Raw genomic sequence first — 143,358 nt, forward strand, 5'->3', positions numbered from 1 at the left:
CAGACGTTTGTGTCCACACAAGATCAAATAAACTGCATATAAGCATGTTTTAGATGAATATTTTAGATTGTTGTGTTGAAAATCACAAACTGCCATCTTCTCCCATCACTTTAGTTTGTGTGGTACAGAGCGATGTAGCCAGGCATTGAGTTAAGCAGTGGAAATGGGAGATCAGTCACTAAGTGTGAATTGTCTTTACATTAACAGTGCAATCATTCCAGTGGCTGAAGCTCCCATTGCTCATGGTTATAAGTTCAGAAAGCTGCTTAGCAAAATATACAAGTCGAGCCAGCAAGCAGAGATATGGGCAAAACTGCTTTGCAACACATTCAGTTACAGTTAAAAGAAAAAATACAAGAGTGGTGATAAATGCATGTCAGACTGCATCGGTGTCTCCAACAGTGATGTCAAAGCACCAGGCAGACTGGTGTGTGCAGCTGTGTAACTTGCTTAAGACTCAACCTGTGACGGACAGGACAGCAGCTGCTGTTTTCTAGCCTGTCTGATCACTTGTCGGGCTACCCTCTAAATGCAGTGAAACGTCACATTACATAAGGCTTTGCTGCCATCTAATGGACAAAATCTCAGTTTGCCACATTTGGCCAAACGCACCACAACGTATTGAAAACATTCAGGGTGGGTTCAAACATGAACGGCACCTCAGTCAATGTACAAAATATAGACCATAAATAAACACAACAGTGCATGTTGGCTATAACTTACACTATGTTGCTATATTAAATTGAGTAAATCCACCCTGTTGTGATGTCATGTAAAAACACAGCCTACTCTAGCACCTGGTGCAGATACCGGCCGCTAACGTGTGTGCATGTGTCTAAGTGTAGGCATTTCTCTGTAATGCTTTTCATTCTTTCTTCTGTTTTCTTTAGCTTTGGCATGTTAATGAATGTGAGCTTGTGTTTACACAGGAATGCAGCATTAACTGAAATCCTGAGCAAAAAAGTTGGCAACTTGGGACACGAAGGCAACGTAGCAGCAGTTCCATGCTTTTAGTGTGTGTGTGTGTGTGTGTGTGTGTGTTAAGCCTGCGTGTTTGGGGTGAATATGGGTTTGGGGATTAATGTCACTCTAGTCTAAAATAAGCTCCTATAATGGCTGTTTTTACTGCTGTGACTAAACATGCAAGCGCGTGTGTGTGTTTGTGTGTGTGTTAATGTAAGACATCATGGGCACAAAGTTTTCTTGGCACACCTGAAGCATCTGTCACACTTTTGACACAGTCTGAGATACTAAAACAGCATATAAATACCCAGTGATAACACATGTAAGTGGAACACAGCAACAAAGACTTGCAAGCAGATATAACTGAAATTCACTGACCAGAGCGTACCAGTTAAAATGAAACCAAACAAAGACATTTCTAAAGGTGACAAAGGCATTTGGATTATAGACATCACTTAAAAGCACCTTAAATAATGTGTACTCAAGTATGCAGATGATACAAAATCAGCAAATTACAGGCTGAAACATATGTTCTTGCTTTGTTAAAAGACAGAGTCAGATTTTAAATTAGATCTCATCTTCTTTTACTGATTTCTACAGAGCCCAGGAGTGGTCATATATACACAACAATCATAGTGCTATTGTATGTTCAGAATCAGATTGTGATTCATTTGCTACCATGAACCATAAGTTCTGTCAAATTTAGCCTGATCCAGGAATTTTGTAAATATTCCCTGCCTTTCTTAAAAAAGCAGGAACATATTAACTCATATTAACAAATTCAGACTTCCTCCCTATAGCCACTCTGAGGTTCTGTTGATTTCTAATTTTCTCATTTAGTTTGCTACATGAACAAAACTACACACTTAGCAGAAATCTTGAAGCTAAAGAAATAGAAAATTTGTGAAATCAACATGATTTTGTAAATATATAAACAAACAAGTGTGTACAGTGCTTTTTAGTGCTTCTTTTTGTTTAGGGACATACATGGAGATTGTTCTATCCACAAGTCAAGAGATAATGATTGATTATGTAAAAATAATTGTCTTAATCTGACATTTTTAGTCTTTTCCAGTTCTTCAGTCAAGCTTTTGTCTTCCATTAATTTCCTTGTGCCCAGTTCAGTTTGATGCCCCCAAAAGCTACAGACGATCCGTGAGCCAGAATCAGTGCCTGTGAATGTGTGTGTGTGCATGTGCGTGTCCTCTAACACCAAACCAGGTCATCAGTCATGCTCTACTTTCCAGAAAGTTGCACTGAGAGAACGTTCCCTGCCGTCTCTGCTGCTGAATCCAGGTTGGATGTCACAACATCCGTATTTGTTTGACCATGTGTGGTCCTTTACCTCTACCATTCATAGAGTCTGTCCAGCATCACTTTTGCTCAGGAAACTCCTTGGCTATCTTCTCTTGAACTTTGTTCTTCTAATGTGCTTTTTATCGTCACGTCAAAAGTAAGCAGGGAGAGAACGAGGGAGACCCTTATGACATCAAATAGTGGTTTAAGTAACCTTAACTTTGTCAGAAAGGTCTAAGAAATGTTCACCTTACGGTTTCTGGCTACTCTATCAGGTTTAGTGTGCTTTACCTCTCCTGGGCTCATTTTCCAGGAAAACATACCAACTCCAAAGTAGGGCAGAGATAAACCCCAAGGATTCATGTCTGCATGTGTCTAAAATATCTGAATTTGTGTTGATCATGGATCGCTTTTTGCCACTGCATTTAGCAACATTTGCTACATAGCTATCAATAGCTACATGCACCTGTATGCCAGCAAACATTTTATACTGAGGCATTGTTTCAGAGAGCATTATTAGCAGGGAGGAGGTAGCAGCTTGGCACAACCTGGCCAGAGATATTCTATCAGGGCTGAAAATGATTCATCGCTGTAATCACACAGAGGCTTTTATTTTGATACATTAAATTATCATCAGCAAGTTTTGTTGTCTGCACTAAACATAGAAAGCAATCAAAAGTCAGATTTCTTCTTGTTTTTTTTTTTTTTAAAGTACAAGAATGCCAGCTGAGTTTTGCTTTCCATGCAGTCCAAATTTAATGTTGAGACATGCCTTAACACATATATAGTATATTGATATTGGAGGATTTTCTGGTTATGTTTTGTTTTTCTTTTTATGGTACAGGCCTGTCTTTAGGAGGAAAAGTGTTATACCACATCTACACCCATGAAATCTAGCTAACACCCTGTGCTAGCAACCTTTCAGAATCTTTAATAGCTATTTCTGTCTCTGCTCCTCTGTGCATTGCACTTATATCTTCGTCTACACACATAATTTGTTCAGATCAAATTCCATTTTTTTCCAAATATGAAGGTATAGAGGTCATAAAAAAAACGTATATACGTGGGAAATATCTAGTTTATAAAATGTGAGCCTCAGGGAGGAACCTCAGCTTAGAGGAGATATGATATATGGAATCGGCTGAGATGAAATGTGATCTGAGCATCTCCAGGAGCACAGAGAGATGTATCATATAACCTCCACTAACAAAAAGCAGAAGAGGGGAAACGGCGTAGGAGAAAGGGGGGTGGAAGTTTATGAAAGATGCTATTTTGTACAACACCCTTCACAGTGTTATCTGTGAGAAAGGTGATGTGTTTCTCAGATTCACACTTATACAATTTTCTGGAGAAGCTGAGGAGTAGAGGAGGCAATTGCTCTACTTTTATGGGCCGTTTTTTTTTTCAGCTCCATCACAGTAATGGATAGAGTGGTGGGGAAGCTAATGGTGGAGTAAAGCGTATGGCAGCATGACAGGATGAGAAAGAAATCAATGATTCTCCCTTTTTTTTATTGGCACTGCCCACTGTTATGGACTCTACTCAGATGCAGTGTGACAGTAAATATTATAAGACTTGGATTTGTGATTAGATTCAGGATTGATGTTTAGAGTATGCTGTGATAGATAACCTGAATCAGTTTTGCTCCTCTTCTTGATCTTTTTGATCATTCTTTGTGGTAGTTTTTAAGAATGTGTCAAATAGGTTTGAAAACCGACTACCATTCAGCTGGCTCAGTGTCTCTCCACTGCTGTCCATGCTGCTATCTTTAGGCCTGCTAGCCCTCCCACTCCTGTTCCTGCATAGATATATCTGGAAACAGACAATCCTAAGTTTTTAGTAACTGATCTCTCTCTCTCTCTCTTTGTGCAGTTAGGTTTATAAGTCTAAGGGTTTTCTTACCTTCGCCCATTTCTTTAGACTCTGTCTTATCTGGCTGCTTCGTGCTCTAAACAGAGCTATCAGTAGCAGTATGCTCTGCATTTACTATCTGGGTCTTTATTCACTAATTTTAACTGCAGTCCATTTCTACCCTTCATCCTGTTTTCCTGTTAGTATCTGTCTCTCACTGATCTATTCTTACCTCTTTCCCTTGGCTCTGACTGATTCCTCTCTTCTTTCTGTGTGTGTCTGCTCTTTTCTTTCTTGCAGTGCATTCTTTCATCTCCCTCAGCGTCTGTCCAAACTTTCTCTTTCAGCTCTTGCTGTGTGTGTTTTTCTTTTTTTAAATCACATGTCATCTCCAGCATGGCAGCTCTCCTCTCCGTGTATAATGAGGACAGGAAAGAAGAATGCGTCCTGGTAGGACGGAGGTCGATCCCTCTCACCTTCCCTCGCCTCTCCTCCTGTTCCACTGTCCTGCTCTGCCTCTTCATCCCTTTCTCTCCCTCCTCTACCTCTGTCTTCGCTTTGCTGCACCTCCTCCTGCTCTTCCTCATCCTCATCACCTTCACCTTCAAGCACTGCTCTGGTCTCCTCATTTACTTGTCTTGTGCCTAACCCCAGGAACCCCCCACCTCCCCCACCCCCACTGATTCCTCCTCCCCCACTTCCTCCTCCATCTTCTCTACTTCCTCCCAGGCCTCCCCCCATGCTTCTTGAATGAAACAGGTTATTCTGGCGCCCACCTCCAAGTCTCCCTAGAGAGAATCCGCTCCGACTGAGAACCAGTCTTCCTCCTATACCTCCACCTCCTTGCCCTGCTGCCCTGATCCCCGCCACAGTAGCATTGAGCAGGGCTGTGGTTCCCATTGGGGCTCTCAACCTGGAGGGAAGACTGGCACTGGATGTGGTCCTCCGGCATCGAGGACAGCTCTGTAGGAGGTAAGCTGAGTTAAACACCACAGGCAGAGCCAGAGGAGGTGGGTTGGACACCTGGCTGGGAGTGATGCCTGGAGGCCCAGAGATGGGAGTAGAGACTGTAGGGTTTGTCCCCCCACTTGTGTCTAAGTCCATAAGGAGGGCCTCAGAGTAGCTTGGAACCATCTGTTGGTTACAGCGGATGTGCCACTCCAGTTCTGTCATGTCCACTGTGTTGACACGAGAGATGGCTCTATAGCTTGTTCCATTCAGGCCAATTCCAACCCCAATCCCTCCTGGATGGATTCCATTCTCGGTCCCTCTTTCAACCCCATCCCCCCTTCCACCTCCCCCGAGCCCTCCTCCACCAACTCCTCCGCCTCCACCGGCATCCTCATCCTCCCCAAAGAGCTTCTCCACATGATAGTGGACATATGCTGTGCGATATTCTGACACAACACGGAGTGGCCATGACAGGAGGAAAGCAGAAGCTAGCCAAAACACCCTGTGCCTCGAAAACCATGGCGGATGAGCTGGATCTGGAAACGCCAGGATGTGTTCACGGAAATCCACGTTCTTCAGGTGCATTCCCTCCCTGGCCTCCATGTAGTCATCAAGTCCCTCATTCTCCCCGAAGAAGCGTGCTCGCTTGCAATCACAGAAAAGGACAACAGAATAACATCTGACGTAATAAATAAATGGTAATTCAGTATTGTTTTGGAAAAACCATCGAAAGGAAATGCTAATAAGTTCCTGCATTATGCCACATCTTACCTGGGTGAGGTAGGCAGCTTCAGCTCGAGCACTGGAGAAACTGAAGAAAAGAAATTAATTGAAGACCATTTTAGCTAAAAAAACTAAAATAACTCTAGATCTAATTTAATTTAAGTGGTTATAGAAGTGTTGCCTTGCAGCTACCTGAAGCACTTGGTGAAACGGAGTCGAACAGCAGGGTGCAGTTGCAGGTCCAGCAACTCCTTGGATACATCCTTGACACCGTAGCGGGCATAATCAAACTCTGAACTTGAGGCATGTGTGTTCACACGCTCATGGTAGACCTGAAAGAGGATGAGGAGGAAGAGGAGGAAGGAGAACGATGATGTTTGACAAAGGAAGATTTAAGTTACTGGGAAGATACTTCGACTCATATGTTACAGCCTAAATAAGCATGTTTACTAAATAGAATGATATTTTTCTTACTGCACACAGCTGTTTGCACACAGCTCCGCAATATTTCACTAAAGGAGAAATTAAGATTTGCATAGCAGTTATGACAGATATAAAACTGCATTGTAATTTTAGAGTGTACAGGTGAAACTAAGAGAAAGTGTTAAGTGTGTGTGTGTTTTAGAAGGTTTCTCCTGACCTGCGTGGTCGTGTAGGCATCTCCATTGCGGTATCTTGTCACCTGCCTGGTCCTCCTCACATAGTGATAGCTGATGGCTTTCCACCATATACAGGGTGTGGCCTGCTGAAGTCTCTGCACACGCTCATACACCTCCTGAAAATGAAGAGTTGTCATTAAAAAAAAATGTTTCCACAACTACCAAACATTACATCATGAAATGGGAAATATTCCTGCTTTGGTAGTACAAGCAGAACCAAATCAATTAACTTCCCATTGTTAAAGTTTTCACAATCTGGTGCACAACAAGCTTCACCAAGGCTTATGTATGACTTTTTTTTATTCTCTATATGAACTAAAAAAACAATTTGTAGCTTCACAAAGGGGAACAACTGTTCAATATGTTCCTGGAATGCAGACAATACACTAATAGCAGACCGGAATAGAGCAAAAATAGAATGATGCTCCAAGGTCAGCTCATTTCCTCATGATTAGTATTATTTTTCCCACAGTCACAAAAGAAGTAGTAAAATGGCGTTCTCTCCTCATAAAATATTTAAAGTTTGTTTAGCGTTATAATGTTTGTGTACACTTCCTGTACAGCTGTTATACCATTATTTTATTGATTCAAAGATTTTAGGGATTTTGAAAACAAAGTATAACAACAAACAAGTGAACCAATAGCCATATTTAGGATGAAGACATGGCTAATTTCCATTCTTTGACAGATACCTGGAATTCTGCATGAGCCAGCATGGCTGTCTTGGAAAAGCAGTGCCAACATTCCACCAGGTAAACCACATAAAGCATCGCCAGGAAGGCCAGTGGGATGTAGACATAACCGCTAGAGCATGGGCTCTCCAAGTACGGGATGTCGTAGTAGTCCACCGAGGTGGCATCCTCGCCAGTACCAAGCGGGACGGAGGAGGAGCCAAGAACACGTACGCGGCAGAGAGCACACCAGGCGAGCGTGGCAAAGCAGCCATACATAAGGAGGGTCAGAAGGAGGCACTTCCAGTGGGACTCCCGGCACAACGAGGAGGCCAGAGACTGTTGAACTGGCCTTTGCTGCAGAAAAAAAGGATGACATTGAGAAGAAGTAAAGAAACAGTACTAACAGCTATTAGCCTAGAAGTTTAAAAAAAACTTACACATTTTAAATGCAGCTGAGCAATATAATACACTATTCCTCATACTGTTAATATTTAATAATGACTGACAGGTGAAAACGGTTGCAGCAATGGTTGTAAGACAAACTGTTTTTCTGTACCTGGTGATCTGGTGAGGCTCTTATAACCACAATCTTCCTGTTTGGTAAACAGTGTCATATTTCTGACCCAGTGTGTAAGCTGAGGTCGAACACACAAAGGAATGCATTACGTAGCCTCATAGCCATCATAGGATAAGTGCTGCGTATGAGACACACACGACGTTTTTGCAACTCACTAAGTGCACACAGCCTCACTCACCCTATAAGCACATCATATTACAGTGCACTCAAACACACGCAAGCTTCAGATGAACAGACATTCTAATGTGGCCCCACTTCCCTCACCTGCCATCTCTCTATCTATACTCACGCCACAGCATGCACATTTTCAGCATTGTAATTCAGCCAGCTGAGTGTATGTGAATAATTTAGTTGAGAACGATGCTTCTAGACTGTTCTCTAGCCAAGTGACTTCACTCCAACATCAGCGGCATATCAGAGCTCCTGCAATTTGTGTGCGTGCGGGTGGGACAGACATCTTGTGCCAAAAGAAAAGACAACCTGTGTATTATGTTGTTACATGTCATAGAAAGGAAGAGAGAGAGGGTCACAGTTGACACACATGGGTACAGACTCGTATGTGTTTAATTGTGTCTATACTTGTTTTTGTTCTCCTGAATGCTAAATGCGACAAAGCAAAAGAGCTGCAAAGCAGATGACACAAAAATCAGATGGGATGACACCAGTGTCCTTTCCTTCTCTCAGTCAAGTCCGCCTGTCCTGTCAGCACATCCCTCCCTCCATTTATCCAACAGAGACAAGCCCCTCTCCCTCTCTCTTCATCACTCTCTTCTACGTGCACACACTCATCTCCTTCACTGTCTCCCTGTCTGCCACAATAGAGCTATTTGCTAGCATATTTGGCTGTCTGCATCTCACACAGACACAGACAGCCTTACATTTTTTTACTACTGTACACCAAGGCAGAGTGAAGGGCACCTACACTCCACCGCACACACCCCTCTATCTGCAGACTTCCCGATCCAAAAATAGGTTATAAAAAAAGGAAAATTATCAGCGGTAGTGATTTCAAATCTTTTTTTTTCTACATCCTGAATTCCTCCTCTTTAAACGCCCTCTTCCTTTTATTGTTATGTAATCTTTTCTTTAAACCCTCCTTCCCCGAAGCTTCCCTCCCACCTCTTAGCATTTACTCTCCAAACCCAACCTCAGTCTCTCTTCCCCCTTTCATCCTCACCCCCATGTCTCCTCCGTTACATCCTCTTTGAAAGTCTGACTCTAAGTGGATTGATTGAGCTAAAAGTGTAGTTGAGAGAGAGAGAGAGAGAGAGAGACAGTGAGGAGGGGGGAGGGTAGAGAGAGAGAAACGGTCATGAACTTTTCATGAATGCAAGTATGAAGGGAAGCAAAAAAAGGGGGGGTGACACTAAAGAGATGGCAACAGTGACAGTCTGCACCTCTCTCCAGGGAACTCTCCTGACAAAATCTATTATTTTGTCCTTCCATATCCCTTCCTGACTCTCCATTCTATTTTGTCATGTTGGCTCTAAAATATCTCGACCTACCAATTATCTCTTTATAAATAAACGTTATTATTCAGACAATATAAAAAAAACTGGCTGAGACCTGGACCTCGTAATTTCATCACAACTCTAAAGCAACTACAGCCTGAGGCCAGCACGGGAAAGACAGGAGTCAAATTCTTCTTGCATGCACTTATGCCAATCAGTTTTTGTCTGTATGAGCAGTTCTCTTTCCCACAGGTGGAGACAAGACACCCTAAAATGTGCTGTCACTGAGTCACCACAAACAGCTCGGTCCACTCTGAACTTGGTGAATGAGGAAATATTTCAGTGCTCTGCCCACTGTCAGCAGTTTCCAGTAATAGGACTGGAATTATCACATAAGCGGCTAATGGAGAGTCAAGTTCCACATTAAGCAACAATGCATACAAACATAAGAGCCACTTTGTCCACAAGACTGAACTGAAACAAGAAAAGCTCCCACTAACACCTTCACTGTTTATGTAATTTTAAGCCATCCCACCACCAGAGTACTACTTTTTTAACAAAAATAAAATCTGTCACTGCTTGAAATCACTGATCAGCACAGTTTTTTTTTCTAATAGTGGATTTGTTGCTAATACCCAATCTACTTCATGTGACCAGTACACCAAAACAGCAATCAATATATTTGATTCTGTGTATTCTGAATTACTCTCAGTTAGTGCAACACTTCCCTGAATACCTCATGTGCACTTAGAAAACAGGGTCTGATCAAAACGCCTATTTAAAGCTATAGTCAATGCAATGCCTCAGGCCCTATTCATAGACAATCACACAGTGTTGATGAAGCCTATCAGTCCATGTAATTTTTTTCTGTATTGCACAGTTTTGCTGGAGTTGGCGCAGTGATGTCTAATGAGCAGCTAGCTAGAATTGACTGTAATTTTCCAGTCTCTCTGATCATTCAAAGTCCCAACCGCAGGCCTGGATTGCAGGTTGGTCTACAGTCAAGGATTGACACTACATAGTTAATCTAACTATCAGAAGGGGCGGACACAAGTTAAATGCAATAGCTGCAGGTCAGGGATGCCAATACAACAGTTCCTGCTGCAAAAAAAAAAAAGGTTGTGTCATTGTGCGGTTTCTGTGAGAGAAACATCTGTTAAGCTTCACTTCTGTCTAGCTGCAACAGATCAAAAGCAAACCTCTGTCTCCTTGACATCATTATGAAAAAAACTATATGAACTAGACTGGAGGGTGTGGGCTTTTGTTTTTTCATACTGAAAGTTTGGACTGCCTGACAGCTGTCTAACAAAAAGCCCAGAGCTCTCCATCCTTGACATATTATTTTGTTTTAACCCACTGAAGCAGTGCGTTTTGATTCATCCGCCCACTGCACATTAACAGTTTTGAAAGTCCAATTTAAATTAAATTAAATTCTATGTATGTGCAAAGACTTTACATCCTTCTGTGAGCTAATGTGTCTCTCTCTCTCTCTCTGTCTCAGCTCTGACTGATTCAGCTGGTTAGGTGTGACTGGAGCAGCTATAATTAGCATTTCTTGCATGTGGGTGGCAAATGATGTGAGGAAGTGAGGAAAGGAAAAATGTGCCGTTGATGCCTGCGGTGTACTGTTTAAAATTGTGTCCTTTGGGGATGTCAGGTTTCTGCTGCAATGACAAATAAATTGTTAGAACTTGATGTAGTAGCAATGTGTCATCATGCTTACAATCATAAAGCTAAACACTGCAGCAGTGACAATTATCCATGAATGAGGCGCAAATGTCATCACTCTCAGTGAAGTAACTGGTTAACACAACAGCATTTGCTCTCTTATTGGTGTCAGTACACATTTAAGTGTTGTTACAAGTATGTGACAGTGAAGTATCTCAATCTAATAACTGGTCTACACACTGGCCTGCTACATCATGCCAGTCAAATTGCTGGCTAAATTAAAAATTATATGTGTTTACATTTGATTTTTTTATAGTAGATGTCCTGCTAATGGAAATATAACAAACCCATGTAAAAAGTCGAAGGAGATAAATCAGGACTTTCAATATTCATCATGCAACTGCAAATTGCATTCATAATAATCCTTGTGTCAGCTTGCACGCCATGTGAGACAGAGAGGAACTGAAGTTAAGGGAAATGAGTATGCAAGGACAGCGAGATAGGAGGCTGTAAAGTCCACAAGGCACATCTAAAAAACAGGAAGGAGAGGAAGAGGGGATGATGAGAAGGGGTAATGGAGCCAGATGCAGGCTGAACTCATTGCATTACACTGGACTGTGTTCACTGCAGGCACAGATACAGATACAGATACAGGAGAAATGTGGAATTAAGTGAAAGCCTGTGATCTAACAGGCTTAGTAATTAAACAAATTGTGCACCTAGGGATTTAAATTACCACTACACAAGTGCTAAATGTTTAATTGTGTCCTTACTGTCAGTTTCAGTAGTCATTACTTGTTCAAGCAAGTATTGTATGTTACAAAAGAGGCTGTACAAGTAAGGTATCCTTTTACCACTATAAAAGAAAACATCTGTTTCTTGCTCTAAAGCCACTCAGGCATGATGTTTAAAGTTAACTAGAGACAATTAGTTGGTTAATCAACAAAAATATTGACAGATGAATAAATTACCTCTGATTTGCAGTATTTTGGCTGATTGACTTATATTGATAAACAGCTAAAATACCTGCTGGTTGCAGCCAAAGATGAGAAAGGAGTATTTGCATACAAAGTAGGAACTCTGTCTCACCTGACCTCTGAGTGCTGCAAACACAAGGCACGTTTCTGCCCATAGCTCCATGCAGCAAACATCTCACTGTGCTCTGTGAAAGCTCCGTGTGTCAATCCACAGGAACAAGATGCCTTTATTATTTTATCAATATGAATTTAGTCACATGCATAGTAATGTTGTTCTATGAAGGGTGTTGAGAATATAGCAAGGCACCTGACTTTTCATCTATCACATAACATGCTTGAAACTTATTTCACATAATACTTATGTGAATGTCTTGTGTTTGACCCTCTTTACAGCATAGTCTTAGACAGGACAATATGCTGCTTTGTAAGGACTTTCTATTTAGCTCCTCAGAACCAGAATATAAGCTTTAGTGAAGGTTGCTGATATGTGTCCAATGACAAAAGTCTCTTCACTGAGGTTGTTATCAGAAGAAAACACACTGCTGAATGGTTACACAGAAGCACATATGGCTGCAGTTCTTTTAATAAACATGCTGGGAAGGTGTTATTCTGTGATTTTACTCACATCATGTGTCACTGTGTAATTTCGGTTTTAAGGTGGGTGTGTGGATAAACTGTGATGTCACCATCTATTTCAGCAGTGACAGCTACCAGGTGGAAGAGCTGTACTGTTCTGAAGAGAGCATCTCTCCCCAGAGGAACACATCACGCAGAAGCCTTGTCAGACAGACGTTTCCCATCAATACTGTGACTTCAACACACTGGCATTTAGAGTTCCCTCCCCTCCTCTACTGTTTAGCCTCAGCTCCATTCATAAGAAAGCCAAAGTCCTTCTCCGTGTCCTTGCTTGTGCACCAGACACGAAGGACTTTGAAGAGAGAAGCAATGACATGTTTCACCAAAGAAAGCACAGGAGTATGTCACACACACATGCACTGAAGTAACCGATGCATGGAATTGGTTTGTTTAGGAACGACCAGAAAGGACACAGGGAAAAAAAAGGTGATTCTTGGGTTAAGGTGTAAAATTTGTGCAACTCTAACTGGACTCTTCCCATCCAAGCGTAAACAAACATGTGAAGCGAGACAAGAGAGAAATGTCCTTCCTCACCTGCTCTCGTCCCGACCCGTCCTCCAAAATGGGCTCTTCTGCGGTGGCCGTCTCCTCCTCCGTCTGCATTTTCTTTCTTGCCACTCCTTCCTCCTCCTCAGAACCGGGCACAGGCAGCTCCCACCCCGGTAACGTCCGAAGGCAGGGACCTCCCCGGCGGAGCAGGGAGCTCGATCACCCCATCCGCCGCAAGTCGGTATCCAATTTCACGATGGCGGGGCCTGCGGCAAATAAGCATCATCTGCTCCAGCGGTACCCCCAGCTATCTCCTTCCTGTTCTCTGCTCCCGCTCACAGCTTCCCTCGCACCTGCTCCATTCGGCGCCTCTCAGGCCAAACACTGTGACTAAGCACACAAAGTCAAACGCCCGTCGTCCTCCCGAACAGCCGCGTTCGCTGCCGCCTCTCGTCAAGCTGAAGCTGTACGAACGTGCTTATGTGCACGTGGGAGCGCGTGACCGACGGCGCAGTAAGAAAGACTGATGGAGTCAAGGATTCCACCGCCTGCACGAGCCAGACGCCGCCGAAAACGTGGAGGATAAACACGACGGATGGAAACGGAGCGATGACACCGCGGGTGGCCGTCGTTGTCTCACTTTGTTTGGCCGTGGTTACACCTTGCGTCGGATTCCCGTATACGTCATAGAGCAACATCCCCGCCCCCCCGCCCCCATCTATTCACCTGAGCACACGCACAGGCGCGAGTCTCCCCTGTAGAGACAGACGCGCGCACACACTCACTGGGGCACGTATCTAACTCCGGCCAAAATATTTACAGTATAATCAAAGGCCTACATTAACTGCTGCTAATCTTACTTCAACATTTAATTTTAAAACATTTAATATGAAAATATTTGATTATTTGTGAAATAAAATCTAACACATAATCTAACATAAACACAAACAGGCTGAATAATATTGGCATTTTAGCCATCAGTGACTGGTATATATCAAAATGTATTTCATATCAAAATGATACACAAAAAAAACCCAGATTTATGTGCTGCTATTATTTGAACCTTTTTATTTTGACGGCAACAAAAAAAAACGATGGTAATGACATGAAATCTGGAGATTTGTGCCATTACTATGTCCTGGAATACACATACAAATACAGGGTGAATAATACTGATCTTTCAGCAACAATATCTTTATATGTAGAGTGAGATACTGACCTGGGTGTCCCGTTGGACTAGTCGTGATTCTTCTGTGCATTATTTCCAAACCCAGTGGAAGGCCGGAGGACCCTGGACTCTTTCTTTTTGTGTGCACTGTTATGCTCCTTGAGCCAAACAGCATGCAGTCTCTCAGGAACGATGGGTAAAATATGTAAGGATTGTATGTTTTCTCTACACAGATTTTGAATCTGTGGCAAAACTAAACTAAGACATGCAGAAATTAGATTTTACAAAGCTTCTGTATGCATGTGTACATTTAGCAAGTACAATGCTGAAGGCTAAGGCTACTTTCCAGCTAATACAAACATGAGAAAAGCAAGTTTAACTGTACCATATATGTATGTGTTTAAAGGATATTAGCAGTGACAGGCAAGTAGATAATTTCCGGCTCCGTATGAATGATAATATCCTGGGACAAGTACTTCTTTGGTTCTTCTTCTCCCGCTCTGGGCACACACATGGCAAACAGCTGAACCTGCAGTTTAACCTTCAAACCTGCCGCCACCTAGACAGACAGTACATGTATTTAGACTGAAGATTGCAGGAAATTGTGTTTAATTAATTCAATTAATTTTCAAAACACGAAACAACATGAACTTCGATAACATTCAACCTGGAAAATCTTCCTTAAAACATTTAAGCACAATAAACATCTAGATGGAAACTTACAGGGCCAGGATTGTAGATGACCCGGAGGCCTGTAGCAGCAGGAGGCTGTTTCACATGGAACCTGGCAGAGACAGATTGAAACAAACCACAAATAGTTACAGGTCATACTTTTCCCTTTGGACTTGAAGGTGACCCACAAATTGCCTCCACCTATCCTCATTTCTTTCTGACATACTAACAGCTATACGACTGCAACTTAACTGTTTTCCTTATCTCCTTTTGGATTTTTTATAAATCCATCCATCTTGTGTATGCTGTACCTGCACATGTCCACACCCACATTCTTCATCACCACAGTAATAGCAGAGGTGGTGCCCTCCTGCACCGTACCAAAGTCAACACTTGGGGGAAGGAACTGGAAGCCCCTCGCTACAACACTGGGATCAGTGAGGGAAACTGTTCGACACGTCCTCCTTACTGGCTCTTCCACTGTCAGGAACTGGAACACAGGACACACATAAAGTGAAAGCACACAATGTGTATAACTCATATGAAGTGATAAATCCTGATATATTGATTTGTTTATTTGGGACAAATACCAGCAAGACTTCACACAAATATTTACATGTAGTGATGAACTACTGATTTGCATTTCTAAATGTATGTGTGTGTGTGTGTACCTGTTGATTTGGTACACTGCAAGGCTTAGAGCCAAGGATGGAGGTTGGTTTCTTGACTCTACTCCGCCTAGGCTTTCCAGTCACATCCAGCTGGACTGGCTTACATTGTCTAGATAAGCCCCTTAGACTGCATTCACCTGAACATGAATGAATGTACACACACACACACACACACACGCACACACACACACACACACAGAAATGGTAATTCATCCATTTATATGCAATTGGAAGTGACTAGTTCGTCCATGCTGCATAATATCCAGCCTGGAAATCACAGAATGTAAATCCTACACACTGTTCGGCCCTTCACAAAAAATGAAATAGGTTTAATTTATTTTCCAACCTGCTGATACTTTAAATAAAATTTGATACAGCCCTCACCATACCTCTGCAATATTCAGTGCTCATGATTGATTACTGTTCAATGGCCCTCCACTTCTTGCCTAACTGAACACAGCACTTAAGATCTTTACTCTCCTGCCCTCGCATGTGATATATTATTGTTAGGGCCACTAATGGGGGGGGGGTACATTTTAACATACACAACAGGGAACAGTGAGAAACAAACCAGCAGTCTGAGGTGTGGGGTTGGTGGGTCTCTTCTCAGGATTCCTGTCACAAGCTGGTGCATGACTGCAAAACATGAGGTAAAAAGTGTCACAATACGAACAGATTATGAGCATTATGTAACGGATAAGGAATTAAAAAGATATTATTACCTTTCTGATTTAGACGGTGTTGGGTTTAAAGGTCGTGGAGCTGTAGAGACAGAGTTCTGCATATTATATGATGCTATATACATAACCGTCTATATACATAGACAATAACGGTTAAATGCCGTTGTCCTGTTTCATTTTTATGAAAATCCAGGGCAATCCAGTCTCACTGTTTCTTTATTGGGGGCTGATCAATCACACGTACAGATTCCCATTACATAGGACACTCTTAACATGAGCTCAATTTCAGTACTGCCTACTAAACAGTGACAGTATAATAACTCACTATCCTCTTGTGGGGCATCTTTCAAGAAGGCCTCAGCACTGTCTGACTTGGGGATCGGTGGTAGATCCATGGATAGCATCCTCATGTCTGGTATTTCATGTGGCAGCAGACCCTGGAAAAATAGAAAACAGCATATCACTAAACCAACTTACGATGATTTAACATATTCTGCATTATACTGAAAAAAAACACCTAACTACCTGGTATAATGAAATATTTTCTGGGTGGAAAAAGGGAACAGAACTCTTCTTCCTCAGAGCCTCTCTCCAGGTCTTCTCTTCACATAACTCCTCTCTAAAATACACATGCAAATAGAGAAAATTGACTGTGGAGCTGACAGCTTCAAGTGTCAATTTGATGCACCACTCTGTTGTAGTTCTGTAGTAGTGGCAGAATATGTATGTCATACTTATGTTCCAAATAATTCCTTCAAATGAGAAAGAACATACATAAATGAAAAGGCCACTGATGAGTCATTTCAATGCAACCACTGGTACATACACATCAGTCAGTGATGTCATTAAATAGGACAGAAAAGCCACTCAAAGAATATCAAGTACTCAGTACAAGAGATTTCATACACACATCAGTGCACTAATCATAAGTGCGCTTGTTTTTCTTGACTCATCTATAACTCAAATTAGAATGGAGTTATCCATCTATACATGGAGTTTTTATGTCTTAGTGTCCACTGAATCTGCAATTAGGGTTTCCTTCCAAATCATTTAGAGCAGCCTAATATTTTGTTTACCTGTATTGTTCACGTCTTTCAGTCCATTTGGAGTCCTTTCCTTTAGGAAACCTGGATAGAAAAGGAAAGTATAAAAGGATATTTTAATACAGCTAAATGCATCAAACCTAGTGCACGTTATGTTACCTAAGCATATATACCATTTGAATTTCTCCATATCGTCACTAGCTGCAGTATCTTCTGAGATGTCCGACTGCTCGGTGGGATCTTTAACTCCTTGGTTGTACAGACTGGCAACATCCACTGTGGATTCTCGGATGAAATGAGAGTGTGAGACATTGAGTTGCTCTGCTGTCTTCTTTAATTTGACAAATAATAAATGATTATTGTATGTTTGTATCTAATATGTGGTTTACAAAAAATTCTTTGATACAGAAGTTTTATACCTGAAGTCCAGAGACTGATGGTTTGGCTTGATTCATCTCCCCCTGCGAAAGACTGTAAACATATTGGTAATTATTTGATTGTATTTGTATAAATATTATTGATAGTGGTTATGTGAAAAATTCGATTCTCGTGATTGACAACATTTTGTGTGTTTAGTGTCAATATCAGTAACAGAATAGCGAACTGGAAACTGTAATACGAAATATATTGTATGCTTTAGATCTGTGTGAGATTGAGAGTTCACCAGGATCAGCTTGAGGAGATCACCGTCCTCTTCAGAGCAAGGGTCTTTAACTTTCCTCTCTTCTAATTGCAGCTCTCGCTCCATCAAACTCTCAATGTATTGCTGCAGTCAAAGCCACATTTTAAGATAGGTCATGTTTTAAAGTAAGATAGATTTTGATGATAAAAGAGGGCACCATCTCAGTAAAGTTTTACCTTCAGTCGTGAGTCTATAGTATTTCTGAGTGGTGTTGTGAATGGCCGATGCTGGTACAGTTCTCTCATCTCTAGGACTTTAGGGCAGCTCCTGACAGGTTGATGCTGCACTGCGGAAGCTCTAGTCTGCACTTTCAAAGTCAGACCAGATCCTTTATCTGTACCAAATGGAGGACCTTGGCTCTTAGTCTGGAAAATGGGGAAAAAAAACATAATCAGGAAATTGTCTATGACCCTGCATGTTTGTTTGCCTCTGTGTACAAGTACAATATAATCTGTACCTCTGCTCTGGGGAAGTCATGCCTGCTGCGATATCTGAGGTTTGGAGGGGTGATGTCAGGGTTCTGTTTGCCTAGCAGCCACTGGGACCACACACTCTGGTGACTGGGCTTTAGGATAGTGATGCCAAACTCATCTGTTTCAAACACAAACATGGCAACAAACAACACATTATTTTATAACCTGTGGAGGAGCAGCTTGACAGACAACAACATTAAACATACACTACCTAAAAATACATGCGTTTAACAAATACATGTTGAGACAAAATAATCTAGCATTTCTTATTCAATTTTCACCCATATGAAACCTGTTCTGTGTCTGGCAGTGGTACCTTGCGTGTCTGGCAGTTGTTCCTTCATCAGTGCTATGGTAGGGTCAGAATATACCTGGTAGAGTAGCTCCTCTACCGTGTGATAGTTGAGTAGTTCAGTGCCAGAGCTATCTTCATGTACCAGAAACAGTCTGAAACATATGACAAAAGAATGGATCATCTTTACATAAGTTAAATGTGAGTTTAGTTATAAAATAAAACATTATAAAAGCCACAATACAGGATAGTACATATGTATGGAGTCTACCTGGGACGATGTTCCATGTGTTTTACGTGAAGAATGGCCACTTCTTTATTCTTTTCCTCTTCAAGTATTTCCTCATCATGTTTGAATGAGCTTGGAGCAGGACTTGAGTTTAATATAGTTATCTGCCCATCCTCCATCACCTGCAACAAAGTTTGTTAATGTTCCCAGCACTGAACATAACACATAAAAAAGAATGTTATGTCTCACGTAAACACACTCTGACCTGGAAGTGATTCCCATCAGGGTCTGTCATGTCACAGGCTATCTTATCTGTGTGACTCATGGCGTAAATTCCTGGCTGATTTAGAGAGGCGTAACCTTTTGGGCTAGGGGTTACAGACGGGTCAGATGAGTACAAACACTTTCCATCATTTTGAATCTGCAGGAGCCCAACACTAGGCGGAAACACCTACAAATGCACACAAACACACACAAAAGTGTAAATGGGTATGTATAATTCTGTTGACAAGAAACAGTGATCAGTTATATTTACATTTAAACATCATAATTTCTAAGCTTTCTCTTTAAGCTTTACTTTGGTGCCATCTGCTGGTCATCAACACTGAGTCTTTTTGTATTACAACAAAACATCATTAGAACAATGATACAATATTTGCTTTTAAAACAAACCTCATACTCTCCTTGGTTAGTCCCACTGATGACAGTTCCATCAGCTAAAAAGACATGAGCTGCGTGACGCTCCGGGTACATCACTACTGTGGCAAAGCCCTCCTTCTCCACCAACACCACTGACTCTTTTGCAGACACAGTCCCATTATCAATCTCACAATCACTTGCTTTACCATTCTCTATCACAGTAAACTCCTTCTGCTCACTATTCAGGTGCATACCACTTTGAGTACACTCCCTATCATTACACATGAAGCCACACTCATTTTTGTTACAAGTATGTGGGGTGCCTTCGCTGTTTCTGCTTATCTCCTCTCTATTGTCACAAGCACTCTGGGTTTCCATATTCTCATTAATGCTGTCCACACAGCATGTGACACACCGAGATGCTGATTTAAGGTTTGTATATTCCGGCCGCATTCCTGAAAGGTCACAGACAAAAAGACTTAAAATTCTGTTTGATTCAAATATCATGTACACATTATTATTATTTATTGACTATATATACTGTCGAGCAATCTGCAGTAGCACATAGAAATAGTGTAGTGGTCACCTTTGTGTTGAGCTGTATTGATTGGCTTGTCTTGGAATAGACTGGTAATCCTGGTTCCATCTGCATATTCTACAATTAAAGATCCATCTGGGTTCTGGACAGAAACCACCAGATCTTCCCGGCTACACATCACCTAACACAAGAACAGCAAGTTACTAAGCAATAAAAAGCATTAGGTGATTTCAGTATGGAATCAGTGTTCAGTCTTTAGGCTGTATCAGAGTTGCATTGACTTTATGGGTACTTCTTTTCTCTTGCCTGATGGGTAATAAGGTCTGTAGCCTTAAAGCAGTGAAGAGAGTCCATGGGTATTATTCTGTGTGTGGTCCCAACAGTGCAGATGCGATCACCAGATGGAGATGTAGTTATCCAGCAGCCTGAACTGTGCTCTGTACACACAAACACAGAATACATCCAAAGAGTGTCAATAAAACCGATACTTAACTTTCCATCTAGCAAGTACCCCACCATGCTGATTCGAATCTTGAGAAAATAAAGTGTTGTGTAGTGCTACAGACCAACCTTTCTTGTTGTGCTCAGCCTCCCGATGAGGGTTGTCCTCTTGAACCTCAGAGTCAGGCACCCACACTGGACCAGAGTCCTGGCTAAAACTGACTGACCCATCTGGAAACAGCACCTCCAAAACACACAGATGTATGTTCCTGTGAGCTGTACATTTGTTATTATTATTATATGTAGATTCAGTGTGCGTGCGCATGTATACCTCTGTGGATCTGTCTCTCATGTGGCGTATCACAGCTCCCTGGCTGGTGATTACACGGGACAGTTCTCTGGAAAGGGATATGTCCCGTTGATGGCTAACCTTTCCGCTACTATAGAAAGGAAAGCTCTGTCTCACCAATAAATCCCTTTCTTCTGGTGATACCCCTGAAATATAGGGCGAGTGAAGAGTGATGAATGGGAACTATAAATTTCAATGTACATTGAATTTAAACTTCTCACTTTATGCAGACTATTTTTTAACTATTTCATTTAAAGAAAGCAATGCCTTCTCCTATAATGCGTATTAACTGTTCTACTCGTTTCACAGTGCACAGGCAGTGTTGTCAAACTACTTAAATTTGCAATAAAGTCCATCACTGACCTTGTGTATCATCTTGCAGAAATTGCAGCAGAAGGCCATTGGGAACTGAGAGGCAAAGACTGTTAAATGTGTTTAATGACGAACACAGCTGGCTGGATTTATGGGTGGAGGAGAGGAGTGGGACAGAGTCAACGGCGGAGGGCTCTTGGATTCCCACTTTTGTTTCCTGTGTACTTACTAGAGCATAACACGAAACCGAAATACTGATTATCAACCTGTTTTCAACTGCAATACGTAAAAATATATCATGAAAATGATGTCAGTAGCACCTGTATATTCTCCTGTGGGACCAAAGAAACTGTATGAAAGGTGGATTTTGTTTGCTAGCACAGCTGAGAAAGAGCCCTGTTTTACTCTTTTCGTCTCCACGGACTTTGACACTGAAAAGGACGCAAAGAATTACATACATTTCATTTCTTTTTTGTTCTTCAAAATCATCCACTGAATAACAGTTTGCATGAACTGATAAAAAACTACAAAACAGGCACTTGTCTAGTTTTGTTTAACCTCACATCTCTCTTTATAGTCCTCCTTTGGGTCAGTGGTTTTTGTGTCTTGGGTCTGTGGGGGAGGTTTTGCAGGATCAGCAAGGACTTCGTTTATGTGCGTGTAGAAATTATGTCCATCCTTCTTCACAGACAGTTTCATGTGACTAGAACCTGGTGTAAAACCATCACATAATGTGTCAGAAAGGAGTAAGTATCTGAGCTTTATGCTTTTATCTGGGATCGATATTCAATGAAAGTTGTTTTTTAACATTAAAAGCCTTTTTTACAACCCAGTCTTTTGTCTTTATACCTGCAACAAAGCTAATGTTCTCCACTGTGATCTGTCCTCCATCGGAAGGGAAAAGGTACTGAAGTCGTCCTGACGCATGTATCAATTTTCCATCCATGTTGTATCCTGTGAAACCCTATACATCACATACATATGAACAGACAGTGATTTATTATTTCTAGCCAGACAGAGTTAAGCAACACAAGCACCTATTCTGTTCTGCTTTAAACATAAGTTCTGTTAAATAATACATTTGAGTGTGTGCCCTCACATTGAAAGGCTCCTCTGTTGTGTGTAGTTCTTGGCTTTTGTCCACAGGGGGTGCTGCAGTAATTGTGGACGTTGTAGGTGTATTGGCTCTGCTGGCTGCTGTTTCCGGTTTGCTAGTCTTGCCACTCGACAAAGTTTTACTTTTCTCCTCCTTCTGCTGCTTGCCTTTTGGTGTGTTCTCCTTCTTGGATTTTTTGGCCATCTCCTCTTCCTTCGAGCGTTCCTGCTCTAACTTCCAAGCCTATAGAGTAATGCACAAAATAAAAACTGCAGTCACAATGTAGGGGTAATGTGAGAGAGTACTAAACAGTACCGTAATAGTCTGGCACAAAAAGGGGCACAATCAATAAAATTGAACAGGATCAAGTTATTGAATTATAGTTCATTAACTACTCATACGTGTATTCATGCAACACTGACTTTCAGAGAGTCTTTTCTGATGACAGATTCCAGGATGTTCTCCTCCCCCTCTCCATTCTTCTCCACCTCCTCCTTCTCTTCCATCTCCTTCACCTCCTCTACAGAAAATGTAGCCACTCTCTTTAATTCTTCCTCTCTAGTCCAGTCTGAAATCTTATCTGCCACATGTTCTAGATACGTCCTGTGAAATATTAGGAAGGATGAGAATGAGTTAAACAGTAAATTTAATGCAACGCTGTATACACACACTGTTTCATTAGTCAATGTGTAGATGCAAGTAACTGCTGACAAGAGTCAGGGCTTTCTGAATACATCTGTGTGGAGCAAATTTATTTAATGGTTTGTCAGTAGTGCTGACAAGGCACAATGGTGAACAACTTACTGAATTACATCCTCTATCCTCATGGTATTAACTATTGTAGTTCCTACCCAGCTAAAGACATCTTACTATTTATACCATGCCAGTAAGCACTAGAAAAAGAGAGCTTAACCTCTGACCTAAACTTGACATCAGTGTGAAGGGCAACATCCCAGAACTCCTTGGACTGGCACTGAGGACTCATCGGATTGTGGCAAAAAATGTACAGGATGTTATTATGGGTCCCTCTGAAGGTGTCCATGCAGAGATATTCCTCTGAGGCTAACTGGAGTACCTTGACATAAAGAAAATCACAATTATATACATATTTAGGAGCTGAAAACTAAGTCACTGCTTCATTGAATCTCTGAAAATTAAGATTAAGAATACCTTTATTAGTCCCACAATGGGAAAATTGTCAATTTAATATGACAGTTTGCTCACTCTCACCAAGTGAGGACACAAAAGACTGACTGTCCACTAACCTACTGAAATATTATGAGTCCTTGGACAAATTAGCTTTTGTGCCTGTGGCTACATTTTTGCACAAACTCAGTGACAGGCAACACCATTCAGAATGCTGAAAAGTGAGTTTCAAAAGCATCCCTACAATTTAAAAAAGTTAGACTTTGTGCTAAAGACAGAAATCTTTGAGCTTTTAACAATTGCTGCAATAAACATCATAATGCTGCAGCGTATAATCTCAAGTCTCGTTGTTTATGTCATACACTGCTGCCTTTCATGTAAAAAAACCCACCTCAAAAAGTGTTTAATCTGTTACATTGTGATATAAGTGTGAACACAATTTAATAACAAAAATACTAATGTAGGCAAATAATTTCACCTGTGGGAAGACAGCTGCATTGTGGTGTTCAGCATAGTGCCAGTCAAGCAGAGATCTCTGCCTACAGCTCTGAATGCCAGCTAAATCCAGCTGGCAACGCACTCTGCCACTGCAGTGCTAGGGGAAAATACAGAATGCTACATCATTTGCAAGAAAATCATAATAAATGGTTGCAATGTTTATATATATATATATATATATATAAAAGTTCACACAAAAATATGAACAATACCTCTGTTTGTTCAGGGTCCTCCATAGGAAATATACCTATAGTGAAAGCAAATAATAAAAGTAAAGCAATGAAGTTTATTGCAGTCCAACGCATACAGATGAACTGACAGAAGCAGAAACAAACCTGTATGCTGCAGGTCATGAAGCTGCTGTTTAGAATAAGACCACGGGTTGTCCCAGGGTATTACTGTTGGTGTTTGCTGCCATGTTGGTTCCTGTGTTTTAGCAGCCCTTGGTAACACACCCTCATCATCCAATCTAGTCAGTGGCATAGACTCAAATACACTCTGGTGAAACAATCGCTCCACTTCTGGCCACGACACAAAATCTATAAGATATTACATCATAACAAAGGATTTATATGTATACTGTTGAAACACATCTACAGCAATGGCTATGCAAGTAGAGGCTGACAGCTCCTGACCGTCTGTGCAGTAGTGTTGTAGCTGTTGTTTTAGTGTCATCCAACTGGAGTTTTTGTTACTCTTCTGAGCTACCGACTGAATCAGTTCCCACACTGGAGTCAGCCTAATTATGGACAACTCCACCTCTGCTGGATTGAAGTGTGAAACCACCTAAGACAGCATACACGCAAACACACAATTAATACTGCACCTGAACTATAGCGTTGACTCCTGCTGATTTAAAAGTAACTAACTAAAAAAGGATTAAAAAATAAACAGCTTACAGTGATGTCCCTCAGGCGAAGTGCCCTCTCATCAAGATGTCTAATGACCAGAGGATCCTTAGGGTTCTTCAGAGCTTGTCCTCCAAATTTCTCAGCAAGTCTCTGATACATAGGGCAAAAGACAATAGAAACAAATTATTAAATTGCATGTAGGTCATCGAAGAAACCAGCAATAATATGTATAGTTCCAATATAAGTATTAGACACAATGGATTTGACACAAGGAAGAACTGGGGAGTTTTTCCTTGCAATTCAAACAAAATTGAATTAAATAAATTTCAATTTAGGTGGTCAAAAAAAGACAAAGTCAATTCATGGTGTTCATGGCATCCTTGTGACGAAAGATTCTTCAAATTTCATCCATCCTTCCAATTAGATAACCTGATGGTCTAATCAAATCCTAGTAGTTAAAATATATTCACTCTGAGAAATATTGACCAGGACCAATATTGAAAGTGACATGAGAATGTTTTTCCAAATCTGGCCGAAACTTGTAAAACAGACAAGCCAGGAACCTGGAACTGTCTAGATTCCTAATCAGGACTTTACGACCTGCTCTCTTCCTTGATTTCAGCACCCTCTCCTGGAGGCAAAGTGGTATGTACTTTGGTGCATATAAGTCTTAACAGTAAATGTTTTGTATAAATGGCTCAGATGAAAAATCCAGAAAAACTTATGTTTTATCAGGGGCAAACATCAACAAACCATTATCCAGTCCAAAATGGGGGTGGACTTGAACTGCCTCTTACATGGTTGCTCAGGGAGTATTCTCCCCCATGCTGCACCTAAGCCCAGCCTACTCTGTGAAGAGTACTATTATCATGACGAAGGAGCTAAATGAGATTGGGTAGGAAAAGGTCCAGCCCCTGAAATACGAGTTCCTGACCCCGAGTACAACACCCCCCTCCGGCATAAAAAATGCCTTGCATTGGCCGGGAATCGAACCCGGGCCTCCCGCGTGGCAGGCGAGAATTCTACCACTGAACCACCAATGCTTCACATGTGGCACCAAAAATGCAGGGGGGGTTTTCAATGCATGGGTACATGCTTGATATAATATGGCGTATGTGTTATTCAGTCACAGTTTAGCCACAATACCTTCTTATCTTCTTCATTCTGTACTGTTGGTAGGATTTCACTAAGCATCTGACTCCTGTCGTTGTTGGTGTGTACCAGAGAGAAGAATCTTTGGAGCATGTAACTTGCCAGCTCACTGTCTAACCAAGGTCCACAAAGAGGTTTAGTATCATCATTTAGAGCGGTGTGGGTGGGCAAAGACCTCTCAGCTCCTGACAGCTCCTCGGAAATCACCACCTAGACATACAAAGCAAAGTTACCAAAGTTGGGCGGTTTCCAGACCAGTCTTAAGGTGGCTAAACAGACTTGGTATAGTAAATGAAAAATTAATTTCTAACTTTATTTACATAATTCTGATTTTGTTCTACATTTGATATTTGCAACGAGCCAAGCCAATACAACATTTTTTTATGACTCGCTCAATGCACGTTTATACAGTCAGGATGGCCGAGCGGTCTAAGGCGCTGCGTTCAGGTCGCAGTCTCCTCTGGAGGCGTGGGTTCGAATCCCACTTCTGACATAACCTTTTGAATTTTTCCCATGCTTACAACCTATTTTTATGCCCCACTGTTTTTGACATGAAAGAAAACTGTATACTCACACTACCATATACACATACCTGTTCCAGCATACAGTGCAAGACCAAGGGTACAGAGCAGGCTTCACAGGGGACCTGGTCCAACAGATGACTATAGTAACACATATCCACATTCTTGAGTTGTGGAGTTGCTGTCTCAGTTGCCACAACCTGGAAAAGGAACAAACATAGCAATAAGCTTTAAGCTTTAATGACAACTTGGTGATTCTATTCTATTGTTCTACAGGTTTAGGATTAATGCGTTATGCTGCATGATAACAAATTATATTCCATATTATACCCATATAGATTGTATTCAAACTTAAAGTTGAGCAAACAGATTCCTGGTGGACTTGAACCCACAATTACCAAGTTCTGACCTCCTGAATCAAACACAGACCATGCAGCAGAGTGGCGCAGCGGAAGCGTGCTGGGCCCATAACCCAGAGGTCGATGGATCGAAACCATCCTCTGCTATATATAAATTTTTGTAGAGCACTACAATTTTTTTACTATACCATTAAATGCAGCCACTAACATATGGTAAACATACTTTAGTTAAATGTATCACTTACAGATCAAGACAACTAATAATTACTAAGTCTGCACATGTGTACCTTTGCAGGTCGTGAATCCAACACATCCACAGTGGGTATAGTGATGAGTTTGACATTGTCTTTGTAGTGCTGATGCTGCTGGCGCCAGCCTAGACAGTCATAGATGAGTTTGGCCACACCATCAAAAATTCTGCTTCCCAATTCCAGCTGGACACACAGTGCATAAACTTAGACAATGAGTGTGAAAAAACAACAAGTTGTGTAAAATGTAAAGACACAATAAAGGCAGCAATCTGTCAGAAACAACCCACCATAGACTCTGGGTCTTGTGCTTGGAAGTGATCAGGGATAGTGTAGCTGAGCTGAACAACATCATGGAGCTTGGAATCTGGTGGCCCGCCGTCCAAAACTGGTTTCAGTCCTGACCAGAACAGATCTAACTTTGTGGCCTGCAAAGCCAGCTCTTCACTGCCATGAAAGTTTGCTTCTGGCACACACAGAAGACATTATGATATAATACTAATCAAATAATAGTGAAAGAATGAATTGTTGTTTATATCAGTAATGTTTTACACTCTGCTGAGACCTTACCTGCATCTACAACAGGAGTGGCTCTCAGGCTCTCCTTAATATCCTCACAGCAGGGTTGTTCCTGTTGCCCCTCAGTACTATTAGTGTGCTCCAAACACAACTTGATCACATTAGCTACATGTACACCTATGGCATCAAGCAACCCAATCAGGTGTGGCTGGTAGAAGCCCACCAATAGGATGTAGAGTTGAGGACCAGAGTCTGGCTCATCATCTGTGCTCAAACACAAATTTTATCAGATAATATATGTTCAACCTCTTCTCTTTTTTCTAACAACACTGCTTTAATACTCCTTCATAACAGCTGTTTTAATCAGAGGCATTACCTATGAACTTAGGTGGCTCAACATCATCCCTGCGTTTCAGCTGTGTTTTCTTCTCCTTGGATGATACCACAGGTGATGGGGGACCTTTTCCCTTTTTGTCTTTGGCCCCACCTTTGTCCTTACTATTATAGGAAGGGGGTTCCTTTGACTTTTCCCTCTCAGCCTTAAACATTAGTTGACAGAAAACATCATTAATTTTATAGGGTCATTAATCATACTGTACATCTGTACAATCTATGTCAATTAGTATTATTTTAGCCATAAAATAACTTACCTATTAGTTACACTCACCTGCTCAATTTCTCTCTGCTTCTGATCATTGGCTTTTATTTGCAGGAGCTCAAACTTTATAGCTTTTGCCATAAGGTCACAGGGAATCTTCTCTCCTGCATCCAGCAGCGTCTTAGCATGCTCTATAGCCTACATTAGACAAATATGTGCATGTTCATAAACAAATCACTGTATATCACACATATATCCCTGTAAAATCATCCAAAGCTTACCTCAAAGAACATGGGGGTGCCATCAGGCTTTTTTGCTTTGGGATTCCCCAGTTCATGAATCTGTGAAAACAAATCAATCAATTGAGATTGATTGGGATTGATTGAAACAATCAATTCAATTTGATTAGTAACTGTATCTAAACCTCTAGAGAAATACAAGAGATTAACAATAAAAAGACTTTTGACGGTACAATACCTTGGCAATGAGGTTATCCCAGGTTAACAACGTGAAAAGCCTGCGTTGTGGTTGCTGTACAGCTGAAGCCAAAGCCTGGACCAGCTTCTCCTCCTCTGGACTTCTCTCAACCACCAATGATACACAGGCCCTCCAAGAGTCCTAGAAATTGCGTTAAGTTCAACATTCTAAAGCAATGCTAACGCGGTAGCTTCACGTTACATCAATCAATCACGCTTTCATCAATTATTACAGTTAAGTGACAAGTGGAGTTACACTTACTAAAAATCTCAGACAGCTATGCTTACGCGGCCTTTTAAATAACTATAATAAGATTATCACTCGCCGACACCTTCAAAATCACGAATTTGTGTAAAAACTAAGACGTCACATGTTATGGACACGCCACGCTAGCTAGCTAGCTAGCAGGCTAGCATCAATTACCACGACAAATGGTGCATGAAAAATGTCTGGCAGCAACTTTTTAAAAAATTACTGATTGACTTTGTTATAAATACATAAAGTCTCAAAGTTAGCACCCTGTCACACGAAATATTCTTCTACACACAATGCATGAACACGCACGCACGCAAAAACTTAAACTTAGCTAGCAGCACTGGCAAACATTAGCTTCGCGGAGGTCTACACGACATTCTGTATGTTGATGATAAATAATAATCACGTTAAACAAAAAAAAGTTGTAATGAAACGGCATACTGTACCTCTTCAAACGGTGCTGTAATGAGCCCAGCCTCCGCTTTGCCCGCTGAGTCTCCTGCAGTGTTGGGCTTTTTATCAGAGTCCTTTTTGGCTGCCTTCGGACCCATTTCCACTTAATGACAATTAAACAACATAGAACCGTCTAAACTGTCATACGTTTGTCATTGAAAATATCTAAGTAAAGTTTAGCTCGGAACTCACCGTGTTTGCACCTGGCGCTTCAGTCGTCCCTGGACACCAGTGTAACTACAGTTGCCACGGCAACACTTCCTTTACGGCCTTCAGAACAAAAGCATGGAGAGAGCGGCTCTCGACTTCAGTGGTGAATGTCAATAAAACAACCACGCGTGGTCAGAAGTTAGGAATATTGAAGTCATATATTTTTTAAGTACTTCGTGAACAAAAACCTAAAATGCAAGCACCTTAGTCGCGTGTGTGTGTGTAGTAGTACAAACTGTGAAAATGCTCTGATGGAGCACAATATCATTTACAGTCAGTGTGTTTCTATTGCTCCTTTTCTCCACTAGATGGCAGTAGAATACATGGGTTGGGAGACACAAACCCTCTTGGTCAAAGCTTTAAACCCTGATTATTGGCAGTAATAAACAAAATATTTCACTGTTTCACAGCTCAGTTATTCACGTGGTATGACATGATTAAACCACCCCACACGGAAATATTCTGATTAATATGCAAATATAAACAAAGAATCATGCAGGGTCTTTCAAAGGCTGTAGTTATGAGGAGGACTAAAAGAAGCATGAAGTTTGAACAAAGTTTGATTTTAATGGCACACAACATTCTAGAATTTGTGAAATCCGTGCCACATGTATGAAGGTTGTTGTATAATGTATGATGAAACAACTTGTCCACCAGATAAGCCATGTAGGAAATGGCTGGTTATTTAAAGCAACACCAACAACAGAAGTTTCTTCTGGCATATAGCAATAAATAATCTATTTTGAATCATGATAATGTGAGGGGATTCAGCCTTGGACAGGATTTATTTAAAGAAAGGAAAATCTTAAATGCTAATAAGGCTCAAGTGGAATAAATATAAAGAAGCTGTATTAAATGAATAATAATGAGTGAAATGTGAAAAGGGTCATGGCCACTTCATTGTTCCCATACATAATGATCTGTATTCTTTCTAGTCAGTTTGCAATTCAAATCCAGTTCTTAAAACAGAAAAGACTATTCTGAGGAGATTGTTCATGTAAAACAGTGAAACAAGCATCCAACAGTCTAAATAAAACAGAACATTACACATGAAATCGCACACTATCTGTACAACTCACGTAATAGTGTAAAAACTAAAACCATGATTTATTGCTTTTGAAATGAAGCTCTCCTGAGAAGAGCCAGATTGGCTGCTTACTTTCTGTTTTTCAATACATTCCCTCTGCATGTCCCACACTGTGCAGTTCAGAGCTCCATTAGAATGAATGACTTGCATACACTGGGCTTCTGTTCATGGTGACTCAGTAGCAATGACTTCATGGGATCCTTCTTGTTCTGTTAATCAGTGTTGATTATCAAGAACTTTATGCACCACATCTCCATCTCAATCCCACCAGTAGTAGTTTTATTAATGCAGCAGGCCTTTGTCATGAAGGTGATTTCACCCGGGCAACGGCCTACTTCCAGCAGCTCACCCATAAAAGGTTAGAAATGAGACAACGCCCACCTGTCAGATGCCAGAGAAATCCATGTTTGGAGCCAACAGTTCATCAGTTATGGAGAAGCTGTCGGTTCCAAAAAACCTTCCAGTGCCAGTGTCCTCTACAAAGGACACACAGCAGACAGATAAACACTTAAATAACACCCCGTCCACTCAGCTGCAAATAGCATAGCAACATCTCAAAATATCATATTTTTTTTTAGGTATACAGTGATGTAAACCTACGCATCATGTGCCTGTTCAGGCTATTTCATTTCATTCAACAGCCGTTGTAATTATTTGGTTTATTTAAAAAACGGTGTCCACTTGCTTCTCAAAAATAAAGCATTTCACTAAACCTAATATTATATGATCAGAGCAGGAGATTACACAGCATTAAAAAAACCATTGAAACCAAAACTTTATGTTTTAACACAAAACTGTGAGAAAACCTGGACATACAGTTCGTACCGTGACATATATCAACCTGATGAGGCGAGAGGAGGGAAGAAGAAGAAGAGGAGAGGAGGTGGGGTGAGAGAGATGGTGGTGGTGTTGAGGAGGTGGGGGAACTGCTCGGTGGATCATGTTTGTGTCCACCGGCAGCGTATAGGCCTACAGCAGCTTAGCTATAATAAAGTTTAAAGACTACGAGTTCTGTTCTACCTGTGGTTGGATGCCAAGAAGTGACTGCCTCTTGGACCCAGATTGGTAACTGGTTCCACAGTAAATAAGACACTATGTTCTTGGTATGAGAACCTGTACCGGACATTCTGTTACACACAAGATATCTATGACCAATGAGAACATCCAGCTGTCAATTTTAAATCATGTTCTCATAAACCGCTTAAGACTGCGATGATAAGAGGCTGTTTTCATGTGTCAACAATATGGATTGTTTTGGAGTTCCCAAGTTTGGGAGGGATAGAGATGTCTGCCTTCCAGCCAATGAAATGAAAGTACTTGTGGTGACGATGTGCTTCCCATTACCCCCATCGCACTTAGCCAGCTACAGTGGCACTAAGAGGCAATAATGTTGTGACAATTTGAATGTCAATACTCAGAAATCTTGTGATGCATGGAAATCCTCCTCTCTTGTCGGCTCTGCTGAGTCTGACAGAGAATATCCTGTTAATGATGACACAGAAAAGATGATCAAGCCAAGAAAAAAAGTGTTGTTTACCTAGAATATAAACAAAAACTGAGAAGATCTGCATCATCAAATAACCCCAGTCCCTGTGCGACATGCATGCACTCTTTAGCCAAGTTCCTCAGATATCCATCTTCTCAGAAAGAGGTTGTTCTCTGGGTCAGGCTTGTCTCTTAGGAGTCAGGAACAAACAGACCTATCCAGTGACCTGGACACACACACAAAGCTGGTTAACATCTGTCAGGGCTAAAATGTGCTGTGTAGGCATTTGTGATCAGGCTGATCAGTGGGCAGCTGTGCCAGAAAAGGCCCTTTCACAACACGCTGCTGTCACTGTAACCCACACTGGGATGAATCACGTTGACGCCAAAGGATCTCAAGTACCACCAACAGATTCATGAGCTTCAGTGACTGAGCTGCCAAGCCCGTACAGTGCAGCTCAGATTCTTTTGGAAGCCGCAGCGAGAAGCCTTCAGTACTTTTCCATGAGGCCAGAGATTACATTGATTATTTTGGAGCGTCCTTCAAGAGCATGTGTCACGTCTTTCTGTAAAAGAAGAATATAACACTGTGACTTCTTTTTTGTATTATAATGCCAAGCGAGCCATAATCCTTTGTCTCCTGTACTGCAAGCAGAAACACATAATCACCTGTTAGAGTTCTGAGAGTGTAAACATGTAGACAAGCTCAGAATAGTAATGGCTAACATATCCGATTCACACATATTGTGCTGTTTATGTTTGTTTGTACTGCTGACCCACATTAGAATCAGAGGCTGTTATGAGTGACAGACTCAATGATCAGTAGTGCTTTGTCCAATGACAAGGCAGCTTACACAACACTGTAAGATCCTGCCACTAACCCACCATAACCATGTCAGCCTGTTGCTGTTGTGTTTGTGGTAAAACCTTTACACAAACAACACAAACCATTAGGAGACTTGCCTACTTTCTAGAACCTGAACAAAAATGTCCGTTTGACAAATGTTGCTACAAATGTCACATGCAAGTGTCATGATCTGATTTATTGGACTCTCGTGTCTCACTAAGAGTTGCTTGAAATCACAGAAGAGGCCCCTCCATTAAATACAGTGAGAGAAATGTCACACAATGTCTGCAGGTTCACACAACAAGCAGCTGATGAGCTTATAAACAGCGACAACGGTGCATGTTCAGCCTTCACCTGGCAACCACAACAGGGTTCTTTAGTCTTACAGGAGCTGAAAACAAAGCTTGCAATGCAAATCAGGCCTAAAGAACACATCAGATTGTTGTAAAGGTCTTGTAGTTACTGTTGTTCTGTCTACAAAGCTGCACTGTCCCACCTCAGCAGGCTTAGCCACAGCTGCTGCAGGATATGTTGCACGTTAATGTTTTTAAACTGGTGAACAAACCAAATTATCCACACTCGACAAAAGATGCATGCATGGAATCAAGTCTACGAGGCGGTTTCAATCTTTTATTGTCTAATGGACAACAAAATATAAATACCAGCCGGGTGCAAGTCCAAGAAAACAGATTATAAAAACAAACAAGGCTCCTACATTAGGGTTAATAAACCTTTTAATATTATATAAAGGCTCTGCTTTGAAAAAGGTGCTTCTGGAGGGGAGGAGGGGGCAAAAATAAAAAAAGCAATAAAACGTTGACGAACATAGAAGCAGCTGTGAGCTAAGTGAAAAATGTCCATTTCAATGACATTTTAAGGCATCCACATTCCCCTAGTGTGAGAATGGCCCACAACATGACAGCAGCATCTTCACAAGACCATACAGTCTTAAAAACATCCACAGCCCTAATGACAGCGTAACACCACGAGCTCCATATGGCCCCCAAAGACTACAGCTCAGTCTCCTGTTCAAGCCTAGGTGTGCTTACTGTTGCTGAACATTCGATGCATCTGGAAACACACAGACGCATCAACAAAGTGGCTAGTGTCTTTAACAAAGTGTACCCACATTATGTCCCTCTCAAACACAGTTTTACATTCTTCTGCAAAAAGTACAATTTAAAATGCTTGAGCAACAAATGCTCGTTAGAAAGGAAATCCAGAATATTACAATTTTGCAGATTTTAAAAAATTGGACTTTTAAGAAACAATAAGCCAAACCCAGAACTGTCAGGCTCATTTACACATTAACTTTACATCCCAAGCTGACTGGCTACAATGGTATTGTACAAAAACACTGTAGAAAACATGACACCACTGGAGTGTCATTTACATTTGGGCAGAAGTGCATTTACCTACAGGAAACCCAATATCCCCGTCCACTCCCTACCAGAGTTCAGCACTCCTCTACCACGGTACCAGCCGAGGAGGAGTACAGTTTTTTTTTGACAAGCCGGAAACCTGGACTCAGTTTAAGTACGTGCCTGAAAGTCGGGGCAAAGCAGGTTCCCATAAACAGGAAGTCCCTCAGGCTTGGCCAGGCATTGCCATCCTGCTTAAACACAAGAGTCAGCTCAAAAGTGGGCACCACACTGGCATCGTACACGATGCGCTCCAGCTGCTTGCAGCCCTTGTCCAGCTCCAGATGGACGAAGAGGACGCAGCCTCGCAGGCCGCAGGGCTCGCACGATGCTAGCCGCAGGACTTCTCGAGCTATTCTCCGTGTCAGGTTCTCCGGTACCAGCACAGAGGAGCAGTGCAGCGTTGTCTTCTTGGCTCGAGACAGGCAGTTTTCAAACATCTTGGCCAGTTGTTGACAGGTTCTGTCTTCAGTGACATCTGCATTCCTCTGGGGCTCGGCCAAGCAGTGATCCCAGAAATCCAGCTCTGGGAGAACAACAAACATTTAGAGGCCAATGGCAGCTTTCTTATTTTGAATCAACACAAGCAGCCGAGGGACAATAGGAGACTGTTGTGCACAAATTTAAACTACAATTGCATTCCTTTTGGTTCAATCTACACACACAGAAAAAAGAAACATAGCACAGACTGCTGCTCAAAAATGTTGTAACAAAATCAAACCAGTCATGACATTTAAACCCAGTCCTGTAACTCTGGGTAGAATAACATGCTGGGTGTTGTGCACAGACCGGCTGATGGGATGACTTCATCCTCTGTAGGCTCCTACCTCCCCGCCCCCCCTCCACTGCTGCAGCCATGCACCACACAGGGATAAACAAGCGCACAAACACACACACACTGGAAGTATCCAGCAACTAGCAGGTTAGCTACACACAAAGAAGAAGAGAAAATACCAGTGAGCTCACCTTTCTCTATGCAGACCTGGTCATATCTCCTTTCGACCAATTCCGAAATACACTCGCTGCTTTTAGTCTTTAATGTGCTTGTGGCAACCATTGTGACAGCTCTGATCCAGCAGTGGGTCGTTTTCCTTTGGTTTTACAAAAGCTGCGTTGAAACAAACAAACGTCAGTCGAGGAGGACTGCTTCAGCACAACAAGAAACAAGTGGTTCATTCAGGCTCAGGGTGCTAGCGCTTCAAACTTTCCAAATGTAGCCATTAATATTAAAAAGCCGTCACTTCCTACACAAAACCAAAGTTAACAACATCAGTAGCTAATTTCTAGCTAACAGGCATCTCCGGAGTATAAAATTACTCACCTTAAATATATTATTTAGTACAAAATTACTCTGTTTATATGGTTCCTCATAAATAACGTCAAACGCCACTTTTTCTCCCACACTGACACACCGACACACACAGACACACAAACACTCACTGTGCAGCAGGAGAAAACTTCTGAGGAGTATTTATATCTTCTACGCTCAGCTGACGCGAGGGTTTGACCAATCAGAGCACGCTATCGACGTAGACACCCGAGCCTTTTCTGATTGGCTGAAAAAAAAAAGATTTCAAAAAAATAATTGACCAATACCGTGTGGGTATTGTTTGTGTTGCTACGTGGATGGAGGAAGAGTCTGTCTGTCTTTTGTATTAAAAAAAATGACATGAAGGCGTTTTGTTTATTTCTATTATTTTATAAATAAACATAAATTTTACAATGGAGGCATTTTAGCACTGCTAACCAAGGCACGAAAATAACTAAATACATTTACTCAAATATTACATCCATTCATTTTTTCATGCACTTCTACTTTATTTCCATTTTATGCTACTTTTCCAAAAGATTTTAACATTTCCAACCTTTTTGTCCTGTGATGTCTCAGCTTCTGTAAACAATAATGTTTTGCTCTACATGTCCCACACAGTTATGCATCATTAAATAAATTAAGTGAGCAAAAAACAAAGATTACAGAGAAAATAAAATCATTCATCATGGTATTTGTTTGCAAAAAAATAACAAATAAAACATGCATCTGAGGAAGGCCTGATACAGCCAAGACAAAAAGTCTCATCTTACTGTATTTGTGTATATGTATGTGTGTGTGTGTGTGTGTACATTTGGCAGGTAAAACACTGAGCACAGTTGTTCAGCTCATCAGTGGTTTATCTCTCATCACACACACACTGTCTCAACAGAAAAATGTCTCCCAGTAACAGGATCTGGCCCTCTTACCCCCAGCAGCTCTGCTGGCTAAAGGGTAATGGAATCCAGTGGGCTAGAGACACAGAGAGTCACATGAGGAGAACTAGATATGCCTCAGAAAAAAGTCACATTCTTTAGCTAGGGTTGCTGCCTTTTGTGGATCCAGCTTCATATGCAACACACTAATGTAAATAATAAAAAAAAACAGCCCTGTGAAAAATCATGTTTGTAGGGAAATCCTCCTTATGAATAGCAAATGATACAGAATTAGCATCATTGATTAGTCCATCAGTGCATAAATTTAGGTCAACATACATTAGGTCAACATACTAAATGTATGTTGGTCAAGGTGACAAACTGTCATATACCCCCATTTTATTGTCCAGTAAAAGCTTTACAAGCAGGAATAGATTTTCAAAGTGTTAATAATAAACATCCAAGCCTGTCAATAAAAATAACAAAATACTTCAAAGTTTTTTGTTTTTTTAAATAAAACCTGTAATCACTGACAATATATATATATATTTTTTAACTTTTGAGCCCCACATTACCCTATAAAGTTCAGGTTAGGGTTAGGGTTGTTGTTGTACTTTGTTGGTTAGCTGTGCAGACTTACTACTCCATAAAATCACATGTAGAGCATTGCTCGAGGTGATAAAACTGCAAGAGTGGAATAATGCACGTCTGTGCTATAGCTGCAGGTCCATCTGTCTGTATCCAGACTGCACAATAAACCAGTCTGCCTGTGACCTTCACTCCCCTCCAGCAAGGCCAAGGAGTCAATTTAAAGTCTGCTTGATAATTTGCTTGAACTGCCGTTTCCCTGAATGAGGCAGAAGATAAAACGTGTTGTGTTTCAGGTTACTAATCTGCTGCAGTTCAGCTGAACCCTCTGTTCATCCCCCTGTAAAGACACCTGGTATGCCAGGCTGGCACCACGCTCCCTGCCAGTGAAACGTGCAGCTCCTTGCACTCTCCAAGGGTTTTTTTTTTTGCTGAGTTCACAGAAAGACAGAGGGCTGCTTGCACGTCTGAGGCTTGCTGTTGCAAGCAGCTGTCATGTCGAGTAAGATTCCTCTGTGACAACACACAGACCAAACATTTCCTGTTAAATCATTCCTGTCCCTTTGACATTCTATCAGATATTTGCCTGCATATTACACAACACAGTGCTATTACCATGAACACACATGAAGAAACATTGAAAAAGTTTTGGACTGTGTCATTTCCTGCAAACTGATAAGACCCTCGTGGTTATCTGCATGAACTGTCAGCAGGTTCTGCAGACCCTCAAGACCAGGGACCGCAGGACTCTTATGGCTCCATGTCGAGCTGCTAGCTTACATGCACTGGAATAAAATGCAGAAAATACAGCTCAATGTTGAAATTCATGAAAGATAGACACTATCCAGAGGGTTGAAATTTAAACCCATGTTGAGATACCTCATGTCCTTTACATCCAAATGAATGGCCTCTGACCAATCAGAGCAGAGCAGGTTTTTGGGAAGGCTCCACCATCTTACATTCAATAACATAAACCTACAGCAAGACTTCTAACATTTGAGGTAACATTCTCTTACAATTGGAATACGTTCCTCCAGCTGAGGAGATTTTGGCTCACAAGGGCAGCATGAGGCAGCAGAATAGACCAAAGGCCACTTCAGATCAATAGACTTTATTTATTTGACAAATAGGAGGGGTCCAACGAAAAAATCTAGCCCGCTTCAAACCTTCAAATGAACTTAAAACAGGGTTTACACATAACATCATCAAGGCCCTATATCTCAGTGTAAGGCCTGGTGAAAGATTGGCTTCATTACTATGAGAAAATTCATTCAAATGTTTGACCTAAAGATGAAGAGTATACACAGTTAGTAGTAGAGGAGTTGATTCTCAGCTCCAGCCACAGCTGGTGGGATATTATAGCTGTGTGTGTCGGGCCTGCTGCCAACCTGCTGACCGTGTCTTTGATGGCAGTGGAAGCCGTTACTCCATCTCAGTTTACAGAGGCCAAAGACAGTCCCTCATAACAACTCTATGTGTGAATCCATTCAAAATGGAGGTCACGAGCCTGTTTCAGTGTGTTCTGCACTGCCCGATCTTCATGCAGGGGCACAGAGTGAGATTATGACACAGGTCGTAAATATCTCACTCCTCTGTCAACAACCTCATGAAACCTCTCTGTAATAAACAGCAGCCTGTGAAGTAACTCCGGCTTTGTCTTTGCGTTGGCTGACTGCTCCCTCTAGTGGCCGATCACCAAAGAGACAGTCAGTGTGTTACAAGCAACAAAAAGATATAATACATGCCACAGATGTGTGCTATAAATCTTTTTTTGTAGTGATTTATTGAGGAAGATGAGGTTGACAGCAACAAATCCCAGCCATAAAGGAGTTCCAGTGTCATTACAGTCCATCTTATCTGTGCATGAACGGTGTATTTCCAGGTACAGCATGGTTTTCTAACACAAGGATCTACACAGAGTGCACCTTAAACAGCATGCAAAACCAAAATCCATCATAATCTAGAAAACAGTTAAGGCAAATACATTACAAAAAACAACAACAACCAAAAGATGAATACACAGCTGTGAAATGAACAGTGATTTATTACATCAAATATGTGATGGACCTGAGGTCAGTGCACTAAAGAGAAAACAAGTCTGTGGTCCAACATAAAGACAGAAGTTTATCTGCATCAATTAACGGCTGGATGTATAATAAATCATTACACATCCAGCTGTTATCATTCATCAGCATTTTGTTAGAGATTATTCAACTGGTTGCAATCCTCTACCTCACCACTAGATGCCACTATTTAGCCAATAAAATGTGTCCTTAATATGGTTGCTCACTCAATTCAAAAACGCAACTCTTCCCTGCTGCACAAAATGTTTTATTAAATTGAAGTGGTTCATTTGGATCAGAAGTAAAAGGCTCGAGTGGAATTTGTTCATTTTAGTGTCTTCGGGTCTCGTTGACCTTTTTAGACAATCATAGAACAAGAAGAGTGAGAACAAAAATAAGAACCTGTTAGAACCCATACAAATCTTTCAATAAAACAAAAAAAAGTCCTTCAGACCATCCTGGGCGACTTTTCCTCTTGCTGATTATGATGTTACTGCCCCTTTTTTATCTTGCAGCAGCTGAAACACAATAGAAACACTACATTTAACAACTTCAGAGTGATTAAGGAGACCTAGAATTTTGGTTTTGACAAGATCGGTAGCACACGGTGTAATTATTATTACTAGTTAATTGGAGATTTCTTTATGTTTAGGTTATGTGATCTCATACAAAGGTTTAAAGCTGCAATCCAAAGAAATCCAGTGGTCTGTAACAACATAAATACTTTCTTCCTCAACAAAATTCCTAAAGCATGATTCCATTTTCCTGTGCAGCTCACAGCCAAGACATTCAGGCCTGATTGTGCCAGGGAAGGAAGGCTGCACAGACAGACTATGCATGACACATGCGCACCCATGGATGTACACATTCGCGCCTCCCCCTCACCCCCCCACCACCACCAGCACACACACACCGTCAGCGTCTGGGCCGTGCTGACATTTACTAGCCTGTACAATAGCTCCCGTCCAAAATAATCAGTGTTTATGTTAGGAAGTCCCTATCTTTCAAGCCCGGCTGCTTGTTTGAGGGCGGGGGCGCAAAAATCACAGGAAACACCTTCTGTTGCCCAGCAAAGCCCCAAAAGCCTGTGCAGTACAATGAGATATTAAAAGACTTGTAACTTCCCTGTAAGCTTGTGTCTGGAGATAGACAGCTTCACCAGGTGATGGAGGAGAAAACACAAACAGAAGGAACTCACCGTTTTCTTCTCCACCTGATGACTTCACTCCCAGGAGCATGACGCCATCTTTGGTGCTTTCGGGTCTGCTCTGAAAAGATGCACTGTGAAAGGGTTAAAGAGGCAGAGGGATCAGTCATATCCGCTCCCACACACGTCACATGAGATCTCTAACTTTACAAATCAAACTTACTTCTCGGTCCCAGTGTCAATGGTTTCTGAGGGACAGAAGACATTCATGAAAACAGATGTATGAAAGTGTGTTTATTAAAACGTGTGATTCTAATTACTCTCTGTGCAGATACCTGTGTGATCGTGAACCTTCTTGCATTTGAAGTTGAGGACAATAGCAAGAACCCCTAGAACCAGGAGGGCGGGCAGCAGGATCCACCACAGCCTTTTATCTGATTGGACAATCAATCAATTAATCAATCGAGTAGTTTGATTTAGTAGCAGCAGTGATGGATCATGTTGCATGACTGCTTGGTGCAGATGTGCTATTTGCACACAGGTGAGAATAGTTACATTCCTCTCATTTGCACCCAGATCTTTCAGCTGTCTTTTTACATCATTAGCATGTTAGCATGTGATTGTAATAAAAGCAGTGTTAGTGTGATTGCACTTGTGGGGGGAGGGGTGGGGGGGGGGGGGGTCATTACCCGATTTGGGGGGTGTCTTCTCGTCACTGCCTGTCTGAGGACCTTTCAACACAACATGTTTGGATTAGCTTCATGTTCCATGTCATGGTAGAACACGCTCCTTATCTGATTATTTATGGCACCATATGAAGAATAACCATCTACAGTACATTGATGCAGTTTAACTAACCTGCATCGTTCTCATTAGCCTCTTTCTTCTGCTCTACTGAGATCATGGTGGGATGTGTGGGATGATGCACTGCCATAACAGAGAGGAAAAATCAGGTCAAACCAGTGTTTATGATCTTAGATGTATGACAGATTTATTGATCATAATGCAAAATACCTGTGACGAAAGCAGTTGTACCTGTGGACGAGAGAGATCATTAAACACAAGACAACACAAGACAAAAACATAAAGCAGGAAGTGATGTTTTTATTTTTAAACACACCCTCTTCGGTTTTCTTAGTGGAGTCTTCAGGTCCTAACAAAAGTGACAACAACAAGCTCAGATGGTGATTTTTAAAAAGGTTACACAGAGCACGGCCACATCTGAACAGGAATACATTCAGAGTACAACAGTCTGTCTTACCTGGAGTCTCACTCGGCCTGATCACGGTCCCTGTGCTGGTCTCCACCGCTGAATGAAAAGACAAGCAACAAAATATGAAGTCATGCTGTGTTGACGGTTATAGTCATATCGGCCAGTAGCTGCTTTAGTATAGGATACACTAACCTTCCTTGTCAGTATGGGAAGAAACTGTAGACAGAGTGGTCGCAGGCTGCCGCGCTATAGCTGTAGCTGTTGGTGTAGGTGGAGGTGTCACAGCCGGTGTGGAATGTGCTTTAACTAGGGGAGGAAAAAGAAGATGTGAATAAGTGAGTATATGCTAAACATTCATCATCAGAATGTTTTCAGCATGTGTGTTTTCCTACACTCACTGCTGTCAGAGGTCGTCTGGATGTGAGGAGCAGAGGCTGCTGTTGCCACTGTCGTCTGTAGGGGTGCTGGTGCTGTGGTGGTTATCTGCTCCGCTGATGTTACTGATGAATAAATTCACAGAATCAAACTAACCTCTGGGGTCGTGATATTTATTGTCTTTATGGAAGTTTAGAGGATGTTAATGAATGGGAATCAATCCTCATCTTAGCACAAGGAACTCTTCCACCGCCACCTCTGCTCAAGCTCATTGTCTTATTGCTTCCACTTACCTGCCTCTGTTGGCTGCATCTCATTAATGCTCTGAGTAGGCGTATCATCAGCACCTGTGAAGCAGAAACACAGCTGTGAGCTCATAGACACGTCAAACCATGGCGCTTTAGTGCGGCCCGGGCTTGGTGAAGAGTGGATTTGATGCCATTTGAGCAGCCACCCTGCTGCCGCCTCATCGTCTGACCAGATGAATGAATCACACCAACACGAGCAGCAGATTGTCCTTCAGACAGATTCACTATTTTAGGTCACATGTTTGCATCATTCCTGTTTGGCAAGCTTTGAAAGGTCCGTGTCTGAGACCAGGCCAAACACAAGTGTCAGACTGGAAGTGAAAAGTGGAGATAGAGCTAGAGATTGTAGCATGTAGTGAGGTGGATATCCTCTGTTCCAAGTGAAGCTGCATCCTGTCCCAGAGGATGCAATTGTTCTCCTCTGACCTGCTCCTGGCTTCTCGTCTTCTCTGCTGTCAGCTGTGGTGTCAAAATACATATTTCACAGCAGAGCAGTGATGAACGTACCTCATCTCTGACGAGCAGCCTTGTCAAGAAAAAGAATCTTTTTACAGGTTCTTTAGGTAAGAACCGAGCAGCAACCTGTGGCGCTGAGAAATGAGGCCTCAAACACTGCAGTTCCCCCTGCGGCCTCTAGGGGCTTGTAAATATATCCAGCTGTGCAGCAGAAAAAAATGGCATAATTAAAGGATGTGACTGCTTTAAGCTGAATCACAGTGCAGCTTCCTGCTGCTACAACGGCCCCGCCTGTCTCAGCCCCACTCACGCTCCGCCTCCTTGCATGTGTTTGGGTTGACGTGGACTCAAACGCTGGCAACATGGCGGCAATCTGAGCCTCCCAAAGCGACTCCTCGGGAACCACCGAAAGTTTATTTAATATAGCGACACCTGTGGCCACTAGGTGAAATGCAGTTCACACCCTGTGACTGTGCACGTTTGTTGTACTGCAGCTATTACTCATTTGCAAACTATAGCTGGGAGACACACACCCAACAAATAAGCATATGCATGGGGCCCCCAAGGGCCAAAACTCAAAACTGCAGTGTGGCAATGTACAAAGTTTGCAATGATAGTAGGAGCCCTTCCTGAATTTACTTTTCTATTGACAACAGAAGCCAAAAAAATGTTTCAAATTATTTATACCACAATGGTGATGGACACTGGGTGGACAGGCCCCCTGTGAATTGTTTTGCCTAGGGCTGGTAGTCTTGAGTCTTGAGTCTTTCTGAGCAGATTTTGCCAGGTCCAGACTTCTGTATGTGTTGTGGAAACAAACCTCACACAGAATGGCTGAGGGTGTTTCCTTCAGATGTTTACAGCTAACTGCTGGAAGTAGATTTGCTGCCAGCTGGGACGTTCGGCTCCTCTGTGACAGAGGGAGCAGTTTGGTTCCCACAGGCTATCTGCTGTCAGATCACCTATCTGCTCGGCACACAAACAGTTAAAGGTTCTTTTTGCTGGGCGTAAAGAACAACAAACAAATCAAGAACCAGGAGTCATTCACCATCTGTCACTGTTCATCACTCACACTCTGATGCTCGTGTGATGATCATTAAAAATACATGTTGTGAAGATCTGCAGTAACACAACTGAAGACACACACACACACAGCTTATCTCAGCCTGGACAAACGGAAATGCAGTATCTGAGTGCATGTCTCCACGGTGATGATCAAAGTGTGAGTGTCTTTTGAACAACGCTGTGATCTTTATCTTCACACACATCAAAACTAATATAACGTAACAGCACATACTGTTGTATGAATCAATTTAATACCAAGTTGTGTGTCTGTGTAAATGCAGCCTTTATGTTAGTGGGTCAATTTTCAAAGACTTATAATTTGGTGAACTCTGACTGCATCCCTGCCAATGAGAGCTTGAATTGTCAGCCTACCTTGTGCGAAGACGTGGACGGATGCCAGCAGAGGCAGCAGCAGGAGGAAGACAGGATTCCTGATGGACTTCATGGTGCTTCTGTGGTCTGGAACCTCTCTGACTTCTCCCATGGACTGGAGTGGTCAGTGTGAAAGGTGTCCGAGCTTGGGGGCGCTCCACCAACGATGCTTATTTTGGCACTTCCTTTTAGATAAAGAAGGGGAGGAAATACACAGGCTTCCTCTCCTGACGTAAAGTGGGTGGATGTGGCTGCTAAAACAAGGAAAAACCTGAGTCCATTTAATACACAATCATCTCAGTAATGTGTTTAATGCTAAGGCAACTCCCATCACTTGTTTTTTCCTGCTTTGACACCACTTGGGACTTCACGTGCGATCAGTCAGAGAAACTGGACTAAAAATTCAGCTTTACAAACTGAGAAAGATACAATCACAGAAGGGTTTCTGTCAAATAATGAGTGGAACATGTGACAAAGACTTGACAGCCCATGGGAGCCGCTCAAATACCAGCCATGACGTCTTACTATTCTCCACTGTTTATGCAACAATGCCTTCGCAAAGCGAGGAGATAAACATGCAGCTGAGACAAATCACTGCAATACTTCCATGTTTCATACAGAATACAGCAGCTACTCCCTGCATGGTTTGCCTCTTTTCTGAGCTGCCCTCTGCAGCGTTTATCGTGACTTCATTGTCATTCTCTGACAACATGCAAGCTCCTGTTGTTTTTGGCCCTCCCAAAAAAAAAACAACAAACAAAAAAACAGGATGTCAGGGTTTACTTCCTTTAATTCTTTATTAAATGTTATGTTTGATATTAGTTGAAGAAACAAAAGAAAGACACTTAATGCGTGTGTGTATTAGCATGACTTGTGTGTATTCTAACCCACATACAAAGAGTGAAGCTGCAGATGTTTGCCTGTCTCACAGGTATGATTGTGCATTCTTGGCTTTACCTCCTGAGTTTAATCAAAGAAGTCACCAAGGTTGATGAAGAGGAAACACCTTTGTTGAAGCATTGGCAAAGAGCTGTTTCCCTCCTGCTCACTGTGCAGCCAACAGCAAGTGTTTCAGTCAGAGGAACTCATACACAGCACAACACTCTGTTTTTTAGGAATTTAACCTCTTCAACTCTGAGGTCTGAAGTAAATATTATCATCCTGTTGTTTCTGTTGTTAATTTCTTCAGTTTAAGTTAGAATCAGGCATTAAAGCGTGAAAAAGAAGAAAAGCTTTATACTCTGCTGAGGAGAGGGGAGAGCAGCGGAGCGGAGGGATGTGTGGAAAACTAGTATGGAGAAATGTGTGGAGGCACACGGGTGTGAGTAAGGAAAAAGAGGAGCTGGACAGGGTGTGGATTTACATTTTGTCCTGCAGACTACTACGAAAACAATCATCTATCAGCTTTGATATGTTGTCCTTACTTCCCGGAGGTCTCTCTCTCACACACACACAGGAGACACAGGTTCATTTCAAGTTGAAATTCATGCACATTTTTATTGAACAGTTATATAAAATACTTTTCATAGTTGCAAGTGCATGCCTCATCTGCCAACAGTTTTGAAGTTAAATTACAAAAAGCAAGGCTTCATGTCGTGTAGTGAATTACTTGGGCACTTAAGCAGTTCTTAAAAAAGATCTAAGTATTTTTTGTTTCATCTTAAAGTATTGAGCAGTATCAAACCTGTAACTGATATACAAAGCAGAGTTCCAAATAATAGTCATAATAATAATAATAATAATAATCAAATTACACTTTCTGTGGCACATTTACAAAACAAAACCGATTCACCTGTTATATGACACAAACAGCTAATCATGCATTTTTGAGTTCCACATGTAACCACACACCTCACAAGAATTGTCAAACATGCTTAATTGGACTGTGTGCACCTACAAGCGCAGGTTAAAAATATGATTTCTCATCCATCTTAGATAATTAAATGCTTCAATTACAAAAGAAGTTGAAGGCATAGAGCATCATGGTGATAATTGAAAGTATGCAGGTATACGTTTCCAGTATATGTTCACTAAAGCGCAATATATTTCAAAACAGGCCTCCACAGCCAAGGTATTCAGATGTTCTACTTCCTTTGTTTGATTTTTATAAAACATGCATAGGCAGACACTTTATTGTAATCTTTTTTTTTCTTTTTTTTTTTACACAATATAGGTTCTCTGTTTTTAACTTTGTTCGCAATACTTAAAAAGAGAAAAATTAACACTCAGTTCCAGCAAGCCACAATAAAACTACCCTTTCCCCCCCTTCCAAAAGAGACAAAAAATAAACATATTTGCAAATGATAGATAGGTAAGTGTAAATTCCAGTTATGAAACTCAAGAAAATAGGTATTCATTACCGAGTTATTTAGCCATTATACAGAAAAATCAGGTCAAAGCACACACCAAAAGAACCTGAGGTAAGCATAATATGTACAAAACCATAAAACGTTCCATTATTTGGCATTTCGACAACATTGCAACATTCTTTTTAAGACTGCCTAATTAATTTCAGAGCTATTTTATAAGAGTAGCAAAACAAAGTTATCAATAAATAGTCCTTATTTAGTTTGTACACCCTTATGTTAAAAACATTATCTCATGTTCTGTCCTTTTTAGTGCTGTATTTTTGTAAACGTACAATAGTTAGTAAGAAGTTACACGACTTTCCATTTCGGTGTAAATGAACAAGGGTCTCTTCAAGAAAAAAAGAAAGAAAATCAATCACTGTTAAGATCTCTCTGTCCCTCTCTGCCTCTGACATACTGTGGTGGGAAGTACAGTCGGGCGCCTTTAAGGCCTGACCCCGCAGAAATGTGACCTGGCAATAACTTAGCAGATTTGACTATGAACTAATATTTGAAGGCATATCCAGACTAGCAAGTGAGATGTCCCCCCAGTGTGAGCCACAGATGCCTCCCCCCCTGCTCCTCCCCTCTTCCACACTCCAACACTCCCACTCCATCACCCATGATGAGGCTGGAGAGAAGGGTTTGAGGCAGCCTTGTTGGCCAAGGCGGCGGCTGCTGCTGCTGCTGACCTTCACTGGATGTTGCTGCCGCTGCTGGTGCTCCCCTTGGCGTCTGTGCCGTTGGTCTCTGAGGACAGAGCCTTGTTGAGCGAGTTGAGGCTGGCGTCTGAGGGCATAGCGTCTCGCCGCGGCGGCATCCTCTCGTTGATGCGGTCCAAGCCCTTGGCCTCCTCGAAGCTAGTGATCTTATGCTGGGGCGAGAATCCTTTGATGGCTGTTGAGATGCAAGAAGAAGGAGGGAGGGAGACGGGAGAAATCAAGCGGTGATTTCAGAGTGGGCATTTAGACGATTAAAGGAATGGGGTCACACACTTGCTCACATTCACCCATGACCCACGTTGTCTTTGGTTATCTGAGGAGCTAATTCACCTACAGCTCATCCATGAAAAGGCACTATGTACACTAATGACACCTGCATGATGCTGCTTTAGAAATAGTTCAGAAGCATTTTGTTGTGTAGTGTCTGATGAGAAGACCAATTCTACTCTTCTAAGTCTGGTAAATGCTAATTAGCTTAGCATATTACTGAGACATAAAGAAAGGGCTAGCCTGGCTCACTTTGAAGGTGACGAATCACTTTAAACTACAAGCTGTCATGTTTTATTAGACAGAAATGTTCCTTTATATCAACATAAGATCCACAGAGGGCCCTGTTCAACAGAGCAAGCCACGTAGTGCCAACTTGTTTCTACAGAAGCCCAGAATGGACAAAAGAGACACTGACACTTTATTTTGTCTCAGCCTTCAATTTTGCTGGATGTTAGCTAAGTCAAGCTAACTACTGCTGAATGCAGCCTGAGAGGACAAATGAAGAATGTTACCAAGGAAAGTGAAAGCATACTCTACGCTGAACTTCTCGACTCTTTATCAGCTACAGTCACTTTTGAACTATTGATATAACTGTTTAAATGTATCGTGTTGTTAAGGAAAAACAATATATATCAGAATATGAAGGATAAAATAAAAGATAAACAGTATAAAGGTCATTTACCAGTGTTTCAAAAGAATGTAGCTGGACAGACAAAAGGATTCAATAATCCTTCTAAATCTATTAAGGGCGCTCCTGGCATCAGGGTCAACCGGTGTTCACTGTGCCATTAATCCATGTTTTAATCTGTCAGAAGATTATCTACAATACAGAATCATCTAGTGGCCATTCCCCAAATCATCAACACTGTACATTATAAGGCCACAGATGTAGCTGATATTAAACAATATCTTGACACAGGCATATTTCAGAACACCTGAGGACCCCAAACATCCAAAAGACCCCGTCACATGACAGCTTAAAACGACAACAGGGAAGAAGGAGAGTAAAAGAGACAAAAAAAAGAAGAAGGGGAGGAAAAAAAGACGAGAGTGGAGCCCACTGAGACATTCACTTCCACAAAATAGAACTACGTGGAGACTGAGCTCACGTACAAAGACACTACAGAGGTACTTGGGGTGCTAACGACTTGTTTAGTCTGCTTGGAGCATGCAGCAATTAAGGGTTCACTTGAAGTTATGAGAGGTGGAAGTCACAACTTAGGATGGAATTGACGAAAAATAGGATCAAAGCTGAAGTGAATAGTACAATTAGGAGACAAATAACTAACAGATGTATTAGAATTCCACAGAACTGGATAAGTTGAGGTAGTGGTTTTGTTTTATTCAGTGGCGTGCTTCAAGTATTTCAACACTAGCTTAACATGTGTAAAACAGGGAACTAATGTGTCTGCTTTGACTGGCCACCGCCCCGTGCAGTGCTGCAGCAGACAAATATATTTAAAATGCATTAAAACACCATGAACAACTTTTGTTGTCATTGCTGGGTGACATATACCTTATCATACACAGCACATCTGATGTCATGTGGACTTATTTCGATATTCAGCTTGATCAGCTCAGTTTAGTTGAAAGTTTTGTCACTTCCACCCTTCATAAAGACTGAGGGTCTTGATGGGAGTAAAGACTGTGATTGCAAAGAAGATGACCCTTTACTAGAATGAGAATCGGGGCATCGTTTTAAAAGACGAATCGGGGAGTGTGGAGAGAAGAGCATGATGGGTAGCATAGTTGTGTTGCTGCATAGCACAGGTCAGACACAGGTTATTAGCAGCTCACAGGAAAGAACACGACACAGCAGGGCCACAGAGGATCCACATAGAGAGAGAAGCAGAGAAGTGTCTTGACACTACAATGGACTGTCCTCTATGAGGCTAAAGAGGAAGTACTGGACAGATTCGATGTAAATAGCAGCTGGCAAAACTACTATTTAGCTCGCAGTTGAGGTTGTTCTTGCGCCAAAGGCGATGTAAAATAAAAAAAAACTGATTTTAGGGAAAATCCAATTTGGATTTCAAAGCCTCCTGTGGAGCATCAGACAATTCAGATTCAAGTCTATAGAGCACTGTGATATCATTATACAAATACAGCAACAACAATGCACAACTGCTTCAGGTGTTTCAAAGGGGAAAGCCATTGTACACTTTCATAGCAAGACTTCATTGTATTGTGTGAGGGCACAGCACTGTCCTCTACAGTAAGAGAAACAGATTTAACATTAAAGCTATTAGTTAAGTGGTGTGAATGAAACTCATTTCTTCTAACAAAGTTTATACAGTATTTGATCTGTATATCTACATGATATCTTTGACACACTATCTCTGTGCTAGGCTAAAAGCTAGCCATTCAGTCCACCTGTTAGTCTACCGACTGCCTACAGGTGCATTTACTGCCTTATAATAAAAAGTGGTGTGGTTGCCAAGATATATCTGTCACACTGCATGAGAGGATCTTACAATTATATCTACTATAAAATGTGATTTTATGATGTGTGCGTCCATCTCAACTGTCTGCCGTTCGCAGCTATACTTCAGATGTAAAAGAAGCAACTTCTTCACTATCCTCACAGACTGTTGCAGATAAATAAAGCACAGGTTAGTATTTGCTTTGCACTCACTCAAAATCACAGTATGGCCTCTGCGATTATGAAGTCTGTGCTATGAAATATATTCCCCTTTAAAACGTGTGACCACAGGATTTCCTAACTTACTTACTTTGTCTCTGTTAATACTATGCCACATTTTGTTAGCCCAAACACCCAACACACTCTATTCAAGCACCAGCGAGATGGATGAAAACCCAACGGAGACCCCTGTCTATTGCCATGAAAAGCAACAGAAGAGGGCAGCCAGACCCATTTACCTTCGTCAGCCTCAATAGCTTCAATAGTAGCTGAAGAGAAGAAGAGGGGGGTTGCAAAATGAATGAGAGAAGTGAGCAGAGGAGTTCATTTTGTCCCAGGAACAAGTCAATGAGCAGCAAAGACAGCCAATGCCGACAACAAAAGGTTAACGTCATCTCCACATTTTATGACAAAAGACATGTGGAAGTTAGCAAAGGAGGTGAGGGTGAGGAGGAGAAGGAGGGGGGGGGGGGGGCTTAGCTTTATGATGAGTTCCAGATCTGTAAAGGGGAAGGTGAGACGTGTGTGGCAGCATGGGGAGGATCTTTGAGATCGTTTGAAAGTCTGACAAGTGAGTGATTGAAAAAAAGAGCAATAGCAAATACAGCACAAGAAAGCTAAAACAAAATATAAAAACTGCTTCTGATATGCAAATAAGAGCACACATGTTGAAATAGGACTAATGGAGACAGATAAAGGAGCATGTGAGAGTGCTGCTTGGTAATGTAAGTGTTGTGTGCAGCATGAAGCAGCATCTGGAACTGCGGCTTTAGCATCTTTTGATGTCAAAGGTGCTGGCTTACTTTTGTGAAGTATGAGGGCTTGAAGAAACCTTTTAGTCACTTACCAACACGTTACAGTCATCCTCGAGATTATTTATACGTAAAACAAATCACTTTCACACAAAGACAGGGATGAAGCAAAGTAATGGATACAACTACAGAACGTACTGCCACGAGGATGAAATCAGAAAAAGAAACTTTATGGGATGGAGTCAACATTACAGTAGAAGCACACTGGTGTTTTTTTTTCATAAAAAAGTGGAGCAATGTGATTCTACCAATGTTGCAACAGGAATCTTTGAACAACACTCTACCTTCACCGGGGTTCTTTTCAGTGTCAGCTGCTTCCAAAAACTCCTGAACGTCTGTCTTTATTTACATAAAGCATCCTATTCTACTCCAAAAGCAGAGTTAGTGTTGACTGATGGTGCAGCAGAGATGCAGAGAACGTGTGAACCTGTAGCATCCCATCCTTTCCAATTCAGATTTACACACAACTGCCAACTTTAGTCACTTCTCCTCCCACAGAGGGACATGTATGACAACTAAAGATGCAGTTTAAGATGGGATGATTTCTTTCTTCTTTGTGTAAATAACCTTATTACTTTATCTTTAGGACCAAAACAAAATGTGGCTATGTAGCATATAAATAAGAAAAGAGTCCTTTTTTGATGAAATGATGGATTTAAAAGCAAAAAACTCCACTCTTAGTTCTATAACCACCACGGGCAATAATACATACACAGATGCTAATACTTGTATCATTAACTAGTATTATCCTGTGGTTACTTTAGAGCGTGTTTTAAGGGAAAGTGCCAGCTGAGGTAGTGTGAGAACCGTGACAGGAGAGGGAAGTGGTCTGGATTTCTGCTTTATTCTGTGAATGACAAGGCAGACAGCAGCTATCCCCTTTTCACTCACAGTTTTTTTTGTTTCAGTTCCAATTCATCCTGCGCCTACACCTTCACAGCCATGTCTCAGATTTGGACAGTGAAGTGACCGTTTGTTTCCAGCTCAATTTGTAAAGTGTGGCTCCAGTAAAGCCTTTACTTCCTTGCTGCAGCAGCTTGTCAAACTCACTGATTGGAGTGTTTCAACATGAGAGGGTGAACTGAAGTCTAAACTTTTGTAAAAAAAAAACAAAACAAAAAAAAACACACACAACAGAATACTTGCACAACTGATTATACCTGCAGTTTCTAGGGAGAGAGGAGAAAGAAAAAGATACAAGTAATAGTTGAGATAAAACCAGTGGAATACAGAAAAACGACAGGGAGAGGAAGACGTTAACGCAAGACTTCAAGAGGGGACATGTTCAGGAAGACAAAAGACAAAGAAAATCTGCTCAACGGTAATTAATAATTGTTCGGGAGGGGACGACTTTCTGGCTTAATATTTAACAGTAAAATGACTGAACTGATCTGCATAAAGTGAAACATACAGATAAGCTGTTAGTGCTTATAAGGATGAAACAAATGAAGAGAAGAAGAATAACAGATTCACACCAGAAGAAACATTTAACTACACATCCTGTATTACTTTGAGGCAGTCAATTGTAAATCCAGCACCATTGCCGAGAGGAATAGTGAAAGAGTCTGTGTAGTGTATCCTCTAAACACTGAGATTTTGAGAACTTGTGTTTGTGTATGAAACCACTGTAGGGGCCACTGACGGGGGGTCTCTGGGGTCTTTGTGACAGTCTTACCATTCTGCAGCTTCTCTTTGCCACCGGACAGCACTCCACTTGGTAGCATGCCTGTTGGGGTCAATCCTTTAAGAGTCAGGACGCTCTCACTCTCCTCTCTGAAATATCAACACAGGACATACATTATTTATCAGGCAGCTCTTCCTTGGAGCTAAATGCAATACTAACTATAAAACTACAAGTACAAATTCACCTCCATTCTTTGTTTGTTTAGCCATGTTAACATTTACCTGCAAATCACAGTAATAAACTGACTGACTGTCACCTTAATAAGCCAAACTGCATCATTATACAACCAGCCACAGAGAAATGTTCTGGCCTCTGATAGAGTCCTTTCTGTGTTTATCTCTCTTTAGCTGTATTCACACAAGCTAGTTGCTAACTTCTGCCTGTGGTTTGGTGCCGAGTAGGATGTGTGAAGTTGGCTTTATCAAAGCTTTGTCACTGTAAACAGCCCAAACAATGAAGCTGTGGGTTGTACAACAAAAAGCTTGATAGAGGCTATTCTTTGTAATTCTGTAGTATGAAGGTAACACAACAATGGTAGATTCTTCATGTCTGCATACCTGAGCACAGAGAATACCCGGGCCATCTTTCCAATGGCACGGATCTTGTTGCGGATGACTTCCTTGCGGGCAGAAGCTGTGGCACCTGAAGGATTTAGAAGTAACAAAATAACAAGCTGATTCATTTGGGATAAACCAAGTGCGGCAGTGGCTGTGTGTTTGTTTCAAGCCCTGAATGCCACTCTAAATTTTTCACATACCATTCCAATTTTGTAAATATTGTATTGTTGCACAATTAGTTTGATCTAGAAGTGCAAGATATGAACACAACACAATAAGATTATCCAAAATATCCATAAACACGTCACAACATCTGAGTAATTCTCAGCATTCAGTGCACACATGCTGTCTGTGTTATATCACTAACAGCATCGAGCTACCATCTCTTTGAAGCTTATTTTCCCCAGGTAGATATTTTCAGGCTTGTTAGTCTACATCCTCTGTAAATGGTCCTCATCCAAACGTGTCTTTTCAGCGTGTTCGATGAGCGCACTGTATGAACTTTCCTGTGCTGTGTTTTGCTTTGTGGAGACTCTAGCAGGGTTTTTCCTGGAGTGGAAAACAAAATCTTTGTTGCAAAATAACAGTTTCAAGGCCCAAGGGAGCCAGCCTGGAAAATGCATGAGTATGAAGGATAGAAATGAAGTTGGTGTGTGGTGTGAAGCTGGTAGAGGAAAGAGCTGATGTGTTGTTTAAAACGCTGCCTGTCATCCTCAGGTGGAATAAACCACCATTAATTTTAATGGTCTCCCCCTCTGCATTGCTTATTTAATGTGCACAGCGAGGACTAGAATAAGTTAGCTAAACAGTTGTTTTCTTATGCTAACGCAGGAGTGTGTAACATCATTCTGAAACACAGTAAGGCTCGACAGGAGTGTCAGAAGGTGCTTTAAACAGTGGTGTTAGTTAACAGACTTCTGATACGCAGAGAGCAAGCACTGGACAAAAGTTTTTTCTATCGCTGCACACACTAGCACCGTTAAGTGTTTGTACCTTTTTTGGGGGCATATATTAGCTGTCCTTCTCATGAAACACCCCCAGAAGAGAAGACAAGAGAAAGGACAGAGAGATCAGTGGATGGCTGCAGAATGAAGGAGGAGGTGGAATAGAGTGGGGGGTGGGGCACACACGGCGAAATAAAGAGCCAAGAAAGCACAACAAAAAAGAAAAGCGATGCCTTGAGCACAAAACTCTGGAAAACATAGAAAAAAGAAATTAGATGAAGTCAACCAAGGGAGTGACAACTTAACAGTATGGAAGAGAGAGAGAGAGAGAGAGAGAGAGAGAGAGAGAGAGAGAGAGAAAATAAGAAGAAAAAGACAGGAGATGCCCAGATGTGAAAATGCAGTGAGGTTGGAAATATCAATATAATGGCAACTGGAAACCATGGAAACAATAGCAGATAAAGAGCAGGGCAACAAAAGGATTATCAGATTACAAACGCACAGAAAAGGAGATCATGAGTGAGAGAGGAAAGAACAATTCAAATGTCAACACTGTGAAAACTGACAAAATATATGAGTGGAGATGGCTGCAAAAACTGAAAAGGTAGACAGTGAGGACAAGAAATGTGAAAGTGTTGAGAAGATCGACTGAAATCACTGAGTGAATGAGTTGATGTTTAAGGATGTCTAATAATTCGAGGACCTGTTTATTATATGATGTACACTGTAGTGTGAGCGTTTTGTCCGTGTTAAATGTGTTGATGTCTGAAATCTGGCGACATCCTGACACTCCACCCATGTGTGAGAGCGTGTGCATCAGTAAACACAAAAAGAAAGCGGAGGAGGTGCTGAGATCATTTCCTGTTTGGCAGTAAGGGGTGGGGAAGGCAGAGGAAGACCGGTCATCTCAATTCAGATAAGCTGTGATCTAGGTTCAAATAGACAACTCAAACCTGCCACTATTATGTAATGATAAAAACAGTATTATGTGAATAACAGTGTTGTTTTGTACCCAGGAGCACACACAGCAGGAGAGATTTCAAATATTAAACAATACTGTCAAAAGGACTTGACTAATTATTTTAAACATTTCACGTTGAATGAGTTAGCCGAAAGTATTTTGCAGCACATAGAGATTTGAATGAATGGATATCTGGTGTTATAATTAGCAGAGATCTCCCTCTAGTGGAGGCAAACTGCACACTTACCATCCAGCTCCTCATCGGTCGTCAGCTCATCGTTGGAACAGATGCTCAGTACGTTCACTAACATTTCAGTCACTGTAAAGTAAACCAGAACATGGATTTTATTACATCACATGTATTTTTCAAACAGTACCCTATCGGCGTTTTGTGATATATGTGATATCACTATATATAACAACTGTGATATTCAGCCTGCAGAGATCACATGGCACTAGTTAGACAGACAAAGGCTTGACTGCACTGCAGACACACAGGCAGCAGTGTCCACCCGTGACCTCGTAACATTGCTAGGAATGGCCCTGTGCAGCAGGGTCACACCTAAACTGGGCTTCCTGGAGTGTGTGAGTCAGCCGTAGTTATGTGTGTGATTAATTGACACAGATGTGTCACAGCTTAACCTCCAAAACAAATGCCTTCAAGGACCATCTGTTCAAGTTCTATTAACATTTAAGCTTTCATTTTCTCCTTCTCGGCAGTGATTTTGTGTATGCACAAGCACACCTTCATGTGTGTGTATATATAAAAAGAAAATCGCCCAACATGTGTCTACTGTGAACTGCCGTATTTATAAATGTTTCTTTGTCACTAACTCATAAATAGTACTCCTACCTTACCTAACCATCTTTGCACACGGTCATGTTTGTGACTTGTAAATCATGCAACAAGTGTATTTATAATGTGCTAACTGAACAGATTCCAATTACTGTTTGTGCTATATTTCTCATGGACAAATCATTTTCAGTACTGACACAGGAAATTGAATTCTGATTACCACTCACTGAAGTAAACAACATTTAATAAAGATGACTGTACTCATTCTTTTCCTTAAGTATAACTTACTAAATGTAGTGTGTGTGTGTGTGTGTGTGTGTGTGTCTATGGGCGCTTACCTTTCTCACCAACAAAGGGCAGGGACCAGGTGAACACGTCCATGAAGTTGGGCAGCCAGTAAGGGTGAGGTGAGCAGTTGAACTGTCGGATGTTCATGACGTTGTTCTCATACTTCAGCACTGCAGCTGAGAGCGGAAGGAAAGACAAAGATAGGGGTTAAATGTTAAACACATGAACAGTAAATTTATTCTGTGATTTTAAATGCTTTTAAGTGCAACATTCACATATCCTATATCAGCCAATGTGCAGCAGATTACTCTGCATTATCTCCATTATGTATATTTAGATGGCATGTACAGTCATTATCCTTATCCTTAATGTAAAGCTGCCACAGTCATTACAGGTCAGAGGAGAAAATCCCGCAGAGCACTCAGCAGTGCTCAGCAGAGGAGATAACATACTGCTTGATGCTGATATCTCAAGACAATTAGAAAATGATGACAGATGCATTCTTTATATATATTATATATATCTATTTTACATTTAACATTTCGTCTTATATACAATGACATATCTACAACAGTTTTTAATGTTGATTTTAACTGTTAAAATTTCCTGGGTGTTTTTCGTGTTTACCGTTCCTGCAGGTGATGAGCGGAGGTGTGATTTAACAAAACCATCGACTACAAGAGCTCCCTTTGGCAACAAAACAATCGAGAAAAGTGGCCAAACCCGCTATCCACACCAAGACTGAAGCCTGGATGTGGCTCAAGATTTTGTCAGATGCTGTCAGTCAATCGCTGCTGATGTAAGTAAATAAAACCTACACAAAGACTTAATGTTGCGATTTATTTTTCACTTTGGAGGCGATATCTCTCACTTTGACATTAGGACTCATTTATATGCAAAATTACATGCAGAGCTGTGTATACCGAGGTTAGCAAACTGCACCAGAATCCAAATGAAGGTAATCACAAAAATCAATCCCCCCTTTTTTCCCCTCCTTTGGAACATTTCCTGTGTGTATTGATTAACGCCCCTAGTGGGTGAAACACTTCTGTCATTTACAGGATTGGATACATGAATAACATCAAAAAACACATGGCTCAGCATTTGGGCTCTGTGAGTGACCAGCGCTTTTCATTCGTTAACAGAAAAGCAAATTCTGGTGGGGACGGCAAAAAGGAAACGGGCAGAGACTGAAGGCATTAACGTGCAATAGCACTAAAATCAATAATATATATTAATATGTTTGTATTTTTCAGTCTGTCTTACATGGACATGAAACCACTCCCCTGATTAAAATGGTAAAATACATCAGGATCTATGCGCTGCACAGGCACGAGTAATCATATGAACATAACTTTAGAGGAAGCTCACAGAGTTGGACCACATATTGTTGTTTATACATTTTTTTAACACTATTATTTGTTTTAAGCTTTAAATAATACCTAGTTAGATACTACACCCACATAGAAATTTCACACATTGTGACTTTAAATTATTCAGACTGTATTATTAATCATGTAACAGCAGAGCCTCCGGTGGGTGTGGTTCAGCTGGTGTTCACAATAAGTGTGTGAAAGAGAAGCAGCATGAAAGCATAAAACAAATAAGCTATGTGTTATAGTTGATTTTAAAAGTACCAGACGGCGGCCATGTTGAGATATGCTTTACGGCACGTATTGGCATCACCATGTTACACACACTGTTTGGAACTAAACTCAAAACTATAAAAATTAATGCTGTGCCATATTGAGGATATATGTTACTGAATGCCTTAATCACATGGTGTCTGTGCACATAGCAACCACCTCTAACCACCTCTCAAACACTGACCACACTATCCCCCATGTGACCTCACCCATGATTAAGGCACATGGGTGAAGAGGCAAACATGAGAGCTGCCAAGCATAAATATATCCACGCTGAATATAGAGGCTTCAGCTTCTCTAATAGACAAGGCCAGTCTGGTGGCCCAGATCTGGACGAAAGCGGACACCGTGGCTGGGTCACCATGGGGGACTTTCCTGCCCCAACCCCTCTCAGGATCGGGAATAGCAAGTCATCAAACCTGGCATTCGAGCAGCTATAACCTCAACACAACCTGTGTCAGAAAACATCCCTCTAGGCCTCAGCGTGTGTGTATGTGTGGACTCAGCAGGCCACGGTAATTCATATGGTGCAGTAACTGTACAATCAAAGTTTGGCTTGAAGTACTGCAACATATTACGTTCCACTGCTGTCAGCCATTTTGCCCAGGCTGTGCTAACTAACACATCCTCCAGCACAAACAGAAACACCCATACACTTTCATAATTAATGCGGCATAATCATCAATATCAGGAAACCACTACTACCAATAGGAAACGCATCGTGTTACTCCAACTCAGACGGAGCTGTGGGTGTTTATACGTATGCGTTGGCGTGCATGAAAGCACACATGGGCAGCCATTGCATAAACATCACATACTGCATAAACATCGTTGAGGCACTTGATTGAATGCAGCCATGGAAGCCTAGAGGGAAAAAGGCAGAGCGGGGGAGAAGGTCAGCTCCCCTGCTGTTGCTCCTTCAAATCAGATTCCCTTTAAAGGAACAGAGACACCCGACAACCTCCCTTGTGAAAAACAAACATGCTCCACCAGCTCCGGGTGCGAGCAGTTTAAGGCCCACTTTCTTGCTTAGAACACTGCACTGCATGCAGATGAAGGAGACAAAAGCTGCACACGGCTGCCCTATTATCAGAACACTCATTATTACAAATGCACCATTACGCTAAGCTGTTTCTCGTACAGTCGGAGGTCACTGCACTTGCGATGACCAGCTGTGAGCTCTGCTGTTTTAACACCACTGCATGGCAGCCACTAGAGGTCTCTGCTGAGCCGATGGTGGTTATTAGAGGGTAGCCGAAGCCAAGCCTTCTGCAATGGCAACACATATATTGCATGGCCACGCCCGCTCATTAATTATTCATAAGGGAGTGCCTTCAGCTGGTTTCCCCAGTAACGTGGACAGTTAAATCTGCTTTGGAGACCAAGGGAGATTCCCACTGTCCTTCCCTGATGCTTAATGCTGACTGCATATTCCTGTCTAATGCCTCCTGTATAAAGTTCCGCTGGGTTAGTATTCCACACCAGCTGTTTAGACCTAATTACATGCACTGCTCTACTTGGATGATTTCCAATTTATTTTCGGTTAATATATTAGACAATCACGTTTTTTGTGCATTTGTTTAGGGTGCATGTCGAGTCAAGCCATTCCTATTTAGAAAAAACTATTAAATATATTGTGCTTTCATCCATAGTGGCTCTGAGTTATGCATCTATACTCCTTTATAATATGGAGCTAAGATCACAGTAACATAAAATGCAGCCATAAAAATCTGTCCAAGCTAAAAATGCATTTAATTACTGCAAACATGGTGCAAGAGTGCAGTGGAATTTAGATGCTGCCACTCTTGTCATAATGTTCAGCTAATGCCAGTGTTATGTTCTAATTAAACAGTAAATTAGGGACTGATTATAGCAGTCTAAATTTGCACTTTTCCCTATTGAGTTAAAATAATTCTTGCATGGCAAAAAAACCAACAGGCATGTAGGAATGGGAGCAACAATGGGAGCAACAATTTCAAAATCAATAACCAGGCCTGGAATTAGAATTGATAAAATCTAAACCCCATAAGCATGTTCACTCACCAATAGCCCAAACCTAATGTGATGTGGTCTGAACCATTTGTAAAGCTGTCTTTGGAACTCGGTTGGAAAGACAATAGCTTATAGATGGATTGTCCACAGACTTTTATATTCTTGGGGTAACAAATACATAAGATATAGTAATAAAAAAGAAACTCTAATGTCTGCTGGATGTTACATTATGCTGCTTGTTTTTCATGAAAAGTTTTGCAACTGAAACGTGTTTACAGAAAACTGAAGGGATGACCGGAATAATAACAGATGGGTGGGCATCTGCAGCTCTCGCCAGCACTGGTGACGACAAGAGAAAAAATGAATTCCCTCGTTGTGCCATCGTCATCACTGCCCCAGCTTCCATCCTGCTATCTATTCCAGGGGCAGGGGCCAGGAGCCAATCATGCCACTGCATTTTCCTGCAGGAAGGAAATTGTGTAAAAAGTGATCCCTGTTCACTTTAACCTGTTTTTGAACCAGAGAAATGTCCCCATCCTTTCATTTGGCAGCAGCATATTTCTTTCCCACTCCATTAATTCATTCCTGTTTCCACCTTATCATCAAACAATACCACAAGGGAGGATCGACACATTAATTTGGTTATATAAGGTTTAACTAGTGTGAGGTGGAACAAAATCAAGCAATCTTTTACTGTCTCAAGGGGCGAGATTACAGCAACATCACTGTCATTTAGCTTTTATTCTATCCCACCTACACAATCAGGTTTCTGCCGTTGGCTTTGGGGATCAATCAATAATGATGCAGCAGAAACATTACATTAATACAAAACCGCAAGCAATCTCTAAAATATACAACTGCCAACTACAACCCCTCCTCCATCTCTCTCTCTCTCTCTCTCTCCACTGCAGTCACTTCAGGACTTAAACCGTGAGACATCAAACAGTAAAAACTGCTAAATCACTGCTGCAGCGTTTTCATTTAACATGGCCTTCCTGCCAGCTCACAGACGTCTGCCTTTTTCTTATTTCATTGAAGGGGTGCAGGGGTCAAAGCTCTGATGGACAGCTGGTCAATGCCTGACACTTACTGCAAAACCAACAGTTTTAGTTTTAACAATAAAGGATAGATGGATAGACGAGGCTACACTCTATAGAATTATATCCTCAGCATCCTTGATGTGGTGATTATACCGAGTCAGCAACAAGTTCAATTTACTTCTGGGAGAGTCTGTTTGCGTTGGCTCACTGATATCATCTGCCTCCTCCTTGCTACTTTCTTTTCCCCCCACCGAGAGGTTTCATTGGTTAATCTGGCCAACTCCCAGAGCAGGATTGATGGGGACTGCTGATGCCTCCCTCCCTCCCCTTTAAGATTTATGTGCCCGCTTGATTGGCCATCAATCACAGGGGCGTTGCGCAGCTCCAGCGCGACGCTAAGAGCAGAGCAATTCATTACAGAGGATTTGGTTCTACCAATGGACCCCACCCACATGACTGATTAGAAGAGCATCAGCAGGACTGATAGGACTGTATTGGGAAGCCGTGCCTGTTTCATGGAACTGTGTAACTTTAGGGGGGAAATAGATCATGCAGAGTCAAGTAAATGATTGATAAAGTGAATTAGGAACAAAGTAATTTGTTGAAGGGCTTTAACATAAAATCTCTGGCAAGAACCTTTAGCTTAAGGGATGTTTATTTGCTCTGGAATTGTGCTGTTTGTCTGCTATTATATTTGTATTTTAAACCAAAGACCTCATCATTATAAGACAGACTTAGTCAAAGAGAAAAGTGTGTCTCGATCTGCAGCAGACAATGAATAATGAGGGAAATAAACTCCTGTTAGGAGGATGTATCTGTGTGCCTAAATGAAGTCAGTACTAAAAACAAACACAGGGTAATCTTTTGCTTTCTGATAACCACTCCTGCTCCAGGAAACATTTTATCAACTGAAGGTCAGCCAGCTGCAGCTAAAATGAGGGTGCAGACCACGTTTTAGATGTTTTCATTGTGCCATATTCAGCTCAAGAGGTGCAAATGATTTTCCAGGCGACTGACTGCCAAAACTAAAAACAACATGTGAACTGACGTTACTTTGTTTGTTTGTTTGTATTGTGTTGCGCTGACTGCACACCATAGGAAGATTAGTTGGCATGGAACAGGAGGGTTCCTAATAATAAACAACGATGCTGACAGGGACACACTGCCTCGCTGTTTCTTCACTATCTGTACTGTACATGGAGGCAGCTCAAGGGGAAAGAGAGTAAACAAATGTAACCTAATCTCACATCAAAGACAGCACACCTGCAAATGGGCCAAAAAGACAAGAACTCCCATGTGCAATATCCTCACACCATCAGCACCGCAATATTATTATGCTGTTTCATCACACAGCACCACAGCATGAAGTAACACTATTGCTCTTTCCTTCTCATTTCCATTTCCTGTGGTTGGCCCTCCGCCGCCTCCATTCCAAAAAGTGCCCCCACAGTTAAAACAGATACTGTCTGTTCTCCGGGGGAAAAATGCTGACTCACAGCACAAAGCCGTGGGCACTGTAGCACAGCACAGGGCACCGGTGGGTGCCAAGTGAACCGGCACCAGGCCACTCCCATGACTGAAACCAGTGTCACAGTGCCTCTGCTCTAAACAGGGACAATACTGTGACCCAAATTGGGTGCGCTATTGATTTGGGGGGTAGAAAGGTTCTCAAATGAAATAATATAAATAATATAATATAATATAAATAGATGCCTCATCTGTTATTTTTTCAAGCTGAATTTCACATCTAAACATGTATGTAAATTGAGACAGCAGAAAGATCGGTGCACATTTAAGCTGTTGTTCGAACCACAAAACAAATTTCCACATTTTCTCTTACACTCTGGACTCAAGTCTAATTTCTTCTGGATGAAACTGCAAAAGCAGCTGTAGTGTGCTTTGTGTCACAGATGTTTTTTTTTGATGTTCTTGAGCCTTCTAAAACAATGAAAAAATAACCAAAGGCAGCTGAGTATAAAGTAACAGTAGCTGTAACTAACAGCCACATTACTGTGTTAAAACATGAAGTACATGTATCATATTGTGCCCAATGAGACTTGTGTAAGTGACTTTTACATGGTGTCTGTAATAGCAATGAGCAATAAACACAACAAGCCCAGTGGATTCTGGGTGTCAAAGCTTTCCTAAAATTGGACACTTAATAAGGATAATAATGAAATGAAAACCATTTGTAATGCTATTAATTCTCATGCAGTGATGTCAAAATGGCAATAAAAAGCATTTTGGCATTTCGTAATGCTGTCACTAAATCTGCAACCAGCAACCTGGCACCGCTTGTCTGTGAATGTGATGTCACCCTGAGGCAACTAATGAATATGACAGTGTGGTATTCATGATATGAGCAACTAAAGATTGAATGACATGTTCTGTCTCCTTACCTTTGTTGTTGTAGACATCTAGATAGTTAGGTGCTGAGAAGATGGTGATGAGGGACGGGAAGCCAGTGGTCTGACTCTTTCTGTACATGCGATATCTGGTAAAATGACCAAATGAGAAGAACGGGTTAATATTACAGTGAATTGACCTTTTGGATTTGGTTAGCGCTGACAGGTTTCCTGGCCTCTTGTTTTCACTACAGCTGTGTGCTGGTCTCAAGATGATACATGAGCAAGGGGGCATTTCAGTAATAGCCTCAGGAGAGAGTCCCTGTGTTGTTATCAGTATAAGCAAACCCAGCATTCAATCCTAACAAGTCATTACAGAGCTGGAAAAGACAGAACTAAGGTAGATTTATTTGGTGATTCACTCCTTTTTTTTTAAGAATTAGCCTTTACAAAGAAAAACATAACTTGAACCTGGTCACATAATTACATGTGTGGCCTTTGGGGAAGCAATCTCATCTGAGATATGGCAAGCTGTCCCATGTGACCACGCTGTGGGAGTGCATTGGTAAACAACTTTGTGCTGTGCCTCCCACCAACTTAACCTTGCTCAGAGGAAGATCAGCTCGACACATCCACCCACCTGCCAGTATAAAAAAAACCAAACCACTCCACTCTGTGTGTGCCTGAATGTGAAGTACCTGTCAAATTAAACCTGTTAAAACCAGAGTTCTTAACAAGACCTGTATGAATCATTCTTGTCACATCACATCTGGTCGACTCGCTCCTCATGCTGGATTCATTTCATATCTTGGATTAATATGATTCACCTTAAAGTTCAGGCTGCACTGAACCTGCTCTCCACACAGGGTGGAGCAAATCAAAGAGGGTGCTTTTCATTTAATACACTTATGTCTGAATCACTCTGCTGTGTGACAGTGTGAGGAGAAATGACAAAATGCCACGAAAAAAAAAACAACTCACCCAGCATCCTGCGCTTCATGGGCCCGGATGATAGATAATAAGTTATTGTGTTGTAGAAAGTCACAGACTGCAGGGTAGCTGTTGAAGAAAGAGACATTTAGTTTACTCACATCAAGAAAAATCCCTGTAAGACCAAGAAAGACGATCAATAGAAATAACTAAAGAAGTCTTGGGTATTATTGATTCGGCTCAAAGAAAGAGTAAAAAAGCAACACACTGCAGCTTATAGGAAGACAAATTACCTTGAAAAATCAGACATAAAGAAAGCTTTCATATTAATTTTGACCTGAAATTAAACTTCTGTAAAAATAACATTGAATGGGCTTTTAGAGTGTAAAAGGGAGTGATGATTCTCAAATGTTATTTTTGAATGAAGTTTGATATGATTCATAGCAGGCTGCTTCTTTAAGAAAAAAATGTTATCACTGGGGAGTGTTGCTGCAGGTTTTGTGCTCACGCTGATCTATTCAGTCTGTGAGCAGCATGACTGCCAACAATCAAACTACAGTACAGAGTTTTCCATTCTACTACCTTCAGTCCTCCAGCACCAGCTTCCACAGAGAAGTCAACATCAAATTTCTTAACATTTCTTTAATGCAGCACAATCTGCCGACAACCATACATTTGAAAGGTGCATTGCTGAAAATGATTTGGTCAGGATTTGTGAATCGTGGGAAGCTTTGTTATGAAAAGAAGTAACTGACAGCTCAAAACGAAAGAGTGACACCACTGTTTTACATCTGAAATGCCTGAATGTGGGAGGACTTTTCCCAACAATAATGGAAGATACATTTTTTTCTTAACTCACTTTTGCAGATGGAATTTCAGGATACTTCACAGCCTTATGTGAGGCTGGCAGGAGATGACTCAATGAGGGCATCTGTGTTATCATGTGTAATGTCAAACCTTTGTCACGGTTATATGAGGAATGTTGTATCTTTGAGCAAGTCGAGTTTTTGTCATGTCATAATTTAACCCTAAAATACACCCCTTTAATATTAACATGAGGTAATAGGATGTGCTTGTACAAAATACAAGCTTGTGATTTTATACTAAGTTCTGTAATCCTAGCTCAACGCCTCTGCAAAATCAGAGCGCAACAATGAACAACACCCACTCGCTTGTTGCATCACTGTAATTCTAAAAACTCTTTTAGAAGTCCACCTGGGCCAAGAAAGGCAGCAACACAATTAGAAGGGATTTTAGATAAGCATATGACAACTTACATGAAAACAAGGAGTGTGAGAAGACACAAAATAATTTGTGTGGTGGAGGTGTAAATTGCAGAAATAACTTTAAAAGGGTTGTTTTTGTGTGGTACAATGATTGATGCGGAGGTTAATAATTTAAATTGATGGAGTCAGGAAATGTTTATTAACAATCTTGGTATATGTAGATAAGCAAGCACATGAAATCCTGACAATCACAACAAACATCTGCTGAGGAAAGCAGAGAGCAGGTGCCAGGAGGGAATTAATATGCTATGAGTATGCTTTCCTTTACAGGGGACAAGAAATCAGAAATATATTTTTTCCCCACTTGGTTTCCTGCAGCAGATGTAGCTTTATGCCATATGGTGCTGTTGGGTAGACAAGATACATTTTGGCCTATTTTGTTGTTTTGTCAGTTTGCATCATCCCCCATCTGCCCAACAACAGGACACAGATGTTAATGAGCTCCTTGGACACAATGAAGAGTTGCTCAAGAAATGAGTTCATCATGTGCAATCTAACGGGTACTTGAAGCTTTTAAGTTGGTTTATCAGCAATTTCTTGGATTAACACCAAAGATTAATGATTACTTTAGGCTGTCTAGTCTATGCTGCTAAGTGAAGGCAATAATAAAAGCAGCCATATTTGAAACATGTGCAATTTCATGCCTGAACTACATTTATAAAAGTGTTACGAGTGGGCCTGCGGCGCAGGAGGAAATATTGCTTGCTGCAAGACAGAAGCAACAAAGTAGCTGATGTTTTTTTTTTTTGGGAGGGGTGCTGAGGAATGGCTCTCTCTCAGTCTGGCTTAAACTGTCTCGTAAATCCTGAAAGCCAGTGTGACGCCAATTAGCGACCATCCCCTGGGCGGACGAAGTGGAGGACACTGATGAAAACAAGACTCCAGAGGTATTTTGACCAAATGGTAGGAGGTTAACTGAGATGCTGGTGTAGCACAAACATGTGACAGTCAAATCAGACGTTCGAGGTAAAAAGGCCACATACCTAACATTTCAGCTACATTAGTGACACAGAGCCACTTGTGGATCTGCAGGGTAATGACTCATGTTAACTAAGAAAAGGAAAATTAAGCACAATGTGCTCTCGGAAATCTACAATGTGCTGGGACGTGTTTTCTAAGTATGGCCATTAAAATCTATTAGTTATGAAACACCTGCTATTAAGAAAATAATAAGGGAACGTATATTAGTAGCTCCAGGACATTTCTGAGTAGTTCTGCTGGCTCGCCCCTGGCACGCTGGGGCCAAGTAAGCATCGCTCAGACTATAATGAGCAGAGGGAGAGCTGAACACATTTAGAGACAGGATTGTGTCTCGTGGTAATGTGCCAGTTCATTACATTTTGTGACAGTGCAAGCTGCTTGCTCCGAGCATTTCCTCTGTTTGTTCAGTTACTCAGCTCAATTGAAGGTAATGTTGGTTACATACCAACTGGCAACAGTCTAAGGAGGAGTCTTATGAGATTCCTCAAATGCACGCCATGTTCCAATAACCATCAGTCTCCTCCTCCACAGAGAAGAAGTTGAAGGGGTAAGAAGGGAACTTTTAGTCAGATTGTTTTTAGTTGTTTTTTTTTATAAATGCCTTAGCACTTGAATAGTGCAATGTTCACCTTTTTAAAATGCGGCACCTGCGGCTTCTTCAGCTGCCGTTTGTATGTTTGGTGGCTGATCTACTACAAAGCTTGTGACCACTGAGGGTTAAAAGTGTCATACTCATTTTCTTCACCACTATGAGTAATGGAGTGCAAATTGTGCTAAAATTGCAAACGTAAGTCCAGAAGAACATTGTTTGAGACAACAACAATAGTGTTGTTGCAGGCTTGCAGATGTTATTCAAAGCTTACAGCATTTTAAAGCTGTTATCTGCCGTTACCTGGACTCCCACACATTTTAAAGAAAAAAAATAATTAAAACATCACATTGCAGTCATTGCAGGAGGCAAAACACCCACCTGTAGAAATAGGAGCAGCCTCGCACTGTGTTATGTGTGAAATGCTCTTGGCTCTTCTCATTCCCAAAGTCCTCCAAGGGGTCGGACCACAGCAGGTCACACATTGGTCCATAGGCTGGAGGCTCTTTGAATCTGTCTAGCTGTGGAAGTAAAAGAAAGCACTCATTGTCAGTGTATTAAATGTAAATTTTATTATTGCTGCTTTGCTTCTTCTTCCATGTTAGTGAGCACAGAAGTGATTATAAGTAAATGGACAGCAAACATGCCTGCTGGGAAGATTTTAAAATTGTATTGAGTTAAACAGTGTGGATGACGTGTCATAGACACTGCTCCTCTTTCAGGATGTTTTCGGTAAGGTATGTAAAAAACTTGATGGCAGCCATTCTTTTTAAGCAATGAACATAAATGGTTTTGCTTTCAGGCAAGGATCTTTCTCCACAAAACCTTGTGGATTACTGGATGGGTAGCATGATGGACACTTCAATAGAGCAAATTCTATTATGCATGCCCTCTGATTGCAGCCACCAAATCCATTTGGAATTATTGAATTAGTTTGAAAGCAGGATCCGACTCTTCAACATTTTTTAATCAGAGGGAGGACCAGACCAGTGCTTACGATCCCTTATGTCCACATCCTGAGCAGCATCCAAGACAGATCTGGAAGAATCACTTCATGCACTGCAAGCAAGGTTGTTATTTTCACAGCACATCATGCTAAGAGGAACATTTTTTTCTCATTAACTTGAGTGAATACAGAAAATACATGAAGCCGAAAAGGAAACTCCAGTTTTCAACAAATGATGTGTATTTTTAAAGCCATTAACGGCCACCTGCTGTTATAGAAAAGCACAGACAATGTAGCTAAGTGAAATTAGAGGACAAAATCAGACACATACCTTCCTGATGTCATCAAGATTTGTGATTTCTGGAGATAGGCCTCCATGTACACACAGGAACTGCTGGTTCATAAGTGCAGCCAGGGGAAGGCAGTCGAATGCGTCCATACATGCGTCATACACCCTCTCTGAATACTTAATTCTACCTGTCATGGGGGAACAGGGCAGGGAAAAGAGAGCATGCCAAGTCAAACAACACTGCTCTCATACATTGGGGCTAGTGTACTCGTCTGGGACGGAAAGGCTCTCGATAGAGCCAAAAATCTTACCAAACATTTTAAAAACAGCACAATTTCACAGCACTTTTGTTGTTTTCTTTCTCCCTACCCTGTCTGAGTCCAACAGAAATAGTTCTGACATGTGTAAATATCAGGAACGGCACAAATCTGACTAACTCCTGTGGCAGGCCAGAGGGTACTTTTAAGTGAGCGTTTGAGGTCGGTGGCTAAACTGGACACATAAACAGCTTTTAGAAAGAATAATTCAACTCTCCTTCTGCTCTGTCCAGAGCTTCAGAGGCTTTCTGTAGATCAAATGAGGTGCAAGAATAATACTTACATTCCTGCTTAAATGTGAAATACTCTGTTAAATGTCGACATTCATGGTTCCCACGCAGCAAAAACAGTGTTTTGGGGTAAAGGATCTTTAAGGCCCACAAGTACAGCACACACTGAAACAAAGAAGACCAGAGAACAGTTAGCTTCTCAACTTTACTAAGACCGAAAGCAACATGCATCAACAAGGACTTCCATACAGTGCTTCTGCTTATAATGAAATATTCATTTTGTGGACTCTTTGTGGCACGTTTTAAGCTTGCTAGACAGAGAAAGAGAAGACAAAGATTCATCAGGACAGGCACGCCACACTCCATTAAAATATATTTTATTAATAAAAGTATAATGTTTCAGGATATGACATGGATGAGAGAAAGTATATATATATTAGTAAATTTCAACTTGCCTTTCACATTAAATTAATGTTTTGCTTCATTTTTAAAATCTCTTTCTACACAACCCTAAGCTACACTGTGACATTTGCTCTCCGGGCTACATTTGAAGTTATTACAACAGCCTATTACCTCTCCAATATCTGCAGCTCGATTTGATCTACGCTCAGAGAAAGCTATTAATAAACACAGCTTCAGTCAAGCACATGGTGTGTGTCACACTTGATTAAGCCCCCATGAGGACAAAAACAAATACAAAGACTCACTTCAATACTGAAATACCCTCTGTCAACGTAATCCCCCAGGAAAAGGTAGCGCGTGGATGCTGGTGATCCTCCTACTTCAAACAGCTTCATCAGGTCAAAGAACTGTCCATGGATGTCTCCACACACTGCAATTTGACAGAAACAGGACAAAAAGCATGTTAGGATGGTGGCTATTTTACAGGAAAGTCTCAGTAATTCTAATGTTAGGAGCTCCAATATTTGATTAAGTGAACCTGGCATTTAAGACCAGAGAGTGGCTATTTTTCATCACAAAGAGACAATCTTTTATCTCTGGTTTAATACAAAAACGCACCTATCTAAACCTTTTTTTCAGTAACTGAAACAGACAATGTTTTGATGGACCACAGCTTCTTATCAGCTACAGCCCACACTCACTGTTGAAAAATTATGCAAGAAAGAAATGAACAAACAAGGACACAAAACACCCAATAAGAAAAAAACTACAAGTGTTTATTTAAATAAGATATTTAACCAGAGTTATCTCCATTTAATAAAAAATGGATCCGACAATCAGACTTCAACTGTGCAGGTGATAAATGTTAGAAGCTAAACTGACTATGGATATATGTCAGTAGTTTAATGGCAAACCAGACCTGACAGTACTATCAATCTGAAAACCCATCAACTGCTGTCTAATGACTAATGCCTCTAAAGGCAAAGGCCAGTGTTTCAGGGTCTCTGGTTGTAGCTCCTAGATATCTGGATACAGAAACCGGGCCAAGTTGTTGTCTACAGTCTGAGTAACAACCTAAAGCACTAAGTATTACTAAAATACTTCCACTAACAAAGTATCGTCACTTGTCTACATATTCCTTCAGTGGCTTCAGTGTCCATTTCCATTTCTTGGTTTTCCCCCCACATCCTCTCCTAAACTTTTTATAACCTTGAGGTGTTACAACTGGCTAGTAAGATTTAATTTGAACAACCTGGTTGTTGCCAAAATGGCTAAAAATTTCACAGACTGAAATCCCTGCGAAGTTTTCTTGCCCTTGTCAGGTAACAGAAAAAACAAATCTTGTCATGACAAATTCCAAATAATTAAGTAATTATTGCAAACATGTTCCCCTCATATTAATGGCACAAAACGTCTGTTACTCACTTTGCATTTCCTAGCGTAAGTTACACTGACATACGTTATGGACTGTCATATTAATTCTATACTTACTAACAGCACAGATGGCAGCTGTTAGACACTGTCAGGGGAGCATTCTGACAAACACATTTGTTAGAAATAAGCCACCACAAATGATTTAGCCGGGATTGGTTTCCTATCACTCTATGTGATCCTATACTCTATCACTCCCAAGGGAGACAGAAGGTGCAGAGGCCAGGAGAGATTTGCTGCTTAGCCACCATTGACTGACAGGGTGCACGGGAGGTCATCTGATTTAAAAGTCTTTGGTCAATACTGTAAATACCATAAACGCTCATTGCACAATTGGTTATAATTAAGCTTATTTATTAAAGGACAAATTTCGTTTTAGGCATTCAATAAATAAATACAGACAACACTTGAGATGAAAAACAATTTTCTTTTCAAAGTACAATAAGTACCAAAACCTGAGACAGAATTGAGGACAGCCACTCTGGTGTTGAGAAAAACACTGAACATTAACTGGCGATTTCTCCTGTGATGAGAGTGACGAGAGATTTAAATAATTAAAGTAAGCTCCACTGCTGTGTCATGTTTTAAAAATGTGTGCAGCACATCTCTAAATTTGGATATGTCATTCCTGCTGCTGTGATGGCTGCAGTTAAAAACAAAAGACACAAAGGACAGAATTTATCTAAGTTGGACTATAGCTGTGATAATGACACATTCACACACATACAGTGAAATACTAGACATTTAGAGTGTTGAGCAATCAGACATCAGGTCCCAAATTCATTTACAGCAGGAGAGATAGTGACTTCTGATAATGAACTATCTATCTTTTAGTGAAAACATGAACTTACAACAGATGGTGTGGCCCTCACAGAGCCCTGAACTCACCACCGTGGAGTCAGTCTGGGATTACAAGATACTCAGCCTGTATCCACAGAGAAACAGAGGCAAGTTCTCAAATGTGGCACACCCAGGCATACTGGAACTGTTTGGTCAGACTGAATATTGTTCAGATTCTTGAAGAAATATTGAATTTCTTTCAGGCCAACAAAATTTTAGCAGAATGCTGTAACTAGGACCCATGCTCCTAACTTTAAAGCAACATTCTCAGCACTGCAGCTGTTACAGTTATCAGATCCAAACCAAATGTACAGGTGTGAAACTTTTCCTAGCCCCCCAAAAAAACAAACCTTTGTTAATGAATGAGCTGTGGCAGCATGTGTTGAAAAAGTTTTTAATTGAAATGTGGTTCAATCTAACAAGTCAACTGAGAAAAAAAGGAACTATGGCAGAAGCATATCTTATATTTTTCCCCATTAATTCAAACAGCTAGAGAAGTTTACCTGCCAAACTGACAACACGCCAACATCAGACGCACACCTGTTTCCAAACCGATCAATGTCAAGTATGGAGAGGACTGGAAGTGCATTTGTATAATTGCAATGTGAAAACAAAAATAACTGGACTGGTTGTATAAGCTTAAAAAAACACATGAAACTTGAAAACTCAGACTTTTAGCACAGTTTCCTCACAGCAAAGGGATTCTCTGGTTAAATCTGCACTAAACACTAGCTGAATCACTAATCTAAGATCAAACTTTATGTTAATGTCTGTTAAATTATGTATAAAATAATATCATCATGGACTTATGATGAAATTTCCCCCACTGTGGGACTAATAAATGATCTCAAACATGTTTTTTTGAAGCTTGAGTTTCTACATATTTTTACCAAACCATTACAGCCTCTGAGTAAATCTGTACAGCCATTGAGGTGAAAACAGTAATTAACACGACAGACCGTTTGTTGTGTGGTTTAGAGCCTTTCTATTTCAGTAAACAAGTCAGAGAAGTCATCTTCACCTGAGCTGTGAATAACACAAAGATAACAATCCACATTCACTCAACGCGATCACCGTGACATGGCATCCGTGTCTGATGCCAATGTGTCTCAATTCATCTATTATCCAAGTAATTGGCTAATTAAGTAATTAACAAGAGGGTGAACAGATTTAAATCTAATTTTAAAGGGATGCAGACTTTCTTTTCGTGAGACTGTTGCTTTATGAACTGTATCTAGGAGCAAGAAATACAATAAGGGGCTCTGAAAAAGTCTTTCACAGAGATACCCAATTAGTGAGAGCTGGAGGACAGCATTGGAGAGCAATTACCTCAAGTTACGAGCCTCATGAGACAGCTCTGAGAATTCGCTCTCCTTGACTGTATCGTAAACCTCCGCTTTACCATTTGTCGTTTATTAAACCCACACTGTGTAACTGTTTAAATCCACAGCAGAGACCAACTTCAAAAGGTGCCTCGTTATATGTGTCAGATATCACTACCTCTTGCAATCAAGCTAAGTTTCCTGGCCACGTGGTGCTGGTTTATTTTAGATTTGTTGTAAAGTTCCTGGGAAAATGATTTAACTGAATTAAATGGCTTAGTGTTATTTATCTTTTTATCTACTGGAACGGTTATTTACAGTACTAAAATGCACAACATATCTTCATGATCTGTTAGAGGTTTCTAAGTTTCAGGATTTGCCTTAAGCATGTGATATCATATTCTTCCAGAACTGATGGTGACATAACCTGTGACCTCTAAGCACCAAACAGCTGAGGCCTGAGGCCAATGGCAAAGGAGCAGATGTCAGAAGGGTTGTGTGAGAAATTGCAAAAAAAAAGTGATTCGAGATTAATCATTACATACATACATGCATACATACAGTATCAATTAGGGTTAAAAAATAAATATCTGACATTAATAGGCATAAAACCTTGCATCACTACTATGTACTTGTTAGGTTTCATAAAGCTGCTGATGATCCAACCATTCAGGGGTGGTTATAAGGATGCAAATGTATCTTAAAAGGACAAGTCGTCTAGGAAATCCAAGTGATTCATCTATATCTTGAAGGGTCTGTGATGCTAAGGCCAGTCGCTGCTATGGAAACACCCTAATGGCATTGAATCTATTCCACAATAACAGCATATATCACTGAGGACAAAAAACTAACCAAGACTGCTACCGACCCGATAAAGGCCTTCTATGAGCATCTCCAATGGTAACTATGGTGGAAAACCACAGATGGATTGAAAAGGAAACATTCTCCTCTGTAAAGACAAAAACATCCCTGGTAAACTAAATACAATATTGTCTGAAAGGGCCAGCATTAAGACAGTGATTACTGTGAAAATTCTGTGTTTATAGTTAACCACTAAATTGTAGGGGCTACATAGAAATGAAAACCTTAAAAACTCTCAGCAAAATTAACACAATTTCCATGTTTTCAGTGGTCCAGTGAGGGAGTAAGAGGCTGCAATTTTACCTGAAACACACGTCAAACACACTGTGTGTGGGTGGACTGCACCCCCAGCTGACCTTTTGGAAAGCTATCACTTGCTGGCAAAGGAAACAGCAGGGTGACATGGCGATGCTGAGAGTTCAATCACTGGCCAAAAAGAACCGATGTGACAGTGCCTGTGAATTGCAGTCACTTCATCTGTGGAAGCATTGACGACTGGTCGATGTGCTTCAAACAGAAACACTACAATGCTCACTCCTCCAGTTCAGGGCTCTGCTTTATCACAGCAAAAACACAATCACTCTGTTCCAGTACACCTACAGACACGCTTTGCCTCCCTCCCTCTTGTCACACAACACACAGAAACGAGGTGAGAACCAGAGCCCACATAAGAAGAGCAGGTGGGAGTACATTATCTGGAGTGAGAAACAATTCGCTATGGCCATCTCCAGCTTGTGCACTAAAGTGATCTCCCTGAGTAGCGGCATATCAGCGGGCAGCAGCTATTGAGTGGGTGTTGGGCATTACACAACCTGGCTTCAGAACCTACACAGGCCACTCCAAAGGCAGGGCACATTGAGCGAGTGAGATCCAGAGTGATGTACACATTGTGTTTTGATTGAGACAGGATGATAACAATACCCCCAGTTTTATGATGGCACTCTCTGAGTGCTTACATCCTGCAGAGCATGCATTTATGCAAAGGCACAGGTGGAGCTAGCAATCTGCTCTGAACATAAATCTGTGTGCAAGGTTTCAAAAGCTGCTATTAAAACTACAGCAGCAACAATCAAAACTAAAATGAACTTTGAAGAGTTGAGCTTAGTTCAGATGAATGCCTTGGCATAAAACTTATCTCCATTAGATTAAAAAAAGTAAATAAAGCATGGTCTACTGGATATTCCTCTCCTTTACTTCATACATACTTTGGATGCCCCAATCAAATATTTTTTTCTAAGTTTTGACAGCTGACATAAAACAATGGATTATTGTTTTCTATCATGCAATATTTTATTTCAATTCAGCCTGGCTGATTTAGCACTGATGTCCATACAAGTGCATTTTTTTTATTGTAAGACTGCTGCATAAGAACCTTGCAACGCTACGCAGAGCAAACACTTCACATTAGGCTCATAAAACTGCCATTTTCATCAAGGTCTAGTAAGACCTTTTTAAGGACTGCACAGGAAATTCCACATCCAAGGTCTTAACATTTCTTTAGCAAGAATGCAACACATTCTCAGAAAATGAAAACCAAGAGCAAAGATAGGACATAATGAAACAGAATTAGTGGTTATATACTAATGAAAAACATCATTACTGACTCCTGACTGAGAGAGATCATCAGAGCTCACAGTGGAGAAAACATGTGTATCACCTGTGCACAAGCTTGCTGTTGCCTGGTGATGTGTCTGTAGGAGCTCTATTGATGGGTGACTTGTGTGAAGACCATGGGAGCAGCTTGTACTCAGCAGCCTGAGCCAGCTCTGTTCGTCACAAACTCTCACACACAATCACAACACACGCACGCACATGTACCCCTCCCTTCACAAAAACCCCACCTGCCATCTGGCCCAACAAGGAAGTGACTATGCGAGTGTGAGAAGCAGAGAGAGAGAGAGAGAGAGAGAGAGAGAGAGATAGCTGACATGTCATGGTGCTTTGCATCTATGATAAATATTTACATACTAATTTGCTGACCATGTGTCATGTTGGAAATGGAGGTGTGCAAACGGAGACAGAGTGAACAAGAGAAAAAGAGAAAGAAACAGCTCCTGAGCATGACACATGGCAGACGGAGGGAAGAAGAGCACTGAGAGAAACAAAGAAATGTTTATAGAGAATGGTGTGTGAGTTCGGGAGCATGCACAAGAGGGAAACACAGAAGGAGCACCCGCAACAGAGAAATCCTTGTTGAAAAAAGACGAGTGAGTGGGAGAGGGGTTGAGACAAGGGTGTTGAGTGGGAGGGAAAGAAGTGCTTCATTGCCGCACCCGTGTACACAAGTGCATGCAACACACACATACACAGCCACTCAGAATATGCAGCTTGTATACAGAATGGCTTGTCCACTGTTGTCCATCTATGTAACACAACAAAGGAAGGGAGGTTTACAAGCTGATCCATCATTTGTGACAAGACAGCTTGGGAAAAGGCAATCTGACCCCAAGGGTAGATCAGTGTTAGAGCATGTTTACACACATAAGTGTGTAATCAAGTAGAGCCAAGAAATTTGATAATGTTGGATGTCAGTAGTCAGTAATCTAATCCACATTTTTGTGTGTTTAATTTTCACATTGGGTTGAATAAGATGCCTGCCTTACAGTTGAAATGAACTTATTCTGCGGGACTTTAAAAGGGTTTAAACCTAGATGATCAATACAATTTGGTGGAATGTGACCCTGATTTAGTACTGAATTAATTTAGATACACTGCTGCAGTCTTTTTCTTGCACTCCATTACATAACCCACTTAATAAAATTAAAATGTACACATAGCTAAGTAATAAATAATCTAGTTGTATCCTGTAATGGTCATCTAAGGCACCTGCAACGGCACAGACAAAGGCAGTAAACAAGCTTATGATTGTGCAACCTGTTCAGCTTTCCTCTCTAAAGCTAGACAAGATACTCTCTTATCATAATGACCTCAATAAATATTGGAAACTGTTCAAAAAGGGTCGTGCATTCATGAATTTAAGTAACGCCTGACAAATATGAACATGAGCCCTCTCTGGACCATGTTGTGGGAATGATCTTTGTATTAGAAAATGATGGGTTGCCATAGATCCTTTGAGTAGGTCTCTGCCTCTGATTACAACAACATCAAAGAAGCCTCATCAGAAAGTCTAATGGAGGAACAAGGTACTTGACCAGGAAGAAAGACGACAATAGATGCAGTGGATCTGTGCATATGCATCAGCTGCCATCCCACAACAGTATGTTTTTTACAGAGGCACGAATGAGCAATTTCAGTGCTTTAAAAATAATAATAACTTGTGAATATTGCTAATGAAAAAAAAAAAGACTATATATATATATATATACTATATATATGCTATATTTTCTTCTGTTGAGTGTCTCTGCAATGGAGGAGTGTTTTTATTTTGCACAAAGCAGCCTAGTCAGCGATTACCACCAAGTTTGTTAGCCAATTTGCCAAATTAGATGAACTTAACCTGTGAGTTTCTTAAAATACACTGTCATGGCTAGCTACATAGCCCAGGAACTCATAAAAAAACCCACACTGGAGAGAGGACTTTATGTTTACACCAGTATGAAAACTAAATTTTGACTCAGTTAATGAGGAAAAATTTGTTTTCATACTGCTGCAAACATAAAGTCCTCTCTCCAGTGTGTTTTTTTGCCTAAGCACAAGCACAAGCTGTTTAAACCTCATAATACATATAGATGTGGAATCTTTGGTAAAACACAGGAAATTCTATATTCTTGTAAAGGTACCTTTGACTTTGTTTTGCAAAATAAAGTACTTGGTTCTTTGTCATGTCCCTGGGGTAGACAGACATAGTACCAAGCCTGATTGTTTACCTGTCACAGGGGCCTCAATGTCCAGCAGGTTCTTCTCTGAACGCAGGATTGCGGCACCCTCTCCTATGAGCCTGAGAGCCACCGCCTCCTCCACACGGCCCTCCTTGGTTAGGTGAGCTTTCAGCACATCTACTTTGGGCTTCCCCTCACTGTCAAACACCTCCTTAGCTGTCAGCCGGTGACTGGGGGGAAAGGGGACAGCTGCAAAAACAAAACAAAACCATCATTATGACCGATTACTTACTAAAACATATTTACAGTTCTTCAATATATTTTTCATTGACAAAAGACTTATGAGGATTCACAGTTAACACCGCATCGCTGCACAAACAGCATTTAAGCTGTTTGATTAGCAGGTACTTTGTACCTTCCAGGGGAGTGACTCCCTACAGGAGAGGGAGTTGGTGTTCACTCCTTTGCCTCCAGCCCTCCCTCTGAGACACTTTACCAGATTGCTGCTATGATCTGTGAGTCATTCCGTTTTCAATATTTATACAGACCCACACATTCTCTAGTTTGCTTGGCAATATTCACAGCAAAAGATATTACACTTTGAAAATGAAGTGAAGAACTGAGACATCTGTTGTTTTATTAACATTAAAAACCTTTCATATGAGGACAAAGTCTATATAACATGGGTTTATGCAGGGCTTAACAAGTAACCTTTTCTATAATTAAACATGCTCTGTTTTATGCAATAAAATAAAGACATCATCTTCAATCTGCCACGCATTTACTTATTTGTCAGTCACAGTTATTTAAAAGTGCAAATGTATGTTTACTCCTGAGAGTCTTGAAGGCATCATGAAAATTAGACCAAATAAATCCACAACAAATCTCTCTTACTGTCAATTTCCATAATTAAAGGCTTATAAGGGACAGCTTTTCACAGCAATTCAATGTACTACAGTCATTTTGGATGCAACTGGTGCATTCACAAATCCTGTCTGCATGCATAATTTGAAAAGCATTCTCTCCAATCTAATCAAACAAATAGTTGACTGTTTTTTATGCAAAAAAAAACAAAAAAACAAATGACTGTCTAGACAGGCTTTTAATGAAAATGTATAGTGACAAATGAATATAAACTGCTCAATGGAAGTCTTTAACATGGACATCCAGCTGACAAAGTAGTAGAGTTTTTGTCTAAATAAAAATTAAATGTTCATATCTCTTCTAATATCTTGATAATATATTAATTTATCCAGCTTTGCCAAAATAAGACATGCTCTTAATTAAGGTCCACTTGCAGACTTTGCACATAGCATACACATATGACTAATGCCCTAAGCCAGTAACAAATAGACTACTGTTGAGATGGTGTGTGTGTGCACATGCCACCAACATCAATCCTTCCCCTAAGGTGACATCAGTGGTAATCAGACCAGCACTTTTTCTGTGTCACAGTGTGCTTAGTGACAGCCGATATTTGGGATCTCAGATCCAGTAGTTAAAGCTTTCTAACAGGTGGACGTTGAAATTACAGATTTACTGGATTATGGCATTCTAGATATTTTTAGAGCACTACTCAGTCTGTAACAATCTAAGCCGCCAGGGTACATTTCTTATGTCATAATCAATGCACTTAACACTTACACTACCTAAAGCCAATAAATGAAGTGAAATCCTGCTTATATATGTAAGTCAACACATTTCAGCAAGCAAGATAAAAATTCTACTTAGGTGAAAATTATTTCCTCTACTGCTATTCCTCTACAGTTTGTAAGATTTTGTATCACATGATAGAAGTTATTTTTTTATCAAATATCTAAAAAAATCTTACATTTTTCTTTGTAAATAAGTGAGAAGCTGTTAACACAAGTCAAAACACATGCTTTAGTAAATCTTCTTAAACAATGTACGACTAACGTCTCCACTCAGGTATCTGGGGCATTTAGAGATCCCCATCTGAGATAGAATTACCCAAGGCCCCAGGTTGGCCTCCCCTGAGCACCTGCTGCGCAACTCTAGCCTAAGGCCAGGGACTTGGGGCTTTGGACTCAACAGTGGCAAACAACCACACCACACCAAGCCTGAGGATATTCACATATTTTTTTAATGTTGTTTGGTTGTCTGACATTCTTTTTACTCTCACAGAACAGTGTGATTTTTTTCAATTGACTGGTAAGACGTTATAGTGTTTAGTTGAAACGGATGGATGCAGGGCAGATGGGGCAGTGTGCTGAATAGGCAGTTTGACACTGCTCTGCTATAGTGGTTCAACATGCATGAAGAGTCACTTGATTCTGTAATCTGACGCTGTGGCAGAGGGAAACTTTTAAAGTAGGAATCATAGAATATTAGGTGTATTGATTTTAGGTTGACTGTCACAATAATCACAATGCAACAGTTATTTTCAAGGTTGTGTGCAAAGTTTTTTTTCTGCCTGTTTGGAAACATAGCCGGTAGTAGACCCACCCCACACACATACCTGAGGCCGAATACATGGAATTTCATGAGGAAGAATCATCACTGGGAAAACCCCATATCTGTTATTTGGTTTCCATAAACAATAAACAGTCAGTTTTGAAATATGACCACTCCTCCATGAAATATAAACATCCACAGTTGATGTGTTACAATGGGAACCAGTAAGAAGAGTGGAGCAGTTGGTGAGCCACATCTGCTGCTCTCACTGAAGTGATATATCATGACACAATCTCACATTCAAACACTAAACACTAAAGAATAACATTATTCTTTAAAAGAAATAACCCACAGGAAAGCTGTGGTTGTTGGCACACTGGCTAACTCTCAACACATCACCCTTCCATTTCCTACAGTCAAGACAATGGAAACACTGTGAACTTTCCCCTTGTGGAATTTCTAACAGCCCTCTTATTAACAAGAGTAACACCAACCTCTGCCAAAACATTACATGGTACAATGTAATGGTAGGTTCGACACTCTAAAGAAAAAGGTGTTACTCCCCAGACAAAAATTAAACACTGGCAGTGAAGGAAAATGATCAACAATTCGAGAAATAAAAAGCATCTGATATTTGTTGTTTTTATATATCTAGACAAAATAACTAAATAGTGGTGTCTGTTTGCTATATAAATGCAGCTGAATCCAACACCTTGCTATTGTCAGCTGTATCAGTATTTTCCCAGACAGCGGCTGTTGATTGTTGCCAACAATTGTTTGATCTACCCGTCCATCTCTTCATACAGAGGTTTACAGCTATTAGAGCATAAACTGACCCGACTCAGAAGTGGTCTCCATTAGTGATTCACTTTTGCCTTCATTAATTTTACCATTTCTCTGTTTCTTTCTGTTACATAACTGGGAAATTGCATTGCACGATCAAATCTAGCATGAGAGAGAATGATGAGGGGAGAGAGAGGATTAGAAAAAAGTACGATTTAAATTTGCCTGATAATTTGTTTCAGATTAGTTTTGTAATTTCCAAGCTACAAATTAAAGCTATCCATCAACCATAAGGTTTAAGGTCTAATAGACCACTAAACCTCTGGATGTCTGCGGGGTGTACTAAATAAACTTTAAAGTTCCTTAAATGAAAGCACACTATTCTGCATTTGGCCAGGTTTACAGCAGCATTTAATTATTTTGAACTCATCAAGCTTCTGATCATCAACCCCCACAGATTTCTCTGTTTATGCAGCAATCATGAAAGAGTAATTAGAGCAGAGCAGACAATCAGGTGCAAATTTTGAGAACTCTGCACCACAGGGCACAGTGCATCTGTAACTGCTGAGAAGCTGTGGGAGAAATGAGTAGCTTCAAATGTAGAGGCTGGTGTAGTTCAGAGCTAATGCAATCTCTCTGAGGAATGAGACAGCGGGAGGTGTGCAGTCATATGGTGCTGGACAGATCAGCTTAATTGGAGAAAGTGAGACAGACTGTTGTAGAGCTCACTAAACCCTGGCTTCATTTAGTGAGGAACATACAGTGCAACCATGAGTCTACACTGATCTGCCAGTTCAGATGTCAACAATTCCTGTACATCCTCTTCCTTCTCAGCCCTGCCAACGTTCCTAAAGCTGTGTGTGCAAAATCTAACACTATAAACAAACTCACATTGGCTGAGATTTGGGGCAGATTGTTTTTACAGATTTCAGTGGTAAAAATAAGTCTGCAAATACTACACTACTCTCACAACATGGTCAGTCAATCAAGACAAGGTAGTGCCACTGCTGACATCAAATGCACAGCAATACCTCTGACAAATACTGACTGGGGCTACCCCAGACACCTTATGAAGGGCAAGCCATGAGCTTACAGACCCTTCTGTTTGAGAAAAATATTAAGTCTGTCTGAGCTGAGCGAGAAAGTTGGCCACAGACCAAGCATTTATATAAAACAAATTAATTCCTTTAAAGCCATACATATGCAGCAGTCTGACAGCAAGAAAAAACAACAATAAATCATTGCAATTCCAATCCGATCAGATGCCAAATTGACTCTCCAAAAAATGCTGACATTGCATGATGCAGCAGGGGCCCTCCCTGAGTGTGGGCGAGACTCTGGTTGTCACTGCCCATGTCAAAACCCTCCACCCCCTTCCACTAGACAAGCCACCACACCAGCAATTTTCTTCCCTCAGGACTCAGCATGACCAGTGGAAATCTCAGCATGACCAACAGGGTGCTGAGGCAGAACAAAGACTCAGGAACTATGTGCAAGTGCAACAAAGGTCAGCTCATACAAAGTATAGAATACCAAAGGTAATTTGACTGCGTGGACAGGCAGTATTATGCAAAGGCAGTGTAGTGTCTGATCTAAAGTATGATATTGATCTATAACTTTCCTTCCTTCACTGTTTGCCTGATCCATTTGCCTTTTTGAACATTCGTGTTGTGCTCTGTATCCTGAGGCAAGGTAAGTAGCTGGCAGGACAAGCAAGATCTCTGTGTAATGAATCAAGTGGAAACTCACTATCTGATCAAATGGTACCTAAATACATGCACCAGGTAAGACAGCATGGCCAAAACAGAGCAGTATGCAGCAGGATTTGCTTGCAATAGTCAACACACAGGGAGGGGGGAAAAGAACCAATGTGAAAAAAGGATACTGTAGTTGCACAATTTTACGCATGAGATTAGTCTGCTATACAGTGTAGAGAAAAAAAAGAAAAAAAAAATCAATCACACTCAGTCTTTTTGGAAGCCTCTTAGTGATGGAGCTTCCACTGCATGTGATATGCACAGAGGATGACTGCCAAGTGTTGAATGGGGCACCAAGAGTGTGCAACTCACTCTCTGCTGATAGTCAAGGTTTGTTAATTAAATTACATAATGATGCTGAATTAGAGTGGGTTAAGAATCCAGGATGAACAGAATGCATGAGCTTCTGTCAGCGGCAGGAAACAAAGGACGTACTGTACAGCAGAAAGCACCTCTACCTCAAATGTCATCTGGCAGCAGTTTCATCGCTTCATTATTACACCATTTGGTCCGTTCGGAAGCTGATTACCTGACATGAATTATGCAAAAGATTGAGATCATATGACTATCCTTCCTGACAACAAAGACCTGCAGCACCTGAAGCATATAACACATTATATTCAGGAGGTTATAAATTGTAATCTACCTCACACAGCAGCAAGGCCGCTATATGTTAGATGAGGAATCGGTGCATCAATTTTTGCATCAACAGTTTCAATCAATGATCTATGTCAGCAATCATTTGAAATGATGCATTTCTGCATTTCAATTATAACAACATACATCTCCTTCGCATAAAGAAAGTCCAAAGTAAAATTATTCATATATATTTTGAAATATCAGAGCAGGGACTTGTATGTAAGTATGTTAAAAATAATCTCAAACTTATTGGGCAGTTACCAGGGTGAGAAATGAAGCTGCCACATGTAATCGGGTAATTACATTTTTTTCATTCTTTCTTCACTTTCATCCAATTTCAGTTTTAGGTCACTGACATTTGAACCATTCACAGCTGAGATATTCAGCAGTGTTGACATGGAGACAGGGAAAAAAATTGGGTTTTTGGCTTGTGTCGTCAGAATGTGCACCGTTATCTCCTGTTTACAAGACGCAATTTTGTACAGTGGCAGATGTGGCCAAAAAAATGCTGGTCCTAACCCTGCTAACAAGACTTTTGTTGTTTACACATACATCTGCAGTTGCTATTTAACTATATTAAGGAAGAGATGCAGGAGACTGCACTAAGTAGATCACTGCTACATAATCCAACATGCTAGTAAACCTGTGTTAAAAATGCTGCTCACTATTTATGTAAAACCAAGAGTACAGACAGTCTTGATTGTATCACTAAGCCTGTGGGGAGGCACAGGGGGAATCCTATGCACCTGGTATTCTGGTATAAAATATGCCTCAGTGCTGTACAACAACAAAAAATTAAATACTATATTATATTATGTATTAAAGAGCAAAGTCAATGTACAGAACTCAAATGTCTGACTGACACACCAAAAATGCAGAATGCACACAGGCGTTAGGACTAACAGTGAAAAGGTCACTTAGAAATTGGCAAGAACCTCTTTACCATGCATTAGTAGGGACAGAAACTGGCTGAGAATGAAGCGCTTAGCAGAGCGTTGCTTTGAAGCTCAGTGCTTTGAGCCTGCTGATTATATCTGTGTGCCGTTATGGGAATGGAGTGGTTACCTTTGTGAGTGAGGCAGGAAGGAGAGCAGAGCCAAAACACTCACCTTCCCAATGATAGAAAGAGAGAATAGGGAGGAAAAAGAGTCCTTGGTTGAATCAGAGGAAATAAAAATGCAAAGGGGGGGGAGGTCTGAGCACAACTGTCAACAAAGACTCAGGGTGCCTGTATCAAAGACAGATGCCGTGCCATGAAGATGAGTAGTGCTACAGTTCACAGCAGGGATCAAGGATAACATGTTTAATCATTTGCACACACAAATTATCAATCACTCCTTGGAATTAATAATTTGCACCCTTGTAGTACTTAATTTGTTCCCTGTAATTAATAATTCATGTCCTAAAATTACTGAAACAGTGTCTTCAAATTACTCAAATCATTCCATTAAATTAATAGTGAACTGGTTACATTTATTCTAATGGAAGGCATTGTAGTCACATGCTGTTAAGGCCAGGCCAGTGGGGAAGGACAAAAGATCCAAAAAGTCCTCAAGCTACTAATTTTGTCCATCAAATTAATACAATTACATTAAAGGAGTCTTTCAATTAGCTAATATTAGCTGAATAATTCTGAAGCTAAGCTGAATGTTGAATCAGACCATCCGTTTTGGCTAAATGGAGCACAAAAAATACACAGTACAATTTGTGTTTAAATGTTTAGATCTGATTCTGCCAACATGTAGACATTATTTTTGGTTTTTGCTTAAGGTACGTCACAATTCATATTTTATTTTCTGTGGTCAGTGTTATTATGAGCTGTAGCTCTAATGAGTATAACTTCAATTTAACGCTTTCAGTGGACTTCTATTGTTCTGTAAATAGCTGTTGACCATCATCATCTGCTGCAGAGATATAAGCTTTTACATCGCATCAACAAACAGGAGAGATATTAGATAAAAGTGAGTAAAGGGGTTGCCAGGGAAACAGTGCTGTAGAGTCTCAGTCTTAATCTTCCATCCATCAAAATATTGGCTTAAAAATGAATTGCCTGCAGCATGTTAAGTTCTGCACCGATCCAACGCTGAAAATCTGAGCACAAGCCTGATCATACATATTCTACTCTTACATGCTTTGAAATGATATATAGCAGGAGGTGATAAACACAAACAACAGGAGAGTGCTGGTGTATCTGACAGCTGTTCACTGCAATAACATGTGTTACACAGCGACACCCATCAATGACAGTTTATCTAGGTATCCTCATTATTGAGATAGACAGGTCCTGTACTAAACAAGTCAACAATACGCTGAAAACCTGCATCTATCCTACCATAGCTGTCAGGGTTATCAAAGAGCATCAAGCTCTGACAGAAAATAGCCCATAGCAGTGTTTTAGAGACCTGGGCAACAGCAATGTAAGAGTGAGTGACAAGAAAACGTTAATCCTGCTGTTGCCTCGACAGATTTTAGATGAGAAATGTGGAAAACATTTGCAGAAGCAGGTGATCAAAATGCACCGCTGCTCAGACAGCACTCACAAGTCCCTGATTAATTAGTGAGGTTAGGGCTGAAGCGTAGGCGGTTGATGTGGGTGAATGTAGGGATGGATGAATGTATATATGTATGTAAGGATGGATGGAAGGGTGTAGGCGGCAGACGCAGTGGAGGGGGTTGGACGGGCATTTTCTAAGGGATGTCCCTCAGTCCCGCAGTTTTTCTGGTGGTGGTGGTGATTGTGCATGTGTGTGTGTGGTAAGCCATCAGTGTAGCAGCAGATCAATAACACAGTGAGAGCTCGCCAGGGACCTGGATCACGGCTGGCAAATGACTACAGTTATTTGGAGCTGGACAGTTGGAAGGGCATGAGTCAGGAAGAGTGAAAGATCAGTCAATAAAATAAAAATGCAACCAAATGGATGAAAAAAAAAGCCACGCTATCAAAAACCATTTTCTGCCTGACTTGACACAGTCCACTGATGAGACATCCCTGCAGATTCACCAATCTCTACAGAAAATTACAAGTCATATCTTGATGCTAGGCAGTGAAGTCAGTTCAATGTCTAGAAGTCAAAATAAATATTGACACCATGAGAGAGCACAACACTTCTTTGATGAAACCTAAGCAATGTGGTTGTTTTATTTAGTTGTAGTAAGTAAAAAAAAACGATTATTGCAAAATGAAGGAAATATTTATTTTGGATAGCCTAAAGAAAATAAAATGATGTTAATGTGTTAATGTGATGAATGGCTTAACTGAACACAAAGACTTACTACAAGGCATTACAAGTTTGGGCAGAGCTCCATGTAAGGTGTTCAGTGAAAAACTCCTCAGATTTCCAGGTTTGTGGAGACTTTAACTCCCCCTGGCATTTCCTCTGAAAGCCACTCTGACAGGCCCTGAAGAAGACATTCCCTGCTAGCTTTACTGTGCTGAGGCCTGCCCCCCCCCACCCTCCTCCTCCTCCGCCTCCTCCTCCTCCACAATGCCGTGACACAGGATTAGCTTTCATTAGAGAAGGCGCTGTAATCAGCTTTGGAGCATAGCAGAGACGGAACAATGGAGGAGGCTGAAAGGATCTGGAAGACAGGGTGCTATGGGCGCAGACTCCATCCCACAAATGGAACCTGTGGCACACAACGGCAAGATAGTGTCATAGCCACACTGATCTGCATATTCCCCTCTGTTATTTATCACGCTGAAAAGATTGATCAAAGGAACTACAGTGATGATGTGTTCTAATGACAGTGACACAAGCAGGACACTTAAAAGAGCACTAAAATGGTGGTCTACATGTTCAACATTTCCTCAATCCCTCAATAAAACAGAAAACTAATAATCTGGTTTATCACATAATTTCAGCTTCTAAAAACTATGGGCCAGTGCAGTGAAAAGCAAGGAAACACCAGTAGGTCAGGTGATTATCAGTGCTAATATTTGTACAAATATTGAAAGCAACCCTTAGCAGAAGAGATAATGTGGTACTAAATATTTAATTCATTAGCCTCCTTCATGATTGACAAGGTGTATCATGGAGAGTTACACACCTGCCAAGCAAAATTAAGAATACATTTCACATAAAGCGTTCATACCACATTCCTAAATGTAAACAGGGTCTACTGATTACAGCTTTGAAGTGTCATTCATAGTTCAAATTAAATTAAAGCTGGTTAACCAGAAGGCCTTTGACGTCTAGTCTCTGACATAATGATGGCCTTTCTCTGCAGGACTTCAAGGTTACAATTTCAACATTTCCTTCAGATGGCAAACAGAAAGGTCAAGCAGCTGAGGAGGGACTCAGTTTGAAATCCCGTCTGTACATAAACCTGGCCCTTCATGTTGACAGAACCACCTTTGTGTGAGTCTTCCACCACCCTCCATCATGCTGTCAACTGGCGCTTGTATTGGGAAGGACTGACGACACAGGTCTATCGAGAACATATGTCCCCACTAACCCTGGAGAGCTCTGCCAGTGCACTGGCAGCCACTTTACAAAGCGTTCTTGTTGGTGACTTGTTCTATGAGTGTGCACTGACATGCAGACGGGTAGCTGGATATGATACAGATCCACAGTGTACAGTTCTAGCTAGCTTGTCACAAAACCAGAAGTCTAGCTTCAAAAGCTTTACTACTAAGAAGTGCAACTCAATACTATAATGATAAGATGTCAGACAAGCAAAAATATACTGCACTGTGCTACCAAAATTACACTGAACAGTTCTACAGCATTTGCCAATGTGCTTTAAAATGCTGGTTGGTCATATACTGAACTTTAAGTAGACATATAATGTCTGGCTAATGAAATACAATACTGACTTAAATCTGGCTAGGAATCCTCTTAGTTCAATACCTGCATGAAGGCCCGAACCAGGTTGCACCCTGAAACCCTAGCTACACATATGCCTCCAAATCATGGGATGATAAATAACACGGGATGTAAATCAACAGAAGAAGGCTGTTGCGTTCCAGAAACTCCAACTGACTTTGTTGTTTTCTGTACTCATTCACAGCTTGCCTCTGAGATAATATGCCTCAACAGGCGTGATCGCACCTCCCAAGGAGGGCTCGTTGGCAGTAGTGATGTTGGCATTTCCAGAATGCAATTACTAGACACATACAGTGGGGTTAAGGCCAGTCTATATTTGCACCCTCACATGGTAAACGCAGCTTACCAGACCTGAAGCTGACCCAAATAAAACAGAACCTGAACTGTAGATAACATTCCTCATCACTAATTAACCCCCACACTCACTCCTCTCAGCTGGGAAGGTTACCTGCTTGACTTGAAAATGAGTACTGCCCTGCCAACTATCACAATGATCTGCGGAGTGGGGCAAACCCTGCTTACACACACATATGTGAAATTATGTTCCTCCATGCTGAGTCAAAAGAACTCAGAGGGGTCAGAAACAGCAACAAAATATGTGTTCTAAATAAATTAAAGGATGAATAAAGCTAAAATACTCCAGTATAATTGCCACTTTTAATGCTGAAACAACAAGCTTTTTACGACATCAAGCGTTGGTGCTCAAGAGATCCATGCCTGCATTCTCATTTCTGGCAGACTGGCTGATTTGTTTTGGAGGACAGGTGGTGAGGCAATGGGATGGCGCAGCCAGCCACCTCCTGCCACCTCTTGCCAAGACAACAAGGCCCCTAAGAGTTCCCTTCCTTTGCCATTGCTTCCTTTTCTCCCCTCACTCACATCCACTTCTCAAGTCCATCTCTGTTTCTAGGCCACGCCTGAGTGGGTGTGGTGGTTTCTCCTGCCAGCAGGGATACCTGACTGCCAAGAAAGAGAAGCAAAAACAGCATGGCGCTGTAATAGGAGGGCAGGCTACAAAGGAATTACTTCTCTACAGACTAAAGGAATTCTGAGTCAGCAAAGTATATAACTCCGCATCAACTACACACACATATCTTGTCTCACCATTCCCAGCCTACACTCCCAAGAGGAGCTCCATATATCAGGAGAAACTGTGACAGCCCCTGAAGTAGCTGCTATTATGCAACCCTTCTGGGCTAAAAGTGACTGTAAAGTAAATTATCTTTTGCTGCCAGCCTGACCTCCATATTGCAGAGAAAGCACTTTCAAATTTCACTATTGGAGTAGGCACCATCTGTGCAGGCTTTGCTAGCAGCCATGAGATTAAAGGCAGTTAAAGCATCACATTCGAAAGCCATCCCAGCAGTCTTCATTCAAAGATGAGAGCTTAAGTCTGGTTGGGGTCTTTAAAGAACCCCAGGCACTGATGGGTTGAGGGGGTCAAGCACCAGTGAGCTGCCTAGTTCATGCCCGCAATCCCTGTAGGACAAGCAGGGCTGATACAAGGGTCATATTCTTGAGGATCAGGTCTGTGAGTAAGTTCAGTTCACTTGACAGCTTGACTGCCTAAAGGCAGGCTTGACTCTCTTCTACTAGCTGTGCATACTAAACTTTTCTATTTTAGACATATTACTTTACTTTTATTCTAAAAATTTCTGTCGTGTGATTCCCTGATGTATTGCACAATAAATTTTTGCATACGCTAAAATAGATAATACTGATATTTACCAACTTAAAATTCCAAGAAGTTCACTAAATTTACAAAAAGTAGTTGGAAAATGTTGCCTTAATTTTTTTGAGTTGAAAATGAGTAAAATGTTTTTACGGTGTAGAGGGGAGGTCAAACACATACAAATAGGTTTTCTAAAAGCATCCTATGCTGTATTGCAGCCTACCGCTGTTCAACTTCATAGCTCTGTATTGTATGAACCATCTGTTGGGTTAAAAAGAAGCCACTGCTCTTGTAACAGCTGGCTAGGAAAACAGTCACTCAATCGCTGTTTAATGCGACATAACTATTGTCTGACATTATTACTGTCATGGAGTATTTACCCTTCGACAAGACCCTGAATTTAGTCCGGTTGAGGGTAAATACTAAATGGATTTAGTTCTTCCAATTGCTGTCTGAGTGCTGGCTTAAAATCACTTGGAGACACACTATCTGCCAGGCCGGCCAGCTGATTTGTACCTCGATTTGGCCGCCCAGGAGGCTTGCCGCATTCGTCCCGGGGATCATATTACATTCTATACAGGGAGAAGAGCCTGAAGCATTATGGGTGTTTTAGTCTTACAACATGGGTCTGACACAGTTGAGCAGCAGCCTGAGAAAGAGCGTGTGCAAAGGGGAATGAACAGAAATGCTGAATGAATAGCAGACGGTGGCCTTGAGGAGGCCTAGTCATAGTTTAAAGCAGAAAGGCAAGAACTACAGCTAAAACTGAAGAGAGGGAAGAGACAGAAAAATAAAATGTGTTGTTGGAGAGCAGAAAATAGTCAAGTCAAATCAGGACTATGCAGTATGTCTTACATTTTTACAATATAGAAGAAAAGGCTGACTGAAGTTACTGTCAAGCCTCAGTAGAAAAGCTGTCACAGACAGTGTACTCTTTAGTGCTCCTGAGAGTGTGTGACATGGACGCAAACATATCCAAACTTAAATGTGCACCAGTGAGCCGATGTGTCACTCAATAGTCTTGGCAGTTTCTGTGGGGGAAGGCCACTATAAAAGGTTTACATGATATGGAAAAGAAATAAACAGGCTGCACAAACAATGGGCCGCATATTTTCAGTCAGTAGTTTAAATAAAGTGAAGATTAGTGAAGATGTCACCCACAGTTTACCACAAGCAAAAAGTAAAACCTGCAGGATGGGAGGTTCCGACTACCTCCTTCTGTTTTACATTCCTTAGAGTCATCACCACACTAACATGACAACACACAGACACATGCATGAACATGTACAACAATGACATCTGACAAGTGCATTAACCACACTGTGCTGAGAATCTCTCTGTGTGAAATCGATAAAGCAAAACAGAACCACTCATAAACGGCAGCTTGACTTTACAGCATACGTACAGAAGGAGTCCACAAGCCCGCCCTCTACTCTTAATGGTGCAACAGGGAGTGGGTGCACATTAAAGCTAGAATGATTGGTCATTGTAATGTATGGCTCTCTCTCCGTGTTTGGACAGGCACAAAATCAATTGGAGCCATGGGACACACTAACCCCCTCTACAATCTGGCTAACAGAGGCACACTGTAAGCTCAGAGTGATGAGATATCAGTTTGCACTATGAAAGCGCTTGACTTGGCGTGGCAAGTGTGGAGGCCACCTTCCTGGAGACTGTAACTGTGTTGCAACAGTCTGTTGTGGACACACGCTGGGGTGCCTTAAATCTAACTTTAAAGATTCACAGGATCTTACGAATACTAGGATACAATTCTGTGAAAAAACAGGGAACGAATACATGCTACACCTCTACAGATAGCCTACCCCCAAATCTCCCTACCAACATTCACCACAGTCACGACTGTGGCTCTGGTCACCCTCTGCAAAGTATGTTTGGAGTGAAAAGGCCAGGCAGTAGTCCTCCTCCCTCCTCCTCTCCATGTGGGAGGGAGTGACTGAGTGGCCTGCCATCATCAGCTCTGGGGTAAACATAACACCTCTTTGGCTCTTTCTGTTTCTGGACAATAGCTTCATGGTAAATTCACGAAAAAGAAAGAAACAAACAAACAAAAAACAATCACTCACCACAGTTGACTTACGGGGTTGAAAACGTTTTTTTAAACACTGAAAAACTAAGTTATTAATAAATATGTGGATGAAACACACGTCAGCCAGCATCTAGAAAAGCTGTCATGTCTCGTCACATAAGTGCCGATCTCATGAGACAACATCCTGCCGGGGTGCATTATTGATCGTGCTGACATCCAATGAAAGATTTTTTTCCAACAGTAAACTGAGATGAGCAGGCAACAAATTCACCAGCATATGGAATAAGAGGGTTAATTTTCAGCCAGGTGGTCTATAATTAACGCGTGTGAATAAGTGTAAATAAACCTTGGGGCCTCAGCTCACCTCCAGCTGTATTTGTATAGCTGGAGTTTCTCTCTTGTCCACACACTGGGTGTTTTTAGCTAGTGGGCTGACAACACCTGAAAGAAAGGTCCCCTCAGGATTGTCATTTCAAGCAGCAGGATCAACAGAGGAAAACTACAGGGCATATAATGTGCTTTTGTTACTCATTTGTAATTAGGACCTTCCTCAATTAAGCTACTTTTTTCCCCCCAAGCTTAATTCAAAAATAAAAAAAAAGTCAGCACTGTTTAAAGCCTCCATTCAGAACCTGAGAATAGTAGTTGCTCTTCACAGCAGAGTGAAAATGAAATTATGTGTCTAAATCTCTTAAAAAAACGAAATTGCATTACTCAACACAGCCAAAAAAGTGGCACAATGCTCCTATCTTTTGTGTAAGCCACAATGTAGTATACCCATAATGCTTGATGAAAACGTATTATATGTTCTCTTAATTGAATCTGCAGGGGAAAAAAAGTGACAAATGAATCATCTCGACACTGCATCCTTTCATCGTGCACTGCAGCAAATAACTGGCCAGCTGGTACACATGACATTTAATATGAGCCCTACACCTACTTTACTTTGAGGTCCTGATGGTTCACAGTCAAAAGCTATGAGATGGAAAATGTCAAGCTGAATTTTCAGGGCTGAAGCCCGCCACTGGCCAGAAACCACTGGGACAGCCTGCCTGAATGCACAGGATTGATGCCATATTGGCTGATGCTGTTCATACTGCCTATGCCACAGTGATGGGCCAAACCAGATACCTGCCAAAACAAACGCTCAGAGGAATGCAGTGCTACACCCTGAAGACAACTGTGAATTCAGTGTGAAATCCTGTTCTGCCACAAGAGCCAATAAGCTTTGTTGAAAAAAAGGAAAAAGAAAAAAAAATGCAGTGTTGATTGAACCACACTGAAATTAGAAACCGGCTGTGATGTCCAGGCTTACCTCCAGTGGGTGCAATGGTTTAGAAGCAGCAGAAGAATTTGCTTTTGGGAATCATTCTGTAAACCAGCGACACTGTCCCTGTTTTGGTGCAAAGGCACAGTAAGGTCATCATAACAAACGTACTCATTTTGTCTTTACCTGTCACTCTATAATAAAAAGTATTTTTTAGTGTATCCCTGCCCACATACTCAAAATGAAAAAAAAAATCTGCATATTCATCAGTCTTTATAGGAACAGGTTGCATTTGCATTAGCCTCACTGTGTATGTGTGTGTGTGGGTGTCAACAAGTACAGATGCTTACATGATATCAGAGAAGAAGCAATCTTGACTAGACAGTTAGCATGAGATATGGTGCCCCCTTTCCATGTCACCCCCCCCCCCCCCCCTTCACATACATTGACTTGATGAGCTGACATAAGAGCTACAACACAGCTTCCCCCGTGGCGGCTTTTCTATGCTTACTAATCTGCAATTTACAGACAACCCGCAGATGCTTTGCTCATTTCACCCATATTTAAATACAAATGGCCGACTGGCACGACGCAGGAGTGTGTCTGTGTTTTTATCTGTCACAAAGCAGCAACATGCAGGGGCTTGTCCAAGTCCACAAAGTCAAGCCTATCATTTAGCATGCAGGTATGCTTTCACCTCTTTGAACAGCATGGCAGAGAAACTGAGGAAAATGCAATGTTTTTGTTATGGAGATCTTTTATCTTGAGGCAAAAAATAATATTCAGCAGTTTCTCTACTAGCATAGGGTTTAATGTGGCTATGTGTGCATATACCTTTGTCCTTAAAGAAATACTAAAGACACTTTAAAATAACAACAACAGATGTTGACAGATTGTTTTTTGCTAATGAGACATCAGTGTATGGTCATTCTTTGTTTTACACTAATAATAAATTGTGCAGATTCAACAGAAATATGCTGAAAGGAAAATAATTTATCAATCATATATAGGACATAATCAAACTATTATAGAAAGAGATGCAACAGTGTTATTTAAATGAGAATTCTGTCACTACACATTTTATGAACAAGCTCTCCAAATGAGATCCTCACATTTTCTTATCCTAAAACATCTGCTATGAACAAAAAAAAAAATCAATATGCAAATGAAGAACAAATGATATGCTCACATAACTAAAATAAGGGACCTCTTCTACCACTATCCTAATGGCTGGTGTTGCTACTGTGTGTGCATGAGGTGCAATTTGTTCTGTACTTGTGAAGTTTTTTTTTTAAGTTTTAATGTACGAGATAAGCTAGACGGGGACAGCACAGCAGCCCTTCTCCCCTAAGGATGAAGTGCACCACACCTGCTTCTCATGTGGAGCAGGATACATTGACATATCTTCCTGCATCAATAAGTCATAAGAAAAAGGTTAAAACACAAACAACACCTCTATAAGCTGGCGGTGTGATGAGTGTGAAACTCTGAAATAAGATACCATCCTACAAAATTATTAATAACTTACACAATAAGAAAGGTAAATAGTAGTATAACCAACAGGCGACTACTTTTCTGTTACATTTTTTTTGTGACGCTACAAACAAAATAAACATACCACATTATTTGAACTAGCAGTATTACAACTGTGTCATTATTAGACCTGTTGAGATAGTGAGGTGACTGTGAGGTGAGCACTGTTTGGATTGACTTCATAAATAGAAGTGTTTACTTTTCATTTTGAAAGATATTGTATCAGGTCATCAGATATATTTAAAACTATTCTTTCAGCTTGACACAGTTATATGGAATAAACTATTGAGATTTTACTGTTTTGTGAACTACAAGAGCCTCACTCATCTTACTACATAACTACAGAATCGATTCAGCTTTTTGTAAACATTAATCAAATCAGCCGTAACGGACAAAATATAATAATGCAAAAACTAACAAAAATAAACACACACACACACAAATTGCTCCTGAATTAAGTCATCATCTACTGAGTTGTTGACTGAACTGAGTCTCTGTTAAGCCAATGATTCACAGTCCTTGACAAAGCATTTGCTTCCAATTTCTGCAGCACTGGCAACAATTCCATGACAGATGCTTTTCTAATATCTGAATTCTTCCAAAATCTGCTTTCTCAATTAACTAAAAGCGTTGTAGCTAATGTGCGTGCATGTGTACATGAGCGTGTCGACACAGGCTCACCCCCCAACAAAATCCAGTGTCTCTGCGGCCTGTGAGTGCTCAGCCCTCTGAGTGAGAGTTGAAGTGAGAATGCAGATTTACTACTCTGCTAGCCTCTAATATAACACAGCAACCAAATTGCTCCTAGTTCACTAGGTTAGCCTCTCCTCCCCCCACACTCTCTGTACTGGGTGCCCACCATGTAGTTACATGTGTTGTAGACACTGTATTGATTTATTTGTGATTGTGCTGTGACCAACTTCAGCGAGGGATCTAATAACACAGAACTCTGTTCCAAATGGCTTTTTGTTAGCCTCTGTAGCTCACGACTGCACTCTGTTTTGGTGTCTGCCATCCATGAAATGGGAAATGCTGAGGGTCTGTTTATATAGAGGCCGATTTACCAAATACATTAGCACAACATGATGATTTATGCCTCATGGATTCCACTGTGGGAATAGGCAATCAGGGGTGGAATTTTTTGTTTGGTCTCTGCCAAAGAGGAAAATCTGGCGCATGTGGTGCCCTTATGGTACCCTGTGAAGGGCCACAATAGTACAAAGCCATAGTAAAAGTGCTTCCATCACCATATAAGCTACGAAACTACTACTTACAAATGTATCAACAGTATGAGCTCAAAGGCTTGCAAATCCCCACACTGTACTCATAGGCTTAGCAACAATCTAACTATGCCAAGGTAGGTAAACATTTTTTCTCCCTCTTTTTGAAAACCCAACATCCATTTGTTCACATGAATTAGCAAGAGCAGCAGCTAATGCATGGAGTCAGATTACAACCTCTGAGCAGAGCCGCCTTTATCCCCCTATATGGAGTTTAATCTGTCCAAATCCACCGCTTTGCTGTGCCCTAAATCCACAACAGAGCCTAATTCCTCTTTAATCTAATGAGCAGTAAAGGTGCACTTACTCTGATTCAGAATACCACTGACTGGGTATCCAAGCATCACATCACAACAGAGATAGCTCAGGTCTTTCCTCACTATACCATGATGCAATACATTGTTATCAAAAACTGCCAAAAGGGTCTTAGAGCAGGACAGACAAGCAGATACATGTCAGGCTTTAACAGCTTGTTTAGTTATCTTTTTGTCAATCGTGGTTTCTGCTACTGGTGACATTTCTAAGTTGAGTTGTGCAAGTGCTGCTGTCAGAAGATGCAGTGGAGAAGGAGGCGACCACCCTCTCCATCCAGCAGCACCCAGACTTCTTGCTAAGAAGATATGTCAACAAACAGGAATGTGAGGACAGATTTAACCAATATTTTCTTATAGAAAAATCAGCACTGTTTACAAGAAGGTTAGAAAAATCAGTACAAGTCAGCGCTAGCAGCTCAGACCATTGAGCAAACTAATGTCTGGTTTTCATCTAAATGTGAAGTGAATCTTGTGAAAGTTTATAAGTAAGTAAAGAATAAGGTACATAATGATAAAAAGTGATAGAAATGCAGCTTAAAATCTGAACCTAAAAACCTGATAGATAAACTGCACAGTTTAAAAATATGTGATGAGTTGAGTTGTCTCTCTGCTAACAATTTAACTTGACTGGATGTGATATTGACAGTTTGCCATTTAAGCACCTGGCCTGGTTCATTAGATTGAGCCCTACCAGGTCAACGGTCTGGCCAATCACAGGTTCTGATTAATTGCTCTTTTCTTTAACAGGAAGCAGCTGCACTCGGTTAACATGTAAGACAACAAAATCCATCCAATCAGTATTACTGGAACTAAGAAATGCATTAGGCATTTTCCTAAAAAAAAACAATCAATTATCAAAATGGTTGACTCATCAGCTGACTAAATGCCAGTACTTAGTTTTTTTCCATTCACTTTTCCTAAAAATAAAGTCAAGAATCTACCAGGAAAGGCTCATATTCTCTGGCAACACTCAAAAAGATCAATTCTATTCATTAACAGGAAAAAGCAACCTAACAAAATGAATGAATGATGCTGTTCAGTATTCAATATTTGCAATACATGTTTAAAACCAGCTAGAGTACACAGCACCCTCTTAAGAATATCACACCTTTAAGTAAAGACAGTTTGTTGTTTGCTTTGTCCCACAGAGCAGCAAACATGCATCGTTACTGGCTCTGTTTAGCAAAAGAAACTGTGTGCCAAAAACAAATGAGGGATGAGGTTACTGACAATTACATGTGCACAAGTTTAGTAATTCTAATGTAACCCAAACAAATATTAATATTCACTAAAATGTTAACTTTACAAATTACAGGCACAACAACCTGGCAATAGAATAAAACCATAAACAGCCCCAGCAATTATAAACCCCCCAACTTTCACATAGCAATTGTATTGCCAAGCAAAGCTAATGACAAGTATTATGCATACTAATGAGTAAATATTACTCAGGATGACAACACCTCCAGGAAGATTCCTGACAACTGGTAATTTCACATCTCTGTAATACACCACGAAACTGATAAGAAATACATGCACTCATGAACATAAAGCTAATCTGTATTCAGGTGATCAAACGCAAGGCGAGGATCAAGTATGTGGCATTACTTAATGTTCTGTTCTATAAATGACTTGGCTATCCAGCTGGGATCAGTGGCTGGCATTGCGCCGCTGTCACCACCACCATCTCTCCAACCCACGCATGTCTGAGCATGGGGGCCTCTTCTCAAAAGTCAAATGTCAGATGTTATCCATCCCCACTCGCAGAGAAGGACCGAATGCACCATCAGGGGCTCAGGCTCTGCTCCACGACTGGTGACGGAAAAACACCATTACTGAGATCCTTTTGCTTGAGTGCTGAGGCTGCCATGATTGCACCATGGCAACCAAATTACAAACACTTTATTTCATATCTTGCCAAGGACTAAAAAAAATATTATATCAAGCTTGAGAGAGTTGTTAATTACATGTTCAGAAGTTTATACTATCTGTGAATCCTTATTATGTTAATTTAAGATACAAATATGAGGTGTGATGAATAATCATGAATATAATTGGCAACAATGTTCATTGTAATTCTTTAATGTTGTCGCACTTCAGCTTTCTGTTAATCAGACAAAACAATAAAGTACATACATTTGTGATGTTATTTTCAAGACTACAAGATTTATTTGATAATTAATCAATAACAAAAATGCTTTCTGATCAACTGTAGCTCTGGCTAATAACTTGGGCACAAAAATTATGACTGCAAATTCTGACAAAATAATCAGGATTAACATGAGTCACAAGATAATCCTTGTTTAAATGCTCCATAATCAGGTAAGCCTTTAAAAAATGAACGCTAACCAGCTGATAACTTATGAGCATTGGATTCAACAACACAACTTCAAACACCTGACTATCATGTAGGTCACTAAATTCATTAGGAATTGTTTGTATATTTACTTCAACAACTGCTAAAAAAAAAAACTTATGCACCTTCTCCTGCCCCAGATGATTAAACTCCTATGAGTAATTACTAGGCAGCAGCAGCATTATGATAATGCATTTTGAAAACAGGTGGATACAAAGAACTTATGATAAGTTAGACTGACATCTCGTAGCATGGCAGACCAGGCAGCTGAAAACAAATTACTTCACACCTATAGCCTGCAGTTATTTTGGAGAGGTGCTTTGTACACAGCCAGCGTCTGTGTTGTCATAATACTGATGCATTACCAAAACACAGAGTTCTCCAAACTTGATGAATGAATAATGAGTTGAATTACTTTCTTCACATCAACATCAAGTTTATAATTGAGCCACGTGAACTGGGCTCTCAAATTCCCTGACAGGACGTCTAATGTCTAATCAATACATTTTAACCTGATTAGGATGTTCACCGAGCAGAGCAAAGATGGGACTGAAAATACAGCCTTGAGATGTGGCATCTCCTCAGCATTAAACAGCCAAGTGACCAGGGAAAAGTAGCTCCAGATCCATATAACATGGCCGGCCAAGTCACCCAGTGATATTGTTAAATCTCTTTAAAACCCATACTTGTCATATCTATTTTTCATTACCCTTCATGTTGGTGGAGACTGTAGGGGTATGATCTGTTGAAATATTCATTACAAAAGCACCCAAGACATGCTGGGACTCTCTTTGAACACTCACCCCCATTTCCAGAGCAAAATGTAGCCCTAACACAACTGGATAGCACGCTACTTGCTATAAAAAATAATTTTGATAAACCTTTTTATTCATGTCAAATGGCAATCAATGGAATCTAACCAGAAGAAGGAACTCACCGATTCCACTCGAGTTCTTTTGAACACTTTTCCTCCCTTCTCGACAAAATTGTAATGTTTAATGATCACAGAGGATCTAAACTCAAAATCACTCAACAATTCCATCATGTGCAAACTGATCCTTGCTGCACATACTCTGTTGTGCTGGAGCTGAAGATGATATTGGTTGAAACTAGTGCTGGATGAAAAGCAGCCAGCATGAGTAACCGATCATCTGTGGAAACATGATTGCTCATTTTCTTGACCAGAAAAAAAAAAAAAAAAAGCATTTTATAATTGTGCAACTTCAGCGTGCAGCCTCTAGATGTCAACTAACATGAAACAGGGCAGGCTACATTCATTGCTCCTATTCATGGGTTGGTTGACTTGATTATGATCTTTATTACATTCTTATGGTAGACTGCAAAGATGGAATGTCAGACGTGTAAACACAGAAGGCAGGAAGAGCCACCCCATGTGGCATGAACACTTAAAAGCACACGATGAACACCCCCACTACATGCAAGATTACAAAATATAAAACGACACCAGGTAGTAGTATTGTGCAATGGTAGGAAAAAAAAAAGAGGAGCCTTGGTATGTTTCACCAACGTATGTTTGGTGATGCATGCAGAATGAGGGGAAATCGCCCTTGGGGTTGAATGCAATGGTTGTGCAATATCTGCATGCATACAGTAAAGCTGTGCACTGTATGTGAATGAAAATGCATCAGTTACACTGCTGGCTGAAAACAGTGGCGCTCTCACGCATCACAGGCACGCAGTCAGTGACACATTTCTTGCTAAATTCTTGCTCTGGTCTACAAACTGGAGTTGCCCTCACTTCCTAGTTTACTGCTGCTGTCATAGCTCGGCTAACACCCTTCTTCCTCCATAGCCATAAAACAATTTTCGACTATTATTTGCTGCTGCCGCCGCTACGGCCGAGAATTCTTCTGGTTGTCAGGCACAGAGCTGTGGTAGCGTCTCATTTCAGTGTGACAGGGGAAAAAAAACACATTACACTTACATTTCACCACCCTGTCCGTCGTAGATAACTTCGGTTCATCATTCGGCTTGTTTTCGGACATTTCCAGTGTGATATAAAATTAAGATATAGCAGAAATGAGACTAAAAACGGTCTCTGCGTTGCTCTTGCCGAACAACTCTTGAGTCTATCCGAGAAAAGAGACCGCAGTGATCTCACTCGGTCCTATCAGCGGCCAAAAATACTTGCAACAGGGTTACAATTTCACTGCTGGTGCTGTAGGAGCTGCTCTGTCTGATTTACTGTTACTCTGTGTCAAGTTGTCTGAGCGCAGTGTGCAGTCAAACCTGCTGCCTCACAAGTCCCGCCCCCCAGCTGACACCGGCTCTTCCAATTGGTGGAGAGCGACATTTGCCTCTGCCTGCACATACACTTTTATCAATCAGATTCAGAATTCCTTTATTTATCCAAGAGGGAATATTCTTTTTGTTAAAGACAAGAAGTGAAAGATAACATAGAATTAAGGTATAAAATATAAATATATATATACATCTCAATCCTTGAGTTTTATCTAAGTAAGCAGAGGGTATTAATAACTGGTAATGAATAACCGAAGATAAACCTGTAATAAATTTATAGCAAGATGTAAGATAAAAAAAAATATGAATGATTAATTTAAAAAATGAAACAAGTAAACAGTTGACCAAATATATATGGAGGTGTGCTGGCTTTTCTATTAAATCTATTAAATATATTGCCTTCTGGAAAAGACTATAGATTTAAACACATAAAATTATATTATAGGTGTTGACCTAATCAGAATTCTTAGATTGTAAATACCTAAAATACACATAACACCTTTTGGCGTCCCTGGAATCACATCATTTATCTTACTGCAGTCCCATTTCTGTGTTAGCACATGTTGTATTTACAGTAACTGTCGTCAAATTGATGACAACACTCTTCAATTATATGTTTTATCGGTTTATGTGTGTTTTATTAACACAGCAGGTCATAAAATAAGGTGTGATTGTAAGTGATAAGACATAATACGTAGACCCCTGAGGATAGATACAGTAAATATCTTAGTGGTGCCCTGACCTTTCGCTCCATTCATAGTTCCTTGAAGATGAACCATTTTGATTTCCTTTGCACACTTCGCTTCACTTTCTGCTAGCACCACCCTCAGGATAAGATTTGCAGTTTCACCCCTATTTTATTTACATCGATGATAATGCTGTCAATCTTCCATTTCAATCAAAACTGTTTCCATATCACTAAAGTAGTGATCATAGTTTGACGAATGTTCAGAAAAACCTTATCATATCCTGCATTTGTGGGACTACTCATACAGAAAATGTGGCTCTGCATGCTCAGAAATGGTATGATCTGTCACCGGTGAGTCACCTAGCACTGGTCATTTGCATACAGGTGACCTCACTTTCACCTGCTCATTTTCTCCACAGTTGTGCATTTCACTTTTGCCGCCGTTGCTCAGAGGAAATGAACGGCAGGAAAACTGCCATTAGTGAGACACTGGTGTGGTATGAGGCAGTTGTTTGGCAGGTGGAGGCCGTTAATGAAGCCCTGAGTTTTACATTGCCCTCAATGAGGGACTGCATGGTAGGTCAGAACATCATTTTTATCTCAGCCAGTACTGGAGACAGTCACACCAGATCATTAGTTTTAACACGCCTCAGGTTCTCGTGCTCTGCTTTGCAGCCAGACTTAATTAAACTCTGGTCAAGTCTCTGACTCATGTTCTTTGCTCTCAGGTCACCTGTTGTTTGTCTGCTTGACAGTAACCTTTGTTGGTAGCTGTTTTTCTTTGTTGCTTACATACTCATACATACCATTTATGTAAAGGTATTATAAAACAGTAAGTACCAATATAAGAGCAGGTTTAGGCTCTTATACAGTATCAGGTGATGACATACTGTATTCTCTGCCTCCAGACCTGCATGCTGACCTGGAGTCCGGCCCCTGACTATTCCGATGCTTATTGCCTGCACTGCAGCCTCTGTTGTTCATCTCTGTTTTAATTTATTAACTCATGACATATACATCTGCTATAATCCCTATAATCGCTCTCTCCTTCATCCTCTCTGTCCTGTCTACCTCTTCTTCTCCTCTTCTACCCAGCCGGCTATCAGCAGGAAGGTTCTCCCTCCCGGGTCCTGCTCAAGGTTTCTTCCTGTTAAAGAGGAGTTTTTCTTGCCACCGTTGCTCTTGAGGAGGTTTAGGTTCTGGGTTTCTGTAAAACGCCTTGAGAAAATTCTAATTGTAAATAGCACTATATAAATAAAATTGAATTGAATTGAATTTTAACTACTAATGTTTATGGTGACTAGTAATGAGGAAAAATAAGCAAACTTTTGAACTCAGGAATTTTCTAACATTTAAATGGCTGCCATAAAAAGTAGCCCTGCGCTTTATTTTTGGAACAAAACATGTTAACCACAGTTGTTTCATGACACCAGCGCTGATAAGTTGTCAGCTTATTTTTTTGTACACTTTGGCATAGCAGGAAACACCCTCTTATCAGACAGAGCCTCTACAGACAATAGCTCTGCTGTTTTCCATACTGTGGAGTGAGACCTGCACACAAGCAGCGCTGCCGAAATGAGCCAGACAGGTAAGCTGCTCCTTCACATTATTAAATCGTTATTCCATACATTTTCACTTGGGTAATGAAAATGACTAATGCCTAATGATGTTTTTTCATAATGCCCAAAGCAACAGTATATATTTTATACTGGCACAGTATTCTGTAAAAACTACCCAGGTTACATTTATGTTTGTTTTTCACTGCATAAGAGTGACAACAGAAGCATTTTTCTACTGCACGAAAGTACCTTTGCTGTGGACTTTTGCACATTTTGACCAGAATATGTATTTTTCCTGTACCTGAAGATCTGCTGATCATCTATGAGACCGAGGCAAAGCAATGGGCCACCTACCTACAGTCCGTTTTCACTGGTCCTGTCTCAGAGGCTGGGATCTGCTGCTATGACATCGCTACAGTTTCTAGCCGAAGAGATGACTTCCTGAGGCTGGCCCACTATAACTGCAAGCTCCTGATCCTTTCCAAAGGCATGCTGGAGGGTCTTTGCCAGATGCGACGCTTCTTCCTGGCCCGTGTGTTGAGTCCTGCAGCCTGTGTGGTGGTGCTACTGTGCGGGGTGGACAGCCTGACCCCTCTGCTGGAACTGGTGCCCCTGAATGGTGATGACTGTCTGCAGATCTCCAGTGAACAAGATGCTCCTGAATACCTGTCTGCTGTGACTGACATTGTGAGAAAAGGTATGGTATCAGTTAAATATTCATTGTTAACCCACCAAAATCAGATCATAGTTGATAATACTGAGCTCATTGAGAGATTATTCTTGATGATAAAAGTGTAAAATAAATCCTCCACCTTCTGTAGAGAGAATAATTTGCAAAATGCATTTAATAGTATCTTCTACTGGGAACCTCCTAGGATGCCCTTGAAGACCCCGGCAGGTGCCTGACCTTATTTCGGAAACTAGTCATGTGTTAAATCCACACTCAGCTTCCCCACAGCTCTGTAACATTTGATATCCTGTGCTCAATCAGTATCTTTTAAAATGTGTCTTATTCCTTATCTGCATTCTAGCTGGTTTAATCTTAGCAGCGTTATATCAAACATGCATTAAAACATATCTTCTGAATCTCTATTACAATGATGAGCACCGCAACATTTATTTACGAGGTGATAGATGGAGCTTATTGAGCACAAATAATTTAAAAAGATAACATATATATTTCAGTAAATTGTCAGCATATTTTTTTGCCAATTTAGTTTGCCTGTTCTTCAGGAATATGTTGAGATGGCTGCAATAAATGTGAGGAGAAAAAAAAAATGCTCATTATTTGTGAGAGCGCCTGAGCAGCTAGCAGCTTGAAAACCTGTTTACTGACTTTTTTCACAAGAATCGTGTGTGTGTGTGTGTGTTATAAGATTGACATCCAATATTATTTTTGCACCAGCTGCAGACACATCTTTTGGTGAAACTGTGTGTATCTATACCGCGTCCTCATCTGCCCTGCCTTCTCCCCTGTTTTCCCTATTTGCACTATTATTTGTATAAAATAATACAGCGGAGGAGGGGGGCTTATATTTAAACAGGTTTGTGAGCAGGAGGAACATTTGATGCAAATTTGGCCACCACTGATTACTCACTGTGAGACATGCAAATTCAAGAGCACTCTGCATCACCTCATTGCACTGATACAGTGAAGTGGCTCTGAGCAGGAACCCATGAACAGTTATATTTTAACTAAAGTACCTTTACTAGTCATGCAGGACGACACTGTTTGTTTGCCAGCACATAGAAGACACATGTAGCTGCTGTGAGTTTTAATACACTGGTGCATTGGTTTCCATAACAGCCACAAAACCTCCATACTAATGATCAATTAACATCAAAGTGTTCATGACAAAAAACATAAATAACACATTTTTTTAGTTTTAGATAACAATGCCACACAGCCACGCTAGCAAGCCTGTATGATTGTACTAAAACATTGCAATGTTTTGAGCTAATCGCTAACAAAAGCATGTGCTAAACTGCCCACAACAAAAATATCATGGCTGGATCGTGTGAAGTTTTCACATTTTTTGCCAAGTCTGTGAGGTTGTGTACACCTACACATATCAAAAATATTGTCATGCAATATTTTCACAATTTGTAACACTTTTTAAGTGTACCTAATGTAATGTAAATTAACTTTGCTTTGTCTTAAATAGCAATTCTGTACAGCCATGCTAGCAGGGTGAAGAGTGAAGCACGCCATCATTTTGACACTGATGTGCTAACATGCTAAAGATAATAAAACAAATTTCAGCCTATAAGGGCTAACTGACTGCAATGCAGCTTCGCCAAAATATATGGCTATTAGTATCTGAAAATTGCAAATCCCTGGTGCATAATTCAGCATGACATTCTGTCATTTTACAGGTGTATCCGTTCCTGCAGCAAATGTCAACCCTTTGACACATAAACCATCAGAGCAAAGGGCAGAGCAAGTGCATTCAACTGGAGGGGACAGAGTCAGATCCACTATTGTGGTCACTCCTTCAAGAGTTCCCTGTGGGGTGAGACACTCATCTAGACAGTAGTAGGTCATTTTGTTTATTCATACAGCAGCATTGACTACACTGCAATCCACTGTACTGTCTGCTTGGCAGAGCTCCATGGAAATATTCATTCTTTTAAAAAATGAGGCAGCTGGCTACGATACTGAAGTGGAGTTCACTGGTGAGAATCACAAGCTGAGAGTGAAAGCTGTCCGCTGGAATGAGCGGATCCTGTGTGTCAGCGCACCAGGTGAACAAAAATAAAATGATGAGTGTATGATAAAGTATACACTATTCTGTCCTGACGTATGTACACTTTCTGTATGCTCTCTACTACAGATTTTCCAACAGGTAATGTAAGACTGGTTGTCTATAGTGGTGGAGTACCACTGAATGATGCACAGTTGCAGTACTACAGCAGCATGGAGGAAATCGCCTGCCTTCTGTCGAGGGTAGCAGACCCTGTAGATTTCATGTGTCAGGTAAAAAAATGTTCATATATATATATATATATATATATATATATATATATATATATATATATATATATATATATATATATATATATATATTTGACTGGAAGATCCACTGTTTTCAAAACACAGACAACAGCAAAACATAAAAAAGTCAGGCTGCACAGAATAAACAGTGAACATGCCACAAACCAGCATATGCATTGAAAACCTAGTCAGTTATTCATTTACCAATATAGGAAGCATGTTTTTAAAGCTGTTCTATTGTGTCTCTTCTCGATAAAAGTAAGGTGCTTTAAATGTGCTACTTAGTGACTCATCAGTATGTAACTCAATCATACAGATGAGTCAATCACTGCCTGAAAACACTGCTCATGATCGATTCATATCTAGCCATTAGAAAGATGTGAAAAACCAGAGGAGGAATTGAATCAGCATATTTCTGCTGATGTTTATGTGGGCCACTGTTTACTGTCTCCTTTTCTGAGAATGAAGAGACTGCTGGTTTCAGTCTTCTGTCAGCCATACTTTGATTTGATTAGGTCTCTTTTGCTGAAGAGGCAAACCTGAGCAATGCCAAAAGTGTGGATTGGAGAACACATAGCTCTGTATAGTTGAATGCAATGTGACATTTTACACTTCTAAAATAAAAAATACTTGTGAACAAAGTTTAAAATGTTAGGGATATGTCAGGCTCTTCAGGTGTCCTCTGTGGACCAGCTGGATCAGAAGTTGTCCTTCATGCTGCTGGAAAGGATGCCCACAGGAGGATTTCCAGGCCTGCACTGTGAGAAAACACTTGAACGAGGTACAGTACTGTCGACCTGCTTACTTTGAATATTACACAGAAAAATGTCACTGAGTAGTCACATGGAGAGAGGTGGATCTTATCAATGGTCTCCCGTTTAGGGCCTTCTAGGACAGGCGTCATTTTCAGGTTCTATTTGTAACATTTGAAGCCCACTTCTTTAACACTGTCTAAGGAGGAGAACCCTGCACTAGTGTTTCCCCAATGTCGTTGAAGGAGACATTTCTTCAACATGCTGACAATATTTATCCCTCATATTAAGTGGTGCAGTTCTGTTCGCAATGCACTGTATTAAACCTGTAGCTTACATTTGGAATATGTTCCTCCAGCATGATGCAGATTACACCCAAAGAAAAAAAGCCTTCCATTATGTCTTGGCTCATTATATGACAGATTGATGGCTTTATCAGCTACTGAGATTGATTCTTGCCAAAAAGGGCAGAGGGAAATATCGCCATGACAAACAGGTCAATAAGTGCCTCCAAGCTGTCTTTCTTTAAGTCTGATGTGTTTGATTGCCTATGTTGCACTGGCTCACCTTCAAGTTCTTGTCAAGATTTATTATGCATACAAATGTAGAGCTGCTCATTTTTAAGGCTTAATTGAAATTTTCACACCTAATCAAGACAAATGTCTACAGCAGAGATTCACCATGCAGACGTACCTTCGCTCCTCCACTTCGCTGCTCAATATGGACTCCAAAGTGTCTCCGGCCTGCTTCTGCAGTGTCCCGGCGCTGAACAGGCACTGCATACGGCCAGTCGCCATGGAGAGACTCCTGCCGAGATTGCAAAGAGTCATGGGCATGCAGAGCTTCATGTCTTATTGAAAGAAACACTGGTAACTACCTGCTCCTCTTTCATCCTTGTAGCATGTTGGACAACACGTTATTGATCTTCATACGATGAAGACATTTCTCAAAATGCCAATATCTAATGACAGCTTCTCATGTTCAGTGATTTGTGAGCTAATTAAAACCAACCATTGACCCATTATTAGTTGTTATAGAGCTGTGTGGATGTCATTTCAGCTATACGAAAATCTATAGTTTTCAGTTACCTGCTGACAGTTGAGATAAACAATAGAATGCAGCTTTGCTCCTGAGGTCTTACAGCCAGGAGATGCACTCAGGAAGGCTCTTACTCACATCTGCACAGCACTAGCACAATGAGTGGTCCTTTATCAATAATGAACGGAGTGAAGAGTTTAGGTCATGGGTGACCCCACTGCTTCCTGGAGCCTTTCATCCAGCTTGTGGCTCAGAGGATGGATGGTAACCCTCCACTCTTCTCGTCGAAAATATCTTTGGCCTGTGTGTTACCAAAAAGAACACCCACAGAGAAGAAAAGCCTGTTTGTTCATGCATGCAACATGGTTAACAAGCACAGGTCGTCTGCATACATTCAGACAGCTAATGCAGCAGCTAACATCAAGATTTTCTCGCATAATGGCTGTCGTTTTCTCATGTTAATATGAAGATGCTTGTCCTGCTCAACCCCCCATTTCACTGTGCGGATACACTAACACCAGAGCAGCGCATTTGCCACTCACTCGCTAATGAGAGGCAATCCAGATTTAATAGCTGCCTTGCATGCATGCACATCCTTTTATTTGATAAACCTGGAGGACACTAGTATCGTGATGTACTTTCCGATGCTAATTTCATTAGACGGTGACGACATTATCATTAAAATAAAACACATGCTGCCTTCTGGGAGAGCCAAGATTACCGATAGAAAACACTCCATCGATTTGAGAGTTTTATGCAAATACTAATTTTTTGCATTAATGAATATCCCACAAAAAAACAAGCATGGTCTATTTTTATGAAAAAAAAGGAACATTCAGTAACCCTGCTCTTGTTTTGTCTATTCATGCCAATTTGTCTTTGCCTGTATTTGGAAGTTCACCTGACATACAGTATACAAGGCAGGGTAACAGAAAATTGTCACCTACTGTTGTCTGCGTTTGTCAATTTAATTTCACTTTTAGTTGCTGTTTTGTAAACTAGTTCAAGCACTTAAAACCCTTTGTAGATTTAGTAAAAATTAACTGAAATTGAAGCCAGAGATGGGCAAACCCTGAATAAATAAACAGTAGTAATTATCTGTAACTAAGTCAAATGCATATAAATTTAGATCATTCTTTAAAACTTGTACAAGCCAGTAAATCCCTAACACGTTACACTTTGTAACTGATGGTAACTTAAAGCTCATTCCTTCATATGAACATCTAAGCTTTTGTCTTTTGCTTCCTTTGTAGTTCCAACATAATTCAACCTTGTATGATGACTTGGGTCAACCTATAGAGAATTACCCCTCAAGGGGAATCCAGACACTCCAACAGCTGTTGCAAATGTATTTATCTCCCTAGCAACACTGCTAATTGAGAGGGGCTGCAGACTGAGCCAGGTTTGATCGGTTTGCTGTAGTGAGGGCTTGCTGTATGCCTGCAGTGAGTCAGTCGAGCTGACGAGAGCAGCGGAGTCCAACAGAGGTTCCTCCACAGAGACTTCGTCAGGCGAATAGGTGTAACATAACTGACAGTTTGAACATGCATACTTGCAGCACCTGACATTCCTTTGCAGACAATTAAAATACATTTTGACAGCTAAAAACTACACTGTACTTCTGTGCTGTGTTAAGAGTCGTAATCTTGGGGTGAGACATTGTTCCTGTTTTTTTCTGTGCAGTTTCATTAACTGGTCTGCACTGCTTCCCCCACCTCCAATTAATCAACCCATGATGCATCAGTGATTTGGGCGTCAGTGTAGCAGCACTCTGTCAATAAATCCTAGATGGATCGGTCCCCTGCTTCATACACAGTCTGAATCGCTCACAGGGCCTGCGTCAGATCCACTAGTCTGCCCTGGCACCACACATTCTTTGTTAATTAGCTGTGAACTGCTCCAGAGGGGAAAACTGAATTATTCAGGGAAAGCATAACTAGAATACTAATATAGAAAATGTTGTTATCTGCGATGTTTATGCCCTCAGATTGTAATATTGTGCTTGCTTAATAACTTAGAAAAAGGTACATGTTCCTTATACTGTATATTTTTATTTTATTTTGCAGGGTCACATGTGTCTGAATCTAATGTGGGATTCAGATGGACCCTGACCTTGTATCACAAGATATCACTGTGCACGCTCTGATGAAGAGCACAGCTCAATAAAAACAAATTAGCTTGCAACAATAAGGCCCGCTAAAGACTACAAAGAGCTATTTATGTGCTTGCTTGTGTACAGTACTGTGTTCTCCTATCCAAATTTAGGAAAGCCAAATGAGCTGTAATTCTACACTGTATTCTCCTGGCTTTCCTTTGCATATTATGTTTGGTTGGTCAGTAACTGCACTATAATTACTGGCAAGCCCCAGACATTTGTTTATGATTTGAATGGTACTGCCATCACCAGTCTGGACAGAGAAAGTATAGTGGCCTATAGCAGGGTCTGTAGAAGATCTAGCTAATCACCTACATGTTACACTGCTTCAGAAATGACAATCAAATTCCACCACTTTGGTCAAGACTGGAAGATTTTAACAACTTCTGGACAGACCTCCATGAAAATGAGAGTCTCGCCAAGAAATCACATGGCATTATCCTTGTACTACCACCACCGAAATGTCACTTATCTAGTTTTAGCATGCTGATGTGTCTCGTCTCAGTTTCCCAGATTTGTATAGCACATAATGGAAACCTGAGAAACTTCCCTTGCCCTGTGTTTATGTGTGACGCACAATGTTAGCATTGCTACTGTGAGCAGCATTTAGAATTTGGTCAAGAGCTCTACAGTGTTGGAAGTACAGCTTTGCAGGGCTGCTACAGTAGGGTTTACTCTTTTTGTGGTAGCCTTCAATAATAGATACTTGATCCCATGTTAAGAAAACTATCAACAAGACATGCTCTTGAGTAAAATGAGTTTTGCAGAAGTGTGAAATATTTATTTTCTGGCTGAGCAGACTATATCTTATTTTCCTGCACCAAAAAATAGGTTGGAATGAGTACACAGTGCTCATGTGGTTCTGGTAGGCTGTGGTCTTGGAACTGTTCAAGCACACTATGTTAGAGAGAAAAAAAAGAGACCAATCACTTTGATAATTGACCATTTCAGCTGCTGAAAACAGATTTACACTCCTTATCAAGATCTACTCAAGATTTGTTCCCTCTCTAACCAAATCACGCCTGCTGCTTTGCCTGAAGTATTGCAGCAGTGAAAGTGAATTTGTCTGGAATGCCTGGAGCTCCTGCCGTTTTAAACATCTGTAAAATGATTTAGCATTTGCGGTTAGTAAATAAATACCTCTCCTCTGTCCAGAAATTACCTCTGAAAATACCAAGCCATGCAGAGCACACACCATCTTACTATTCAAATTCAATGTTCATGCAGTGGCAATTAACCCATCCCTTCTACCTGGGTTGGGTCTGTTATGAACCTCTACTGTTAAGTAATGCATTCATGGCAGCCAATACATAATTTGCAGCGCTAGGAACAGTATAATATTGTAATTGAGTCATGATTGGCTGTGTTGCTTGGAAACAGCACACAGAGCAAAGAGGGTTATATGGAGGCTATGAGCTGTATGTCATATATTCTGCAGATTTGTATCATTGCCTGGGAGTTTTTTTTTATTAAATTCAGAATACATCCTCATAAAATGACAAATATAATCCTTAGGTATGAATAATGTTAGTATTTTTGTGTATTTTATTTGATACAAAATACAAGTGGTTAAGGTATTACATCACACAGCCAAATGAAATATTAATAAAGAGTATAGCTGTAAGTCATTTAAAGATAAAACTCCTCATAGCTTGAAATGTCTTTCAGAAGTTGAAATATCTCAGTGAATTATTATCTCAATCTAATTATGGATGCAGTCTGATATCAAGCCAAGGGTCTTGAATTGCTCGCTAAATGATATGTTTGGACTGAAAGGGGAAGATTGTCTGATTCCATAATTACCCTGATCATACCCCTGTCTGTCCCTCAGCATGCTATTAGCAAATAGGCCGACTCTGCAGCAGCTTTGTTGTCAGAAGGAGAAAAAAAATGCTTTCTATTAGCTCAGAGGCAAGCAGGGTTACAGCACACCTCTTTCTCTGTCTGAAATAGCTTTTCCACAAGTCCAAACAGATGTGGTGAGAAAACTTGATTAGTAATCTTAAAACACTGAATATTAAAGCACAGCATTAAGGCAGATGTCATGTAGTATGACAGAGCCCGGAGAGAGAGTTAATGGATAGCCACACGTGTGAACATCTGCAGTGAGGTTGTGGCAAGAAAAGACAGTATGAAGATTAGACAAATGCTTTGATTTTGAGGAAAAAAACATTCTCTTCACACAGCAAGCCTCAAATATATTTAGCTGTCAGCTTTGTGATTACGATGGAGGCATAAAATGCATCTCATCTGCTTTATTGTTACAGAATATGTTCAACTCAGGCGAAGACAATGGCGATGGCAGTGTGTATGAAATGATGTGCAATGCAGGTGAGTGAGGGACGGGATGATGGGACGAGAAGAAAGAAGACAAAGCAAAAGCCACAAATGGAATTGTGTGTGTGGGTGGGTGGGTGTTACTCCCAACATATCATTATGCTGGGTTAATGTTCATTTCCGATCGCTAAACAGTCTCTTCTTGCTGATGGGTACATCTTGTAGCACTGCTGTGAAATGACAGTAGCAAAACCCAGCATGCAGAACTTCATTATGACACTGGAGCAATAGTGCAGTAAACACTTTGTGCATTAGGGAATCTCTCCATCACAGACGTGCAGAAACAGCAACAAGCAGAGAATAAGGAGGGGGAGGATGAGGATCTGTATGCGCCGCTGGGAGTGAATGATGAATATGACACCATCCTGAACTCAACAAAAGCAGTGGTTGTCGCCAATCGCCCACCAGCGCCCACACCGCGGCCTGAAAGCACCCAGGCAACGGAGAGCAGGACCCCTTACATCGCTCAAGGTAATGTGCGTCTTTTACACTCACCTCTCTCTAGACTTATAGATACAATAGTGTAAAAGAGAGTTATGCTCAGTATGTGAAGGGGAGTTCACGTGGGAGGGAGGAAGTGCCTGGAATGTGCGCTGCCATTGTCAGCGGAGTGCTGCTCAAACAGAGCAAATGGAGTTTGTTTTGAATCCGCAAACCACAAGAATATAGACGCTCCCTGTTGCAAAACAAACAAAAGCGTGGCTAGAGAAAGACCCATTTGCCTGTGTCGAGAGTCCCTAACTGTTCAATTTCAGCTGTGTGAATATTTCATGAAGATGAAACATCCAAAAGTGACTGGTATTATTAAGCCTTATAAATCATTAAAACAGCTGTGACTTCACTTTTTCATCTTGCAAACATGCACGCGTACATCCTCAATTAATTGATATTCCCACGGACAATATTACACCCATCTCTCTCCACTGTCTCTTGCATTAAAAACACTCACAAATGAGTGTAATTACCCACACCCTCTCTCCATAATGCAGCTTTTTACTGAGCTTGCTTGTATGTAGTGAGCCAACCCTCTTTCCCAGTGGGACTTACAAAGCAAAACAAGAAACTGAGTGCACCACTGAATTCTCTGTATCCCAACCATCCCCTCAGTAATAGAGAGGAACTACCGGGCTGCCATCTGCAACCAATCTTGGCCAGACCAAGGCCAAGTCAGCCAGAATAAGTCATTACATATGTTTTCCATCGTCCTTGTCCCCAGAGCGCTAGAGAGAAAGGAGAGGGATTTTGAGGTTTCCATCTATTGAGACAGTGGAGCTTCAAACCACACAAGGATCACATTTTGCTGCTCACTCCCACAGCCACAGTGAAAGATGCGAGAGGAGAGATGAGGCTTGGTGGAGGATTAGGCGAGGAGCCAGTTATTGGAGACCACTGCACAAGTGGAAATAATGAAGAGTCTCCTTTTGTTAGCTGCAACGTCTCGAGCTGAACGAGACTGGGATACTGAAATGTGAATGAAATTCAATCCTACAGTAACGGAGAGGAATTATTGGACATGTAACAGACATGAAGACTACACTCTTAAGGTTGTGTTCTGAATGAAGCCGCAAAGCTTGTATTATGAGCAGGGCAGAAAAGGCGGAGGCTATGTTTGAACATGAAGTGGAAAAGAGAGATGCTGTCACGGTGGAAGTTGTCAGGGGTGGGATTATCTTCCAGGGTGTGGATGTTGAATTTTAATCTAGTGTTGGTCACAAAGCCACAGCTCCACTGCCTCTGACAGCTGAACAGTGTAGCCTTTCATTCTGAGAGCTTACTACCAAACTAGAAGCATCAATCTGTGTCTAATTCAATCCAGAACTCAGTTTGTAGCTCATTCTGAGAAAATAAAACAATAATTTAATTGTTTTAAATATATATTTCGATTTCATTATGTTTATAATTTTTGAAAAGCAGCCTTTTTTCCCACTGGTTATTTACAATGCATGGGCCACAAGCTGCTCTTTGTATTCTTAGTTCATGTCTCCATCTTGTGGTATGATAGCTTAATTGCATGCCTAAAAAAATGGAATCAACTGCTTTTGGAAAAATACTGTATGTCATATTATTATGCTATTGAATTGACCCAAAGCTGCCTGGTGTTCACAGTATTCCAGAAGAAGACGTCACAGAGTGATGCTGACCTGTACTCCCTTCCTTCTAAACAAGGTAAGTGTAAAGCCGGATTTACCAGAAGCAACAGCCGCTGTGAAAGGCCTTCACTTTAGTCAATGACAGTATTTATACCTGCTGCGTAGCTGCGAGTTTCAGAAGAGCCCCAGAAGCGCAGCTCCGTGACAGATACACACTGGTTCTATTTTTGAGCTGTGTCACACCCAAGACATGTCAATTCACACCAACCACATGCGAGCAAATGGGAAGTCAGGCACCAGAACACCAGAGAGTTTCAGGTAGAATTTCAAAATAAAATGCTACGAGACTGAACTCTCACCGCTTTAACATCACAACCAGCAGAGAAACACAGCCATGTACAAGGAGAGATTCAGCATTTGATATGATATAACATGCTTTTATTCAGACAATATCAGAAAGGAAAAGACAGGGAGAGAAGCAGCAACTGTTTTCAGAGTGGAAAGTAAGAAGCTGCCCTGTGTGTACGTGTGTTGATGGAGAAAACAGAGGTTTCAGTAACATGCTCTGTAACCCAGCCTGATATATATATAGAGAGGACATTAACTATCAGGGAAACAGACAAACTTTAAAATACACTCAGGCCCAGGAGCTACAGCTACTGTTTATTTCTGCTCGTGCTGTTTTTGAATGGTTGCTCTGATCCCTTTTGGAAAAGGATTGGTATTATCATTTAAGATCTACAAATATTATTTCTTTCACACTCTTGTTAATGACTCTCCTGTGACTTCCCTTTGAAATTATCTGCAGCATAGTATCAGTTACTGATACTGACACTCTTAAATAAATTGTAGTAATCACCGCAGGGAAATGAGTCATTATAGCAGCGAAGCAATGGTTGCACAAATGTTAGAAAAGAAAACAATGAAACTGGAGCACATTTAAAACAGCCAGGTGGCAAGAAGATTAGAAAAAGATAAAACAAAGAAAAGAAAGAGCTGCTAAATCGAGCACATATAGAGATACTGAGGCATTCATCTGACTTGTTGTTCTGTTGGTGACACTGAAAGACAGGTCCATAGATCATCCCAGAAAACTACTTACAAGTCACATGACTCACTGACGTTACAGATGTGCTGGGTGAACTCACAGAAAGAGCCAACAATGACTATGAATATGTCTTTTCTACTGAAAAATGTACACATTGGTAATATTATATATTCGACCTTGTTATTTAATATGCCTGGCAGTAAAAATGGTGAAAATTCCCAGCAGCAGATGGTTTTATTGAGTTGTTGTTTGTTCCAGCACGCGGGCGAGAAGACAGCATCCCTCCCACCTTTGACACCTTTGTACCAAACCAGATACAGGGGCTTCAGCAGCTCATTGAGCTCCAGCAGAGGGTGAAGGCAGGTTTACTCACTGTGGACGAAGCCGTCAAACACTTCAATGACTGGCAGCAGGTTCAGAAGGGCACGGAAGCCAAGCAGCAGGTACCACACTCTGTGACACATGAATGACTTGAATGAATAAGTATGCCGGACCAGACCAGACTACAGCTATAACCCTCTAGTGCTTGTGCCATGCAGCAGGGGATGAATGAGTGATGAATGATTGATCAGAAAAAGAAAAAGACTGTTTAGGTTTTGGGGTCCCCACAGAGAGCAGAAAGAATTGAGTGATGGCTCCCTGACTACACATTAACATTGGTGTGAGGAGTTTGTCATTACATCACCAGATAGCTGCTGAAAACATTTTGTTTTTCAATTGAAAAAACTCCATAAATATAAAATCTAGATCAGCACCTTGAACTGATGACACCTGCTGGATAAGAAGGGAATGAGGTGCAACATCTGATAGGAGACAAAACAAACAGAGCAAATAAGCAGACTGTGTGCTTAAGTCAGTAAATCTGAATCCAAAAGGTAATTATAGAAACAGAGATATTTGCGAAACCTTATATTCTTCTCTGTTGTTGCACATTTAGAGATTATTCTGCACCTCCACGAAGATTTATGACCTAGCTGCAAAACCTTGGTCTATTCATTTTTCCAGCCTCTGCAAACCTAACAGATTAATCATGGAAGTTTCAAAAGGTGTAAATATGCTCTCTATATACCGTATAATATTAAAGTGATCTTTATCTCTGCAGGAGAAGTTGAGCCATCTGAGAGCCAGAATCATCAACAACAGAGAGGATGATGACAGTGTCTATGGTAAATATGCTTCCTTCCTGGATATGTGGGCTTTCCTTAAACTTCACAACAACAACAAATACTGTTAAACTGCAGTGCAGTTAAAGCAAACGTCTAATAAATGGCTATATTTACCTGTGTACTGTAAATGGCTTAGACAGTCTTCTCTCCCTACAGATAAAATCAACATCGTTCATCAGACGCCAAGTGAGTCTTTAAAAACTTATCTCACAGTGTGCAGAGGAAACCTGTGTTTGCATGCCTTTGTAGTCACTCCACTCCCAGTTGTAGTGGAGAGGAATAAATCCTCTGGGATGTGTTTTTTTTTTAAATCAAATCCCCCAGTGCTGCATTTTGATCCTCTGAGTTTCACTAGCATAAATGAGAGTCCTTTATTTTTCTTTTACTGAACAATTCTCTGTTTAGCTGTGCATACCGGATAATTTCTCCCCACAGGTGTTGCGGCGGATGAAAGTCGGAAAGGGAGCCAGGCAACGGAGTCTGATTTTTACAGCAAGCCTCTTAAAGGACATCAGGTAAAGACGGCCCTCTCAGCAGTTAGCATAAATGCATTAAAATAATGAAGTCACATTACAACAAACCAATCATATATATCCTAATTATTTTGCAGTCACATTTCTTTCGGAAAGCTGACAAAAGATGAAGGTAAGTTAAATATTTACTTCTATTAAAATACGCCTGATTTAATTATTATGTCAAGTACATCCCTTCAATTACATTTTCCATATTTTCAGCTTTCATCATCTGACGGAGATTTTATTACTCAACTAATTATCCAGTACCATATCTAAATTTTACTTGTATTATAATCTTAGTTTTTCACACTAATAAGAAAAAGATTACAGAAATGTTTGATCTTCTGTTGCTTGTTCAGCACAGCTAAGTTAATATTTATTAGTAAATTCTAGTTTAAATAAAGAACTGCAAATGTACTTTTTAAGTATAATTGAATCTTTTTGAAAACTGTGTGCCTACTACTGCTGTATTTTTATTAATTTAATAAAATATTGAGTACAATAAGTTATGTTTCTAATAGCATGGCTGATTAATTTTCAGGGAAACTTTAAACAAAGTTTCCTCTAGAGGGCGCCATATCTTTAAATATTCTTAATCTGACTCAGTAAGAGGCAAATGGGACATCTGGTGAGCACAGAAGCACCTGCTGGCCTCCTGCTGGCTGGGAAGCAAGCTATGGAAAAAATGTATCCATACATGTTTGTGAATGTTAGGGGAAAGTAAAAACACTCATGCAGAAGGTGAGAACATCAATGGAGCGCCTCTCGCTGTGCCTGGTTGCAAACAGGAAGCATGTGTTCACACACTGTTTGCATCAGCCAAGAAATGTCAAAATGTATCTGTAAATAAAACTGCCAAACTGTAGGTCATGATGCTGCAAATAAAGAGTAAATTTCATTTATTTTCCTGGGTTAGTTCACTCACTACAGTACAGACACATATAATTAAAGAGGTCTTTTGTTTTGCATTCTCTGAATATCAAACAACAAAACGTTTACTGTATAAACTTGTCAAAAATCTGAATTTGCTGTGATGTACAAAACTATTCAGGAATTGGCACTAATGCACGTCATCTTTCTCACACACATAGACACCAGTTTGTTGGTACAGCCGTGCCTGAGCCTGAATGAATGAATAAGAGCTGCATGGGGAATTCAGTGAATGCATGGCCAAATCCAAGCTCAGTCTTGAAACCCAGGCAGAGGCTGAGCCGTGTGCCAACAAAGCAGCTGGGTACACGCCGGGCACATTTTTCTGTTCAATCATGCTCTTTGTGAATAATATGTATTAATGCCGTCCCTACTTAGACCTGCCAGTTAGCCTTTGGAGATGATCCGGCTTCAGGACCCCATGGCATTTGAGGCATATGTTTGCCTGTCACCTGCTGAGTATATTTTAGTTTGTGCGTCAGGCATGGCCACTGAGATAGGCCTCCAATCACTGTGTATGCAAATATCCGAGCCCTACACCACCAAGGAATGATTCCCTCGTCACACATAGACAAGGAGAATGAGAACTTCAGTGGCATGTGTCGCCCACACCAAACAGGCTTCTATATGTAGGCAGAATACATCAAAAACTAAGGATCAAAGACTGACTGCATTTCAAAACCCTACACTGTGCATCCACTTTAAAAAAACAATCATCATGATGTTTCTGAAATGTAAATGATGCGGACCATTATGGTGATATATTTCGGTTAACCAGACATTTCTATTACTGTTTACTGTATTGTAACCTGTAACCTATTGTAACCTTGTATACATTTATTGTAAAGGCCTATCCTAATTTATGAATTGAACCATCATATTTTTAACATCATTTAAAGTTGCAAAATTAATAAAGAGATTAAAAGTTTTAAAACCTAACTAAGATAAAAAGGATGGTACACATGCCTGTGTAGAAAATTAAAGGTCTGCTTCACACATCTCCCCAGCAGAATGGAGGACCACTGTGGTATAGCTTTATCTGCCAATTCTGTAAATAAATCTGCTGATCCCAATGTGTCATAAAAATTAAATTAACTACAAATACCAATATAAACATGTTACATTATCACTTCATGGAGATGGTGAGTCGAGTATTTACATTCTACGTTCTCTTTTTTATGTTTTGATGAACACAGGTTCTTCAAGCTTGTAAATGTATTGTTTATTTTGTTTACTAGCAAGATGATACGTTTTTTCTACCTCACAAAAATGTTTTGCTGCCTCTGAAGGAGATGGACATGAGGTTGACTAAAACATTTATGTTGCAAGATACAAAATCCAAACAGAGATAAAAGAGTAAGATAAATTGCTCTGTAGAGCTGAAGGGGAACTGTGGATTTGTCATAATAAATGACTATGTCCATAGTACACACAGAACACACTTAACTTTAAGTTATATATGTATATAAACTTAATAAAAAATACTCCCCCATATGAATCCCATAACAGTCTTGACAAACTTCTCAATTGTACTTCCTCTCCCTTTCTATTTGAGCATCAGGCTTGGTTACTGCAGATAGTGGAGAGACAGGATTACACAGTCAACGCATCAATAATATTGTTATGACACAGCTCTTAACTGGTGATGGCGTTTATCAATTGAAACATGAAAAGCCAAGCTGTCGCCTCAGTCATTTGCTGAATCCTCCCTGCATCCCTGCGGAACTGCTGCCTCCATACTGCTGCAAAAACACTGGGATAACTTATCAGGGGACAACTAGTCTACTGAAGGAACATGCATAAACACAACTGCTCAGAACCTCTCTATTATTACACCTTGGCGTGCACACAAACACACACCGGGAGATAAAAACACACACACATACACATAACTCCCCTCCTTGCCCAGTCCCCTCTCCAGACCCAAGATTAGGGGAGAGGATTGTGCACAGCTGCTCCCCAACATCCCCGATAAAAATCAGGCAATTTCACAGTCAGTGGCATTCTTTCATCCCCTAATCCACACACCGCATACAGTTATAGATGAACCTCTTTGCGATGAGAACAAGCTGCTCTGAGCTGACCCCACTAGTCAACATGGACACCTTCGATTGGCTATCGAGACTCCGCGCAGACTAAATAACAAAGCATCCAAGCTTCCAAATAGATGCATTTGCCTCTTAGAGCAGTTTTGTGTGCAGGGAGTAAAATAAGAAATTGATGAGTAATGTTTTCTGAGAAGTTGAGGTTGAACTTTCAAGACTTATCACCACTAATTCTTGCAAAAATCCAACATTTGAAATCCCATAAACAGCCCACTTCTACTAACAGCCTTAACAGGAGAGACCATCATTTACAGACTTTATTTAGTGTTGCTCATTGTGATTGCCTGCCACTATTCTTCATAGTGCTCCCCTTTCTGAAGTCATTCAGTTCGCCTATTTCGTCTGACCCCAACCTCCATTTACAGAGTGATTCTTTACCCAAGTTCAAACAGGGGACAAAAAGGTACTTCACAGGGAAAAGGAGGAGGAAAAGGGAGTATGAATCAAAAGGCAAGGAAATGGAATTCACTGTACAAACGTCAGGGGAATTTCAATGTCCGCCGAGGCACAGTAGAGCTCTGTTCAACCCTCGCAGGCTGTGGGGTGAAAAGAGCAGCAGTCACAGCAGGGTACATCTATTCTGACAAGTCCTTACACACTCTGAAAAGGCTGAGCAAGGCCTATTTGTTTAAGAGGCGATACACCCAGCTGAAGGATACTGAAGCTTTAACAGCAATAACATGGATTTCCTTTAAACAGATTTATTTGATAGAAATCAAACATTTCCTGTTTGTCTAATAACAGATTATAGCCTTTTTATTTAAAAAATTTAAGCACAAACCCTTTTTATCGTAAATCAACTGATTTCACTGGGAACAAGCCTAAACCAAAAATGAAAGGGATAAAACAAGTAGAGATAGGAGAAAAACTTTCTGCTCAAACTTCTTTGATAAATTACTTGAGACCACAGAGTTCTGGTTGCTTCTAATTCTGATTTATGCAGAGTTTAAAAGAGGGCAGGTCCTTACCCATATTTTTAACACTAGCTCCTTATCACTCACATTACTTTGAATGGTAAACGGATGTAGATAATATTAACAATATGGTTTCTTTTTTGATGTCTGGAGGTGAAATTTTGTTGTACTTCACCCCCTCACACAAAGGTCAACGCCAGATTTTTAACTACACCCCTGGGACCGCTAGAGAACTGGTCTCCCTCAAGACATCCCAGGAAAAAGCTCATTCATACCAGGGAAAAATGATGAGAATACATTAGGTGGAAATCTATGAACTTATTTGTGTGTTCAGGTTTACAAATATGGTTGTCTTGGCTAATTTTAGCCTCTGACAATAATAGAATAATAATAAAGTAGAATGTACTTTATTAATCCATTTGAGAAGGTCCCTCAGGGAAATTCGGGGGATCACATCAACCACTGTTGGGGCTATGTAGGTAAATTGTATCATATTTTGCTCTGTGTATATTCTGTTCTTTGCACATGCCACTCGTTATCACTCATATGCCAGCCAACCAAAACAAGAAGGCACCGCTAATACAACCTTAATCATGGGAACAACAAGAACATTTTGACAAACATGTTTAGGTGTCTCAATCAGGGAGGTCTTTTCACATATTACAATGCATCACTCTGTTGTGTTTCAATATTTACTTACACTAAAACCAAACAAATTGTTTACTCCCACAATGTACATGCTGTGCGGTCAGCCGTTATCACTGCATGTATCAAGAGATCAAGTCTCTTCATTAGGATTTTAACAACAAAGACAACAGCGAAGTCAAAAGTGATGCCACAGGTGTTGCTTTTTCACCTGGGAGAAAAGCTGCACTGCTTTCAGATAACTTCTCGTCTATCTGATGGAGGAACAGCAGCTACATCCTGATTGATGTTGGTGAAGGCCAGCAGCACCAGGAATGATCCTCTCACCTCTCCCCGGAGCCAGCCTCAGCCTGGCATCTGCTAAAGGGCACAGGTACACCATCCTGTGCCCTTGTCCCGCCCCCGCCTATTTGATCAGGGTCCAAGATTGACCCCACAGAGCCTGCCAACGAACCCCTGTCTGTGGGCCCCCAGCACCAGACTCAGGGGCCCACACTGCCTCCTCTGCTTTTTGAGGCTTTGGGAAGATTAATAGGCCTCCTCTGTAGAGCGCCTTTGTGAGGCAGCGCCCAGGCGTGTTCAAGCTGTTGGGTTTGCAGGAGACGAAAGGAGCAGCGGCTAATTCCTCTGCAGGTCAGTTTGTCTGTTGCTACTCTGCGTTTTCAATGACTCGGAAAGGTCACATCCGCACTGGATAAGCCAGAGCAGAAGCTTCACAAGCCACATCAACCCGAGAAATACATCCCTGTTTAAAGCTAAAGAAAGAAATGATCTTGCATCTTTATCGATGCAGCGATCTTGATCCAAAACCTCTTTTTGAACATATTAATCCGCTGCATGATTCTGCAACCACAGCTGAACAATCAAACACACATCCACACAATGCTGTTTACCACCAGTTTAGTTTGGATTATGGATTAATGGTGAAATGAATGACAGCAAATATGCAAATGTACATATCATATTTGCACAGCCGTTTGCAGAGGGGGTTGCTAGTCATACGCAAATACGTGGGTCACCATGGCGAGTTTTGAGCAGCACAGCGGCTTTGTCTGACAATTTTTAACAGGAGGGTCTTTCTCCTCACATATTTCTTCACACCTGCTGCAAGTACTAAAATGCAAGCCAAGAATTTCCCTGAATGTACTTTGAACTTTGAATTTAACAGCAAGAGATTTTTTTTTTCAAACTAAAAGTTTCTGGATTTTATGCAAAGGCTTTTGGCCTGAAACCATTTTAATGATTTTTCTTCTCACTCGGTTGCAGGTGAGGGCCTTTGATTCTCTTCATGTCACGCCTCCAATCGTGCAGCCACCAATAACAGCCTCTTTCACCCTCTCCCTCACTCTCACCCACACACACGCACGCACACATACAGCACACACACACACACACATACTTCTGGCTGCTCCAGGTGCCAGGGTGTGAAGGAATCAGCCAATCCCAGCACTCGTCTGAAGCTGGATGGTGGCCATCATGTTATTAAAAGCTACGGGTGAGCTTTGCTGCTCGCCTTTCCTTTGCACTCCAAACAATTTATAAAAAACTAACATATAAAACAAAACTGCATTGGTAAGCTTCCCAAAGGGGAAAAAATACATTTCAGTTTTCTACTTATTGCTTAATAAACCAAAGCCCTGAACCACTCTTACCATCCATTTGCATGAGCTGATAAGGAATCAATTTATGGGTCATCATTTACATGATTGATGTCTCCATCTCGCTGCTCTTTGCGTCCAATGATAATCTTCAGTGATATTATTTCCATAAACATCATTATCAGACAGAGCAGTACTATCTGCTCACTCAGGACTACTGGGAAAGCTGAAGTGCCTTTGATGAGATGAGATCACATTTTAGAGGGAGCTGCCTTCTCTTTGCCTGTAGCCAAATGCAGCCTAATTGTGTTTTGTCCCATATGTGAATTATTATTAACGACGATTCATTTACTACACTTCCTTTGCCAATTTCCTAAATTAAAAAAATACCATGTTGAGATTTACAGCACACCCCCCCCATTTTCAGCACCGGCTTCCAGCATCACCATGGCAACTTCCAATCATCAAGGATGGTAGAGACTGCCGGCCGTGTGTTTGGCGCGAGGCTCTGAGAGGCGCAGGTGGAGCACATATGGAACAATGGCCTAGCGAAAGAAAAAAAAAAAGAAACACCCTGCCCGCCTGTATGTGCCAGCAGTGCCCATTTTAATCCCACCGTTACCTTCTAGTGCTCTCTGATGGAGACGTTCTGCTGCAATCACAGCGTCAGACTCCTGCTGGGCCCATGCCAGACTTCCCTCCACAAAGCCAGACCTAGTGTGCTTTGGTAAAACAATGTCTCCAAAAGTCGTGAATATACCATCTCTTGATCATGTTCCTCAATATTCTTCACTGGAACATCAGTGACCTTGGATGTTCTTGGTGTAGAGAGTTTCCTTCCAGACTACAGTTTTCACATAGCCCTGTCACATTTTTGGAAACTAATCTCCACCTGATATGTTTTACTATATGTTGGTTCATTCATGGCCGTACATACATTGAGTGTTAATGACTTTTGTGCCTCATATGGCTAGTAATTGGAGTAGTAATGTTATGGAAATCACTAGCATGTGCAGTAAATAAATCAATCATCCAAGGGGCCTTATCTATCACTGCACATTTAAGCAGTCAGCTCCTATGTAGGTTAATTAAAGCACAATGGCCGAGGAGAGGACCTGGCACCCGTCCTGCTTATGTTTAAGCCTTCTCTAGGCCCGCTGGGCTGGAGCTTTCTACAGCCAGATGAAATTTGCCCATTTTATCCTCCCCCATCCCCAGCTGAATACATAAATCATCTGTAAGGGCCTCTGCTTCGACCCTAAATTCCAAGAACAATGGCGTTTGTCCACAAATGCCACACATAATTGCTGGATAGTCTTCAAAGCAGAAATCCTGTTTCTTTGCACTTATCTAGGGGCATATAGCGCAGATTTTTGTGAGTCACTTCATCTGGTTTTGGAACAAATCAATTAAGATGTTGTGCCACATCCAGCAAGGATATTGGGCAAAGAGCACCACAACTGATTTGCTTTTATGTTTGGTCTGAGCTCTGAGATAAGGATGAATGGCATTAGTGTGTAGGGGGAGGTGTGGCAGCTAATAGACGAATGTCAAAGTTCAAACAAAGGTATATTTCACAGGTGAAGATGAAGATGTATGTCTTACCATGACTTGAACTTGTTCTTTTCCCTGTCCGGTGACACACCACAGCCCGGATAAAGAGCTTTGTGGGAACCTAAAAGAAAAGAAAAACACAACTCAAATCTTGCCTTATTTAACAGGAACCTGCAACTCGAGCTATAGAAACCCATCGGTTATTTGAGGACGATGACATTTTAGGAACTTACTAAAGTTAAGTTGCATAGCATACAATTCATGTCACATTTCTGGAGACATTTTTATTCATAACTCTGTTACAGATGTGTAAATGCTTTAAATGAACATTAGCATCATCCCAGTCTCCACCACTCACACTGGAAGAATCAGAGTGAAGGCGCCAGGCCGGTACAACTCCTCGTGGCCCTTGGCTGTCACAGATAACAACTGTATCTCATTATCCTCCTTGTGGGGGCCATGGAGGTAGCTGCGACCGTCAACAACATCCTCCTTTCTTTCTACAATGGGCCGTTCACCAACAAAAGGCGCTTGCGGAAGCTTGAACCCGAGCCAAAAGCTCTGTTCGTGTTGCCATGTAGAGCAGATGTCTAGGTTGAGCCTATGAAAGGTTGTAGATATAGGCTGCTGTGATTCTTATATGAAACACAGGAATACAAGTTAGTGTCTTGAGGCAATGCTATGTGCGAGGAGTAGAGGTATTTAGGGTTTCATTATTGCTATGGTGGATGCTCAGTTTGTTTAATTAGCAGAAATCTTTCGTAGGAGGAGTTACAAGGGCAAGTTAAAGAAAGGTCTACTGCTTTTCCCTACAGATTACAGAATACATTAATTTAAATGCAACATGTTCTAATATTTTTTGGATTGTCTTATAATAATGATCTCCTCTAGGTAATTTGTTTATTAACTAGACCTGCTTAGCAAGCTAGCTTTTTATAAGAAGGCTGATGTGCCGGTAGCAGGTTGCTGTATGTACAATGTGTGAAGAAGTAGCAACAGGAACAGTGCATGGAGGAGGCACATAATATCAGAATACAAAAACCTGAACAAGAAGTGAAGATGGAAGAGACGGGGTAATCCTGTACAGATTGTTAAAGGCTAACTCAAACAGAGACAAATCACCATATGTGTGTCCTTATCTGTCCTTACTGTACCATTTTATACAGTAATCTTATTCCGAAATAATCAAGAGTCTAATCCATGGTGGAAATCATAACATGTTGATTTTTTGCTTTTCTGGTTTATTCTTATTCGTGACTCCACGGCATTGGAATGCAGCCCAGCATGCTTTGAGTGAAGTCCAGAGAAATAGTTTGCTGGTCTATTTTAGAGTGCACACATTTTCATCCAAAAAATAGTGATATAAAGATTCACGTTCACCTCCTGACACATTCATGGGTTGTGACAGAGCTTGTGGGAGCTGAGAAATCTACAAATCTATCTACAGTTGGAGTGTTTCGATCCTCTCTGATAAAACACAATAAGAAAATGCATATGAAGGAGAGATGCACTTTATGGAACTGACAAAACAACAGAACCATAAGCACACATTTAAACCTTTCCTCCAACAACTTGTGCCATTATTAAAAAAGCAAAATAAATCAATCATTACTGAGTGCGGTACCCCTGCTTTCATTAGAAAATCATATAGATTAAATGTTAATCATAGCTAACTCTATACCAGTGGGCTTCTGCCAACAAGACAGATGGACCATTAATGGGAATAACGAGGGGATCTTAGTCTATACACGGATATGGAGATGCAACAACAAGCATAACACCACACGTGGCTTTCAAAAAAACTGTTATTTAGACAGAAATAGAGGGATGCAATCAGTACGCACATGCAGAATTCCTTGCTTCCCAAAGTCAAAGAGTATGTGTAAAAAATGTGTGAGATCACTGCAATGTAGATGCAGACGTGTTTTAAGATGTTTCATAGTGGGGGCTGCCACAGGAGACAGAGGGAAATTGGTGGTAACACCTGTCACACACATTCAGCATCAGATATTAGCATCCGTCTCTTTTACTGGTCTGTGAACGATGAATAATTACTCTTGTTTAAAAATCTGCCTATTAGCACTAACCAGGTTATATTGGACATCTGTCTCAGAAAGCTGACTGATATAATTGGCTGCCATCATATTGGGCTTCACTCTACAGTAAAGCACACTAGCATGACAGGCACAGAGAAGCACTGCCGCTGTTTACCCCAGCTCCATGACGTAGTTTGCACATGTCGGTTTCACAAGCGAGTTAAATGAAATTGTAGGAGATGAAAGTTGCAGCGAAAACAGAACACATATGTCCATGCGTGGCGCTCAGTGGCATGTTATTGGCACAGTGTTTTCATCAGGTCTGATAACATATGTTTAGAACTCAGGAGGCTTTAGGCAGGAGGGAATAGCGCTGTGTTTGAAGTCAACTGCCGCATTAAGCAGAGAAGTGGCACAGTTGTGTGGAGATGCTCTCTTGTTCAAAGGGATGGAAGGAACCGCTCCGGGGAGCGTCCAACATCAAGAGCTGACCCCGGCACTGTTTCCCGCTACCTTCTGCCATGCATCCCGCCGCCGTATGCTGTGATTCCCAAAGACTGGCAGGCCTGTGCCATCTGGCCTCACTTCGGATTCCCCGGACACATATTGGGAATCCAAACTATGCCACCTCCCTGTCTCTCCCTTCCCTCTGCGCTCTCTCCCTCTGGGTCGTCTCTGCGCCCCCACTTCATCCCTGCTTGAGCGTTGGCTCAAGTGGAAGGGGTCTGCTCTCCAAGTGATCCCAGTTGCCCTTTTCCTCTTTAATCCCCTTGTGATGGGATCCAGTAGGAGCCCTTTAAATTCGGAGGGAAACGGTCGATAGTTTTTAGGATGAAGGAGAACTCCCTAGAGGGTTATTCACCTAGTGTAGTCTTTCTCTGTGGCAGGGTGCGTGGTTCATTACATGACCTTCAGACTGCTTTTTTCTGAACTCATGTTTTAACTTTAACCTTTTTTCAGTCAAGATTTTAACACTTTAACACTCAATTTAGCAATCATATGTTTCACAATGTGTTGTTTCTGCAAAGCTTTCCCAACTGTTCCATTTTTAGAGTGTTGTAGCGTAACCATGTTTACAGACACACACACACAAAGAGAGAAGGGGCTCCAGGAAGAGAGCTGTGGTGGGCTGTGCAGTATGTTCTGTAGCACTGCCACAGATTTCACACTCCTTTTGTGTGTCTCTTTCTCTTCCTCTCCTCTGGGCGTCGCCTCAGTGGGGAATTCAATTCCCTAATAACTGGGGAATCAAAGTTGGACAGCACCACTGCTGAGAACCATAAAGGAAGCAGTGGAGTGGCTGGCCATTCATTCATCCAGGCCCATTACAACGTATACCAGATGGACACTGCACGTCACCGGGTGACATCTCAAGACAGCCGCAGCCGCCTGCCTGCCCGGCATGGAAAAGATGAAAGTTATGAGGGAGACGGGAGGCAGGTTGTGTCAAACAGAGAGAGATCTGATCAACAACTGCACAGAGATGAAATCAAAGTGGTTGAAGCATGTGGCGTGAGGCATCTGGTATTCTAGCAAACAGAAGCTAGCGTAGCTGCCAACGCTTTCGGGGGAGAGCTGCCTCCCCCGCTCAGTGGCCTCAAGCCAGTGAAAATGCTACCGCCTTGTGTCTTAAATCCACAAGAGGTGTGTTTTTTTGGCTGTGTTGTCCTGAGGGCATTTTTTTGATTGCAGGTAGAAAAGACACATATGTGACAAAGGTCCTAGGCTGGATTCGGACTAAGGAGTCATGGTTACACTGCTCACACTTTAGACCCCAAAGCTTCCTGTGCTAAGTTCTTAACACAACAAGTTTAAACACTAGCGTATTTATTCAAATTAAATCAATAGCAAAGGTGACATTAGTGAATTTGTGCCTGCTGGAAAGATGCCAGTTTGTTCTCTGGGCCACTTTTTTATCTGCAGAAGGAGCCAAGATCTGATAACAGATTTTTAAAATGCTCTTTTGGTTTGTTTTACTCCAGCAAATATTACATTTTCATTTGAGTGGCTGGATTTTCTGAAAAAGAAAATTACGCTGCCAAATGAATTAAAACCAAGTTGATGTAATGTGGGTTTATGTGCTGTGTAACAACATTATGTATGGTGTATCTGTGTACATCTGCACGTCAAGTGTAAAGGACCTGTCAGGCCCTCCTGGCATTGATTTTACATTTCATACTACTTCCTGCATAGAGCGCTGTGAGCATCTGATCCCCTAATCTCAGAATGCCAGCTTTCACTCAATGTCATCTGCCAATGAGCTGCAACCAGGCGCCCATCCTGCCTCTGGCACCAGAACTGCACCCATCCAGCTTGTGTGCGTTAATACCCACCGTTGCTAGGCTACAACGAGAGGAATCAAATTTAGGTGGCTTCCACAGCTGCGCTGTACTGTTGTGCACCGAGGGATATACATGGCAGTGTTCCCAGTATGCACCTGGATGGAATGAAACAGGAAGAAGTGGAGAAGTCTAATCTACTAGCTACAGTAGTGGCTGTCTGCCCTGAGTTTGCCCCGAAAGTATGTCCGGAAATAAGAGGAAATCACGATTAAGGACTTTTTTTAAGAAGCTTTGCAATGTTGATGAAGTATCTGTATATATTACCAGCAGCAGAGGAACTGCAACTGTTTTGTTAAGTCAGATAACAATTGATCATTCTTAGCTATTGCAATTACTTTTGAAAATAGAGCTGCAAGGTGTTTAACCGAGCCATCTGATAAACATGTGGGTTTCAGTAAAAGTTTAAAGAATAATCTAATAACAGAAATGGAAAACACTCTTGTTTTCTCTATGGAGTCATTATACTGTTATTTTCACTTACACACACAAGTGCTGTGGTGTCCTTTTTTAATCAGTTTATGGCATCACTGAACGCTCTATGCTCGCATCTGTTAAACAACTGAGTTTTGAAACAATCGGCAGTTCAAAAACAGTCTCTCCAACATGCCAAAAGCCATAAAGGGCTTCTCCACAGCTGACTTCCTGCATCTTAGTTTCAATGTAATCAGTGAGCTGCGCTCCTCAGACATTGTTAATTTCACAGGGTTCACGCAACTGTAACAACATCTTAACAATCAGTTTCAACAGAGTTGTGTGCCAAAGGCTGAATTATTAGATCTTGGAAATCATGCCAGGCTGACACATATGAAACAGTCATCAAAAGAAAGCCTTAATTGAAAGAAGGTTAAATCTCTATAGACTCTGGTGAGTATTAAGAATGGAGAGAAACTTAATATTCCACGGATGATATTGAATGCATCCATTATTTGTTATGTGGGTTGCTTTTGAAATGTTTTTCACCACCAATAACCAAATACAAGACCCTAAGATATATCAATATTTAAAGTATTTCTGTAAATTCAAAATGTTTTATAAACTGTAATTTAGAGAATGAATATAAATAAATGAGGCACTTATACAAAATAAGTACTTAAGTAGAAATATTTTAAATATTGTTTACATTTTTCAAACCTTTTAGTTTGTATTTTATTAGGCAGTCATATCTAGTATTATGAAAATTAGTTTGTTAGGGCATTATTGGATCTTGGCACACAGGTCTTAATAGGGAATTTTCTCCTGATTTGTTTGTCTTCTGCACAAATACTGCAAATTTAGGAGGATGTTACCCTTTTCAATAACACACACATGCACACTTCCATATAAACTGAAACCTTGGAAGGCCCCAGGATATTGATCTTCTCATCCAAATTTCATCAAGAAAGTATGTTCGTCAAAATCCCAAACAATTTCTTAAACTAATTGGAATGTGTATTGAAAACTGAGTTCAGTTTAATTGAACTGAGTTTGGCTGGATTTACCAACCCTCTCTATATACCTAAATGTAATTACCATTGAATTCCTTGTAAAAGTCAACATCACTCAAGTCACTTCATTGACCAGTCGAAGGAATTAAAGCAACTGCAATCAGTGAGAGTGTACTGCATTTTTAAACTCTGTCTTGGCATGTATGGATTGGAAGTCCTTCCTCGTGTGACTTCAGAGCTGGACTTAACCAGTGGGTGGAGAGCAATCGTTTAACACAGCCTGTCAATACACACAAATAACTGCACAAATAAGACTTTCAATTGAAAAGGAGCCAAGTTTCTGAACTTTGGGATCCACCCCCTCTTGGATATTCATCTTCTGCTGCACCCACACACTTCTTTAACTAACTAATATTCTGGTACAAAATAGCTCTGCCATCACCGCCACAAGACATTAGGATCTATTAGAAAATGCATATTTGACCAAGATTTTTTAGGTTTATCCGAGAAGTGCCAAATAAACGTATTCCCTCCTCTTTGCCAGTGTGAGCCAGAAACAGATGCTGGTACCACCATGTTGCCAAGAAAACAGGCGCTGCCAAAAAAAAAAACAGAATCCCTCTATAGCAGAGGCTCAAGTGATGTTCAAGTGCACTCTCTTTAGGAAACGTTTGACTCATATGTAAAATGACTCCACACGCTGCATATGAAATAGTACTTTAACATTTTTTGAAGTCCTTAATATGAAAAGAAAGCACAGATGTGAGTGATTTCCTGCTCTGTGTTTCTTCTATCCACACCTCCCTCCTTTCCTCACTCTAAACTTACTTCCAGGTAGAGGATGAGCTGCTGTGACCACGAGGAAGAAAGATTATTTCAGACCTATGTGTGACCTTTCCTCTCATCTGCACTCACCAGTAGGAGTGGATTCTTTTTTTGTGTGCGTGTTGAATAAGATGGGTGAAAAGGGAACGTGAAGTGGAGCTGGCAGATGGAGGCAGTGGGCTGATGTTTGTTCTATTACTAAGCAGCAAAAATGTGATAGGTATTAGATATGACATCGACTACTGTATATAAAGTTATTATAACGAATACAAAAATATTATGCACAATTACACATTATTAACTGAAAAGCTGTGGTTGGAAGCGACAAGTACATTTAGTCAAGTGCCAAATCTAAACACAGTTGTGTGGAATACATCAGATTTAATTGTTTAATCTTCTTATATACTACCCTTTCTGCAACATTTATATGTCTAGTTGCTCTAGTATGCAGTCAAAAATTAAATACCCACAGTCCCTAGTTGCCAAGCTTTCAAGTTGGTGGCACCAGTACTTAATATTTGCCAGTTCTGCGAATTCTTGTAAAAGTCAAATCTGTTTAGACAAATATTGGGAGAATATATATGCAACAGTCCTGCTTGAAGCTATATCTATAAGCATTATTTTTACATTTGTGTTCACTTTAACACAAATGTTTAATTTTCTATATTTTTTTTCATCTCTGCTGAAGTTTGACTTGTTCCAAACTCATAGGGGTCACACAGTGGTGTCCTCTGGCTAATAAGATTGCATTGGAGGGAGGGAGGAGGTGGCAGCTGTGCAGCTCCTGTCATTTTTTTTTTTTTCAATTATGTCAAATTTGCTGCTAACTATAAACCCTTACTTCCTTTATATATGTATAAGTCTTTGATTGTCACTTCACATAAAAGTACATGTTGTTCTTCTGTTGTAAAGGAGAATATGCCATTAAATTAAATGTTATGTATAAATGTATACTTTGTAACAGCAAGTCCAACTATAAACACTTTGTCTTTTCTTTATATAACAGTATTGTAGCTTCATAAACTTTGATGAAACTGAGAGTCATACAACTACTGAAATTGGTTAGGACATGATTAAAGTTAAGTGCATGCATATAAAATATAAGTAAATAAAACTAGCTTGAATACGGTTGTTAAAGTGTGGAGGCGTGTTTAACATAAAGGCCTATGAAATCAAATAGCTATATACTGCCTGTGGGAACTGGCATATCTGTAGGCCTACAAGCTTCTCTTTCTCTCTCTCACACTCAGACTCACACACACACACACGCTCAGTCTCACGCCCCATGTGAACACTCATCTTTAACGAGGGGAGAGCTGAAACCATGCGTGATTGTTTTAGAGAGGCTGCCCTAAAGGCACGTTATCGCTGAATGTGGGACTGCTTCTCCCAGTCATACGTCCTCTCTTGTTGATTGTGCAGTAGAGATCAGCGGCAACAAAGGCATCATTAGTGGAGCTTTGGTCCCCACCAGGCCTGGGCTAATTATGAATGGGGGGCCCGGTAATAATTCAAGGGCCCATCGGTGCAGCTTGAAACTGAAGAGAGAACTTCACAAATTCAGTGGTGGCGTACACTCGCCCATCTGCCTCCATTTCCCAGCCACCTGCCTGAAGATCTGACCCACGTCAGCCACAAGATTGGAGCACCATTACACACATGAGACAGGCAGAGAAAACATATGGGATTTATACATCGCTTTAATTAATGATTTGCAGTGGTCATTAAAAGCTTTGGACAATTTACAGCATGATGGCCTGCCTGGTAAATTGTATGACAATTGTTCATTTTTGCATAGGTTAAATTATCTCCCTTCTTTCACATAAAACGCTGGTCCCCCTTTTTAATCAGAAGCCTCACATACACATATACACACTACTGAGATTAAGTTAAGTTATAAAATTAAACTTGACAAAAATAGTCAAATTAAGATTTTGCAGTATTTTCAGTTGTGCAGCAGTAGTTTTGAACAGTACTGCACAGATAATGGTTATAGATCCATTGAAAGGCAATCATTGCTTTTGCCAGAAGAGGGCAGTATCCATTTTCTTAATCAAATCTTAAGTGATTTCCCCCTTGGCCAAAGCATGCACAAACATTGCTCTAATTCCAAACCCACAAAAGAGGGAATTTGAAAGTAAACAAATGAGCCCGATGGGATGATCAGCATTCTCAGATTCACAGCATAAACTCTTTTCCCATGGAGCTGACTCGTAATTTCAACACAGGGCTTGGATTTATCTCTAAGCCCTGATTCATTTGGTGATGAAGCTCTGATTTATAACAGCTCTCAAATTTGACATCTTTGTTTTTAAGAAATCAGAAAAAGAGATGGGGGAAAAGATTAAAATGCAGCTTAAGAAGTGGCTGCAGGGCTGCGAGTAGTCATTCACATTATTTATAGATGCTCAGAGTATAGTTTGTAGCGTTTTGTTGTCAGGTCAGATACTGTAGTAAGTTCAGCTAATTTGAAATGTGAACCATTTGGACAAACTGTAGCCATAAAGTATTCATGAAATCAAGGGGTGGCTGGAATGCAAATCAAGGATATTGTTTTCATCAGTGACTGCACATGAGCCTTGACATATCACAATATACCAGTAAGAGGATATTCCAGTGATGTTACTGTGGTTAGTGATATTAAATGTCTATCCAAAGACGTTAAGTTTGAACCCTCTAAATCAAAAGTGAATATGTTAAGAATCACCAGTCATTTATATGCAAGCTCTAATTTGGGGCCTCCACATATAGACGTCCATTCTGAATGGAGCAGCTAATTTGAAAATAATCTAGAGTGGCACACAGCTTTTGTTGTTGTTGACGTCACCCTGTGGATTATTCACGCTATTTGTAAAGAGGGTTGCCCAATGATGGCTTCACGACCAGTTATAAGTCCTGCCTTGAGGGCAACCAGCCGTTTCTCTTTTGTTTTCCTTTCTGTCTTTTTTTCCCACAAAATTCTTACACAGACCCATATGGTGTGAGATTTTCCTGCACAGATCCCACATTGTAAAAGTACAACCAATAAAATATTAAAAATTTAAGATCTTAATATATGCAGTTTGGATATCTTGCTTTATACTACACTCTGCCTCAGAAATTCGGGTCATATTTGTGGGTTCTAATGCAGATTTGTGGTGAGGATTTGCTCAGTTCCAGAAGCAGCTACGGTACTGATTGTGAAGAAAAGGGGAGCTGAGCGCTGAGTCAAAAACACTGGGCTGGTTTTGATCTGGATTCAATGGCCTGGAATAACTGGCCCCTGAAGAGCTCTTGTGTCAAATGGTATCTGTGACAGGGAACAGAGAAGGGGGATAAACATGCTGCATTTAACATGTGGACATAACACCTCCCCCTAACACCATCTGGAAGAAAACAACCTCCGATACTAAAGAAGATCTTGTTTTGGTTGCATTATAAATCTCATGTGCTGCTCATTCTGAGTGCATGGTTCTTCAAACAAACAAAAAAACTCCAAAAAGCTGCAAAACCGACAATACAATAATCAAAATGTTCCGTTTTAACAAAAGACAAGCTCTTGTCTATGCAGTGAACATACATCGACAAGTTGGCTGACTCCCCTCTCCCTTTGAATCGTCCTCTGCTTTGTAACGTGAGGGTGTTTGGAGGCAGGTCAAAAGGCCCTTTCAACCCAAGGCCTCACCTACTTCCTAATGAATTCCCAGGGTCCATCAACCTGCAGGCGCTCCCATACAAGCTAACCAATGATTACACCTTGAGGGGGAGTGGGGGCGGGTGGTGGAGGAGGAGGAGAGGCTGGTGAGATAGAGCATCCCTAGCATGCACATACACACACACACACACACAGAGGCTCACACTCAACCACCACTACCATCACCCCCCAGATTGGAGGCAGGTGCAGCAGCAAATCAAGCCTCATTAGCTGCACCTTCTGCTAGCGTATACCGTGGACAGATGGAAGCTCGCCCTCACATGTTACCTCACATCAGATGGCAGTTGGAGGAGGGTGGCTAGGGGGTAACGGGGAGGAACACTCGCCCCCTTCTACCGACACTACTTCCTCCGAGCTACAAGATGCCCCTAAGCGCAGATCTAGAACCAGAATGCTCCTTAACCTTAATCCTGCTGGCAACAACTAGTTTCCAGAGAATATCTAACATCACATCAGTTGTAACTTCTCCCCCGTCAGGCCTGGCCCTGGTTAGAGAGGTACATTCCTGGCCCAAGGAGGAGTCGACAACCTGCAGAGGCCCCCATGCCTGCTTTTCTGCCGAATCTGTGTAAAAAGAGCTGCAAGTGTGTATGTGTTAGCGTGTGCAGGCACATGATATGCTGAGACCCACTATGGGGCCACCAGGTAAGTGACAGAGCCTCAGCTGCAGGGTATCACATCACCCTCTTGTCCTCATGGCTCTGACACAAGATCCTGAGCAGCTAATTGAGGCAACAGTGCAATTCATTGGTGCTGGTCCCAGTGTCAACACCTTCAAGGTAACAGTGGATTTATGCCTGCCTGTCTAGGAACATGGGCAAAATGTGTCAAGAGGAGGCCATGTGCAAATTGACATGGTCTATGTCAGGAGAACAATTGCTTGTATGATTTTCAGCGCAGAATGGGGTTTGGGATGCTGAGATTTTGTGTTGGGCCCCTGGAGCTGTCAAAGGTCTTTAGTGAAACATGTGTAAAGAGAGAGGCCCAAATGACAGCAGACAGCATCCCAGTGTAACAAGTCCATGTCCAAAAATTCAGTGACTGAAAAGTCCAAAGAGATGGAAGTCATGCTGATTTGAAATTATGATGCATCCGCACCACAGGTGACTTTGAAGTACTCTTTGCAGATAATGAGGTCAGGCAGAATGTTATGATTCATAAGACAAAATGTATAATTAATCAAAAGCAAATATTGGTAATTTTAGGTAAAATGGTGTATATGATTGGGGGAGGCAGAGAAATTCTTGAAAGAGCGTTACAGGAAGAATGAGGGCATTGATACAATGGGCACTTTGTCTAGTTTTGTTCACTGATAAAAGGAGAGGGGCACTGTGCTGGGAATAGAGCTGTGGCATTAATGGATTGAACCTAAGTACTGGTTTGAAAGTACACATTTCTGTCAAACAAACCTCTGCAGCTTGTGTGAAAAAAATGTGCCTTAACGTTTTGGCAAGTCATGTGTCTAAAACTAACTACAGAGAAATTCAAAAACAGAAAAATTCACTTGTAACTTGTTTTTTGATCAACTATCACCATATAAAACAGGCAACTGTTTAAAGCCAATAGCCTCTAATTATACAACTAGCTAATGTGTTTACTGTTACTATAGAACACAGTAGTTTTAAAGTATATTTAATGTAAATGTATGTAAAATTAGAAATTATATCTAAAATCTTTTTTCAGGGTCATTAGCTGCACCTCCAGACTGGAAGCCATGTGAGATACAGCAGTAGAAGGCAGATCCTTTTTTCAAACAACTGCAGTGTTAAACAGAGGAGGAATTAAGGTGAGTCTTCAAATACAACATAAACATCACATCTAATTCAAAATCCTACACCTTTTTTAAAGGCAATGTCAGGATCTTATTCATTATGTCAGGTCCTTGTGTAAATGAGCTGCGTCCATATTGACATTTTTAACAACATTATTTTTCAATCAAGCTGCTGAGGTGGTACTTCTGTTTAGCTGGGAGCTAATGAAGAGAAAAAGACACACATATGGGACTCTTTTTTTTTTTGTTCTCATCCTTCGATCTGCGCCCAGATCCATATGCCATATGGGAAAGTGTGGATGAGAAGATCCAAGAGGCTCAGTGCATGTTCAGTCTCTCTCCAAATGCAGCTGAAAGAATCAAAAGTCTCCCTCTCTTGTCATGCTCACTCCCCTGGGCACATGAAAGTGAAGGTTACACTTGCAGCCCTTTTAATGACGCTTCTTTTTGAGAGGTTTTGTTCTATTTAGAGGAAATCTTCATTGTTAATCTGTTGCCTGTTACCAGGTTTGAAGACGGGGTGCCATATGTTGTATGCTGCCTCACTACATTTAACAGGAGGACTTCAAATTTGTCATTTAGATGTGTTTCATAACCCAACAGCCTGTTTCGGGTACTCTGTATCAACGTGAAACTGCAAATAAATGCAGAGTGAAACAGTAATGAAGGGTGGAAAACATTTGAAAAACTGAAAGAGAAAAAATGTTTATCCTAGTTTAATGGTCCTGGTTTTCACCGAAAGGGTTCGATATGTTAGTATTAAAAACCAAGAACGCCCATTATGCATACGGCTAACCTTAAACACACAAACATTTCTAAGTTAGTCGCAGTTTTGGTCTTTACAGCAGAGTTCTCGCTCAATCACAACAATGTGCTTTAGCCAAGCCTGAGTCTGGAAGCCATTAGCAGAGAATACAGCAGAGCTTTAGCTGAAAGTACAGTAAATGTTAAGCAGGTGAGGCATTCGAAAGCTACAATGATGTGAATGTTATAGATATCTGGAAAACAATTTTATAATGTCTGCAACTATTTTATTTTCAAAATTTTATACACTGAAGATGTGTTGTCACTCTTAAATTTTTAACTGAAATGTGCTGAAGAGGCCATTTCTCGTCAGAAGGAAGAGGAATTATGGAGTTAGATGTTTGCCATACTTAAGATACTGCCTGCTTTGTGTAAATAAAGTAACCTCCCCCTATGTAAACAATTATTGCAGCTAGTATGTTCACAGGTGGGAGTACGATATTACTGTGCCAGAGTCTATACATTGCACCATTCATCACATAATTAGATTTCATGAAGTAGATTGCCTCCTTATTGGCTGTCACTTTGACTCTGTGCTGTCACTGAGAGACGCTCCTCCTGTGGTTGATTCCATCAGCCCATCTTTACTTTGCATACCTGCCAACATAGCTATAAAAAAATTACCCCAATCGTCATGGAAATTAACATCAATAATTGCCACAGACAGGAGGGGGTGATGGACAAAGGAGCTGATTTCTTTGTTGAACACTTAAAAGACAGTTTTGTGGAAGACGTGTTGTTTCCGCCGTTGAAAAGCGCAGTGAACGTGCTATATGGACGAGGTATGGGAGATTGACGTCATCTATTTGCTTATGTTGACTGCCAACCAACAACAGCAGGTGACCCCACACCCCCACCTCCTCCCATCCAGCACACACACACACACAAACACTCCACCACTGGCACCCTCAACCCCCATCTCCTCTCTGTTTGCCAGGAGTGCACCTGCAGCTTATTATCCAAGCCTTTAGGTTTATAATGTAGCGCAGGTGCCAAAGTGCCAAAGAACCATTGTAACACACACACACACACACACACACACACACACATACACACGAGTCAACAAACCTAACAAGCACTGCAATGGGCATAGACACTTACAGATGTGCAATGATTAATTAATACTACGGTAGGTAAAACCTGAACACTGTTACCTCCCAGTGTTGGGAAACACAGGAAGCACATGTGGGAAGAGTCACATTAAAGCACTATTTACTTTAAAGGTTCCATATGCATAAATTCAAGGGAATTTGCACTTTAAACAATGTGTGAAAGAATCGTTAATAACTATGTTCATACTCACTCTCTAAAGCAACCCAAGCTAACGCTAGTGTGCTACAGCAAAGCACTGCTTGGCCTGAATACCAGCATCAAATCAATCAGACACCTGGGCCTGATCTGGCCATTAAACTGTCCAAAACCCTGTGATGCAACTAGGATGTGACACAATATAATAGGATTTTACATGGTATAATGATATGCAATATATAATGATAAACAACCTCGTTCAAATTTAGACTTATTACTTAAAAATCCCATACACCCTATTCACATGGAGACCATCACTTGTGTGTTCAAGGTAGGTCCCTAAAAGGTCTACTAATGGTTAACAGTTGTTGTTTAATGGTAGCTATAAGTTTCAAACTGAAATATGACCCAATGACCCACTGGGTTTTTAATTGCTGATCAGTCAGGAAGTGTTGGCATGTGAGGTTCCAGTCTGAGGATGACATCTGAAGAAGATGGGCACCTTGTGAATATGGTATCATTTAGGCCTTATTTACATCTCTGTCGGTCAGGGATGTGTCTCCTTTACGCCAGAACAGGCATGTAGACATGTGGTTAAATGTGATGAATGCTGATATGAGAAGTGGTAAAGTGATAAAAGCTGTGGGAAAATGTTCACCTGTTGTAATCCCGCAGAATTGCTGGCTTGCAGGCAGATGCAAAAAAAGGAAGAATGACACCTGTGCTGTTTTTAATCTTCATGAAGATCAAAGTTTCTGCAGACAGCCGTCTTCAGGACACAGCCATCTGCAATAGCAAGAAGCACATGTGCACATGATCAAGAAAACGACAAGCACAAACCAGAACGAAACAGGCCACACTGTATGTCCATTCACTGAATGCTAATGTTGTATAAATAAAAGTCAGGGGGGGTGTTGTTCTTATTCTCTTGTGCATTTTTGGGAGGAAGTGATGTGATTAAAGAAGCATGATATGGAAATCATTTGCTTCTCCTTCACAAACAGGTCAAAGGTCAGATTCATGTCTTGACCAGCAGCTTGTACCAGAAGCTGGTAGAGATTCAGTGTGTTCTTCAAGGACACTTAAACAGTGCGACAATGCAAGGGCATTTTGACTAGTCTCTACTACATTTAGCCTAAAAACAAACAAACAAAAACCCAACAAAACTAATGCTTCTCTTGCTGAACTAGGTCTTTAGCTGCCATCAGCATATTTGTGCCACACTACCGTGCAGTAAAGAACATCTGTATTTCCTCTCATATCATTCCCTCATAAATTTCTAACACACTGTATATTGATAATGTATATGCTGAAAGAAATAGAAACATACAGTGACTCTGCTGGGCCACATTTTTGTACCCACTTTTGTTTGGTGATGATTTTGTGTGCTGAACTGATGGGAAACCGCAGGAAGCTACAGGCGGGCTGAGACACTGACCACAGGCACCTCGATCCAGACTCAGTGACAGACCTTGTGGTGACATCTGCTTTTACTCAGGGAGAGCACTTCAGCACTTAATAAAGCATGTAATCACGCTGTTGTAACTCGGGAGCAGACAAAGCAATGCAGGCGCACACATATACTGACTTATTCCTTGTTCACAAATGTCTGTTTCTGCTTATCTGATTTTAGTTTATCAGCAATTTTGCATTAAGACCCAAATGATGACAAACTGTTACTTAAAACCTTTATGATTGATTACAGGTCTTTACGGTGCAGGCAAGAAAGCCATTTACACACAAAAAAATCAGCTAAAAAAGGTGTTGGTCTTTCTTTTTACATACACCTGCATGCAATTTTCCACATGTAAGTGGTCGGGAAAGGGGAAGGAGTTGCAGTTTTTAATGCCAATGTAATTTGTGAAGGCTACACATCACCACTAACAAAAAAAAGGCGGTTTTGTGGGCTTCATGCGACACATGTGGATGACAGACAGACAATGCCACACTGCAAATAGTTTCTAAGGTTTTGCACAGACTACAATTTTAAGGCTGCACCAGCTTTGCAGTGCACAGCCAGGCTAAAGTGAAATTCACTTTGAGTGTGTTCTCTGCATCTCTTCTCATATTTCAGCTAAACTGCCTGCTCGCCAGGGCCAAGGAATGCATCAAGCGCCATAAATCAGGGGCTTGATAGGAACTTGGCGGCCAGACAGCAGTGCAGAGAGCTGTGTTATGTAGCTACAGTACAGTAAAGATGTTTTAAGGTGAACATTACCATCTTGGAGGAAGAGAAAAACAAGGGGGAGGATACTTTGATTCAGGGGAGTTTTGTCCAAATGACAGAGCAATGAAGGCCTTTCTCACCTCCTTCAACCCTTTGCATTCCTGCACTTGTGAATCACTATGATCACCAAGGCCTCAAAACCCCAGCCTGGCGCTGCTTTTAATTTCATTTACAGTTTGGACTCAGGAAACAGGACTTTTATTGTGAAAAGCGTGTGCAGGTGGGTTTGCTTGGGCTTTGCCTTCTGTGTCTTTCTTGTCATGGCAAGAGAGAAGGAAAGAGTTCATGTAAAAACGAGGCAGCCGGCACTGTGTGCCAGGTTTGTTTGTCACATCTCCGCCTGTCTGCGCCTTATGCAAATGGGCAGGGGGCTGGGAGGGACAGCTCCATGGGAAACTGCTGGTGCTAATCCAGCATGTTGAACAGGGGAGGAGAGGAGTACTTTTCAATAAAGCACCCCCCACCTCTCTGTCAAGTCATACACACACACAAACACACACATGTACACACACATGAACGGCGTGTTCTTGTCCTATGTATACATTTGAACAAACATCTCAGGGAAAACACAAAGACGCACACACACAACTTCTCTCTCTCTCTCTCTCTCTCTCTCACGCGCACACACACACACACACACACACACAAACACTGAACACCTGTTTCTTTTCGGCGCATCCAAACAGACATGCTTTAATATGTGAACAAATCCCACGATCTTAAGACCCACTCTCAATCCGCCGGGTGTAATACCAGGGTGCTTTCAATGAGATAAAAACAAGCCTCAGTGTGATCAGCCTGTACTACCACCTAAAGATAGACTAATAACACGCTCCATCCACAGTCCATGACTTAGACTATGAAATTTATGCAAATTTGTGTGGGAATGCACAGAGCCCTGAGTACTATTTAGGACCAGTGCATTTTTAGACAACCCTCTTTTATTCCCCAAGCTCTCTTCAACTACATTCTTACAAACAAATGCAGACTGAGATTTTGCTCCGAAAGAGATTCTGTGGAATTACTTGTCTGTTAGAAATATCTCTAAATATTCTTAGCCTGCCACTGAGCTGTGTTCTATTTCTATCTTTATATGGCTAATAGGTTCACATTTTTGGAAATAAAGATAACACTCTAATGATAGCATGCTAATCGGCCAGTTCTTCTTAAAGACTAGAATAAAATAGTGATGTTGTGTGTCATTTCACGTACTTCCATTTTATATATTACCAGTGTGTGCTGTGTACTTACTAGAGCAGTGTGTAAAGCTATAGCGTTGCGTGTTGAGCTCTCACCTGAAATGACAATAGCATTTAACTGGCTAATCTACTAAGCTAACGCTAGCTGCTGCATTTAATGACATAGAATCTTTACAGGCAGCTAAACTGACACAGTACACGCACTCATGAAAAATAAACACTTTGTACAATTATGTATAACACTGAATTTTGTATGGGGCAAAGTTTATCTTTCCAACTCCAACAGCAGCTTCTTCTGTTATTGTTCCCGGACACCTTAAAGTGTGCGCGGTCACTCTGCTTCCGTAACGTAGCCAAGATGGCGGCCACTCGATCATTGTGAACTTTATAAGTTCGTGTTGCCTTGAACATGCAGCAAGTTCATTTCCTGGACAACGCGACTCAGTTGAGACACTAAATGTGCTCTAAATAAGACGTTGCAATGATTCAGCCGAAAAATAGCCTATATGAAGACTAGCATTAGGCTCAATAGCTGGTTAGCTAGCTAGCAAGGCTTTCATTTAGTTAGCTTGGGTTAGCATGAACACAGCTAGCAGCTAGCTACTATGAGATACAGTGCAGAGATAAAATTCAGGGGTTGCTGGCATGCACTGCATTTTGTATGTAAAAGGAGTATGTGCTTTCTGCTAAGCTAAGGTACAATATCCTGACTGCAGTTCTTTATTTAGCAGACAGATCTTAGTCAAGCATATTTCCCCAAAAAGAATCATATTAGTGAAATTCCTGCCCCATGTAGGTAAATCCTCAAAGGCAGCACTATGATAGATTGTAATCTTTTGTTTGGTTTCATAGCCTTATTGAAATCATGAGCTCCACATTGTCTGCTTACCATTGTAAATCTGCACAGTTTCGGCCTTAATTACTTCCTGCTAGATAAAGTGCATTACACTCATACTTTGATGCCAAAAGACGAAAGGATCAGATTAATTCATTACCTGATTCCAACAGCACACAAGATGAATATTATATCCCTCCCATAAAACTTGGGGATGTGACAGAGTTCTTTGTGTTGGCACTGGCCCCTGTCCAACAGCCCAGTCCAGCCCCTGCACTCACAGGTTTGTGTGAGAGTACTCGCTGTGCTTTTCCCCTCTCTCCATCCTCTCTTTGGTACACGGTGGAGAACCACAAGGCACTGTTA

General features: G+C 41.0%; 6 protein-coding genes and 2 non-coding genes across 10 annotated transcripts; 2 read left to right on the forward strand and 6 right to left on the reverse strand.

Moving 5' to 3' along the window:
* Positions 1 to 365: 365 nt before the first annotated feature.
* On the reverse strand, positions 366 to 13,334 carry LOC114450760 (transmembrane protein 151A). The gene is made up of 6 exons (XM_028429122.1): positions 12,961 to 13,334; positions 7,136 to 7,471; positions 6,425 to 6,559; positions 5,977 to 6,116; positions 5,833 to 5,872; positions 366 to 5,706 (listed from the first exon to the last, which is right to left on the reverse strand). The coding sequence occupies exons 1-6, from the start codon at positions 13,027 to 13,029 to the stop codon at positions 4,489 to 4,491; spliced, it is 1,938 nt and encodes a 645-aa protein (XP_028284923.1). The 5' UTR covers positions 13,030 to 13,334; the 3' UTR covers positions 366 to 4,488.
* An 812-nt stretch (positions 13,335 to 14,146) lies between these two features.
* spag17 (sperm associated antigen 17) lies at positions 14,147 to 29,575 on the reverse strand. The gene is made up of 46 exons (XM_028429388.1): positions 29,470 to 29,575; positions 29,271 to 29,380; positions 28,570 to 28,710; positions 28,374 to 28,433; positions 28,162 to 28,290; positions 27,871 to 28,033; positions 27,546 to 27,758; positions 27,266 to 27,441; positions 27,015 to 27,161; positions 26,440 to 26,568; positions 25,842 to 26,057; positions 24,744 to 24,845; positions 24,480 to 24,630; positions 24,180 to 24,383; positions 24,057 to 24,091; positions 23,825 to 23,941; positions 23,121 to 23,275; positions 22,623 to 22,803; positions 22,204 to 22,443; positions 21,954 to 22,068; positions 21,668 to 21,814; positions 21,425 to 21,535; positions 21,156 to 21,332; positions 20,775 to 20,938; positions 20,573 to 20,687; positions 20,309 to 20,439; positions 20,051 to 20,183; positions 19,498 to 19,919; positions 19,091 to 19,276; positions 18,868 to 19,007; positions 18,621 to 18,751; positions 18,289 to 18,422; positions 18,008 to 18,196; positions 17,814 to 17,915; positions 17,569 to 17,620; positions 17,323 to 17,434; positions 17,183 to 17,233; positions 16,632 to 16,725; positions 16,432 to 16,543; positions 16,149 to 16,188; positions 15,998 to 16,062; positions 15,427 to 15,563; positions 15,067 to 15,245; positions 14,807 to 14,867; positions 14,495 to 14,642; positions 14,147 to 14,279 (listed from the first exon to the last, which is right to left on the reverse strand). The coding sequence occupies exons 2-46, from the start codon at positions 29,373 to 29,375 to the stop codon at positions 14,152 to 14,154; spliced, it is 6,240 nt and encodes a 2,079-aa protein (XP_028285189.1). The 5' UTR covers positions 29,376 to 29,380; positions 29,470 to 29,575; the 3' UTR covers positions 14,147 to 14,151.
* On the reverse strand, positions 25,668 to 25,738 carry trnag-gcc (transfer RNA glycine (anticodon GCC)). The gene has a single exon. It is a non-coding gene; the product is annotated as a tRNA-Gly (tRNA).
* trnal-cag (transfer RNA leucine (anticodon CAG)) lies at positions 26,258 to 26,340 on the forward strand. Its single transcript has one exon. It is a non-coding gene; the product is annotated as a tRNA-Leu (tRNA).
* Positions 29,576 to 33,516: 3,941 nt separating the features above from the next.
* Positions 33,517 to 35,772, reverse strand: LOC114450890 (DNA damage-inducible transcript 4-like protein). The gene is made up of 3 exons (XM_028429313.1): positions 35,649 to 35,772; positions 35,294 to 35,435; positions 33,517 to 34,853 (listed from the first exon to the last, which is right to left on the reverse strand). Exons 2-3 carry the CDS (start codon positions 35,382 to 35,384, stop codon positions 34,363 to 34,365), a joined length of 582 nt encoding a protein of 193 aa, XP_028285114.1. The 5' UTR covers positions 35,385 to 35,435; positions 35,649 to 35,772; the 3' UTR covers positions 33,517 to 34,362.
* A 3,080-nt stretch (positions 35,773 to 38,852) lies between these two features.
* LOC114451253 (mucin-5B-like) lies at positions 38,853 to 44,290 on the reverse strand. Of its 2 annotated transcripts, none has more exons than XM_028429835.1 (13): positions 44,099 to 44,290; positions 42,191 to 42,244; positions 41,915 to 42,022; positions 41,715 to 41,828; positions 41,571 to 41,618; positions 41,430 to 41,462; positions 41,324 to 41,344; positions 41,168 to 41,236; positions 40,999 to 41,040; positions 40,645 to 40,743; positions 40,533 to 40,557; positions 40,361 to 40,443; positions 38,853 to 39,680 (listed from the first exon to the last, which is right to left on the reverse strand). In XM_028429835.1, the coding sequence occupies exons 1-13, from the start codon at positions 44,208 to 44,210 to the stop codon at positions 39,667 to 39,669; spliced, it is 822 nt and encodes a 273-aa protein (XP_028285636.1). In that variant the 5' UTR covers positions 44,211 to 44,290; the 3' UTR covers positions 38,853 to 39,666. The 2 variants fall into 2 exon arrangements, with proteins under 2 accessions (XP_028285636.1, XP_028285637.1); XM_028429836.1 differs by having other exon boundaries at positions 41,921 to 42,022; positions 44,099 to 44,283.
* Positions 44,291 to 45,568: 1,278 nt separating this feature from the next.
* On the reverse strand, positions 45,569 to 100,459 carry LOC114450629 (serine/threonine-protein phosphatase 2B catalytic subunit alpha isoform). 2 transcript variants are annotated; one of them, XM_028428839.1, is made up of 14 exons: positions 100,182 to 100,459; positions 77,396 to 77,596; positions 69,420 to 69,544; positions 68,766 to 68,877; positions 68,208 to 68,353; positions 67,312 to 67,451; positions 64,126 to 64,203; positions 63,199 to 63,293; positions 56,172 to 56,297; positions 55,285 to 55,356; positions 54,126 to 54,152; positions 53,133 to 53,217; positions 52,567 to 52,664; positions 45,569 to 47,343 (listed from the first exon to the last, which is right to left on the reverse strand). In XM_028428839.1, exons 1-14 carry the CDS (start codon positions 100,240 to 100,242, stop codon positions 47,141 to 47,143), a joined length of 1,569 nt encoding a protein of 522 aa, XP_028284640.1. In that variant the 5' UTR covers positions 100,243 to 100,459; the 3' UTR covers positions 45,569 to 47,140. The 2 variants fall into 2 exon arrangements, with proteins under 2 accessions (XP_028284640.1, XP_028284641.1); XM_028428840.1 differs by lacking the exon at positions 54,126 to 54,152.
* A 2,282-nt stretch (positions 100,460 to 102,741) lies between these two features.
* On the forward strand, positions 102,742 to 117,203 carry LOC114451036 (B-cell scaffold protein with ankyrin repeats-like). The gene is made up of 16 exons (XM_028429558.1): positions 102,742 to 102,774; positions 103,053 to 103,442; positions 105,122 to 105,258; positions 105,352 to 105,490; positions 105,580 to 105,722; positions 106,407 to 106,521; positions 107,162 to 107,361; positions 111,953 to 112,016; positions 112,296 to 112,493; positions 114,129 to 114,188; positions 115,419 to 115,603; positions 116,263 to 116,326; positions 116,483 to 116,512; positions 116,762 to 116,841; positions 116,937 to 116,971; positions 117,061 to 117,203. The coding sequence occupies exons 1-15, from the start codon at positions 102,762 to 102,764 to the stop codon at positions 116,967 to 116,969; spliced, it is 1,851 nt and encodes a 616-aa protein (XP_028285359.1). The 5' UTR covers positions 102,742 to 102,761; the 3' UTR covers positions 116,970 to 116,971; positions 117,061 to 117,203.
* The last annotated feature ends 26,155 nt before the right edge of the window (positions 117,204 to 143,358 follow it).

Source organism: Parambassis ranga, chromosome 18, assembly GCF_900634625.1.
Source record: "Parambassis ranga chromosome 18, fParRan2.1, whole genome shotgun sequence".
NCBI lineage: Eukaryota > Metazoa > Chordata > Actinopteri > Ambassidae > Parambassis > Parambassis ranga.

Bases quoted from the DNA above. Each gene is read 5' to 3' on its own strand.
- LOC114450629 (XM_028428839.1), bottom strand. From the start codon at position 100,242: ATGTCCGAAAACAAGCCGAATGATGAACCGAAGTTATCTACGACGGAC. The intron at 68,354-68,765 runs GTAAGTATTATT...CCCCCATGACAG, and splicing joins TTTCACATTTAAGCAGGAAT to GTAGAATTAAGTATTCAGAG. The intron at 47,344-52,566 runs GTAAGACTGTCA...GCATCTCAACAG, and splicing joins CAAAGAGAAGCTGCAGAATG to CCATCAAAGGATTCTCGCCC.
- LOC114451036 (XM_028429558.1), top strand. The intron at 105,723-106,406 runs GTAAAAAAATGT...GGGATATGTCAG, and splicing joins CTGTAGATTTCATGTGTCAG to GCTCTTCAGGTGTCCTCTGT. The intron at 112,494-114,128 runs GTAATGTGCGTC...TGGTGTTCACAG, and splicing joins GACCCCTTACATCGCTCAAG to TATTCCAGAAGAAGACGTCA.
- LOC114450890 (XM_028429313.1), bottom strand. From the start codon at position 35,384: ATGGTTGCCACAAGCACATTAAAGACTAAAAGCAGCGAGTGTATTTCG. The intron at 34,854-35,293 runs GTGAGCTCACTG...TTGTTCTCCCAG, and splicing joins CCAGGTCTGCATAGAGAAAG to AGCTGGATTTCTGGGATCAC.
- LOC114450760 (XM_028429122.1), bottom strand. From the start codon at position 13,029: ATGCAGACGGAGGAGGAGACGGCCACCGCAGAAGAGCCCATTTTGGAG. The intron at 6,560-7,135 runs GTATCTGTCAAA...CTTCATTTTCAG, and splicing joins TGGCTCATGCAGAATTCCAG to GAGGTGTATGAGCGTGTGCA. The intron at 5,707-5,832 runs GTAAGATGTGGC...TGTGATTGCAAG, and splicing joins AAGCTGCCTACCTCACCCAG to CGAGCACGCTTCTTCGGGGA.
- spag17 (XM_028429388.1), bottom strand. From the start codon at position 29,375: ATGGGTCCGAAGGCAGCCAAAAAGGACTCTGATAAAAAGCCCAACACT. The intron at 18,197-18,288 runs GTACAGATTATA...CCCATTTTCCAG, and splicing joins ATGACTTCCCCAGAGCAGAG to ACTAAGAGCCAAGGTCCTCC. The intron at 15,564-15,997 runs GTTTGTTTCTCA...ATTCATGTTCAG, and splicing joins CCCCACACCTCAGACTGCTG to GTGAATGCAGTCTAAGGGGC.
- LOC114451253 (XM_028429835.1), bottom strand. From the start codon at position 44,210: ATGGGAGAAGTCAGAGAGGTTCCAGACCACAGAAGCACCATGAAGTCC. The intron at 42,023-42,190 runs GTAAGTGGAAGC...TTTATTCATCAG, and splicing joins GATGCAGCCAACAGAGGCAG to TAACATCAGCGGAGCAGATA. The intron at 40,744-40,998 runs GTAATGACCCCC...TTGTCCAATCAG, and splicing joins GAAGACACCCCCCAAATCGG to ATAAAAGGCTGTGGTGGATC.